Source organism: Budorcas taxicolor, chromosome 11 (assembly GCF_023091745.1).
Source record: "Budorcas taxicolor isolate Tak-1 chromosome 11, Takin1.1, whole genome shotgun sequence".
In the NCBI taxonomy this organism is placed as follows: Eukaryota; Metazoa; Chordata; class Mammalia; order Artiodactyla; family Bovidae; genus Budorcas; species Budorcas taxicolor.
Window position 1 is genome coordinate 43224585 of NC_068920.1, and position 144179 is coordinate 43368763.

The following is a 144179-nucleotide window of genomic DNA, read 5'->3' on the forward strand; positions in this document are numbered from 1 at the left end:
GTCCCTGAACATCTTTTAATTTTTTAAAAAATATTTATTTATCTGGCCGTGCCAGGTCTTAGCTGTGGCACTTGGGATCTTCAGTCTCTGTTGTGGCAGGTGGGATCTAGTTCCTTGACCAGGGATTGAATCCAGGCCCACTGCATTGGGAGTACAGTCTGAACCACTGAACCACCAGAGAAGTCCTTGAACGTCTTTTTAAGAGTATAATTAATTACCATTTCAATGAGCATTGGAAATAACTTCTTTTATGAGCAACTACATGCTCCCTGTTCTTATGTTGTAAAAGTCTGCTGTTATTATGTAATAATGCCTTGCAATTAAAAAATAAACTTCAAAAAAACACATTTTTAAATTCAAGACAACGTGCACATAATTAAGTGTGCAAATCTTAAGTGCACAGCTACATAAACTTTTTTTTTTTAAATTTTTGGCTGCACCATGAGGCTTGTAGAATCACAGTTCCCTGACTAGGGATTGAACCTGTGCCCCCTGCAGTGAAAGTGCAGAGTTTTAATCACTGCACCACCAGGGAAGTCCCCTGCCCCTTTTAAATTTTGAATCCACATAAATGCACGGTGTGCTCTGCTGCTGCTAAGTCACTTGAGTCGTGTCTGACTCTGTGTGACCCCATAGACGGCAGCCCACCAACCAAATATAAATAAATAGAGAAATGTGAAAGTTGGGCAAACTGCATCCTTCAGGTGAATAAAGCTCTTCCACGCAGCAGGGAAGGGTGGGGCAGGGCTCATTGTGGATGGAGAGCAAGCCACGGGCAAAGACTCATTCCCTGCCCCTGCTGCAAAGGCCCAGGGCTGGAGCAGGCCTTCAGGAAACATCTGCTAGACAGAACTGATCTGGCCAGAGGGGGTGCTGGTTGGTCTCCAGAGCTGTAAGGAGGAGATGAGGTTAGAGAAGGGGCTGGGGGCTACTATTGATGGTCACAAATGCCAGGCAGAGCCTTGTCTCACACTTAACCACCTTTCCTGCGGCTCTCATCCTACCAGCCTGGCACAGCTCCAAGATATCACTGCATGCCAGGCCCTGGCAGCACATAGAGTTGTTGGGTGATTTTTTTTGCATAAATCTTTATCTTGGACTTTATAAAAACCGATGTGGTGCTCCATAGACTGGGGTCAAATGTTGTCTACAGCGCAACATTGATGTTCTAACACACATAATAGCTTCCAGGAGTACAGTGCTTGTGTTGATCTTGTGTTCAGTTGGGTTAAAACAACAGGCAATAAAAGAATGAACACATTCCTAATGTATGTGATTCACTCTTGTCTAAATGCCCCGTCCTGTGACTTCCTTCCTATCTACACTGCTAGTTATCCCAGGATCTTGAAGCAACACTGAACCACTAATAGGCTACCCTCTGGCAGATCAGTACAGTGAACTGTACTGCACTCTCGATCTCAGTTTTACCAAAGGTTGCTCAGAGGCTTCCAGGGCGTTTCAGGATCAGCACGTCCACAGAGTCCTTGAAATGTCTTGTAAGATTTTGTGGAATCTCCTTTGCTATACAAGGGCTAGAATACAGATGTTCCTTATTTACTTGCTTCTTGGTTTATCATTTGTCTCAACCCTCTAAATTTAAGCTCCAGGAAGCTGGGGCCTTGGCTTTCTGGGCCACTCCTCCATCTTCAGCAGCTGGAATAGTGGCTGGCGTGTAGCTGATGAAGAGCAAATTAGTTCTTGAGAAGAATGAGGGAATGAATATCCCAGATTTTCAGAGAAGAGGGATGAGAGAAACTGGCACCTGCTGAGAAGTCCAGGAGGCCGGTCTCAAGCCAACTATCTGTTTCTTCTGCAGTCGCATCAAGAGCAACGTGGATGGGCGGTACCTGGTGGATGGCGTCCCCTTCAGCTGCTGCAACCCCAACTCACCGCGGCCCTGCATCCAGTACCAGCTCACCAACAACTCTGCACACTACAGCTACGACCACCAGACGGAAGAGCTCAATCTGTGGCTGCGTGGCTGCAGGGCCGCCCTGCTGAGCTATTACAGCAACCTCATGAATACCATAGGTGCTGTGACGCTCCTCGTCTGGCTCTTTGAGGTAGGCCCTGGTCAACGAGGGGGCAAGACAAGAGGGACTCACCTGCCCCATTGGGATTCATGGGGTGGAGCTGGGCCCAAGACTCCCTCCTGGGAACCAGCCCTCTGCTGGCATGCAGGCAGGCCCAGGCTTGAACACTGGCACTCCACTTCTTGTTTCTGTCCTACCACTTAAAGAAGAGTTGAAATGCATAGCACATAAAATCAATCATTTTAAAGCGAACAATTTGGAGGCATTTGGTACATTCACAGTGTTGTGCGACTACCACCTTTATCTTGTTCCAGAATACTTCCACCACCCCCTCAAAAAAACCTCACATTCATTATGCAGTCACACCCCTCAAGCCCTCCCGCTAAGCCCCTGGCAGCCACCCATTTTTGTTCTGTCTTTGTGGCTTTATCTATTCTGGACATTTCATATAAATGGAATCTTGTAATATATGATCTTTCATGTCTGACTTCTTTCTCTTTGGATGTTTTTGAGGTTCATCATGTCTCCACATTTTGCACCTGAGGTCTCAGAAACTTATTTAACCTCTCTGTTTTAGGGGACTGACAGCACTTAGCTGTGGGGCTACTGGGAGGCAACAGGAGTTACAGGCACATTGATTTGTGCTTCTCTTTGAAATTCTGGTAGCAGTTTACCGGGTATTCTGATTATCTGTAGATTCATTTTCCATCACCTATTTGGTTTAATTCCTCTCTGTAGCTGCTGGGCTTGGGATGTAGCAAGCCCTCATTCATTCATTTGTTTAAGAAATAATTCTCAAACACCTGAGTGCTGGGCGCTGTCCTGGGTGCTGAAGAAGAGCCCGTGTCAAGGAGGGGTAAACTGAGGTAGTACAGAGGGTGACTAATGGGCTCTTGCTTTGAGCTGACAGCAGGAAGCCCAGCCTACAAAAGCTAAATTCACAAAGCCAGGAATATTAGGTGAGGAAACTGCCCATCAGAGATTCACTGAAAGTTTCCCTTAAGTAAGTCTATCTTTAGTGCTATGGAAATTCACAGGTAGCTGTGTTCTCATCTGAGACACACCACTTCTAACTCACCATGTCACACCAGAGGGGTTGAACTGCCTGTTGAGGGGGGATGAGAAAGGGAGGGAGGCCTTCTTCTCACACTGAGGGAAACGCAAGCATATTCATGGAGATTTACTGGTCCCTGGCTCCTTGAGGCAGAGTCTTAGGAATGAGTCTTAGGAATGAGTGGGTCCAATGAGAAGAAAAGGTTAGAAGGTAGAATGAGGATAGAAGGCTAGAAGATCACATCCTTGAAAACCCATGAAAAGAAGAAAGGATAACTGAAGTCAGTGGGGAAATGAACTTCCACTGGCTGCCTCTCTGCTTACCCACTTTTCCAGAAATCTAGCAACTGCTTAAGAAGAGGAAGTTCGCTGGGAACAGGGAGTTTGCATGCCCCTGACTTTTGCTTGAGGCTTTTAGTGGGCAGACTCTGAGATGGGCACAAGGGTGGCTGAGCTGATAAGATTCTGCCCTCAGCCTTGCCCTCCTGGGTTTCACAATCCAGTGAGGATATGACACCTCAATAATAATACTAGTGCAAAATTCATAGTGTGGCAGGAGGCCTTCTTGAGGAAAGAAGGAAAGAATCAGAATGGGCACGTGGGTACCAGGAGGACTTCCTGGAGGAAGGATTTTTTTCACTATAAAAATATCTTATTAAACTTTCGGTCAACAATTATAGTAAAACCCTAAAACTACTAGTTACTATTATCATGCACTACCATAATTATAAAATACTCCCAGAGAATTCATTCTCAGATGTCTACTGAGGCCCTATCACCATGGGGTGCCCTTCTAGGGCTGTGACAGCAGGTGAACCAGACGCATCAATAGCACTCCTGCCCTCAGGGAGTGAATGTTCTCTGTTAGTGGGCCTAGGCCTCTCACAGACTTTGCTATACTATCAAAGGAAGAGTGCAAGCAAAGCAGGAATTTGTGTAGAAGCAAGTGGCCAACACAATACTGGGTGAGAAGAGCAGAAAGAATACTTACCACGCTGCCTAATAACCAACTACAGCTGCCACACTCCACACACACTGAAGTGTCACAGCACGCCCATGGAACAGGTGATATTTCATCTGAAAATCTGCAAACCAGACAAGTAAACTGAGGCTTCCTGGTCACACGGCTGGCTAGGTGCCAGGGCTGAGGCTTGAATCCAGGCATTCTGGCACCAGAGTCTGTAGCAGTGACTGCCAGTGAACAAATCCAAACCAATCACCCACTCACCCCCATACTAATCAGAATAACAGAAATACAGGGAAACCATCTATTACCTTGTTTGCAGGAAAAAAGATGACTTTTTATTCTGTCCAGCAAATAGTTGCTGAGCACCAAGTATGTACCAACCAATGTGCTAGGAATGAGGTGGAGGTGGGCATGGAGAAGGAGCCCAGGATTAATGCCCCCCAGGACAGGGGAGACCTAAGGGGAGGGGCACCCCTAATACGCTAGGTAGAGAAAACAGCACATGGTAAAAATGGGAAGGAGAAAGGCTGGGGTGGGCAGTATCCTAAGAACCCTGGAGTGACTGGACAGGGAGGAGAACAGGGTCAGAGGTGAGGCGGGGGCAGTGGGAGGTGTTTCGAGCACTCAGGCACGGCTGGGGCAGGCAGGCCCTCGTCAGCTCAGACCCGACAGAGCCTTGTCTGAAGGGCCCCCGTGGTTTCTGGGTAACACCTGCCCCAGCTACTTCCCTGCTCCTGTAAGTCTCCTCTCCCCACACCAGGTGACCATCACTATTGGGCTACGCTACCTGCACACGGCGCTGGAAGGCATGGCCAACCCCGAAGACCCCGAGTGCGAGAGTGAGGGCTGGCTTCTGGAGAAGAGCGTGCCGGAGACCTGGAAGGCTGTTCTGGAGAGTGTGAAGAAGCTGGGCAAGGGTAACCAGGTGGAAGCCGAGGGCGAGGACGCAGGCCAGGCCCCGGCAGCAGGCTGACGGCCCTGCGGCCCCCTCCCCTCCGAACACTGAAAAGTAGTGGACTCCAGGAACTTTGGATACCCCCCGGATCCCATGAGAATCTCCCGAAGAGGGCTGCCGTCTCACAGAGGCTCTTCTGGATGCTGGGATTTAATATTCAGGGCCCCTAAACACTTCTGTTGAATCAATGTCTCAACCTGTGAGTGCACATCCTGCTCAGCCTCACCGCCCGGGACGCACCTTCACGGTGGGCTCACGGAGGGCCTCTCAGCGGGAGACTCTGCAGTCATAGGAATTCGGTTCCACCCGGAGGCCACTGGCCACAGCTGAGGGCTGCTCTCCTTTCACAAGCTGGCCGTTCTGGTGAGCTCCAAGTTGTTTCCTTCTATATCCAAGTGTCACTTGGTGCATAAGCCCAGGAATTCACAAATGTACTGGACATACTGTCAGTTTTTCAAATGCAAAGACTGAGGGGTCAGCCACTTCACATAATTATAGATGGTGAGGGACAGTTATGTTTTTTTCAGAGTAATGGTCTCTCCAAAGCACTGAGGGCTCCAAAGAGGAATTTTCAATCATGAGGCAAGAGAATTTAAGAGAGGGGATGATATCCCCCAGCAAAAACACAGCTTTTGTGAACCTTCACAAGCCCTCAGCACTTAGCCAGGAGTGAGCCACGGGCTGAGGGAGTGGGGCTGCTGGCAGGTTCCAGATAACGTGCCAGCTGACCTCCTTGGGCTTGTCCGTGGAAGCGCTGGGTCTGCGGCAAAGGAGCAACAATGAGACAAGAGTCCCCCGTTTGGAGACTGGGCCTCACCTCCAGTGGGCCCAGGGACGCCCAAAAGGTGCTGCGACAGCCCCTGGACAACACGAGCCGTCCACAGTGGAGGGTGGAGTCCTCTGCAAGCTCTGTCCTGCTTCTTCCCCCAGATATCCATCCTGCAAAGGGTACTTCCTGAACACCTCTGTGTTAAAAGATTCTTTGCAACTTCTCTTCTTCCCATGCTAGTAACTGCGAAAGAAGTTTTCACTTCCCTCCGGAAAAAAAGAGAGAAAAGCAGCTTTAAGGGGAAGGAGGGAATGATTTCATTTCTGTCCTGAGTCTTCAGTGTGGAGATAGTAAGACTTCTGGTGCTGCCTGGGCTATGTGCTGGGGCTCGAACTCTCCCAGACCAGATCAAAGATGTTTGAATATCCTGTCAGACTCTGGTCTCAGGTAATTAGACTTCTGAGTGTGGAGACCAAGGGATGATCCATGTGGGCAACACTGAGGGAGTCAAGCCCTCGGATGAGGGTCCCGGAGCTCTCCACCCCCAGGGGTGCTGAGAACCATCCAGAAAATGCCACTCCAGGCCCGCACACTTGACGATGCTGTTGACAGCTGTACAATAGACATTAAAAATTATATTATACAAAAATCACCTTGTTAAATGCCTGTCTTAAATGTAGGTGCTAAATGTGTTTAGCACAGGAACCCAGATTCTTGCTGATACTTGCTAACAAAACCAAGCGAATCCTGACACTGAACGGAGGCACTGCTCACGATCAGGGAGCTGTCTCAACAGCGCCGGTGTCACCTCGCCTCTGATCTGCGAGAACAGGGGCCATCAGGTTATCCAAATAATCTCAACATTTCCTAGTATTTGGACCAGGACGGAATTTAGTATTTTAGTATGTGGAATCTCAACTTAGGGATTTAAGCAAAAATTCCAAATCTTCCCCCCCCACCCCCCACCCCTTGCTCTGGTCAGAATTTGAGCGCTGTTGAGAGGATGAAGGGTGAACAGACCCTACAATAAATATCAGTTAATTCCGAGCAGACTGTGTAGGGAGCCCGGAGCTGGTGTACTGAATTACGGACATGCAGATGACAACCTGCTGGAGGAGGAGGCCGAAGACACAGTGCAGGAAGCTCCCTCAGCATGCTACGTCCCACGCGGGGAAGTGAAACCACTGGAGGCAGTGCGCTCATACAAAGGGGGTAAATTCTCAAAGTCTCTCACTTACAGGTCCCAGAACAGAAAGGGGTGGGGTGGGGTGGGGGCTGTGGACTGAGCCACGGGGAGGGCGGTCTTTCACCCCAGGTCAGGCGAGCAGGAGGCAGAGGACAGGGCAGTGAGCACCCGTTACGTAAGAAGTGGTTGGGCTAGGCTCCATCTTGAGTGTTTTATTTTAAAAGGAGCCTCGGGAAAAGCAAAGAAGGAATACTGGGGGAGGGAAACCTAAGCTCAGGTCTTTGTCTGAATGTCCTGAGCTGGGCTGTCACACAGCAAAATGCAAAGGCAGCAACTCCCGATAGCTGCTTTCTCAGCATACAGACTGCATCTCTGACTGAGGTGGTATGCCATCCTCAGTCTTCTCAGGTAGCTGCCAGAGGAAACTGCCCATCTTGTTTGGTCCTCTACAAGTGCCCAGCAAGACCGGGACCAGCTTTTTCCTGTGTCTAACCTCAGTCTTTCTTTGGGCCAGTGTCAGTTCATTTCTCCCAAGGGACTCTGCTTTTCAAATCTTGCCTGCCCAACCCTGGGGGAAGGTGAGAGATAAAGACAGTATCTTAGAATTTCTGTTTTTAAAACAACTACTCCACAGTGAAGGAGCAGTAACAGCTATTCTGAACATTTAATAGGTGTCTTAGTATCTGTGGCCTCAGCTCAAGACCACAGAGCCTCCTGCAGCATTTTCAAGCCCAGGACTGAGCCCCCAGTCAATAAACCCTGAGTAACCTCAATTCAGGTTAATAAGATTAGGCGCTTGCTCCGCACCTCCCCTGCCTCTTCTCTCCTTCTGCAGGCACCTGTAACGCTAGGCCAGCAGGTCTGCAGCTTAGTCAGGGGCAGGCATGGGGTGGTGCAGGACAATCAGGGGCTCTGACCTGCTACCAGATCCAAAGGCAGTGCAGCCAGCCAGCAGCACTGTGTGTGAAGGGCTAGGACTATGCGGGAATAACATGGAAGTTCTGGGGGAGGATGCCCTCCTGGTCTTAAGAGGATGAGATTGGCTGGAAGAGAGGAAATATCAGACCTTGATTCCTGAGGGCGTTATATCTTGCCCTCTAAATCAGAGGACGCATGTTAAGTGGCAAAGTGAAGAAGGTCATGTGAGCCTTGTATAAAGAAAAATTGCCCAATGTCTTTTACCTGATGACCGTGTAAACGTCTGCACAATGGAGCTCGACTCAGCAACGAAAAACCCGGATGGCCCTCAAACGCATCAGTCTTCTTAGAGAGAAGCCAGACTCAAAACGCTACGTGTGATATATTTATCTAACACTCTAGAAGACGCAAGACAAAGGGACAGAAAAAATTACTGGTTGTTTGGGATCACGATTGGGGAAGGTGCCCAAAAAGGGGCACAAGAGAACTTAGGGTGATGCAACGGAACCAAACTGAGTGTGGTTTGTTAGAAAACACCTGTATGCATTTGTCAAAATGTATAAAATCATCCACTAGAAAGGGTGAATTTCACTGTTTGGAAAATAAACTTCCATAAACCTGACTTAAGAAAAAACAGAAGTAGGGACAAAGTAAGAAGGGAGCATGTCAGAGGGACTTACTGAGTCCTGGAACTTTGATGTTAGGATCAGGGAAAGGAGTAAACTAGGAGCAGCATTAATGACCAGGAGACAGAGCAAGCACACTGGAAACTGTTTCATTTGATGTTTTCCTTTTAAGAGGATTTTCAAGAGCACTCGTAGGCAACGACTCCCTTGCAAATGCAGCACGCAGCTTCCTTGGTGTATGTGTCTGGGGACTGTAAGAAGGACCTGGCAATCACTAGGTAAGAAGAGGCAAGAGGAGTTTAAACCTGGAAACAGCTTCCAGCTGGGAGAGGCGTTGAGGGCCCTGTTTCCCCAGTGATTTGAGGTCCAAGATAGTTCAGAAAGGTCACAAGCTGTCATAGTCAATCAATATGAGACTTAATCAGCTGAAATGATGAGCAAGCTTTCTTCAGAAGGTCAAAATAGTTTGGCTAACAGCCATAATTATTGACACTAATAATATAAGCATCTTAAATTTCAAGCTAATACAGATGTCCCACTTTATTTGTAGCAAGGTGACATGGGTGACAATTCCACTGCATTTCACTGTGTGAAACAAAATAAAGGAAATGTAGGCAGACCCAAAGTAATGTCTACACCTAAAGCATTTATTTGGATATCTTTAAACTTTTTACATATGATACATTCCCAATTTTACAAGTTGTCCACAGATAATAAAGTTATAGCCAATTTATTAAACAGATATGATTTTTCCCTGATATGGAAAGCATGTTTATATAAACATTTCTACAATAAACATAATACATGCGGAACAAATCATAAGACTAAGATGATTCCTTAGTTGGGGAAGACAATTGGCTTAATGATACACACACCAGAAGATAAAAGGGTGTGTTGCTACTTGATGTAAATTCACTTTCTCTCAGACTCCCTGACCTTCTCAGAAAACAGAATCCAGGGACACCCTCTGCTAACAGCAGGCTTATATGAAGTCAGTTTTAAAAGTTGAAGTATTGTTATGATTTAGTGAAGAAGTTTATAATCCTACTACAGAGGGAGAAACCTGGTTTTATTCAGAGTTTAAGCTTGGTTAACAACCGGAGAAAAGCCAAAAGAAGCTGGACTTAAGAGCTAAAGGAGTGGGGATGTGACCAAGCCCAAAATAAACATTAAAATCATGATGCCATCCACAGACCACACCAACAGAAAGGGAGAAAGGCCAGAAGAGGGGGGTAAGCGCTGGGTTCTAACGTGGATTTTCCTCCTGTTGGGCAAGAAGCGCCTCCTCTCAGATGGGTGAGTCCATCCCAGGCAAGAAGGGTCAAGTTCATCCTTTCAGAGGAAGGGGTTCACATACCACCCTGGTGAAGTAGCGAGTGTGGCTTCTGCACCCCCACTGCCTTTAGCTGAACGTCTGGATTTCTGGCCTTCCTCCTGGGTGTACTGTGGAGGGTGTGAAGCTGAGCAGGATACAACTTTCAGACGCAGTTCAAAGAAAACTGAGTGAAACGGCTATCTGCATTGGCTGAAAAAGTCCAAGAGCCTCTTATTTATTATTCATTCATCCCTTAGTCCCTCCTCACAGAGACTCCGAACTGACTCCTCCCCCAAATCTGCCACCACCCTCCGCGTACCCAAGCTTTCAGCACACATGATCACGCGAGAGTGGTGGGTGGCATGGCGTGGTTATGAACTATTTTACTAAGCGGCTATCATTCTAGGAAGGCACCTCTTAGTAAGAACAATAAGGTTAAAAAATAATAATAAGCCTGGGCACACAGGCTGTCCCAGGAATGTACTAAGTGAACTAGCAGGTAAACAGCAATTCATCTATTCCAGAAAATGCTGGAAGGGTGGGTGGGGGTGAGGGAATTTCAAAACACTGAATTCTCATTTTTTCTGCAAGTGCTTGATTCTAGATGAATACACTCTTTCAACTTAGTCTTAGAAATAACAGAATATATTATCTGAAAAATTAGGATACTCTTAAGTTTTCAAAAAGCCCTTTAAAACGAGTATTTTTTCCTCAAAGCCAAAAGCCTTGCAAAAAGAAAAAAAAAAAAAAGAGGTGGGAATCCAACCTTGTACAGTCCAGAAAATCAGCTGGCACATAAAGACACCACCATCTCCCCTTTGGATTCCCACAGGCTCCTCCAGCAAGAGTGTCCCCCAACCCCCTCACAGCCAGTGGAAACAGGGAATGCCACTTTCGAAATATACTTCTTTGCTTAGAGGTAGGGTCCCATCAGCTGTGGGTACACTGATCCAGCCCCAAGGTTGAGAGTCACTGAGTGGGACCAGGAAGTGTGACCCCCAAAAGACCAGAGACTTTGCTTCCTGCTGCTGTTGAATCAGCTTCCGGCCTGGAGTTCCCTGTGCTCAGTAATGCAACATGGCTCAGATGACTGGGGAACAGTCAAACGCAGTCAGATGCCCGCAAATGGGCTGAGTCCAGCCCAGGAAGAGAAGCTCCTTCCTGGATTCGAAAATTCAAGAAGTTATGTTTGAAGGACACAGCAAATGATCCAAGAAAATCTGCTGGCAGAAAATGATTTTCATCAGTTCCTGGAGCCAGAAGCTATAAAAATAAAAACTGGGGGCGGGGGGGGGGGGGGAAGCTTAAATAATTCATTTCCAAATTCAGAAGAAGCTATTTCCTATTTTCTTTCTTGAAAAGCCAGCTGGTTTACAAAAATCCAAGTTCATGTATTTGGTAGTGACGTAGCTATAGGTGTTGCCAGTCAATGCCAACCAGTGTCTGGTTTGCTTCCTGTGCGTGTCCAATTTCCTCTGTGATGCTGTGCTGGTGCCAGAGCTTCTGAATCTTCTTGAATCGCTCTCTGCACAAATGTAAAGGATTTCCCCGTCTAGAAAGAAGACACATGTCACTCAGGAGGCATTTGGTGTTGTATTCATCTATTCTACTCCAACCTTTCCTGGTTTAGAGAAAAGTTAATGAGTTTATTGGGTTTAGATCCTCTGCAAAATTTCTCTTTGGCAGGCATCTGTGGCTATTAATATGTTAGCTCTGACCGTTTGCTCGGAGCAGCTGAAGGGGAGTAAGTGTAGAAAAGAAGAGAAAAACAAAACAAACTACACTGACTCAGGCTGGGGTGAGGAACAGGAGGGTGGAGTTGAGCAGGAGGTTAACGTTGAGAGGCTAAAACTGTGCATTCATTGTCCATTTTGTTGGTAAAATGTACAACAGGGAGTGGCAGGGGGGAGGATGAGAACATTACACAGGTAAAAATGTTCTTCCAAGTACGTCTTTCAGATCCAATGTTTAAGCAAAGCAGCCAAACATGAATAACTCTGGTGTCCAACGTAACCAGACAACAGGAGTTGGTGAGCCTGAGGCCTTGGCTCCCGACTCAGAGCACCAGTCCTCTCAACTCTCCATCCAGGGCTCCTCCTCCTAAGAGCCCACGTTTCTTTTTTCTTTTTTTTCCTGTTTGGCTCATTTCTTTTTTCATTCAGTCTTCCATTTATTCATCCAACAGTATTTATTTAGAACCTGTTATATGCTAGTTCACTGTCCCGGCCACATAAAATCTAGCCCAGGAGACAGACAGGCAGCAGGCAGGTAAACACAGTGACTCTGGCCCAGAACGTGGGCTAAGAAGAAAACGGAGCCGGCCAGTGCGATAGACCTACTCAGAGGCCACGCTAGCCAGGGAGGCCAGGAGGACTTCTCTGAGGAGGTGGCACTGGACAGAGGCCGGCAGGAGTCAGCCACGTGCTTATGGTGGCATGGGACGAAGGGGGATGGTAGGGGTGGCACAGAGTCATTAGCAATACACCAGGAACTCATCTGGAATATGCAAGGAATACCCACAAGTCAGAAGAGACAAAAAGAAAACTCTCAGTTACCAGTGGTTATACAACAAATCACCCCAAAGTTAAGGGCCCTAAGGCATTTCTCAGAGCACCAGGTTGAACCATCAACTGGTGGCACAAGTGTATGCTTGCGGTCAGTCAAGTGTCTCAGGAGCCCAACTACTTATCTTGCCTTGGTTTCCAGGCCTTCAACTTCTGCTCCCCAAGCCTGGGAACCTACATGTAGGTTAAGATTTTTACCCCATTTTGGCAAAAATAAACAGTCTGAAAATTCTTCAATAGTGCTTAAAGGAACTGCTGTTCGTATATTGCTTTTGATGCAACAGGTGCTACCAGAGTAGAATACTGCCTCAAATACTGTTTATTGCTCTGTATGTTCTAAGTCTTTGTCCCCCAGATTCTTACGTAGTAAGATAAGTGCTTCTCTTCTCAGTTAAGGTTTGCTTTTTGTCACCGGAAGAATACCGGGTCTCACACACAAGACTGCACAAGTCACAGTGCGCTCTCCCTGCAGTGCTTGATGCCACAGGACCGTTCAACAGTTCTCTGGAGTGAGACATGGAAAAAACGTCTGCCCCATTTTCTCCCCCTTATGTATCGTGATGGTCCTCATGACTTTCTGAGGGCTAGCAATGGGATTGGCAAGCCAGACAGCAAGGGGAGCTTCCTTGAAAGAGTCCACAGACAACAGCCACTTGTGCTAATGCCCTGGGCAGGTAGCAGGCAGGCCTCTGGACCACAGGGTTCATCGGGATCACCTCAGGCTGAAGGTCCTGGAGGCCCAGAGCCAGCCAATGTAGTTCCCCAGGATGGGCCTTACCTGAGTCCCTGGTCAGTCTCCCCATAGTCATCAAGGTAAGGAGGAGAATAAAAACAGCCTTTGGTTTTGCCAGCTAAAAATAGTACTTGACATTCTCGTACTCTGTAGAGAGACCAATTTATATATTAGGAACCAAGATTTGGATTCAGTTACAAATGGACTGAAGTCCTAGAAAAATCAACAAAACCACCAGAAGTACGGGGTTAACAGACACAAACCATTATACATAAAATAGATGAACAATCAGGATTTACTGTACAGCACAGGGAATTATACCCAGTAACTTGTAATAACCTATAATGAAATATAATCTGCAAAAAAACAAAACAAAAAACCCCTACATCACTGTGATGTACACCTGAAACTATTGCAATATCCTAAGTCAACTACACATTAATAAATAAATATAAACAAACAAAACTAGTGTTGGAAGGCAAGCAGTGGAATTTATAGCAGAGACACTTGATAGTTTCAGGTGGACAGTGAAGGGACTTAGCCATATATATATATATATGTATCCATTCTCTCCCCAACTCCCCTCTCAACACCTGCCTAAGTATTAAAAATAACTAAAAGGACTATATTGTTATCAATATCAGGAGGAAGAGGGACATTTAGGATTAGATTTCAACAACTCATATAAAACTGGCATTGAAAAAATTCAATATGAGAAAGTTAACTTCTAAAAGTAGTTACTGATGTATCAACCACTATTATGAGAAAATTATTCATTAAAAAAATGATACACAGACATTATAAATTATGTTGACCTAAACACAAAGCAACCGCAACTTGACCAAAAGCATTCTGAAATATACTGAACAAAGTAAAATGCTACTTTCGTATTTAAAAAAAAGTTTCCTGGTTCTGTTGAGAGGTTTGCTTAACTTTTTCTGGTGTTCGTAATTCAGCTTAATTCAATATTTACTGAGAACCTGTAGTATATTGGGGGTACTAAGGTGTGCCTAAAATCTACGTCCCAGAGGAGCTCAAACTCACGTCACTTCTTTCCTTCAGACCCTGCGATGGCTTCCAGCTCACTCAGAGATGTCAAGGGGACATACCAAGCCCATGACTCTCCCCACTGTCCTCGCTAGTCCAGTGGCAGTACCCTCCATGCTGTTTATTTTTCTTTTGGCCATCCTGCATAGCTGGTGGGATCTTAGCTCCTGGACCGGGGATCGAACCCATGCCCTTGGCAGTGAAAGCTTGGAGTCCTACTCACTGGACTGCCAGGGAATTCCCTCTTTTCTTAAATAAATTTTACTGAGGTACAATTTTTTAAATAAACTGTATCCATTTTTAAAACACAGTTTGAAGAATTTTGTCCTTTCTGTTTCTTGAACATGGCAGGCACAGTTCAGTTCAGTTGCTCAGTCGTGTCCGACTCTTTGCGACCCCATGAATCGCAGCACGCTAGGCCTCCCTGTCCATCACCAACTCCCGGAGTTCACTCAGACTCATGTCCATCGAGTCAGTGATGCCATCCAGCCATCTCATCCTCTGTCGTCCCCTTCTCCTCCGGCCCCCAATCCCTCCCAGCATCAGAGTCTTTTGGCAGGCATACCCCCCAGCAATTCTGCACTTGCTGCACATTGCACCCTAGAATGTTCTCCCCTGTTCTTTAGGTTTTTATTCAAGACACCTTCCCAGGGACCTTTTCTGGTTTCCTATCTATAATAAAATCCACCTCAGCTGCCATTTCATATTCCCCTCCCTGCCTTATTTTTTCTCTTCTGCATGGATCACTTTCTAAATTCTTATTTTCTATCTCCCTCACGAGAAAATGAGCTCCATGGAAACAGAGGTTTTTGTCTGTTGTGTTTACCACTGCATTCTCAATGCCTCGTACACAGTCACTAATAAGTATCTGCTGTACACTGTTGAATACACACAACTACCTGCATCAGCCTGTGCTTTGTGTGAATCCTGCCATTGTAACAAAAGAAGTAATTAATTCTGACTGTGTCTGGGTAGAAAATCAAAGGCAGCTAGCAGTTTCACATTAGAAGGAGGCGCAAAGAAAGCAGAATAGCACTGTCATGGGGATGGAAATGACAATGGAAGAATTAGCACAGAGTTAGCATGAGTCAAATATGAGGTGTGGAGACAAGGCTCCCCGTTTTCCTCAAATGAATCTAAACGGTGGCCTCTAATCCTCTTCAATGTAGCAGTTTCTTGTGTCCATTCCTCAACAGGCATCTATTGTGGCAGATCTAAGCTAGAAAGCTCTTTCCAGGGCCTTACCTCAGGAAGATGCCCACCCCAGAACCACAGGAGTAGGTGTGAGCAGTGCACGCCCCCACATCCTCCCCTTCCAACTCCGTCTGGCAGCAGTAGCTCTGGGAGCACAGCAGGGTTCCACATACAAGGCACAGAGTTGGGGCTCTGCTCTTGTCACCACCGGATTTAGGGCACCTTCAGGGAATAAAAAGAAGTACAAGTGAAGACTGAAGAGCTGATGGTGGTAAAACCATCCTGGGAAACAATTCTGCAATATCAAGTGTAGAGCCATACAGACTACAGCCCAGGCAAATCCACTCGGGAATAGACAGCATCTCACACAGACACCCCAACATCAGGCACTGCAGACAATCAACTGGAGAGAGGAGAGATAACATTATCAATAGGAGGGGAAAACAGGTAAATGCTGCTACTCTCAGATAATGAAACGCTAGGCAACAGCGAAAAGTGATGAATTAAAAATTATCTATGTCAGGTATGTAAATAAATCTTACAATCAATGCCAGTGAAAAAAGCCACAGGAAGAGGTACAATGTTATCTTAAAGCTTAAAATAATGATATACGCAATATAATACATACTGCTTAGGAATATAACGATCTAGTTAATGTGTTAGTTAGAGTGCAAATGGTTTAGATAAACTGTAATGAATCAAACTTGTTCCTCAGCATCCTGTTTCTCATATTTTATTCTGTAAGATAGTGGGATCATTCTTTCATGAGTTAAATAGTGTAAAGTCCTCCTGATGTTACAATTTCTCTACCCAAACTGAAGAGAACAGCGAAATCTCTCACATTCTGTGGAGAGAACAAGTGTTTACAGTGGCAGGAAACGCTCAATAAACTAATATCAAAACTTACGAGAAATTAGATGCTTGATTAATGAGGCTGCTGTAATCCTCTGGAAGGTCTATTAATTTGTTAGATTCTCTTGGATAACTAGAAACAAAACAAAAGCCACACAAAAACTCAGTTAACAGGAGGACATATTGTTTAACAATAACAAAGTAACTCTTGACTTAGTCAAATAAAGGGAAAATGGGTGCTACCACAGCAGTAAGAAGCTACAGCAAGAAGTTTAAAGTGCACTCTTAAATAACACAGGGCCTGAGGACTCACATTTTACTTAAAGAACTCAGCATAAAAACCGTCAGGACAACAGACAGTACTCTACACTCGTATCTCGCTTCCTCCCCACCTCCTGCCCACAACCAAGAGGTTTGACAATCTTTAACCTACCTTATAGCGTCTCTTTCACCTTCCAGGTATCTTTTAACTTCGATGTTATGACACCAACTTTAATGTAAATGGAGGAAAAAATAAAACAAAACATTTTACTTTTGAAGGGCTAGAACTAAATGTACGAGGAAATAAATATCTCCACTACTGTTCTCTGTCCAGGCAAATCTACTTATGCTATTCACTGGCCCTGACAAAAATCTTATCACAAAGGTGAACCCTTAACTAAGAAGGCCTAATGAATCACAAGAATTGAATTTTGCCAGGCTCACTATCTGAGAATTTTGTAAAATATGTGTTTCCAAATATATATATATATTTATTGCAACATAAAGAAGAAAATTGTATCATTACCTTTCAATCATTAATTTCATTATCTCCTTATTTTCTTGAAAAAGACAAAGGAGGTTGTTTGGCAGGGAAAGATAGTTACATAGATGTTCAAAATGGCTTGTTCCAGAAGCTGTAAATAGAGAAGGAAAGAGATACAGATATAACAATTAAGAGCAGATTCTATATTAGAGTAAGCAACAGCAGAGTTTAAAACAAAAACAAGCACAAGACGGAAGAGTTCAATTTTGCTAGGTACATAACCTATAGGAAGTAAGTAAAATGCCACAGGAAGGAATCCACAGAGTCAGGCGACTCCTTTATTAAACTGGCCACAATTTCTTGATGTTTCAATATTATCATATGCAAAATGGGACACCTGTCCTGTGTGATATGCTTTATGGGGTTATTTGTGAACATTAAATGACGAAAATAACATATGAGGAGCTCCAGAAAAGTATAAAAGCAGTACAGAAATATAAGACAACTTTATCACTGAGAGATGGATTTAAACATTCACTTAATCATCACTGCAAATGACTAGGAAGTCTAAACTGTTCCCTCAATGGTGCCTGGACAACTAGATAGATAGAGATGCTATTCAACAAACTTGTAGAGAGTGACATTACAGGCAGGTGCCCCATGCCCGGGGCCAGGCACTACGAGATACAGTAAACAGTCTACCTGTATACTACTTTCAAGAAATGAATTGAAGCAGAACATAGAGAACAACTGTGAAATAGAAAATTAACTCTTATATTAAAATCAGATTTATGTGCAATTATGAATATTCTGAACCTCAATGCCACATGTTTCGTGTTAAAAACCACCTGAATTTCAGTTTTCTCTTTTTAAAATCTGAAGAACCCATTTTATAAAGAATATATACTGGAACATTTTAACATCTGACAGCCAAACTATATTTTTATACATGTACACAATCAGTACATTACTGAGATCCAAATAAAATCAGATATTTACACAAATATGCATTTAATTCTGTAATTTTGTACATCAGCACTCAGCTAGCTATGATCTAAAGTTTTAGCAAGTTTTAATTTTTGCAATGCACTTTAATTCTGAAATTGCTGGAGTGAAAGACAATACACATTTCCTACATTTTGAAATAAATTAGAAATTACCTTGAATTTCAGGTGGGGAAGGAACTCCATTCAAATAATGGAAAAACAAAGCAGAACACCTCAGAAAAGGCATGATTCCAGCTTTGACATTCCTCCACAGATGCCAACCAGATGGCATTTCTTTCAAGGCACTAAAGAAGAGAAAAATGATAAGTGAGAAACTTAATTTAAAAGTGATTCATTCTGGTTATAGCACAGTGTGAAAACAGACAACTGCTATTTGGAAGTGACAGCAGATTGGTGTCAAAGGTGTGGGTAGCCCTGACTATTACAGGTATAACTGGTGATATATCTTCCACACTGTTATTAAAATTTATAAAAGTAATATAGCTACATAAAGAGAAAATCTGGAAAATGAAAAACTATCTGTTATTCTGTAACTTTGATATTAGCGAGTATTCTTCTGGCAAACTATTTTCATACTAATCAGTCTAACACAGTTATAAGTGTAACATGAAATTTAAAATTAACATAAAAAACCCCCACATTTTTCAAAATACCACAAACCATAATTTTTATCAGAGTTTTAATACTCTGGATAATACCTATCATAACCTACACTAAATTACTCCCCTGTAAGCAAACTCTTAGATTGCTTTAAACTCTTTGCTAATATAAATAATACCAGTGTACACTGTTTTGTCTACAGGTTTTTCTATACGTGGATTATTTTGTTAGTATGGATTCTCAGAAATGGGATAATTTAGTTAAAAGAACACACAGTATGGTTCCTGAGATCTACTATTAGAAAGCCAAGTGAAATTGTTGTAACCGAATCACAGCACCCTCAATAACATATGAGGTTCTGAGAACTTCTACCAGCCCTGGATATTATCTTAAAAATGTGTGGGAAGTATAGTATATTACCTTTCTTGCAGAGATTTCCAATCATGTTAGTATATTAAAAGTTCGGGAGTCCTGCAGATCCCCCACCTTCTTTTTTAAATATGTCAACAGACAGCAATTTCCTTTATTTAGCAAACAAACTCCATTTTCCCCCCTTTTCCTGACATGTGCACATTGCGGTATTTATCTATTTGTGGCTGTGCTGGGCCTTCGCTGCTGCACGTGGGCTTTCTCTGGCTGTGGTGCGTGGGGGTGACTCTCCAGTTGTGGTGCGTGGGCTTCTCATTGCAGTGGCTTCTCTTGCTGTGGAGCCCAAGCTCTAGGTGTGCGGGCTTCAGTAGCTGTGGCACAGGGGCTTAGTTGCTCTGCAGCTTGCGGAATCCTCCCAGACCAGGGATTGAACCCATGTCCCCTGCATTGGCAGGCGGATTCCTATCCACTGCGCCACCACGGAAGCCCCAAATGAATTCCTTTTTCATGTTATCACCTCCCAATATTTGGGGAACTGCCTATCATATAAAGAGTATGTATGATCTCACCTTCCTGTATACTGCTGAATCATTTTATACAAAGCAAGAACTGCTAATTCTTCTTCTTTGCCAGCAGCATTTTCTTGATCCATGCCACTCTTTTCTGAAAGACAAGGCAATATTAGTACCCTGCATTTGCCTACTAAGTGGATTGCTGACCACATCATTTAAGCACTCAAATATATTCACACAGTCACATGTAATATGAAAATACTCCCACAAAACACACAGAACTTTAATCCCTCAGGTCTGAGCAGTTTACTATCATAACAAGGAACCTCTTAGGCAGAGGATGTGAATGTGCCCCAGGGTGCCAGGCAGCAAGTGGTGAGTAAAATCTGCTAAATATACAGTCTGTGGTACTCAAATATTACTAAACATGTGAAATTAAAAAAAAAAAAAGTATAAACATTCACATCACTAAGGGATTTTTAACAGAAGGGAAATTGTTTCAAAAATTTTCACATGAGGATAAACAGATTTTTGTTGTTTATTTTACTGTTTACCATTACAAGTAGCCTTATTATAAATTTATGTATTATTCTCATCCAAGCGCCTTTTCCTTCAGCACTTTTTTTTTTTTAAGCTGAGAAAACTCAATTATTTCCTTTAAGAATCTGACGAAAAGGAGTTACCTGTACATGAGGTAAGTAAGATCTGAACGATGTGTGCCATGGTGACCAGATGGAAAATGTGAAGGTCCCCAGTGCCAAGGCTGATCCCTGAAAAGTCCTGACACTGCAGCGAAGGGAAGGCAAGGACCAAGCCCACCTGGACAGCAAACACAGGGTCAGACACACCGCCTTCCCTGTCACTGCGGAACACATCTGCACTTCCTTAATGTGATCCTTTTGTGAACTCAGTTCCCAAAGAAATCTGTTGTTCTTAAAGGGTACATCTGTTAGAAATTCCACTAGGCCTGACTAAAGACAATTATTTAGAACATTATTATCTCATTTATCCAGTGATTCCCCTATATACATTTATTGTTAATAATAACAAAAATAAAGCTTGAAATCTTTCTAGGTAGTAAGCAGCGGAAAAAGCATGAATTTTGTACCCACAAAGATCCAGGTATGAATCCCAGATTCTATTGTGAGCCTTTTAGATAATTCTTCTGAGTCTTAGTTTCCCTGTTGGTAAACTGGAGATGATATATGTGTTTTTAATACCTTAGTGGTAAGGATGTAAAGACTAAATGAGGATGAATGTGAAAGCAGTCAGGTGCCCATTCAATGCTAGCTCCATTGTGAGTCTCCTGCCGCCTGTATGATGGTGTCGGTGGTGGTAGTTCTCAGGAGAGATGGGAACAATAACAATGGCTAATATTTACTAGGGACACATTGCTCTAAGAGCACTGCATTGATTATCCCACTGAGTTTTGACACAATCATATCAGGTAGGTATTAACTAACTTAAAGGCATAGAATCTGATGCCCAAAAGTGATTAAGGGGCAGCACTTGGGGCTGCTGTGTGTGGTGGTATACTCAGTGTCCTGTGAAAGGGAGCCTGGTTGAGGAGGGGCTGAACTTCAGCCACGCACTGCTTGGTCAGTGCTGATCTAGCACCAGAATGCACCTGCTCAGAAGACATGACCTGCCCTAAATCACACAAAGGGACTGTGTGTTACTAAGTAGTGAAACCAAAAGGCTGTATCTGCCCCAAACCACTGTATGGGTTGGCAGCAGCCCTTACATTATGAGTGTTATTTTTACTTCTTTATTGTAAAAAGCATAGCGAGGTTACAGTACTGACCTCAGTCACAAGGCAAAAATGAGACAGACTGGATTAGACACCCAGGTTAAGTCTCTCAACTAGATTCTTTAACATTTTTTTTTTTAAAGTATCTTCAGAAAAGAATTATACTCAGAGGTAGTTAAAGAACAATAGACGGTAATTCCCCTTGTCTGCCTCTACATTACTCCAGTCTAAGATAAAGCTACAGAGTAGGACAGAGAGAATTTCAAACACAAATTATAAAATACCCACCAATAAATGAAACATGTCGATATCTAATATGCATGGAAGGTCTCTGTGGTTGTCACCAGGCACCAATGCTGATATTTAAAGAAAAACACGAGATCATATTTTATATATCAATGTAAGTATTAAATTATTTTTAACATGCATATAACCTAGCTTGAATTTTTTTTTTGCAAGCTATAAATGAATTCATAGCTAGAACTTGCATATAAGACAAACAGTATTACCAAAATATTTTTTCATAGTGGAGGGAAGTTTCATTACTAAAAACCAATTACAGAAGACGAGAAATTACCATAACACCTATGGTACATGTATTAATACTCACATGCAAAAAGTTTACAAAAGTGTCCTTGCACCACTGACAGTGACACCACTGTCCAATGTGCTCCAGCAAATCTTGTTAGTGACCTGAGACAGTCATCCTGAAATAGAGACTGACACAGTTAGCAAAGAAGCCAGCATATGAAGTAGCTCTCTTCTAGGAATGCTCGTTCAAAGCACAGCTAGTTGAAGGAAAGTTGGAAGCACAATGAAATCTCTAGATGGTATGGTACTGAATCTTATGACATCTTTACTGACATGTCTCTAATGTGAAATGAATGGAAGAGAAAATATCTAATTGTATGCTGAATAAAACAAAGTTATCTCCTATCACCGTGCTGCTGGTTCTGTATGGAAAAGTTAAGAAGGATACACGCCTCAAGACAGACAGTATACAACAGAGACTCTCAGGAATGTGAAGCAGTATTTCTTTGTATTTAGTCTAAAGAAATACACTAAAATGTGGGAAATACTCCCAATACTGGGGAAACTTCATGGAAGATGGCTGTATAAAACCAGGGTGTCAGTAAACATCAAAAACTGTTATGGGGACTATGTAGCAACAATGAGAAAACTTCAAAGTTAAGAATATAGTAGGAACAAAACTACATGTAAATATCTATTATAATAAAAGTATAAACATGCTAATGAAAAAAGACAAATGGGGGACTGACTGAAGTTTTCTTCCTACTTCTCTATTTTCTAAATTTTCTATAATGTTGTTTGGTTCAGTAGATATTGAGGACCTACCATACACTAGTCTTGGTTTTGAAGATCTTAAAATGAAAACTCAACCCTCCCAACTGCTTCTGTCAAGGAGCTCACAGCCTTGAGGGTGGGAAGGGAAAGAAAAGGGAGGTGGGGACAACTACAGGAGGCAGGATCCCAGATGAGCGATATCCCATTCAGGGCTGAGAAATTGCCCAGGGAAGACAAAGCTTGAAGAGCTTCTTAAAGAGGAGCTGTCTGCTTTGGGCACTTGAGCAGAGGCAAAAGCCTGGAACTAGCATCTGGGGACCAGTAATGATTCTGCAATCCTGGACAATGGATGTGGAGACTGGCAGGAAGTGAGTGATAATGGAGAAATAACATTTAAGACGTATGACTGGGGATACTTTTTGGAGAACCCCTCTGATAGTATGTTAGGAGAAAGTGAGATTCAGGGTAGAGAATCTTATTATTACATAATTATAATAATATTAATCAATAATTAAACTAATACCTTATATAATTATAAACATAACATAATTATAATAATTACAATGATAAAATATATAATTATAAATATATTAATATTGATATTATAATAATCTTATCATTATGATTATAATAATCTTATCATTATGGTTATTATTATAATAATAATCTAGGCATGAAAAGATACAGGGCTGAACCAAATAAACTGAATAGAAGAAACAGGACAAATTTCAGGAGAGGGAAATTCAATTTTGCAGGAGAAGAATTCAACAATCTCTGCTGATCAACCGGACATGAACATCCAGACCAAATGATGCATCCAAAAGTACCTCCAGGATTCTGGCCTGGTCACCTGGATGGACAGTTGGTGGCATTAACTAACACACTGAATACAGGAAGAAACATTTTTAAGCTGGATTGTTCAATCTGAGGTGCCTTTAGGAGATACAGGTGAGAAAAATAAAGCAGACAGTATGGTAACAGGTCAGGCTTGGAGATCTACAGGTGGGAATCATTTGGAAGTAACTCAAATCAGAGTCATAGACAGGGCTGACCAGGGAAGAATATCATGACTGAGTCATGGGCCAAACTCTGGGGGTTTAAAATAATATTTATAGGACAAAGGAGGAAAGCAGATGGAGAAGAAGCTACCAGCAAGACAGGGAGAAAACCAGGAATGTCACAGAAATCAATAGGTGGAGAGAAAGATAAACCACCTTACGAAGGTCCCTTATCATCTGATATAGGAGACAAAGGTCAATGAAGATAAAAAGTGGAAGTCAAAAAAATAGAAGTTTATCCCTAATGGCTATATACTATATACTTCAAAAAATTAAATTTCTCTTAGAAATTTCTCATAGAAAAATAAACTTAGATAAAATATAAACAAATCAAATATAATGTTATATAAAAAGGCTACTCTACGTCAGTGGTTGCCAGCCTTCTTGGCACCAGGGATTGGTTTTGTTGACAATTTTTCCACAGACAGGGGTGGCAGGGTGAGGGTGGGGATGGATGGTTCCAGCAGTAATGCAAGTGATGGCAAGTGGCAGATGAAGCTTCACTCGCTTGCCTGTATTCACCTCCTGCTCTGCTGCCCAATTCCTAACAGGACCGGTACAGTGTGCAGCCAGAGGTTGGGGACCCCTGCCCTACATGACCAAGTTGGGATTATTTCAGGGATGCAAGGCTGACTGGTATAACAATCAATATAAACCGATTACACACAATCATATTAGCAGAGAAATAGACAGGGTGCCAAATAGGTGTGAAGTATATAGAATCTAGAAGATGGAAGAACTGCCTTAAAAACCAGATAAAATAAACTGTTCTATACATTTGTGACTGCCTTATCAGCATATTTATCAACTCTTTATTTACTACAGCAAAAAAATGTCACAGTCAACACTGATAGTCATATCCTATCCATCACATATCATAGCTAAGACTATAGTAAACTGCTATTCTACTGATTTACTATAAAAATACAATTCAGGGCAGTTTTAATACCAGGGCATACTCCTAAATATTTCAACTCAAAGCGACCCAGGTGTCTGTATTTTTTAAAAACTCCAAAGATCGGTCTTATATCAGTGGTTCTCAATTCTGGCCTCGGGCAAAGCTTTTAAAAAATATTAATGCCTGGGGCCCATCTTCAGACATTTTGATTTAACTGACCTGAAGTAGGGCCTAGGCATTTTTAAAAGCTCCTCAGGTGATATTACGTGAATAAAATTACATGCACTTTTACAACTGTAAGTTTGAACAGTAAGCAGTAGATGAAGCTGATAGTAGATACACGGTAAAAATGAGCAAGCTTTAGCTGTATATTCCTTCACTCTTCTAGGCATTAAATTACTCTGTTCTGACATTAATTTGTATTTATTTACACACTGCTTACAACAGGTAGTCAAATATGGTAGAGGATATGTTCTGTTCAGTATTTCCGACTATAGAACTGAAAATTCAAGAACAAGCACTTTGTTCTTAGTTTTCCCCCCATCTTTTTACATGTTTAACCAAAAGAGATGAAGTCTATTTAAATGAAAAATCATGAAAAATTAAATTGCAAACATTACTGCTTCAATATTGTTATAGAAAATGGGTTTTACTACAAAAGGAATGAATCTATGCTTAAACAACCATCATAGGTTTTTTGGATTAAAAAGAGCAGAACAACCTAATTTCTACTTTCCCATTCCATGGATCGAGTAAACTGATAACTTACCAGTCTACAAGGCAAAGGACCAAACAATGGTTTATCTTCATCACTTAAAATTCTTTCTGTGGTTAAAAATAGTAAAGATGATAAATTTTATGCTTTGTATATTTCAAGTTTTAAAAAAAGTAAAAAACCATTCTTTCTGCAGAAAGCATAATATTGTCAGGTTCTGAAATCTTTTAAGTCATTTCACAAGAATTAACTGTGCATGAGAAATAAAAGTGAAAATACATTACTTTGACTAGAAGCTATAACCACCACTAAAATGAGTGCTCTTGTGGCTGTGGTTAATTTATAAACTGTCAATCTAATATTTTGTCAGTATACTATATTTCCTGCTTCAAAGTTTTTATATTATTGCTTAAGAATGTTGCCCACTTTAAATATCTCATTTAAATACAGAAATCTGCACACAACTCATGTCAATGTATGCTTTAGACTTAAAGACACAATTCTTGAGGTACTATTTCACACCAGTCCGAATGGCTGCTATCCAAAAGTCTACGAACAATAAATGCTGGAGAAAAGGGAACCCTCCTACACTGTTGGTGGGAATGCAAACTAGTACAGCCACTATGGAGAACAGTGCGGAGATTCCTTCAAAAGCTGGAAATAGAACTGCCTTATGACCCAGCAATCCCACTGCTGGGCATACACACCAAGGAAACCAGAATAGAAAGAGACACATGTACCCCAATGTTCATCGCAGCACTGTTTATAATAGCCAGGACATGGAAGCAACCTAGATGTCCATCAGCAGATGAATGGATAAGAAAGCTGTGGTACATATATACAATGGAGTATTACTCAGCCATTAAAAAGAATACATTTGAATCAGTGCTAATGAGGTGGATGAAACTGGAGCCTATTACACAGAGTGAAGTAAGCCAGAAAGAAAAACACGAATATAGTAACTAACTATACTATACTAACTCATATATATGGAATTTAGAAAGATGGTAACGATAACCCTGTATGCGAGACAGCAAAAGAGACACAGATGTATAGAACAGTCTTTTGGACTCTGTGGGAGAGGGAGAGGGTGGGATGATTCGGGAGAATGGCACTGAAACATGTAAATTATCATATGTGAAATGAATCGCCAGTCCAGGTTTGATGCATGATACAGGATGCTTGGGGCTAGCCCACTGGGATGACCCAGAGGGATGGTATGGGGAGGGAGGTGGGAGGGGGGTTCAGGATGGGGAACACATGTACACCCGTGGCAGATTCATGTTGATGTATGGCAAAACCAATACAATACTGTAAAGTAATTAGCCTCCAATTAAAATAAATAAATTTATATTAAAAAAAAAGACAATTCTAAATCTCTTACCTATGCTTTGGATGGTATATGCACAACTACCCCAACACATTATGGGCACACGGGGATCCTCTTCATTGGGATGAACTTTTAATCCCACCTTATAAGTAGCAGTTCCAAACGTTGCGAGCATTTCTTTTATGCTTTCAGAATAAGGGTTCCTGAAGTGAACATGCATAGCATTAGCTCACAACAATGTGCTCACATCAATCAAATGGCTCAGTTTCTTAATAGCTATCTTCTATGTTGGAATTGAACCCCTTAAACTATCTAAAGACAGTTGTATGAAAAGGGGGAATTAAAGACATGCAGACAGTCCCTGCCTGAGAATAGTTATGTTCAACTTGGGTTGGTGGTGATGAGGCACAAGCCTGAAAACAAGATATTAGGCTGAAGGTCTACATATTAAACTACAGGACCCTTGACCTCTTCCTCCATCTCAAGAACATCAGCAATGTACACCCACTGCCATTGATTTTAGTTTCTCCAGTGATGAATCCTCATGGAAAAGCCAGCTTTTACACAATGACATTTTCGGAGTCCCAAGAAAAAAAGACTGGTAGGGGCCTGATCTCGTCACTGCGAGGCTCATCTGTCAGGACACTCCAACCTGCCCACCATGTATCCACTGAGCTTCCTAGTGACTTATTCTTGAACAGTCACCCAAGGGCCAATAAACATTTAAGGAAAGAATCAAACACCGAAGAGAGAAACACCAAAACAGAGAAGCAAAAAAGAAACTCAGGGAAGGAGAGACAGTGCAGAAAACAGCAAATTAATTAAGAAAAAATTAGGGGATCAGTCCAAGAGGGCCAACAATGAGCTAACAGTAGGATTATCTCGAAGAACAGAAAATCCAAGAAGAGAAAATTATCTAAGGAAAAACCAGAAAAAATTCTCAGAATTGTAGGATATGAATCTTCAAAGAGCCTGTTGAAAATACCCATAGCGAAATGAATGAAGAAAGATTCAAACACCAAGGAATATCACATAGAAATTCCAGAACACTGGGAATTAATGAGATGACCACAACAGTTTCCAGAAGTAATAAAATTACAAAGGAATAGGAATCAGGTGTTAATTTCTCAATAGGTGCTGCTGCTGCTGCTAAGTCCCTTCAGTCATGTCCGACTCTTAGCGACCCCATGGACTGCAGCCTACCGGGCTCCTCTGCCCACGGGATTTTCCAGGCAAGAACACTGGAGTGGGTTGCCATGTCCTTCTCCAATGCATGAAAGTGAAAAGTGAAAGTGAAGTGCTACAAGTTAGTAAAATAATGTGTTCAACATTTAGATGTGAAGTTAATTCTAACCTATAATTCTATACCAAACCATCCATCAAGCATATGGATACAAGAACTGTATTTTCAGACATGGAAAATTTAACATCCAGGCGCCTTTCCTCAGCAATCTGCTGAGGGATGCAACGTGAGGGAGTAAATGAAGGAAGAGAAGGATACAAGATCCAGCAAACAAGAGGAGCATGGACAGGGCGAGTGTTAGGGTAAGAGTTGTGCCCTGTCCTGATTGGTGCGAGAAGACAGAGGCTGTGGGAGGAAGGCTTCAGGGAAGAAGATCATCAAATGGATCCAAGCACTAATAGCTACTGCTAGGCATCTGACAGACCTACAACAGCATTTAGGAAAAAAAGTATTATATACACAGAAAACCAAGTACATAAAAAAAAAAAAAAGAAGAAAAGGTAATTATTAACCGCAGGAAAACAAAACTGTAGAAGAAAGATTTATCACACAACTTATCAGTATTAACAATTGTAACGTAAAAACTGACAAATGATTTAACCAAAAATTGCAGAATAACTCTACAGGAAGATTGGTGAGGACTAAGTAAATAGGGAAGAGGTAAAAGCTCTTCCTATATCAGAGCTCTTACTATAGTCTCTGTAAAGATACTTTAAAAAAAAATGATGAATCAAGACACAGTTGATTAAGCATCTTAATTACAAATAAGGAAGGAAATAGTAGAAAGAACAAAATGACAGGACTGGGGATGGGAAGGGGGAAAGTGGGAGCACATGACTGATGTTTATTCTATTTAAACCTTTTAGTACTATTTTTGCCAGCTTCCCAGGTGGCACAGTGGTAAAGAATCTGCCTGGATCCCTGAGTCAGGAAGATCCCCTGGAGCAGGAAATGGCAACCCACATCAGCAGCAGTATTCTTGCCTGGGAAATCCCATGGACAGAGGAGTCAGGTGGGCCATGGTCCACAGGGTTATAAAGAGTTGGATGCGACTGAGCACGCATACATGCACTAGATAGTGATAGTGAAGTCGCTCAGTCATGTCCAACTCTTAGCGACCCCATGGACTGCAGCCTACCAGGCTCCTCCATCCATGAGATTTTCCAGGCAAGAATACTGGAGTGGGTTGCCATTTCCTTCTCCAGGGGATCTTCCCGACCCCGGGATCGAAGCTGGGTCTCCCGCATTGCAGGCAGATGCTTTACCGTCTGAGCCACCAGGGAAGTCCGCATACATGCACTACTTTTGCTGAGATATTTCATATGTGCCAGGCACAGCTGCCAGGTAACTTTAAGTGTTGGGAGCCAGCGTGAGGAACTCCGCCCATGGCAAAGGTCATGAGGAAGGAAGCTTGGCATACGCAAAGGCATGATCAAGCCTCAGGAAACCCCCTGTTCCCGAGCATCTACCCCCCAAATCAGAGTACTTTATGGGGAGCTCTCCCCCATAACCATTTCTCTCGGAGAAGGAGTTAACTTGCAGCTCCAAGTTAATAAAAATTCCTGGGCGTGACAAGAGTGTTTCAACTTAGGAACTCTGAAGGTTCTCTGACCTGCCTGATCAGGCTCGTCCGGCCACATGTGATTGTTTACAGCCTCCCAACTGTGAGAGGCACGGGATGTTTTAAAATTTTCTAAATACAGACTCTTTTGAGAAGTTAGAAGATCATTAGTATAGTATTAGTGGGTCGATTAGGAACTATATTGGTGAAGGGTTTTTTCTTCATTTGTCGTGCCAATAATTACTGCTAATTCCCTGCCCTGGGTGTGACAAGGATGTCTCAGGTCAAACCTCTCTGCTGACAGACTAGCTTGTGTGACAACCTCTCAACCATGAACAGCACAGAGAGTTTGGAGTATTAGCATAGGGCTTTTTTCATTGATGAGTCAATGATTGCCATCAGGCCTCCATATCCTTAGGCACCTGGGAATATATTAATCAATGTATTTGGAATATAGAAAAGGAAATACAGTAGTTTTTTGATGTTAGCAATACTAGACTTTTGAGTTAATGAATCTTCTGTTATAGATCACTGTACTTTGTTATAAATCACTGTGTCCTTGCTATGCAAAAATGTAACTTTATCACTATCTTAAGACTAAATAGATCTTAAGGGAAACACTGGTGAAGGGTTTTCATTTGTTGGGCTGATGTTTGCTGCTAAATCTCCATATTCCCTGTCCTTATAATGAATATAACTAGCATATAGGAGAAATAAGTATTAACCTTTAAGATAAATCATGTTAAACCTTAGGTTAAGTAAATTCCTTTCTTGATTCTAACTCACTACACCCTCACCCTATAGGAATGCAACTTTATTTGGAGGGTGGCGCCTGATTTAAGAAAAAATCACCCCTGGAAAAATAAGTTTTCTGGTTAACTGACCGGTATCAGAAAGGGCCATAAAATGTCAGCAGACCTCATGGCCAGAAGATGATGAAACTCATAAGACCTTTGTATAATTTTATATGAAGCACCTGATTGTGACAAGGGTGAGGTCTGCTGACCCCCGCGTGACTCTGTATTCATCCCTATGTATAACAAAAAGGTATATAAACAAACCTGAAAAATAAAGAAATCGGATCAGTTTCTGGAAAGACTGATTCCCCCGTGTCGTTTCTTTCTTGCTCCCTGCTTTCCTGGCTGAATTCCCATCTGAGATGTGGGTACTCACCAAGCCTGCTAATTCTGCCTGGGCTTCTGAGGTTGGACTGGGGAGGCCTCAGTGCCTCCTCTCCTTCGGGAGAATGGAAAGACGCCTGTGGCCTACGTAGGTGGTGATTGGTATTCCATGTAAACCAGTCATTCAGCCTCTTTTCTCCACTAATTCTCCTACTACACTATCTGTTTCTAATCTCCCTCTATATCTGTAATTAAATAAGTTTTTTCCAGGACGCCGATTCTGTCCCCACCTTCGAATTACCCTGGATCCGCTGGGGCTGGACCCTGGCACATTATGTCACTTTATAACACATATGAGGTAGATATTATTTTCTTCCCTTTATAGATGAGGAAATTGAGTGAGGTTAAGTGATCTGCACAAAGTTGCACAGCTAATAAACAGTGGTGCTGGAACTGAACAAATGCAGCCTCGTTCTAGAATCTGGGCTATACTTTGTAACTTACTGGCTATGGGGTAAAATGTGGCGAACTATGGTGTTGGAGAAGACTCTTGAGAGTCCCTTGGACTGCAAGGGATCCAACCAGTCCATCCTAAAGGAAATCAGTCCTAAATATTCATTGGAAGGACTGATGCTGAAGCTGAAACTCCAATCCTTTGGCCACCTGATGCAAAGAACTGACTCACTGGAAAAGACCCTGATGCTGGGAAAGATTGTAAGGCAAATGGAGAAGGGGATGACAGAGGATGAGATGGTAGGATGGCATCACCAACTCGATGGACGTGAGTTTGAGCAAGCTCCGGGAGGTGGTGATAGACAGGGAAGCCTGGCGTGCCAGAGTCCACGGGGTTGCAAAGAGCTGGACACGAATGAGACAGTGAACTAAAATAAAGCTGAAAACACTCTGGTTTTGATCCAGAGTTACTAAGAGGTTGGTCAGACCGTAAATAGAAATACAGAAGTCAGCAGGAACCATGGACTTTGGTGAGGAGGCTGAGGAGCTTGGATTTAGATGTACTGATGAGGTGCTATCAAGGATAGCCAGATAAAGGGGTACTGTAGGGAGTCAGCAACACCTAGGAGAAGTTTGTGAGAATTAAACATGCCATGTAGGTCTTAGGTGTTTATCAGTATTCCTGCATTAAGTCTCAGGATTTATTAAGATCAATGTCCTGTAACATTTGGCTCCTCTACTTAAGTTTATTCTTACTAATGGCTAATTTAATTTTTCATTTCAAGCAGACCAAACGTAAAAGGGATAATATACTCACTTAGGATGAAAATCAGGCCTAAATCCTTCAGGAAGGTGCAATTCATCCATATTTTCTAAATTCTTCGATGAGGCAGTAACTACAGAAACAAGCATTTTATACTATTATTGTTCAGTCCACAATATTTCTATAAATTTCAGCCATAAATTTCTTTCTAAATTAAAACAGGAAAAATTCCCATAATGAAAACTGGTGTAATATACATTCAAAGCATGAAAAGTACTATTGCTCTGGATGAGCTAGACACCTTCCTCAATCATTGTGCTTCTCCCGATAGTGCAACCACTGGAGGAGTACGCTCTTTTGTTTCCTTAAAACCAATGGTATAAATTCTGCTCAGCTCACTTTCCCTCAAGGTCGGAAGTGCAGTGCATACCTATCAAACTTGGGAAGGTTTTGGTAATGCCAACAATAAAGTGAGTCAGCCCATGGAGAATAAAGCCAGCTCTTCGATACTCAGTTACATCTCCCCCACCCCCAGAAGCTCTTCAATAAAATGGGGGAAATAAGTGAGAAGTATCTATCATAAACTACACATGAGTTTGTGTGTTCAAGGAATAAGGAGTAATGTAGCAGTTCCAAATTTAGTTCATTAAGATAAAGAAAATTTGAGTAAGTCAAATTTTAAAATGTGAGGTTTCACTTTTAAAATATTTTAAAACAATTTATTCTGGAACTGTATTTTCCAGTGGTCTCAGATGTTAGGGAAAAATGAAAGCAGGTTATCAGAACTTACTAGGAGTACTTTCTTCTTTCCTAAGAACCTGTAATGCTTTTATTTGCTGAGATATTGTTCTAATCCACTGAGTCAGATTTGGTTGGTCTGAAAAATTTAACCTGCTAGAAAAGATTATAGAGAGTGTTTAGTATTCTGTTGTTGCTTAGTTTAAGATACAAAAAGACTCCTTAAATCATCACGGGTATATTTTAAACATACTTCAAACATTAAAATACTAAAACAACCAAAAAAACTTGGGGAAAATTTGTTACTTTAAAAAGTTAGAATAGGTATTTATTTGTCAATGGAAATGAAAGTGTATTATTTGTCAATATGATGCTACTAATTATTAGCATAAAATTGAGTTATTTGTCAAAAATTTCACTTTTCCAGTATCAGAATTTGCCAGTATTTCTTAAATATCACAACCAACACATCATGGATACTATTTATTGAGTGCTTATTATGCTGTAAGCACCTAGTTATGTTGCAAGCATTTCACAGTATTAGATTTAATCCTCAAAATTTTCTTAATAGGTTATATTATTGTCCCCATTTTACAGATGAGGAAACTGAGGTTTTGAGCTATGTAACTTGACTAAGGCTGTATATGGGACAGATGTGGCATTCAAACCTAGCTACATCAGACACGATAGCTTGTCTTCTTAACAAATGTGCCATAACTGACTCTCCTGGGAAAAAAGCAAAACCTGCACCACAGAAGTGAGTTTTTTCTCTTTACACGCAGAGAATTTTATTCTTAATCTTACAGTGACTAATTTCTTTATCAGTTCAAATGCAGATATAAGTCAGCACCATGTTATTTCTTTTCTGATTAAAAAAGCATGAGCTTACATCATATCTAATGGTATTTTAAGAGCATTTTGCGGTAGCACAGACTAAGACACCATAGTTTGAACTCTTAAAATTGAAGAGAAAAAAACTGACTCTGCTTTAATTTAAACCCAAACAGTAGCATAGAAATAAACAGATGATTCATATTCATAAAACTTAATGTATACAAAGGTCAGGTTTGAATAGGAGATACCATCAAATTCATATCTGAAAGGAAAATGATCATGAATAACTAAAAAGCACACTAAACATCATGAAATAACAAAATTTTTATATTTTAAATACACTAACAGATATTCACTTTTTGGCCCAATTCTTCTATTGGCCACTAAATTGCAAAAAATAATATTTAATTTTTAGTATGCTCAATAAGGTCAGTTTGAGCTGCCCCTCCCCCCACTGATTTATTGAGTATCTCAAGAAAGTATGAAGGAGATATTTAAAGCGGGGTCTTAGAAACAAAGGAGACGGTTTTCATGAACCCATGGGAATTTTATATCCTTTATAGTGTTTATGGGTGATCAAGAAACTTAAATTTTGGTCTGTTCCTTTCTAAAAACTAAAATTGTATCTCATAGGTCAGCTAGAAGAAATGACTAAATAAAAAGTTTGGAAAGTACCTGGAAAACATGCATTTACCTAGAGGGATATCCCCACCCAGCTGTGGTTTATCATTTCATTACCTTCTAAAGGAAACTACTTCTTTGATACAAAGGTTTTATGAGCCAAAACTTACCCATGAAAAACATTTCTTGGAGGAAGCAGCAGAGGAATAACAGTATTACTCAAGCATTCACAAAGGGGACAAAGGAATTCTCCATTTTCTACATCATAGCTTGTATGTAAGCGTAATCTCTGTTGCCTTCGCTGTTCTTTAGCTTGAACGGAATCAAAATACCTTCACAATTAGAAAACATGAGGTATCAAAAACAATGGCAATTCTTTTTTTTAAATGAGAGCCACAAGCTTCAACATTTTGTTTCCACAAAACATCTAAAAATTAAAATTTTAAAATGACCTCAATTATTTTTAAAAGTGATACTTTACATTGTAGTAATTAGCAAAAAGGGCTAAGAGTTCTAAAACAAGAGAATTAAAAAAAGATTGCCTTGCAAACAGTCAGTCACCAAGTAGCATATTTCTTGGCCCTAGTGCTCTGTGGTTACTCCCCCAGGGCTAGTGCTACTTACTTGGGGTGGTTCAGAACAACTCAGTGAGCAGAGTACTAGAATAACGGCACTTCTGCTACTGCAGAAGCTTAGAAAACACCGAAATAGAGTAAGTTTGAAGTTATTCCATATTAGCTCAGGGAGCCATGACAATCTTGAGAGGCAGCTAGGCAAGTGCTAGCATCTTCAGTGTCATGAGTTGTTCACCTTGGACCTGAACAGAGACATTCTTCTTGGGTTTATACCACTGTAAAAATCCTTTTCTTCATCCAGTCTATTAGATTTCCCATATTAAAAAATACAGACCCCTAAATTAAAAATTATATTTGATATACTATGAAGTTTCTAAGTCACTCCTTTAAATGTACTGACAAATTAATTTTAATTGTTATTTGTTAGGCAGTAATAATGGAGTCTTTTCTCCTTCAAATGTGTTTAGTTTTCTCCCCTTTTTCCAGAATGGAATTTCCTTTATTAAAAAAATTAGATTTTGAGTCTTTGGGTAAGTGTCTCTTGACTAATATTAAGAATATAAATTACCTTTGCCAACAGTGTGCATGCATAATATGCCCACAGCTACCAGTATGTATTCCACAAGACAGATCAGGGTGCATGAATAATGGATCATAATTTTCTGCATTATGAAACAAACAAAAAACATTTAAGAGAAAACTCAAGCATTTAATATTCCTATAACAAATGTACAATGCTAAACTGTGAAATCCTTACTAAGAGCTTGTAAACTTCAAATGAAATGCTAGTTTATTCCTTTGAGATACCAATAATTTATGCAAGACCCTAGATTATTTAGAATACAGGACTCTCTAATTTTCATTACCCTGAGCAAATTAATGAAACTTCCTTGAACTGTGAACTGAAACTGGAATCCTGTTGTTGTTTAGTCGCTCAGTTTTGTCTGACTCTCAGCTATGTCTGACTCTTTGCGACCCTATGGACTGTAGCCCCCAGTAGGCTTCTCTGTCCATGGCATTCTCCAGGCAAGAATACTGGAGGGGGTTGTCATTTCCTTCTCCAGGGAATTCTGTATTTAAGTACATTTAATTTTTTGAACACATCACATTTTCAGGGCACTGAGAGACTCTTATTTCCCACAAATGATGGCGCTGTCTTTAATGCCTTCAGGGCAGCTGGCTCACAGTGATCGCAAACAAAAAAGATGTCCTGGCAGTAGTGGGGCGCTCCCTAGAGGAGATTCTGCGTAAGGACACTCATGCAGAGAAGAGCCACAATTACTGTATGAGCCACAGGTGCAGCAAAATACCAGGACAGCCGCCCAGTCAGAGTAGGGAAAAAAGGGCAATTCACACAGTCTTCTGTTCTGGCACTAATTTTTATATTCAAAGGAGATGAAAAATGAAGACAAACATAAAGTGGCTAGCTGGCTTCTTCAGGAATTCTTGGAATTCTCTACATAAATTAGTATAATTTTAGAAATTCTCTAACAGTAAAATTACTTGTTTCAATTTGCTTTATATAATAGAATAGTGCAAATTTCACAGCATAAAGAAAATCTTTAATGACCTAAACTGTGAAAGTCTTAAAAAAAATCCACTTATAGCCAGTCAGTTTTTCCAAGCAGGTAACAAACTAAATACAGGTGATAACTTTATCTTAAGCCTAGAATGAAATCTGTAAACCATCTGGTACAAACAATCATTTCTTAAGATGAAGCAGACCAATTTTTCTTAACAAGGGGGCTTGAGAGCCACACTCTGAAGGCTTTCCATGTAGAGAAAAGGCAATTTTACCAGTGGGCTCTCAAACTTCCTTCTAGTCTTACAATGTGAAAAGCGCTGATTAAACAAGTGCCTTGGAATTTAAGACACAATTCCTGTTCTCACCAAGTTTACTGGTATCACTGAGGCACATGCACATATAAATGAACAGAAGAGTAGAAACATAAAAGTATCTATGCTGTCCACAGGGTGTAGCCCAGATGCCCCTGCAGGAATGAATGACTTACTCCATCAGCTGTTAAAAGAGGGCACTCAACTGTTATCCCTCTTTAAGAGACTTTGCTCAGGGTCACACTGCTTTGCTCAAGGTCACACCTCTTTCCAGAGGCAGCCCACAACCAGTTTATTATCACTGTCAGGGCATAAAAAACCCACTCCCTTACTCCAACTCAGGACAGCTTTGAGCTCTATCTAGCTCCAGAGCACCTATGGCGTTGGCTAAGGTCTTCTGGGAACTGTACCACAGCTCAACTTCTCCGTCTGGCCAAACCTGCTTCCTTCCCCTCCATTCCATAGATACTGATTCCAAGACTCCTGAAGAATCCTGTGCTACACGGTAGTCTCTGTCTCAATAATCTAAATGAGAATCTGGCTCAAGGACTGCTTCTCACAAGGCTTACTCATCAGGATTTCACCCTGGAACCATCCATGAGAAAAAATTATTATTGTCATTTCAGTGTGTCAACTAATTATCGGAACTTTACAAGTGTGAAGAATGGGAAAGACTGTTAAGTACCAAAGCATGTTAATGTTCTATCACAAAGGACAGCTCTCCTCTGAATCCCTGCTATTTGTCAGCTATGTACTTCAGGCATGATACTTAACCCGCTGGAACGTTTCTGCATTTGCTAAGTGAGGAATTCCCACCCAAGTTACCTGCCCAAGATACCAGCAAGCCTACTGAGTTATCATCGGATTAATAAAATCTCTGTATGTCACTTACCATACTAAGTGGCAGTCACTATTAATAGGGCAGTTGAGGACATAGCTATGACTTACCTGGATCCTGAATGAATTTACTTCTATCTTTTGATAACACAGTTGATCTCTGCACAAATGCTGCCAGGACCATTGCCTTGCTTTCTGCATTCACCTCTTGCTCTTCCTGACACAATATACAGGTGACACACTGTCTCTGTTCAGGGACCCGAGTCTGTGCTGGGCCCAATGCTGTAAGAGTCATATCTGAAACCACAGGGCTGCAATAAAAAGGTTATGAGAATAATTAATGAGCCTAAGAAGTTTCTATAGAATCACAGAACAGTGACTTTAGGTATGCACATACTTAAAACACAGTTTTGATGACTTGATTTGAGAGACAGTCTTTCATATCTATTAAATTATCTCCTTCAGTTCTCACAGCAATCCAATATATAACACAGAAGCCAGATGCTAAGTTAACTGAGCCTAGTGTACTCATTCATTTATGAATGTTAAGGGTTTTTTGAATAACTTACATTTTAAGCATACACAGGAATTATTCTATCTATAGTCAGAGACATGCTCATAATTATATGCTAATTAGCTCAGATTTCTAAGATTAAATCCTCTAACTACATGGCCACACAATTTTTCTATCAACTCTTCTAAATTACTCTGGGATTAAGTGTACTTATAAAGAAAAAAGGGGATTCCCCGGTGGCTCAGCAGTAAAGAATCTCCCTGCCTTGCAAGAGACACAGAAGATGTGGGTTTGATCCCTAGGTTGGGAAGATTCCCTGGAGAAGGAAATGGCAACCCACTCCAATATTCTTGCCTGGAGAATCTCATGGAGAGAGGAGCCTGGTGGGCTACAGTCCATGGGGTCACAAAGTCAGATACGACTGAAGCGACTTAGCACACACACATGCATGCAAAAAAAAGAAAAAAAAAACCAAACCAAACATCCTCCTCAACTGAGAACCACTGGTCAAGCGTTTCAAAAACTGTGATTAATTTTTACCCATTATCAAGTACAGCAGAGATAGAGGAATCCAGTTCTAACGTCTGCTGAAAGAGTTCTTTGTTCTCATCAATAAAGTGCCGCTGCATCTCAGACATCTGAGCCATGATCTTTTCTCTGCGTAATCTGGCAATCTCAGCTTTTCTCTTCCTCTCAGCTTTGTCTTTGTCTCTCGAACTCTGAAATTACACTTCATTTAATTAGACCACTAGAGGCTAAATGCATATTTTTCCCCCAAAGGAGATATATTTTTATTGTAAATACTAATTAGATTTTTAATCAACTTAACATGCTAAAGAAAAAAAAAAGTAGTCCAAAAGATTGCTACAAAAATAAACAAACAGTGCCACAATTTCTTTGGATTTACATGTTTGTGAATAATATCAACTACCAATTTACTGCAGATAAATCTAATAGCTTAAAGCGACCCTGCCGCAACGTTTCAGTATTACCACACTTTACATCTTCTACCTCTTCCATTACGGTTCCTTCTGCCTCTGCCACAGGACTGGTGGATGAACTCTCCCTCAACTTCTTAACAGCATTGAAAGTCTACGAGAAAAAGTATCAGTTACTCTGAAGCTATGAAACATATTATAAAATTTAAAGATAAACATTTAATATTTTTCACAAAAAGCAGAGCCATGTAGGAAACTTTACCTTTAATATCCACTTAATCATATCTTTGTGGACTTCTAGGTAGGGAGCATTCTGCAGTGTTTCCAGCATAGCTAGTATACTAGGTGAGTTGTTTGGAGCCTCACCAGGTTCTAAGGTGGAAGAAAAAACGGGCATGTGAACAATAGTTAAGACTTCATAGTGCTTACTACCAGGCAAAAGAAGATAAAATGAAATTGCTTATAATATCGGCCCATCATTTGATTACAGGTCTTTCAGAAATTTTCAATACTTCTCAAAATGTGACATATTTGTATTTCACAAACAAGCTGTTAACAACTAGAACACTTTCATCATTCAAAAACTGACGTCTTACACCATATGATTATTTTAAGATAGCCTCTAGCAAAATTCAATAGAAACCCAGCTGAAAGGTCTACCTGAGATTTTACAAGTCTGGGAAAATGAATTAGATCTGGTAAGTACACAGGCTCTGATAAAATACACAGGTAAATACAGATAACCTCATAAAATTGGATTCAATATAATCTACTTAAAACCTATATGATCAAATAAAAGAGGTTACACTACACTTAAAAAAATCACTGATATGTTGAGTTAGTTCAGTAAAAGTTGTATACATACTCGATATCTTCTGCGTGAAGGTAAATGTTATGACATGCTCCTCCATGACATTCTCTAAATGCTGTTTTTCTTCTTGTAGTGCCATTCCAATTAAATGTAATACCTAAAATACAAGTACATAATGTTGTCAGAAAAAACAAAAAAGAATCCACTACTGAAAAAAGAGAAATCAAACTATTAAAGATTAAGTATAGTAAAAATAATTCAAAGTACTAATTTTTGTTAAATCCAAACTCTAAAGTTCATTTTCTAATAAAGAATTCCCAGCAAGGAAACAAAAATTTCTATTTCAGCTATGAAGAAAATTAAATTGCAAATTCTTAAGGTAAGTTAAAATTACTAACAGCTGTGACTAGCAATTCTTATAATTTTCAGTTTTATTCCATCCCTATACTAGTCTTAAAAAACCACTGATTCTAAGGATCAGTGGTCAAATAATTAGACCTGAAAGCATCGATCACATAATTATCTAATCTATAATACTAGTTTAGTTTTTCTAAGGACTAAAAATCATCTCAGAAAGAGACATACTTTTATCTCTAATGCCACATCATTTATAAAGATGTTCAGATACCTGATGAAAAATTCATTGTTAGACTTCTAAGAATATAACTATATTGAATCTGTCTGATCTTTATTGTTCTTTACCCTGCTCTCCAATTTTTGAAGGAGATACATGTGTGGTGTCTCTGAATCTTTCCCTATACATAAGGGCTGCTGAGATTGTCAAGACATTTGGAAGAACATTAGTGTGAACAACGTAAAGCCAATGTATACATAAGATAAATGATGTTCATTCCTCTTTTCTCCATTGTTTCCCACGAATCTTTTGCTCATATAATATTGATAGTCTCCAGTACACCACAACTCCATGCTTTTACATTTTATTATTTTTAATTTTTGTAATCTCATTTTATTTTTTAAACTTTTTATTGTTGGGGTATAGCCAATTAACAATACTGTGATAGTTTCAGGTGAACAGTGAAGGGACTCAGGCATACACACACATATCCATTCTCTTCCAAAATGCCTTCCCATCCAGCCATGCTTTCACATTTTTAAGTGTATGTTTATAAACAGGAGGGGAGTATACATATACAAATATCTTAGCCAGTGGTATACTTGAGGCTGCTAAGACAATGGGAAACAGTAGCTTTGAAGCAAGGCTTACCTTCATCTGAATTCTAGCTTCACTGCACTGAAGCTACCTGCCTTTAGGGAATTCCTCTGAGCCTAACTTCATCATTTTTAAAATGGGAAAAAACATTAGCTTCCCTCTAGAGTTTTGAGGCTTACCAGTACGGCACATAAAAGTGCCTGGCAAGAATAGGCTAATTCTATTAATTGAGTATTATTATTATTATCTTACTTTCTAGTTGAGTAACATGGACCAGTTAACTGACCCTCACTGAAACTTGCCTTCCGCATCTATACAGAAGAAAAACTATCTACTATCTATATAGAGGTATTATGTGAATTTAGTGATATAATACTTTACGAATGACTTACATTAAAGCTATAAAGTAAAATACCAACAAAGGTTCTGAACTTGCCACTAATTAGCTATAGGACAGTAAGTACCTGACTTTCAATTTCTTCAATTGCAAAATATAAGTATTAATGAACTCACAAGTTTTTAAAGAGAATTAAGTAAAAAACAAATGCAAAGATAACACATTATACAAATATCAGAGTACTCTATAAACAAAGACAGATCAGGACCAGTCAGTGAGAGGCAGATCTGCCAACAAGAGCAGGGTAATCACAACCACGTGGTGTAAAAACATCTGCCAAGCTCTCACTTTTATTCTTAGACATAAAAATAGAAACAAAATACTTTATTTCAAAGTAAGGTAACACTACATTTTAACCAAAGTGCCCCATGTACAGATATTGAAAGAGTATTTTGTATTTTGTTTTTTACTACAAAACCACTGAAATATAAACAATAATTGTCTTCAAACTTACCCTTTGCAGCATAGACTCAGACCAGATGTGTCCACTATGTTCTACAGTCCATTGCAATACTGTCCTCATGATTAACAACATGACATCTGACTGCAAAATGTTAACCAGACTTGCAAACAGAGGGCAGAATGGCGGCAAAACTGGAGGTGGAAGTGCTGAAAACAAAGATAGTATTGGCTTCTTTTGTAGAACACGCTTTAAACCAAACCAAACCAAAAAAAACTATGACCTTATTACATACTTTTGATAGCTTTCAAATAATATTTGCATCTTAAAGCTATATTTTACCTTCTCAGGTCAGTTAAATGCATAAAAGTAGCTCCATAAATAGCAGTAGTACAAAAGAAGGTCTTTCTTTTCCCTAGAAATGTCTGAAGATCTGAGATAAAACCATTAACTCAGAGGTGACTCAGCATAAGACTATGTCTATATTAACCTATATTAGCCCTTTAAATGTTCATTCATTCAGAAAGCTCACATTTAAATCTTTCACTTCACTAAGGATCATTATCATAGTCTATACAAAACAACCTTTAACAATTAAGAGACTGACATGAGATTTTGGGAAAGATTAAAAATACCTGTATCTTCTTTATTTTGTCTTTTCAATTTCCGTTGAGCTTCCTCTGCCTAATAAAAATGAATTAATTTGGACACAGAATAAGTAATATGAAACAATATCCAAAACTACTGATATGAGTTAATCTTTCTCATACTAACTTCTGATTTTAGGAAATTTCTATCCTTAATTTTGTCATCACCCTGAAATTGATATCAAGGTTAATTTCCCCTTCCACTAAGAGAATCTCCCAAGTGGATTCTTTTTTGGTTTAAAATTCAGGGGAAACATGTATCAACCAAAGTCAAAAAATTATTTAGGTTTGAGCTCTATTTCATGCATCAAAAATGAATAAACACTGCTATATATAAAACAGATAACCAACAAGGACCTACTACATAGCACAGGGAACTATATTCAATATTTTATAATAAACTATAAGGGTAAAGTATCTGAAAAACTATATATATATATATATATATATATATATATATATATATATATATAAAAACACTGAATCACTGTATTGCATACCTGAAACTAACATAACATTGTAAATCGACTATACCTCAAAAAGCTTCATGTTTAAGTTTTGTTTAATGCCATTTATTCAAATCTTATTTTTAAGAGTAAACTGCTAAAAGGCAAAATTTAACTAGTTAAATTCCATAAGTCACCATGAGAAAGCATAATGTTAAGCACTAGCAATTCTGAAATGGGTGTAAAACAGGTTAACTGATTACCATACAGGTTGATGATTTGTCTTCAAAAGCCAATAAAATACATACAATTAGATATGTGTAGGTACGTGTTATATAGATCTCTTTTATGTATGTACAAAATACTAAGGGGAAAACCCCATATGTTAAGTGGTGGTATTATAGGTAATCTGTACTTTCTTCTTTATACCTTTTAATATTTTCCAAATTTCCTATAATAAAAATGTGTCCTTTTTCAATCTCTGTGAAAAGCAGTAGGAAAAAACAAAAACAAAGACTCCAAGCAACCCCTTCCCAATATACTTTTAACTTTCCCAATTACCTTGGATTGCTCTGCCCTTGAAAAGTGATAGAAATACAAATTGAACTCTTTGGCACACTCTGGTTTCAGTTCATACATGCCTCGTCCTGTTAATCCAGGTTTCCTTTGGGGAAGAAAAAATTCTTAAATCTCATATACTGGACTTCTCTTGTGGTCCAGTGGTTAAGAAGCCGCCTGCCAACGCACGGGACATGGGTTTGATCCCTGATCTGGGAAGATTCCACATGCCACCAGGCAACTAAGTTTGTGTGCTGTTACTACTGAAGCCACGCTCTACAGCCTGTGCTTCACAAGAAAAGCTACACAGTGAGAAGCCTGTACAACTAGAGAGAGCCCATGCATAGCAAGGAAGACCCAGGGCAGCCAAAAACTAAAAATAATAGTAATTTAAAAATCTCATACGCTGCTGGTGAGTATAAGCTGGAACTACTTTCTGTGGATTCATTTGGTAATCTATATCCAAAGCTTTATATGCATCCATTTTTATCTAGCATGTCCACTGTGGATTTATTCTAACTGGACATGGGAATGTGATGGTCATTGTGGTGACAACAATTTGAAGTCTAACAATAAGGAACAGGTAACACACATTACGCTATCTCCAAACAATTGAAAACCATTAAAAGTGATGTTAACTTCTATATTTTGACATGTAAAGATGTCTATGAAAAGTTCTACCAAGTGAAAAAAGCAAGTGTAATTTGGGTTGAGAGAAATTTTTTTAAATAATTTACTTTATTTATATTTATTTTGGCTGTGCTGGGTCTTTGTTGCTACATGGGCTTTCTCTAGTTGCAGAGAGCAGGGGCTACTCTCAGTTGCGGGGTCCAGGCTGCTTCTTGCAGTGGTTTCTCTTATTGCAGAACTGCAGCTCTAGGTGCACGGCTTCAGCAGCTGCTGCACTTGGGCTCTGTATCACAGCAGTCGTGATCTAGTGTGGGCTCAGTAGTTGTGGCACACGGGCTTAGCTGTTCCATGGCATGCGGGATCTTCTTTGATTTGGGATTAAACCCAGGTCTCCTGCATTGGTAGGTGGATTCTTTACCACTGAGCAACCTGGGAAGTCCCTGAGAGTCTCTTTTCTAGTTTTTTTTTTTTTTTTTTACTACTTCCCCTAAAAAACATGTATTGTTTTTAAAATCAATAGAAATAAAGACACTGTCATTGAAGCAAGGAGCAAAGAAAAAGCAAGATTAAGAAAATGCCTCAACAACCTTAAGGGGAAACTAGTTTACTGACTGGGTGACACACTGGACACCAAAGAAAGCATCATTCGGAGGCTGACCCACCTCTCAGGCGGCACATTCAAATGGAAACAAAGGAAGCACAATGCATTTACCTATGATCAGGTTAATTTCAGCTATTTGAACCTACCAGCTATGAACACCTATTTTGAATACAATGAAAATTCTCATCTATCTACTTTAAGTTGCTAAGCATAGGGCTAGATCATAAAAGAGAAATGTCAGTGAGAAATCTAGTTCAGAATTACATGTCTGAAAATGGTTGTCACTCTCTGAAAACAACAATTTTATTCTTACTTCCATTAAAGGAAACACTCTAAGGAAAATTAATGTAGAAAATAAAATCAAATGTGAAAAAATAGAAAATAAACTCACTTGAAATGGGCAACTGCTTCAATCACACTCTCCATGCCAGTCTCCTTGTTCTCCTAAAGGTACAGGAAATAAATGTGTTTCATGTTAATAACAGTATCTGCTAGCAGTCTGAGCATTGTGCTTTTATCTCATTAAGCTTCATAAAGCAATTGTATAAAGTGAATATACTACTATCTCAGTTTCTACAGATGAGGATTCCATAGGAAACATGATTAATATGCAGCTGGGGAAATTTACTTGGTTAGCTAACATTCATTCAGATTGATACAATTAAAAACAAGTCACCATATGAAATCAAGGTGACAGCTTTCAAAAGGAATGAAATAAAAACACAAAGTATGCATAATATTTAAACAAAATTTGTATCTTTATAATATTTCCTGAAATAGCTATACAAATTTCTATCTTCATTAAAACAGCATTTTCCAAATCATATCTTATTTGTGACAACATGTTAACAGGAATTGTGTGAATAAAAGAATTCTCTGGTCAAAAATGTTTGGTAGATATAGATGCCATCACTTTGTACAAGGTATTTGTATTTTTAAAATGCTGTTTAAATTTTATTTCTTCCTATTCTAACATCTAAGTGAAACTATAATTGTTCCCTCATTTCCTGCATTAAAAAGTACCTGCATACACAACTAGAAATGGAAATGGCAAAAGTAGCCCATTAACAGTGACCTAAAAAAAAGTACACGTAATTTTTATTCTGAATAGATATTTAGTGATGTTAAAATTACTATTTTTTTAGGTGTGATAACTGGCAAATGCACAGGTTTTTTCTAAAAGCTTGTAACTTTTGGATCAACCTTGGCACTCCTGACATTTGGACTAGATAGGTCTTTACTGTGAGAGTCTGTCCTGTACTGTAGGATGTTAAGAGTATCCTGGCCTCTGCTGAGTGGATGCTAGGAACACACACACTCAGGCCTGAGTAGTGACACTGTCAAATGGTCCCCTCCCGGGGTGGGGGGTGCCAAAACTGTCCCTGGTTGAGAACCACTATTTTAGATATATACAATTCTATTTATAGATGAAATGGTAAATCTGGTATTCTCCACAAAATAACCCAGTGAGGGTGTAGGGATTAGTGGTTAGAGTAGAAGTAAGAATAAGGTCATCTGGTGAAACTGGTGATGGGTTCATTATACTATGTTCTCTATTCCTATAGATGTTTAAAGTTTTTAAAGTTTGAAATAAGACAAAGTTTAAGAGAAGTATTACAACACCACAAGTAAAGGTTTAAATCCTAGAAGAATGAAAATTAAGGTTCAGAGTTCTAATCTATGTTTCAAATATGGGAAAACATTGTGAAAAACCTTTCCCAACTGTAATTGGGGTTTCTGAAAAGCCCCAGGGCTGAAAAATAGGTAGCATAGGACCTTAAGATTCTAGGAGGAAAAATAGCTACAACTGATCTACGAATGCCTATATGAATGTTAATTTACATTCACTAAAATGAGAGGAATGGCTTAGCAGGAAAAATAGAATGTTAATTTACATTCACTAAAATGAGAGGAATGGCTTAGCAGGAAAAATAGAACGTTAATTTACATTCACTAAAATGAGAGGACTGGCCTTAGCAGAGTCTTTGGATGCTTTAGAAGGAAAAAAATCTAGCAAACTTTAGTTTATTCAACATAGTTGAGTAGGTATTTCTAGGTTATAAAGTGTTCTCTCTATCCATCACAACTTTGTACTAAACACCCTATCAACAATCCTTCTTTAATGGATATGTAAATTCAGTTCTAAGGAACACGTTTTCTTTTATTCAGTAGCCTTATCTCTTTCAAGGCTTCACTATAAAGGATTCTATTTCTTCGCTGCTTTCCACTCCTAGTACCTGGTATTTTCTTTTTCTATGTATTTCTAGTAAGAGTGACTAGAGTTATACATGTGCTAGCACTGCAGTTTTTACAACTGCGGAAAAGGTACACAGAAGTCAATCTATACGCACACTAGATGGACAGTTAAAGGTTTAAATATTTCCATATATTTATGGAAGGGTTTAAGGAAGGATTTCCATATATTTTTTAAAATGTAGGTACTTACATCTTCAGGTAAAGACTTTACCAATTCACTATGAGCCATAGGTTTGATGCTCAACTGATGGATAATCTCTCGTTTAATCTCATCTGTAGCATTAACCTGTCCAACTCCAGGAATAAATCTCTCTCCTGTCAACAATGAATAAGTACATATATACACACTTAACAATCATAATATTTATAAGCAATACATATTTATAATTCATGCAATACAATATATTTTTCTTTCTGTACAATGGAAAAGCAATGACTGGTCAGGCAATAAAGCAGGGTGAGAGCAGCTCCCAATCATCTTTCTGAGCCTCTAACACAACAGGTGAGTGTAGTCTTCAGCCATGGAGAGAGAACTCTGGTTGCTGTTTTCAAAGAATGAGATCAGAAGGTGGGAAGGGACTAGAAACAGCAGCTGTACCAGCAGCCTAGGAAACTGCTTTCAAGTCATGTGGCATGTGGTAGGAGGAAGGGAGCCCTCCTTTGGTCTTTGATCTAGTGGCAAATAAGGTATCACCTTCTGAGATCTCCTTCTTTGGTATTACATCCTGACAGCAGCCAGGATTCTCTGCTCCAGGACTGTTGAGAGTCTGAAACAGTATGGGAGGAGGGAGAAAGTAAAGCACACACAGGAAAGATGGAGGTGACGGGACTTAAAATATAGTGAGAACACTTGCACACCACAAAGCTATGGAGAGAAACGCAGCTAAGATATAAAGTAACAATAAATAGCTCCTAAATATCCTATTCTTGTTTGCTAAATTCTGTCCCCTGTTTTATTCCTAACTCAAAATTTTCCAGTTTATCCTGCATTAGCAGTTGTCCTCGCCCCTTCTTCCAAAGCACTGTAGTGCTGTTACCCTCATCATTACAGTAACCAGAGGGGAAAATAAAAATATACACTCGAATCTCCTTCCTCTAAAACTGAGGAACTGCTCAAACAGAAGAAACAGTTCAGATTCTAAACTACTCAGATTCTAAATACAGGACTTCCCTGGTGATCCAGTGGTTAAGAATCTGCCTGCCAACGCAGGGGACATGGGTTCAATTCCTAGCCCGGGCAGATTCCATGTGCTGTGGGGCAACTAAGCCCGTGTGCTATAACTACTGTGCTCTGCAACAAGAGAAGCCACTGCAATGAGAAGCCCGTGCACCTCAACTAGAGAAAGCCCACACATAGCAACAAAGACCCAGCACAGTCAAAAATAAATAAATAAAAATTTAAAAAACTTTTTAAAAAGTCAATATAATACATAAATGTTTCAAAATATCCAAACTTACCAACAAGCATTATAATGAGGTAAAGCATTTCTTCTATTAGAGTGTTGTTCTGCTGAACTAAATCCTGAAACCATCGGGGGCAATGGAAGAGAGCAAGTTCAGAGATAAGAATAAAAATCATCTGTATTACCTCAGATGATTAAAATAACCAAAAAGAATGAAAGGCGCTTCTCTAACAATTGTGTTGTGGTCTCATAAGGCATGCTCTTACCTTATGGGGAGTCTCAGAACTCATTTTCTTCCCATAATCTGGGGTACTGAAAATCTGATAAAGTTCAAAGCGGCTAAGCATTATCATCAGGAAATGATTTGGATCCATCATGGAGACACCTGTCTTTTTTTAAAATGTATGAAAGAAAGGAAAAGAGGAAGGTCAAAAGGGCTACTAAACAACTAGTGAGACATATTTTGGTTTGCACAAGAGAAAGCAGCTTACTCGTTCATCAATTCTACTAAAAGATGAGGACGCATCTAGCCCCAGTCCTTAATTGTGATAGCTACCAGTGTGGACAGGAATCTATGCTGGTAAAACAAAACAAGACACGCCCTGAACCCACATATCATAATAACATGGACTATACGTTCTCTTCCCTTTTAATGCTTTGAATTAGTTGTATCCCTATAAATTCAGTTCAAGGTTTTATGTCAGTGTTGTCACTGTCAGGGGTATGACTCCGAGAGAAATGTGGTACAGTAATAAAACTTTCAGTATTTTTTTTTAAATGCATATCATATTAAACTCTTTTCAAGAACTCAAACTAATTTTTAGTAATCAATGCTATACTAAGTGAAATGCTGGCTTTTAAATATTAGTTTTAATTCTCTTAAAATTCCATTTGCATAGATTCTCAATCAACTTGAATTTTGTTTTTTTGAACCAATAATTTTTTGAAATTTACATTTTGTAACTTATTCTATAATTTCTAAATCCACTCAGCAATAATATGGAAACACTACTTTGTGACAAGCACTGTGCTACATAAATGGACGTAAAAAGGACCAAGAGAGTTGTCACAGTTTAGTGTGGAGGAAGGAAAGGAAATAGGCAACCACAATCCAGAGTTATGAATGCTCTGGTGGGGATAAGCATCATGCTATGGGCCCTCCCCAAAAGGATACACAGCCATGTTTTAGTATGTCAGCTTTCTGGAGAAAGTGATGCTAAACTAAACATGAAGATATACAGGAAAACAAGACAGGTAGCAAACAGAAAGGAAGAGGGTGGGGTGTACAACCTAGGTAAGGAAAGAAAGAAACGTACAAATTTTAAGACTTAATGCAGTATATGACAAATTCAGGGAGTTTTTAACATAGTTAAGTACTGAAGGCCTTGAAAATCAGTTAGAGGATTTGGGGCTTTATAATCAGAGGACAGTGAAGAAAGGATAGCTTTCAGATTTCTGACTCTAATAACTGTACAGATTGTTGAACAATTCACCAAGGTAGAGAAACTCTGAAGATAGGAAGAAGGTATGGAGGACACAGTCTTTATTTTGAATATGTGAAATACAAGATGTGTTCAGGAAACCAGATGGAAATGTTCAATCAGTTATTTTAGCCATATGAATTTGGAGCTTAGTAGATAAGGGCTAGGCTGCTTCCTTGGTAGCTCAGTGGTAAAATATCCGCCTGTAATGCAGGAGATGCAGGTTCGATCCCTGGGTTGGGAAGATCTCTGGAGAAGGAAACGATAGCCCAGTCCAGTGTTCTTGCCTGAGAAATACCACAGACAGAGGAGCCTGGCGCGCTACAGGCCATGGGGTTACAAAAGAGTCGGACACAACTTAGCGACTAAACAACAACAGATAAGGGGTAGATCGAAGTTACAGATTTGAGAGTGATCCTAAGTGTCTGGGTCCGGTGAAAATAACAAAAAGTAAAACTCCCCCAAACCTTTAATGCTTTTAATTCATTACCTGAAGCATTACTATATCCTTATCAAACATTTCACGTCTACATTTCACATTGTGGTAGTAATAAATCTAAAAAAAAAAAAAAACCAAGTAATTATATTGGGTAAACAGGTTTTTATTTGTGCAGTTCTCTCCTCTCCCCACTCACCAAAAGAGCACTGGCTTTTGTGCATGTGAGTATATGAACATGCAAACACACACACACAATGTGATTTCCCCAGCAGTGAATGCTATCTTAATAGAGATTAACTAATTAGAAATTTCCAGATTATAGTATGGAATCTCTATGGAACTTTATGGTTCACATTTTGCAGCCAACTTTCTGGGTCTCCTAATAAAGTTCTTTCAATGAGATTTATTGCTATCAAAAGTAGAGAAAAATCCTATACCAAGTCTTGGTGAGGTTTAAAAATTAAAACCTCAATTTCAGAGCTACACTAACAGAATTTTATCTTTTTTAACCCAATTTTATAACTAAAGTAGGTGAAATCTTGATTTTTCATCATGTTTTTAAAAATATCAAACTTTGTTCTAAAAATGACTTCAAGTGAAAATTAAGTTCATTTCTACTTTTGATATTGTTTCTTAATAAAATATGAATAAAAGCTCTAAGAAATTTTTGGTTTAACGTTACATCTACCCTGTCAAACAGTTTTTAATAAAACATTTTTAAGGTTCATTCCCAGCGGCCATTGAATAGTTTTTATATAGATGACTTTCCAAGACTATTACAACCTCCACAGAAACTGAAGAATGGACTGAAAACTCTTCACAAAATTAAAAACCACTTACCTGGTTTACGAGAGAGAAACCGTTTCTTCTCCACATTCCTGCATGTACTTGGGCACATAAAACAAGACATCTAAGAGGGTGTTCTATCAACATGGGTGGGCTAAGTTCACTCTGTGTATACAAAAAAACCACAAAACCTCAACTCTATAATTAAGAAGACTGGTTTAGAGATGGAAACTTTATATAAAACACAAGTCAAAATTATTTTAAGGTATGTCTGTGTGCTACTTAATTTTATGTGTTGACTTGGCTGGACCATGGTACCCAAGTTTTGATTGCCACCAGTCTAGATGTCGCTGTGAAGACATTTTTTAGATGAACTAGTATTTAAATCAGTACAGCTTATGAGTAAAGCACATTACTCTCCATGATACTGGTGGGCCTTTTCCAATAAGCTAGAAGGCCTTAAAAGAAAAGACTGAGGTTTCTCCAAGGATGAAGAAATTCTGCTTCCAGCCTGCCTTTGGATTTCAGACTATAAGATCAACTCTTAATCCGCCAGGTTGCCAGGTTTATTTCAGACTTGCCAAATCCCTTGACTATGTGAGCCAAATCCCTACAATAAATTAATCTGTCTTTTCCTGTATACACACACATATACAAACACACACTCAGGTATACTATGTAATGATTTGATATTTGCAGTTCAATTCCTGGGTCGGGAAGATCCGGTAGAGAAAGGATAGGCTACCCACTTCAGTATTCTTGTGCTTTCCTTGTGGCTCAGCTGGTAAAGAATCCGCCTGCAATGCGGGAGACCTGGGATCGATCCCTCGGTGGGATGAGCCCCTGGAGAAGGGAAAGGCTATACCCACTCCAATATTCTGGCCTGGAGAATTCCATGAACTGTATAGTCCGTGGGGTGGCAAAGAGTTAGATATGACTGAGCGACTTTCACTTTCACTTTCTTTCACTTTTTCGTAATTATGAAATGATCAACATGGTAAGTCTAGCAACCATCTATCCCCATACAAAGTTATTACAGTATTACTCAGCATATTCCTTATGCTGGATATTGTATTCTCATAACTTATTTATTATCTAACTGGAGGTCTGTAATAAACAGTTACTTTTAAATGTTCACACTACTTACTAGAGGTAGGAGCTCTGGAAATTTATATGCCACTTCACTTTTGCTTAACAACACATGCAAACCTGCATGGAAACAAAGACAGAAGTATTTCTATAGGTGAAAGTCATTTAGATTTAAAAAAAAAACAAAAACAACTAAATATTTGCTCAACTTTATATCTAACTCCCTTTCTGTGTCTCTTTGGAGACCTATCATATTACACTGTTATTTTCATGAACCTCTGTATTAAAGGCATGCTTAGAAGCAGAGTCTTAATTACATGTATCAACATACACTGATTACATTTTACAGAAGTAAATGTTAGAAGTGCAAACATAGCAAAAGCAGCTAAGTAACTATCAAAGCAATTTATATGTTAAACCAATTTTAAGGGTCATAATCGATTGAATCATGAAGTTTGTTCCATTTAAAGTATAGTAGCAAGAGATCCTCCCGGCAACTGAACAGAGAAACTGGCCATGGAATTCAAGGTCTGCACTGATTCTGACCTCAGAATTCAGTTCCCCAGAGCTTCCAGTTTAGGATCAAAGCCTCTTTCGCCCCTAATTGCAAAGGGCTTTTCATAGCTCAACCTTAGTTAATTCTGCTAGCTAAGAATTGTCCTATTTATGTTGTTGTCTAAACAGAGAATGCTTTTTACAGTCTCATCAATAGATGCAGGCCACTTGGTCAAGCCTGGTTTGAAGCTTTCCTCATCCAAGAACACCTGTATTGAGAATCCCATTCTGACAATGTGCACTCAGCCTCCATTAGCACAGCCTCCAAGTTGTTCTTGAACTGCTCTGTGTATGTTTACTTGGCTCTCCAGTTAGATTATAAGCATTCAGGCCAAGGTTTGCCAAACACAGAAAGAAAATGCTCAAAATATTAGAGGACTGAGGTGGGTAAATACCTCGGCAAAATTAGTACATTTTTAGAGTACTGACTGTTTTCCCTCTGGATAATTATCAGCATTAGCTTCTGCTCAGATTTTCAAAGGGCAGAAAAAATCAGTGGCTGAGTTGGAGACCCACTTTCCTGCATTCTAGTTGAACACTATGCCACACCACCATGCCATCACTTGCCTGTACTGAAGATCAATAGTTCAGCATGCAAGTATCAATACTTATGAAAACAAAACTGGGCATGAACAAGTTACAGGAAAAAGATTTTTGCCTACAATCACAATTTCATTCCTGGTACTTTTTATTGTTCTACTTGTACTATTTAAATTCACATGTCTAAGTTCAATCAAATCACCACAATTTCAATAAGAATCTAAAAAAATTGTTCGAAGGCTAACATCTATTGGCAAGATAATGTGGTAATGCACAGAACAATGAAAAAAAAAAGGCTTCAGAAATGACAGAGGGATTGTTACTACTTATCCCATAGACATTAAAAGGAGAATAAAGGAATTTTATGAACAACTCCGTGTCCACATATTTGATAACTCAGACGAAATGGACCAATTTCTTGAAAAACACAAACCACCAAAACTCACACAAGGAGATACAGATAATAGGAACTGTTGTATATCTGCTGAAGAAACTGAATCAATGATTAATTACCTATCAAAAAAGGGAAAGTATCAGTTCCATACTATTTTACTGGTGAATTCTACCAAACATTTAAGGAAGAAAAGACACCAATTCTCCAGTCTTTTACACTTGCACACACACACACACACAAACTACTTTCACGTTATTAAGTTACTGAGCCACACATTTAAGCTACATTGCAAATTATGCAATGAGTGAAAATATTTACTTTACTTTTCTACTCTCTGAGTTGAAAACGGAACTAAAGGGAACAGTATGTGAACAGGCTGAGAATTCCTGCACTCAAGAAATGTGGAAGAAAGTTACTATGTCTATAGAGACAGACGAGTGCATATGCAGAGTTTCTGGCTGCCGTGAGGTAGCAGCTTCAAATAGTCGAGCATGTGTAAATAGTGTGTAAATCAGCTACTTACGATTAAAAAAGCCTATCAACCCAATTTGGAACTCACTTCAACCTGATGATTAAAAAATTTATCAATAAGGAACTGCTTAGAGAGAGAGGAAGTCTAGGGTGTTTTCAATTTATTAACAATCACTTAAGTGATAGACTGATCTGAACAAGAACACTTTCAAAATAAAGCATTTTAAGTATTCAGTAAATACTAACCACAAACAACAATTCAAAAGACAATTTCAGGGTTCCTTTTTTTAGGGAAAAATGTTTTACCTGCAAGTAAGCGAGAAACTGGGAGGTGAATGCTAACTTTTTCTTTGGAAACACAGTATCTGATAGTTTCCACTGAATGTCCACAAATGCTTAACGTCACTGGCTGTTCACCATCAGTAAAACCACCATGACACTGCATCAATACAGCAAGGCATTTCTTGTAAGCCTCAATTAACACTTTCTCCTGTAAAAGAGGATTTTATGTTAAGTTTCTACAATATTAAAATAAGAATCTCAAATTCAATGATGAATATTTACCTCAAATATCAATACGGGCAAATTAAATCTTCCCTTGCAACTTGCTCCCTCTATCCAAGGTCCTGTCTCAGGGAATATCTCTACAGAGGTGCAGAAATCTAGAAGTCATTCTAATATATTCCTTTTCCTCATTCCCCATTTTTTTCTTTAAATTGAGGCATAGTTGATGTACATTTTTATAGATTATATTCCATTTAGTTATTATAAAATATTGACTATATTCTTTGTGTTGTATAATATATTTTTATAGCTTATTTATTTTAGACACAGTGGTTTGTACCTCTTAATCTCTCCTATTTTGCCCCTCCTGGTCTTCTTTCTCTCCATTGGTAACCACTAGTTTGTTCTCTGTACCTGTGAGTCTGTTTCTGTTTTATTTTTTATACTCCACACATAAGTGATTATAGGATTTGTCTTTCTGACTTATTTCACTAAGCATAATACCCTCCAAGGTCCATCAATGTTGTTGCTAATGCAAAATTCCATTCTTTTCCTGGCTGAGTAATAGTCTACCACACCTACCCCCCCCCCATTCTTAGGCACTCATCTGTTGGACACTGTATCCTCGCAATTGTGCTGCTATGAACACTGGAGTCTTAGTCACTCAGTCAAGTCCAGCTCTTTGTGAGTGGACTGTAGCCTCCCAGGCTCATTGGCCAGCATGTATTTCTTCAAATTAGTGTTTCTTTATCTTCAGATAAATACTTAGGAGTGGGATTGCTGCATTTTATGGTGGCTCTATTTTTAGTTTTTGAAGAACTTCCATATTGTTTTCCATAGTGGCTACAACAATTTACATTCACACTAACAGTTGTACAGGTTTCCTTTTCTCCACATCCTCGCCAACATGTGTTATTTGTGTTCTCTGTGAGGACTATTCTGACATGTGTGAAGTGGTAGCTCATCGTGGTTTGATTTGCATTTCTCTTATGATTAGCAGTGTTAAGCGTCTTTTCACGTGCCTATTGGTCATCTGTATGTCTACCTTGGAAAAATGTCCATTCAGGTCTTCTGCCCATTTTTAAACTGGGCTGTTTTTTTGATATTGAGCTGTATGGGCTGTTTATATATTTTGGATAATAATCCCTTATTGGTCATCTCATTGGCAAATATTTTCTCCTCCTCAGTAGGTTGTGTCTCTGTTTTGTTGATGGTTTTCTTTGCTGTGTGGAAGCTTTTAAGTTTAATTAGGTTCCATTTGTTTATTCTTTTGCGTTTGTTTCCTTTGCCTTAGGAAATACATTCAAAAAATTTACTAAGATTTATGTCAAAGAGTGTTCTATGCTTTCTTCTAGGAGCTTTATGGTTTCCAGTCTTACATTTAGGTCTTAATCCAATTTGAGTTTATTCTTTCTTACGGTGTGAGGAAATGTTCTAATTTCATTCTTTTACATACAGCTGTCCAGTTTTCCCAGCATTACTTACTGAAAAAGATCACCTTCTTTCCATGGCATACTGTCTCCTTTGTTGTGGATTAACTGACTATAATTCTGTGGGTTTATTTCTGGCCTCTATTTTCCTCATTCCCCATTGTGCAATCTATTACCAAGCTAGCAACCACATCCAAAATGCTCTCAAACCTGGCCACTGATATCTCCAGTCACTTAAAGGAAAGCCAATGTGTCTCCACTGAACTTCCTGCTTCTACTCTTGCCCTCCTCCTTCCGTTATCCACACAGAGTCACTTTCAAAAACATGTAAACTGGATCATGTCACTTTTCTGCTTGGGAGTCTCAAATAGCATCCACTTCAGTCAGAATAAAATTCAGATTTCTGAACATGGCCCTGCAAAGTCATGTCTTCAACCTCTGCTCCAACTACAGCCTCTCACAGCTTCTGGAACAACCATACTCCTCTTCATCAGAGAGCATGATACAGCTTTTCCTCAGTCAGGAATATTCTTTACTCTGATCAGTTAACTCTGACACATAGTTTAGATCTCATGGAAGCCTTCTCTGATCTCCTAACTTACACCTCTCATCTAGATTTTATAGCCAAAGGCGGCCAACACCATTTAAAGACACAGGATAAATGTACTAATAGTAAAATTTCATTTGGGTAATTTATAAACTTTTTATATGCTCAAAATCTTGATAGGATTATGGGGAAAAAAGAGAAGACAGCAACATAAGAGAAATGAGGGTGGATTATATCTCCCTCTATTTTCTAATTTCCCTAAGGCTTTAGAATTTTAACTTTTATTGAATGTGTAGGTGAAAGAGGAAAATATGCTATTTTATGAGCATATCATTACTATCCTCTCCAAACTGCCTCATATTTTACTTAGGAAATTGTTTATCTCTGCCCCTCCTCCATTTATCTCCTATCCCTGACCCCAGAAGAGACTCACGTCTAAAGCACACCAGTCTTGTATCATTGAAATGACATGTGTTAATTTCATTTGTAGTGTGAAGGCTGCTTCCCACTCTGGTTCCATTTCAATATGCTGTCCTACTTGACGTGTAATTGGATCCATTCCCTTAAAAGAAGTGAAAAGATTTTAAATAAATTAAAATTACATTTGTTCTTCTACATAGAAACTTAAGAAATAATGTAGAAGAAATATATACTGATTACAAAAAAGTTTTAACAGGAAGTTTCAAGCAGTATGAGAAGTCCAACTTCTTAAATTACATGTTTATATAATATTCCCTAAAATTTTATAAAGAAAAAAATCCCAGTAAAATATAGAATGAATTACTTTAGAGGCAATCTTCTACATGTTTTAGACAATAAAATTTGTACTTCACTGCAACAATCCTTCAAAAATTCCTTTTTAGTTCTATCATCTATAGAAAAAACTGTCAGAAGAAATTTGACAGGCTTTTAAAATGCTATTGAATTCATAAATATGTTCTATAAAATGATAAAATAAAATTTTTATATTTATTTGTAATTTGCAACTGCAAGTTTTCAGAGTCTGAAGGAAAGCAAAACTAGAAAAAGATAAACAGCTTTTAATACAAAAAAATATACCTCTTTAGAAACTAGCCTAACTACCCTGGTGGAACAGAACTAATTAAATGATAGAAAATATATGACATTTTGAGTATTCAAATTAACCAAGGTAGCTACTGTTTCTACAGGCACAAAGCAAAAAACAGAAGTACTATAATAAATTTAACATCCATTAAACTACCACATAACATGGGAACTAGAATATATCCTAAAAAGGACAGGTACTAAGGAAAGCATAATGATATTGGTCATGTTTTCTGAAATGTTCTCTATCTTTTTGCAGCCAGGGGAATCCCCTGGCTGTCTAGTGGCTAGGACTAGTGCTCTCATTGCTGAGGTTTGATCCCTGGTTGGGGACTGAAATCCCACATGCCTCAAGTTGTAGCTAAAAACAAACAAAACAACAACAACAAAAACTGGTTAACTATACCAGTTAATTTGTTTCTAGATTTTATTTTGTATACAGAGGTGTATCCAAAAAGAAAATTAAATGGGGCAGCTGGTGAGGAGAGTTCTATACTATATCATATAAATATGGCATCCATGAAACAAAAAAGAAATATGGAAACATTAAAAAAACACATAAACATAGCTTCTTAACTAAGTCGACAATACTTCCATTCAAGCATATTCAAAACAAAACAACTAATGTGAAGCCCCCAAAGAAAGAACATTAACGGTAACCAAAAGAATAACCAAATACAAAAGAACAGCAGATGTCAGAACCTCTGCTGGGATCTCATGTATTCTACACCTTTCTAAGAGTTTCCAATTAAGAGGAGCTTCTTGGTCCAAATTGTAGCTATCCAAATTATTCTTTTAAAAATATGCCCAGAATGAAAAAAATGCAAACAGAAAGATATTTAGATCAGTGAGCCAAAAAGGAAAAAGTAAACATTTCCCTTTTGAAATGTATCCATTTATACATACCTGCATACATTTGAGTAATTCCAAAAAGGCATCAAATCCTTCCAGGAACTTCTGCCTCAGACCATCTGACCATTCAGTTGGTTTGCTAATTAACACATACCTGAACAAGATAAAAACAGCAATGAGTATACGAATAAACAATGACCTTTTACAAGTTGCAACTGGTTTAACAACTAAACAAAAACTTACTTGAGATCTAAAATAAGACTCTGAACCCTCCTAAACTTAAAGGCTTGTAAAGCAGTATAGCGTTCAAACTGAAATCTGCCTTGGACGTCTCGATGCCTCAAATGATCCATGAAAGTCTTAATGATAGTGGTCATCAGGTTTTCTTCTGTGATAAGCATCCGAGCCTAAGACAAAGTATATCAGAATACACGGTAATAAAAAACTATTTACCACAAAGCTTAAAAAAAAAAAGTCACCAACAGTGGCTAGCTCTTTCAGTTTAGACCTTTTTCAATACAACTATATAATATCATAATATCATAAATGCATTATTGTGTATTTCTAAATAACAATTACTTACTCCAATTGCCACGTGTATGAAGCAACAATTATATCACGGAGAAAGATGCCAGAATGTAAGGAGACAGATCCAAGGCTCATTATTCAAAGACAATTCAGGGTGGGGGATCTGAACCAGGCTGCAAATTTTCCTTAACTGAGACATTTAGACACCTATAATGGTATGGTATAATTATTCTAGGATCCACAGGCTTATATCACAGATTCTGTAGAACTCAGTATGAAATATGAAACCGTATTTCTTTTAATCTTAGTTGAGATTTATTTTTTGTTTCTTTCTATGTATATACATATCTATGTATTTTTGAATAAGCAAATATACTTAAATGATGCAAAAAAAGTAAAAAGGTAGTCTCTTAGCTCCCAAAGTTCCCCTTTCAAAGGCAATGTTTGTTAGCAGTTTTCTTACATATACTTCCAGAGGTGGTATGTGTATAACATATACATGTATGCATACATACACACACACATATATATACATTTATAGTATACATGAATAAATGTTATTAAGTAGATATAAGTATGAGTATGTAGAATGATCTCTGCCCTCTGCCTCCTGCCCAAAGGATAGCATATTATAAACACGGTTCTGCATTTGGTTTTTCACCTGATATATTTTGGAGATTATTCCATACCAATTAACATAAATTCTCTCATTCTTTTTAACTATCACAACTATTCTCTTCTATCATACTTTATTAGCCAGGTCCTTTACTGGTGAGCATTTGGGTTTTCCCAATCTTATGCTATTTATCACAAAAGATACTGCAACAATTATCTACTGTGTACAGCTGCAAGGAGATTCAGAAAATAATTTCCTAGAAGTGAATTACTGGGTTAAGGTAATATACATTATAATTTTTAACGGATATCACCAAACTCCAAATTGTCAACTGAAAGAAGACAAAGATGTCAAAGAAGAAAAGATGCCTAATGTAGAGGTTTTAAGTGGTAAAGTCATCAGATAAGGAGAAAATCTATTAATGTACAGTTAAACATCCCTTTGAAAAACTCTTAAATCATCATCTCATTGCCAGGACTTAGGCTCCAAGAAGCTCAAAGTCAATAGGATTAATTTATGTTAATTTTCCTAGACAGTGAAGACTATAGTTCATGTTTGAAGGAGGGGAGGAATTGACAAGTAAAATGATTTTCCTTCTTGTTTGCTGTATTAGTCAATTTTGAGACAATTAAATGAGTATATACAATTTCACTGACTTAGGAAAAACTTCTAGTCTCAGGGGACAAGCTTTTACTATCTTGCCATCAAGTACACTGTTTGCGTTCAATTTTTACTTTTTGTTTTGCTTTTAGGTACTTTATCCCATTAAAGAAATTCTTTTATTCCTATTTCATTTGCAATGAGGTTTTATTAATTTGTTTTAAATCATGAATTCTGGATAAGCATCTGATATGATCAATTTTCCTCCTTTTTGTCTGTTAATAAGCTCTTTTATGCAAGCTGATTTTGTTTTCAAATGGTATACTACTCTTGCCTTAAAGAAATAAAACAAACTTGGTTATGATACGTTATCCTTTTCCCATATTGCTTGATTCTGTCTGCAATTCAATCTCAGTTTTGGTAATAAGATTACAGAGGATGTCATTAAATTGTCAAGTATATTCTTTCTCTGTTTTCTAGGAAAAGTTATATAAGACAGGTATTATTTTTTTCTTAAATATTTGGAAAAATTTCCCAGTATAGCCTTTGGGCCTGGGGACTTCCTTGTGAGCAGATTTTTATATTAATTAAAATTTCTATTTCTTGTTTCTCTTGTAATAACCGGTGTTTTTTTCTTAGGGATCTGTTTATCTCATCTAGATTTCCAATTATATTAACTGGATCCTAATGTTGCCTATTTTCTATTTGAAATCTATAAGATTTGTAGCTTTTTGCAATCCTTTTTAAATTAAAATTTTTTCTATTTTTCTTATTAGACTTTCTAGAGATCTATCTCCCACCAGTTTTGCTTTTCTTATCCTCAAAGAAAAACTTTTTGTACATTTTGTTTTGTTAATTTGTGTTCTTTACTATTTCCCTTTTTCTATTTCCTTTAGATAAAAGACAGAAGGAGTTGTATTACAATGGCCTTCAAGGTCTGGGACTATCTACTCCCATCACACCCCATCCCCAAACTCAATGACCTCACGGATCATTCTCCTCCTCAGTCACTCTAGCAACACTGGCCTGATTTGGGTTTTTTCTTCTAAAATGTCAAGTGCACATTCACCTCAGAACTTTGCATTTGCTATTTTTCTCTGCTGAGGAGACTCTTCCACCAGCTAGGCACATCACTTACTCCCTCATGTCTCTGTTCAAACACCATCTCTCCAAGAGGCTTTTTTTGGAAAACCTTGTATAAAATATGACCCTTTCACTGTCACTCTCTAACCTTTTAATCTGCTTTCCTACTTTATAGCACTTCTCAATGACCTTTATTTATAAGTAGTATTACATACATGTATCTCTTAGTTAAGATTGTAAATTCCATGGGAACAAGGTCTTTTGTCTTTTTTGTTTATTGCTCTACTTATCTCCAGAGCCTCAAACAATGCCTAGTTAATAAAAATTCTAAATAAATATGCTCTGAATTACAAATACATGTTATTTTTCTAGCGTTTCTAGCTAAAGGAGTCAGGTAAGAAGCAAACATAAAAAATTGAAATATTAGAAAAAAACAAAAATTATTATATGCAGATTACTAGAAATTCTAAGGAATTAACACAAAATATTAGAGAAAATGTTAATAAGAAAACCAGATAGATACAAGATGGATATATAAAAATCAGTAGTTCTTAATATATTATCCATAATGAGATTAAAACTGTGAGTAATTTATAATAGTGTCTAAAATACAAAACATAAAACACTTTTAGGACAAATTATGTTCCTAGATGGGGATATTCAATATTGCAAAAATATCAGTTCTTCCCAAATTATCTATAATTAAAACATTTTTTCAGTCAAAAATTCTAACATGTTTTTGAAACTGACATTTATTTCTGTTTGTTGCTGTTTAGTCATCAAGTTATGTCTGACTCTTTTAAGACCCCATGGGCTATAGCCCACCAGGTTCTTCTGTCCACAGGATTTTCCAGGCAAGAATACTGGAGTGGGTTACCATTTCCTTCTCCAGTGGATCTTCCCGACCCAGGGACTGAACTTGCATCTCCTGTGCTGCCAAGAGGATTCTTTAACACTGAGCCAGTAGGTTTTTAGTCAAAAACCCTAATATGTGTCTTTGTTTTTTGAAATTGACAAAATGATTTTAGTCCTTAAAAAAAAAAAGGCCTAAAATAATTAAGAAAAATTTTTTTCTTTTTTTAGCTCAGTTCTTATATTTACTTGCATCAGGGTTTAGTTGCAGCACATGGGCTCTTTAGTTGCTGCGTGTGGGGTCTAGTTCCCCAAGCAGACTGAACCCGGGTCCCCCGTATTGGTGGTAGTTGGGGGGGCGGCACACAAAGTCTTTGCCACTGAACCATGCGGAAGTCCCAAGAAATTTCTTGGAAAGAATAATAAAAGGAGATCTAGAGCTCAATAAAATATTAAAATGGAATATTAAGCTAAAATTATTCAAACTGAGCACTGGCATGGAAATGGACAAAAGGATCAATGAGGGAGAAATGCAGGTTTGATTACACATGGGACTGTCTCAGAAGCTTCTCAAACTTACTGCTGACTAAACTGAAAGCAATACTTGCCCTCTTTACAAGTTCTACTCATTCTCCAAAACTTCCTATGCAACTGGCAGAGAAATCTACTTGGTTACAATCAAAAACCCAAGAATCACCTTCACGTTTTCCCCTCAAACCCAATAATCAACGACTCACCAAACCCAATATCCCTGAAACCCAAAGTGTGGTTGTTTAGTAGATTTCACTACTTACATCTCTCTCACAACTTCTATACCCTTTGCCACAATCCCTAACAGGCTCCCCACAACCACTACTGCCACAGCAAATTTGTTCTCCAAATTACGAAAAGCTTCATCTTTTAAAAATCACAAATGTGATGATGTAAGTGCCACTTCAAACTCTTCAATGCCTTCCAATGCTCTTAAGATAAAAATAAAAATCCTTAATTTGGACCAAAATATCTCATTAGTGGGTAAATAGACTTCAGATAGCTTCAGCTGTGTTAGAATACACCTTTGAATATAAAAGTATCTGAGGAAAAAACAATCATTAAAAAAAGAAGCTGGAACAGACACCTTATTAATAAAATAAGTGTAGCATACTCTTACAGAGAAGGCAATGGCACCCCACTCCAGTATTCTTGCCTGGAGAATCCCAGGGATGGCGGAGCCTGGTAGGCTGCCGTCTATGGGGTCACACAGAGTCAGACACGACTGAAGCGACTTAGCAGCAGCAGCAGCAGCATACTCTTAACTCCATACAGTTAGGTCCTTGCCTATGTTTCTGGTCTCATTTTATTCCATGTTCAAGGATGTTCGACTGCACTTCTTTCCTTCTATTCCCTTTATAGGAATGTACCTACTTCAGGGTTTTCTCAAGTGCTGGTTCCTCTGAATAGATTTTTCTTCATGAGCCTGCATAAAGCTACACAGAATCCTCTTCCAAACTGGAAAAAGGTCAGATCTTTTTACTATTCTCTCAAAACAACCAAATTCTTCAGAGTTTTTATTATAGCTTTAATTAACCACTTATGTGTCTTTCCCTCTACAGTAAGTTTCATGAGGGCAAAGACTATGTCTGTTTTTGTTCATCGTTTCATTCCCAAAGCACAGAACTAAATAAATAATAGGTGTTCAAAGTTTTGTTAAATGAGTTAAATATTAATTATTCAATATTATGAAAACACAAGGATGCCTGCTGGAACAACTAGTGAAACTTAGTACAAGATAACCGAATCATCATGATTCAATTGCCTTAGTAATCCCTTCCCTTAGGGTGGAAAAGGAGGCTTTTCAAAATGTGAGATTATATACAATGGGCTGTTTCTTCCTTCTTGTCTTTCTTTTTTGGCCACACTGCGTCGTTTGTGAGATTCTAGTTCCCCAACCAGGGACTGAACCCAGGAGCCGGCAAAAGCACTGAGTTCTAACCACTGGACAGTCAAGGAATTTGCACAATATGCTGTTTCTAATGGATAAACTTGTTAAACCAATGAGTTTAATTAACTTGTCAGTTCAAAACCTCAAGGAAGTACTATGAGAAAGTACAGATTGAGTTCAAATAACTTTCCCCCTCCAGATTACACATTCAAAGTTATATCTTCTGGTATACAAGGCATCTGAAGTCCTATCACCCATTAATAAAATATTTTTCTATTCAGAAATATACAGATCTCAGTTCTCTATTATTTTAAGGCTTTACTCCTTCTAGTGGAAAACAAGAAAGTTCTTCTTCGTCTTTTAGTACTTACAAGTGAAGGGACTGTGAAAATCTGAACCGAGAAGTCTGCGATTGAAAACTCTCTGTCGTGGTCATCTGTCACATAATCACTCTGCAAACGCTCATAGTTCTATTAAGAAGGCAAAAAAAGGCAAGGAGTGCCAGCTATCAGTGACAAAGAAGAGGCAAGCACTACTCACCAGAGTAGGTGCGGTGAAGAACTGGACAGACAGAGCAGTCACGGACACTGCTCGCTCGTGATCATCCTCCATAAAATCTCTCTGCAACTGCTGGTAATTCTAAACAACAAGGGGGAGATTCACCTCTAATCCACAATGACCAAATGTTTAAGGATTATAATGAAAAATCAGTGCTGGAGGAGTCAATAAGATGTGCTATGAGAAAAACTGGAATGATTTCTACCAACTACCAACATACTAATCTGTAAAAACACTGATGCACTATTCAATCTTCTAGAGCACAATGGCAGTTTATGAGCTCAAATAGGAGTAACAGCTATTAAAATCCTGGGCTGTCATTGAACTCAGGTGGAGCTAAATCACAGTAGCTTTACACTGTCTCTGATGATATCAGACTTTCATTACTTCTGGATGCCTATCATAGTCACCTGATGGCTCTTTCAAAGTACACATGATTGGACCCTATTCTTGGTTAATTCTCTTCAGCAGGTTTGAGAGTGGAAAACACAAACATGTATATTTTGAAAGAGCTCCTCAAATGATTCTTATATGTTTCCTTTGTTAATAATCCCTAATTCAGGTGAATAAAAATAACAAAGCAGTTAGCTTAAGGGAGAAGAACATAATTCAATGATATCAACAAACTAGAGTTCATGATTTTTAAATCACATCCATATACACACGTCGTTTCAACTAAGATTATCTTTTCCTACACAAAATTTAATAGGAATAATATCATAATTCAGAATGGCATAGGTTTAAAGTTTCCATTTATCACTTCATGTCATAGACACTGTATAGATGGATATTCATATTATCATGGCAGGTTATAAACATGAAAAACCTCACGGCTAGACTTTTATTCTATTGATAAAAGCTAAAAAGATAATTTATGAAGTTTCTTAGAATTTAAAATGAACATAATGACACATTGCTATTAGCTATTAATTTTACAAATGCTGGATATAATTATGGACTACAGCTATTCTGTATATAATCTATTTTATTACTCTTCAAAAGTGAGAAACTACTTACCTTTGCAAATCGAACAGCAAACAGTTTCTTGTATTTCAAATCCATAAGTAGACTGCTCATGAACAACTGATGATACACACTCCTAGCACCTTTTACAAAAAGAGCAGATGTAACATGATGATATACCAAACAAGCCAAAAATTACATTTTCAAAGTTTTCATATGATCAATTGTATTTTTAAGTCTCAAGCGCAAAACTCTACATGTATTCCTTAAAACATGTGAAACCTGTTCTTTAAAAATCAGTTTTTCTAAATGTATTCTTCCAACAAAACAAAGGTTATTTGAGTCATGGATCCTCAAATCTGTTTTCTCCCCAAAGAATAAGACTGCATGAGCTAATTCTAAAAACCATAAACATATTTATTAAATATTTCCTCAAATGAAAAAGAAACTTAAATATCCCAGTTACCTATGAAAGTTCCCCTATACCTTACAGTAGTTAAGATACTTACCTTTCCACAATTTGGAATCACTAAGCATCAATCTATCCACTAGAGAAGAGTTTTCACCATCTGGCCCTTCTTGTAAACCAACCTGACATAAAATTCGGCGAAGGCCATCTTAAAACAGAAAGAAAAATAGTCAAGAAATAGTTAACTTCAAATATTAAAATAACATATTAGTAAAAATGTTCAAACGGACTTACTATAGAGTTTTTACTTGTCTTTAAAAGGTCAAATTTTAAAAAAAATAAAAATAAAAAATAAAAGGTCAAATTTATTCAGAAAAAGTAACTATATTAACTATTTTATTAACATTTTCACAAAATGGAGAAAAATTCCAAATCTTGCATTATATACCAATTTTTATTCCAGAATACCAAAACATTTGTCTATCAGAATGGCAATGATCTTTTATGCTTAAACAATTTAAACAAAGAATCCAAAAGCCACTGAAGTAAACATAGTTTTCTAAGCATCTATGCTAATTAAACCAGGTATTAGTAAAATTATATATTAGTTAAAAAAAGTATATATTAGTAAAATTATATATCCTATGATAACAGAAGATAGGTATAATATGAAATTATGCTACCATTTAAAAGAATACATGCTCTGTACTTTATATATACCAGTCCATTTTATTGTTATTATGCAAAATGTTCTTCATTAAACAAAAATATATACTTATGTATACCCACTATATGAGAGGCTTTGGAAGGCAAATTCCTACATATTCTAAATGCTAAACTAAAAAAAAAACCCTTCAAATATTAATGTAAGCATTAACAAAACTAGAACTTTAATACCTTCCAGTTTCATATTTTATATTTAAAATCACTGTTTTTAGTCATCTACAATCATGCAAAATAATCTGAAACTTCTTTTAAAATTTAATTATAAGAGCTACCAAACAAATTTTTTAGAAGGCTACAGAGAAAATTTTATATACATATTAAATAATAGATGATAAGGTCTTTAAATTGTTGATGATAAATTTTCTCAAAGAAAATTTTTAGCAGAAAACTGTTTCCATGACACTATTTATTAATTCTGTAGCACAGTACTTGGCATTCAGATAGATACCCAATGGAAAACAGCAAAGTTAAAAAAGGTTAAGAAAACTAATTGGAAAGACATTTAAAAGGCAAGCAAACATGTTCTACTAAATTTCCACACCTCCCGATTTTCACCTGTCAGTTCACAGTTGGCAATACTCTTTCTAATAGCTTCTTAATACAAATGTTTTAGAAATTTTTTTTATAGCAAACATTGTAATATCTATTCAAAGCACATCCCTTGCCTGCAGAAATGTACGACAGACAGCTTAGATGTAGTCCTAGTTTATTCTTCAATGTTACACAACAAACTTGTATTTTTGGCATTGGACATGAAGGCTCTTAATTATTACCAGTACTTTTAAAAGATTATCTAATCTGTAGATTGTGGAAAAACAAAAACCCAAATACACAGTAACTTCAAATTTGCATATTTTCAGGGTTGCAAAGTATCAGTAAACACAAATTGTAGAAATCAAAACAAAGATATCCTTTAAACAATTAACCATTTAGGTTCTATTTACAGTAGCTTTTTCTAGCTTGCTTTGTGGGAAAGAATTCCACAGGATGCTCCATTAAAAATAGGTTCTTTTATAAAGTTGGTAAGATTTAGATTCATTAGCATATTAAAATCATTTATAATTATTTAATCCACTGTTCCCTTTATTTATTTGAAGATAAATAAATATCTTTTATTTATGTATGAAAATACATAAATGTATGTATATGAAAAAGATCCCATAGATCAAAATTTGGGAAATATTTTTTTATGTATATAAAGATATTCTGAGATGGTATTTTAAACCATGAAACTAAAGCAAAGAAAAAAAAAGAAAACCAGAACACCTGATTCCATTTGTTACTTTTCCAAAATAGTTTTGCTAGAGCATATGAACTCATTTTTAAGTCAATTTGTAAAAGGTTTTATGGACCTACCTGAATATCCAATAATACTTCCCAGCCAAGACAAAAGTTTCAAACCAAAATTCTGATGTGCAACAATAGACGAATGCATAACTTGAACTTTGAGTGGCTTTGTCTGTCTACTGGTATTTCTCTTAAAAAGAAATGACAGGATGAAAACAAACAAACTTAAAAAGGCTATTTTACAGAAAAAAGGTCAAATTTTTGTTTAATGTAACTACACTCTCATCATTATAGGTGAGTTATTCATGAATGTGTGTAAGAAAAACACGACTTGGGTTGCTTTATTCAGATTCTAATTTTCTAGAAGGAATCCTAGGATTCTTACAAAAAAGTAAGAAGTTACAGTTTTAATCTGAATTCTTGGTCTTATGTCCGAAAATGTGCCCCATCAATTACAAATTATTTAAGTGTTAAACTGGCTGTATGTTTTTAAACTAATTTCTTACTGTAATTACACTAATTTGAATAATTTACTTCACTGCACAAATGTGATGTTATCAATACTTAAAAAAAAATTATAGTAAACACCCAACACTTTCCAGCTTAACCATTTTTAAGTATGCAGTTCTGTGGTGCAAAGGACACACTGGTGTGCAACTGATTTCCAGAACTCTTCATCTTGCAAAACTGAAACTCTGTACCCACTCTGGTACCTCATACAAACAGAACCATACATTACCTTCTTGTGACTCCTTATTTCACTTAGCATAATGTCCTCAAGGTTCACCTACACTGTAGTGTGTACCAGAATTTTCTTCCTTTTAAAGGCTGGATAAAATTCTACTGTATTTATATAAATTCTGTTTAACCATTCATACAGTTAAATTGCTCCTTAACTGTCTATCAGTGGATGAATTGATAAGACACTTTTTGTCAGCTGAATAATGCTGTTATGAACATGAGACTCTGCTTTCAATTCTTCTGTGTACATAATCAGAAGCAAAACTGTTGGATCATATGGTAATTCTATTTTTAATTTTTAGAGGAAGCACCATACTGTTTTCCATAGTGGTTGCACCATTTTACATTCCCACCAGTAGCACACGAGGGTTCCAATTTCTCTATATCTTTGCCAATACCTGTGATTTTCTGTTGTTGTTTATAATAGCCATCCTAATGCATATGAGGTGCTATCTTACTGTCGTTTTTACTTGCATTCCCCTAATAATTAGTAATATTGACCATGTTTCCATGTTCTTTGCCAATCTGCATATCTTCTTTGGAGAAATGTATTTAAATCCATCAAAACTTTTCGTTTAACATGTTTTCCCCCCTTTTCCTTTTGAATCATCTCTTTACCCATCTCATCCCATCTCCATAAACCACTTTAGCACAGTATACCTTTGCATATTTTATCCACCTATATGTATCATATATGTACACAGTTATAAAGACTTTTATTTGATTTCCAAAAAAATGAAATATTACCATACTCTTTTGCATCTTTGTGTTAATAGATTTTTTTTGGGGGGGTGCTTAATGACTCATCATATACTGTGGTGTGGATTTATTTAAACATTCTCTAGAGAAGGGTATTCATATTCTCTCTGTTTCAATCTTCTATGACTACAACAAAGGTAGTACTGAACATCTTTGTACACACACTAACTGGTGCTTGTATTTTTATGGGATAAATTTCTAGGAGAGCCAACATTTTAATATATGCTACTAGATTGTTTTCCAAATACATGGTAGTAATTAATGCATCTCTGCCTGCAAGATACTTTATCACTCTAATTTCTCCATCTGTTGGGTATGAAATCTCCCTGTCATTTTGCTAATTACTAGTGAGTTTGAGTCTCTTTTTGCATATATTTATACCATTGAGATTATCTCTGCTGTGGTTGTCTTTCCAAACCCCATGTCCATTTTTCTATTCTGTTGTTTGCTCCCTACCTGATAATCTATGAGTGCTCTGTTCATCATAAACATTAAATGTCTATCCTGTGTGTCAGAAATAATTTTCCTAAATTTACTGACATTTTTAATAATATTCTGCTATGCAAATTTTTTATGTAGTCAAAAAAATGTATTCTTTTTAACTCCTGGGGTTCTAGTCTTGGTTAAGAAGCTCTCCTCCTCCCTTAGAATATATCTTTGTCCTAGATTTTCCTCATCCTAGTATCTATTTCTGGACTTTCTATTCTATATTATGAAAATAGTATTGCCATATCTATGCAGATATTACCAGAGACTACAAATACTTATTTTTTAGGGAAAAACTGAAATAATACTATTATAAACAACAAATTAAAGGGAAAAAATGTCATCATGTAAAATTCTGTAAAATTACCTGTAAAATTCTATCCTAATTGCTTTATCACTTACACATTATCTTTCTTTTTCCACACACAAACAAAAAAGAACCACAGAAGGTAACTTATATGGATCATGTCCTCTTATTCCTAAAACTTCAGTATATAGTTTCTAAGAATGGGAATGTTCTACCACAGTATTGTTTCTAATGCATTATTAAATTGAGTATGTCCAGATAACAAGAATTTTTAAAGTAAGACACAAATTCATTAACAGAAAAATATAGTTTACTATATTAAAATTAAAGTTTTTGCTCAACGAGAGGCATCACAAATAAGATATAAAGTTGTATGTCAGGAAAAGATACTGCAACAAAAGATCAGGAGTCAGATTATGTAAAGAACCCCTACGAATGGGTAAGAAAAAGACAAATAACTTAATAAAAAAATGGGTAAAGGATATGAACAAGAAATTTACAGAAAACTTAAATGACCAATACATTAAATATGAAATAAGATACTCAGTAATCGAGGCAGTGCGAATTTAACAGATGAGATGCCATACATACACAGCAGGTTGGCAAAATTTTTTAATTTGACAATATACAGTTCTGACAAAGTGGTAGAGACATGGGAACTCTACTTCACTGCTGGCTGGAATGTATATTGGGTACCACTATTTTGGAGATTAACTTGGCAAAATCTAGTATGGCTGAAAATGCTTATAACTTAACAACTTGACAATTCCATTTCTTGGTATATATACTAGAGAAACTTTTGCTTCTATGCCACAAGAGGAACCAAAAAAAGTCCATAGCAGGACTGACAGTCTTGGAAAAAATTGGAAATATCCAAACTCTCCATCAACAGGAGAATGTAAAATTATAGTATAGTCATCAATGGAATACTTTACAGATACATATATCAAAACAGATAAATCTAGAAACAACACTGACAGGAAAAGACAAGTCACCATTGATGGTATAGTCATCAGTGGAATACTTTATACCATACATGTATCAACACAGATAAATCTAGAAATAACACTGAAATGAAAAGCCAAGTTACAATATAATACATTTAGTATGAATCTTGTTACATAATGTTTAAAGACCTCCAAATCAATGCATATAATATTGATAGGTATTTAGCAGATAAAAGTATAAAGGCGTGTGTGGAAATGAAAAATTAATTAACAAAAGTAGTTATCTCTAGTAAAAGAGGAAGGGGAATGGGATTTAGAAGAGACAATACAAGGGCCTCTGTACTATTTTATTTATTTAAAATAAGCATGAAGAAAATAAGATATAATGTAGCACACAGGCATTTACTGTGTTATCTCCATATTTTATCTATATATTTAAAATATTTTACAATATATAAAATTATACTTTAAAAGGACATTTACATAAAATGCAGTTACATGGAATAGTTAAAAACAATAAATTCTAACTTTTAAAAATAAATCTACATGTGGGAAACAGTTTTGTTTCAGATGTATTATACACTAAATGCTATTAGGATATACAGCATACCTTGCTATAAGGTACCAACAACTTCCCCTGAATTCTAATCTTGGTGCTAAAGGCCAATTTAATTCCTAAAAAGGTAACATGAAACCCTACCAAAAGCAAAACAAAAAGCAAAAAACTTTCTAAGACATCTGTGATGAAGAAATAGAAGAGAGAAAATATATATATGTATTGCATCTAAACATTCATTTTTTTATATCAATCTTAAAGCTTAAAAAAACTAGGTAAAGCAACAAGCAATGTTAAACTAATGTATCCTTTAACATGATTTTTGGCTGACGTCAGCTTTCACGAAGGCAGAAAAATGTGTTCATAAACACCAAAATGTGGGACTAGTTTTACTAATAAAAAATACAAGTGTAGACATGTTTTTATATTACTTACCACAATTATTGATTTTGCTTGTTCACAATACTGGAATTCTCCATATCGAACAGACCTACGTCCCTGTACATAAAAACATTTGACATTAACTTGCAAAAATATTTATATTCAGTATTAATAACTTTTGAACCAGTAAACAGTGTTATATGAGCATATAACAACTCTGGTCAATTTTTAATATTTACAACGTTTATTTTATTCATCAATTAGAAAGTAAAGTATTTTCCTTCAAAGCAATCCTAACATTTTCAAGCCATCAGTAAGTATATACCTTTGAACAACACTACATTTGTTCTTCTGTGTAGAATGAAGGCAATTTATGTTTTCACCTAAACTTTCTGACAATAGCCTACAGTTATAGCCAATATATATTCGGGACCATATTCATATGAAATTAAAAAAAATAACCTAGACAAACACAGGATACCATACCTGTATTAAAAGTGTAATTATGCAACATCAATGTAATGAAATTACTTACATCTCGATCTACTGTAGTTGCAAAGCCAATGGCTTCTTTTTGTGTACAGTTAACAGCTTTTTGAAGAGTATAAATAACTTGTTCATAGGTATGAACCTCATCATTAAACAGCATGCAATAGTAGGTGTCACTCTTCTCACTGTGGGATAAAACATTAATTATACATCATCTATTTGCATATCACCCTGCTCCAGGATGATTTATTAAGAGAACACTTTGTCCTGGGATTCTCTAGTATCTCAGACGGTAAAGAATCTGCCTACGATGCAGACTGAAACCCAGGGTTCAATCCCTGGGTTGGGAAGATTCCCTGGAGAAGGGCATGGCAATCCACTCCATTACTCTTGCCTGAAGAATTCCATGGACAGAGGAGGCTAGAGGGCTACAGTCCGTGGGGTCACAAAGAGTTGGACATGACTGAGCACCTAACATTTTCACTTCAGACACTTTGTCCTAGGGAATGTGCTAGGTACTAGGCACATATCTGTAATGAAGTCATCTGTGGTCCCTACATTCTACAATGTTATCAAGCTGGTGTGAAAGATACATACATATAACCTGTGTGAACTGGCTTTTATCAAGAACAGGATGCCAGAGTGGGATAAAACCAGTCTGGGAGTTCAGGGAACTGCTACAGAAGTAACTTGAGAGCTGAAGTCAGAACTGGCTATCAGTGGTACTCACTGGGAGGAATTCTCCTCAGCCCTCCATAGATGACCAGTTGGCAATGTCTGGAGACATTTTTGGTCATCATGACTGGGATAGGAGTGCTACTAATGTCCAGTGGGTAGAAGCCAATGATGCTGCTAAAAATTCTACAATGCACAAGTCATACTCATAATATCTGGCCCCCAAAGTCAACAGTGCCAAGGCTGAGAAACTATGGGCTAGAAAAAAGTGAACGCAAAGACCCCGAGGTGGTAAAGGTAAACTGGGCGGTGGAGCACTGGGAGGAAGGAGGAAGTGAGTCTGGAGAGAGGCAGAAATCTTAAAGACCTTGAAACAGATTTGGACTTTTCCATCCTAAGAGCAATCCAGGATTTGAAATGGTGAAATAAGAGCTATAGTTAGATTTGCCTTAAAATTCACTGTGGCTACAGTGTGGAGAATGAACTGAGGGAGACAAGAGTGGTTATGGCAGTCTGGTTAAGGGTATCAGCTGTCCAAGGATGAAATTAATGTAATTTGGACTACCAGAGTAGTAATGCAGATGAACAAAAGTAGAACAACTTGATACAGGGGGAACCTGCTGGACCCGAAATCTAAGTGGATATATGCGTGATTCAAGTTTCTGGGTAGATGAAACATCATTTACTAAGATGAGAAAACATTACAAGAGAAGTAAGTTAGATTGTTTTCCCTTCTATGCTGGTGGTCCCAAACTTACGATGGAACAGAAAAATAAAAACACAACTTTTCTATTCTCTAGGGTCTCAATTTGGATTTTAGATTTAGATCTTAGTTGGTTCCCAACTCAAAATACATGAAGATAAAGTTATGAGGTTAACTAAGTCATTTTCAACATTTCCAAAAAGAAATGTTAACATTTCATTAAGAAACAGAAACCATAACCTGATTATTTGGAACACTGTTGAGAAAGCAAAAAAGATACAGCACCAATGTCCTTTAAACTCTCACTTGTATTCAACCTTGAGTATGAGTATGATTCCAACAAGCTTGGTTAGAATTAAAAGTAAAAGAGAAGGCTGCTCAAGGCAAACACATTCATGCAAAAGAGTTAAGTCCTTAGCCGCAATACAGCTATAGCAGAATCCAGCTCTCTGGTTGAAAATTTACAATCTCCTCAATAATTTAAGAACAAATGGTTATTAAAAAAAAATGTTAGATGTATACCCAAAGAAGCACAAAGTATAGAATAAACTTTAAAAAAATTCAGAATCAAAATGGTTAAAACTGAATTTGTGCATTTAGTCAAACCAAAAAACTCACTTCACTTAGGTCACAGTGCTCATTCCCTCATCAAATCTGACAGATGAAACAAAAAGAATTATCGAGTTAACAGCTTTAACACAAAAAGAAGAGAAAAATGCCCATGCTTGCAACCAGTGGTACAGCTTTGATGTGGCTAAAATATGGCTATGAATCAGCTAAAGCAACCAACAGGGAAAAACCTCTACTAATTAAACAGCTCACATATATTTTAAAACTATAAAATCAAGGTTATTATTTTGTTGAAAACTAATAATTAAAAAAGATTATGTTCAATCCTAGCTGTATTAATTTGAGAAATGAGAATCAAAATGGTTAAAACTGAGTATAAGCAAATACCAAGAATAAATGGGTTGTACTTACATCATCTCTAAATCTGCTGGCAATTCACTTTCTTTTTCCCAGGTTAGTATCTCTACTGCATATCGAAACATAATAGCAAAAATGTTATAAGTTCTTGCTATCACATCTTCTGATAAATGGACAAGAGGATCCTGAAAGAAGAAGAAAAAAGCAACCATGTTAACCACACATTAATGCTCATTTTTTCCATTCTGACTTCCTCCTCAAAATACTAAAAGGCTGACTGATCCTCCAGTGTCAATTTCTCTTCAATTTGATCCTATATGTTGTATCTCAGCAAATCAAACTTCTAAAACATTTTGTCCACAATAATCCCTATTACTGAATCTTTTGAATCAAAATATTCCAACGCTCTCCAATGCCTAATTGGAGAAGGAAATGGCAACCCACTTCAGTGTTCTTGCCTGGAGAATCCCAGGGATGGAGGAGCCTGGTGGGCTGCCGTCTCTGGGGTCGCACAGAGTCGGACACAACTGAAGCGACTTAGCAGCAGCCGCCAATGCCTAATAAATCTAAAAATTTTGGAATGGCATTATGGGATCTTAAAATTTAAGCATGTTTACAGCTTCATATCTCTCTAATCTCTAATTTCCAGGACAAAGAAAAGTTATCTTAGGACAGACAAGCAATATTTAGTTTTACAGGTATAAAGGAAAGCCTGATTTTGAGGATTCTAAAGGGGAGAAGTCAACAAGATCAGAAAACTGCTCCTTGATGCAGTTAAGAATCACTCACTTTCAGTGAGACAAGCTGTGTATGCATGTAACACGGAACTTCACACATTAGACTTAACAGTGAATAAGTCACTAAATTTCAAGGCTAATGTAAAAAAGTATTACTATAAACATACACTAAATTTATCATGGTATCTTTCAGTCAGGCTGGCAAAATGTTTTACACAATCTTTAATCTTAATACTTTATCTTATGCTTAGATTTAAGATAAACATGTTATTCAGCTTAATGGCTAAAAGCGTTATATTCATCTCTCAATAAGAAAATGAATATATTCCAACATGATGGAATGGGAACCAGCACATTCTTGCAAATATACCTAAGGATACAGAAACATTTTTGTACATCCTCACCAAGGACCAGCTTAATGGAACTGATATAAATCAATGAAGGAGAATAATAACAAGAATGAAGAAAAAAGGACAGATTCCTAAAGAAGATGGGTGCAGGGCTTAAAGAATGTAAGAAAAAGTAAAGTAAGAAGAAGGCTTTCCAAAGTCTTACAGAACTTTCTACCTATGCTTTATATGTTCCATCAAAAAAATTTTTTTTATACTGCTACCAGGTTTGCTACCATTTCTTATGGAGACTTTGGAAGTTAACATGGTAAAATCACCTATTATAAAGAAGGTACCGGAACTGGAACCTTTTGGAGATTCACAGAAGAGTGGCTAGTAATCATAAAATGAACCTCACACAGAACTAAAATAAAAAGTAGAACCAAAACTCAGTTTTCTAGGTTATAGTATCTCACTATATAGTCATTCCATTTCTTACAATTATGTCCCATAATACAAGGCATTTTAGAGGACTGAAGAATTATGATAAACAGGATTTATAAGAATTAAATGGTGTTGAGATAGAGACAACTGCCACCTCTTGAGAATCCAAGCCAGTAGTGTTCAAACTCTGTTCTACAACATCCCAGGGCCTGGCAGAGATGTTTCTTATTTGAAATGCACATCTGTTTAAAATACATGATTATCTATATTTTTAAACAGTCTCCAGATAAAGATTCTTCTGACATCTTTGTATGCACATGTTAACTTGTTGAAAATGGTTATGGATTAAGAAACATTTCTGCAGTGAAGAGATGCTAGGCTGTGCAAGTCTATCCATGTGTACAGTGGGAAATCAAATGCTATTTGAAGAGACCTCTGTTCAAAGTGCTCTTATCACAGCATAAGTCAGTCAGAATGAGAAAATAAATGACCGTCTTATTCTATGTTGTATTACCTATCATGATTAATAATGGTTTTGATGATATTTATATTAGAGGATGCAAGCCTTTGTCAGTGAGTTAAAAAGGCTAAAAAGGCTACCATTATCTTAGAAGACCATGGGAATTATGGAGAACTTTAATCTTTTATGTGATACATTTCTATACCTCTATAATGTTTGAATTTTTAGAATGTCAAAAGAAAAAAAAGAGAATTTCCTGGTGGTCCAGTAGTTAGGACTCTGAGCTTTTACTGCTGAGGGCATGTGTTCAGTCCCTGGTTGGGAAACTAAGATCCTGCAAGCCAAGTGACACAGCCAAATAGAAAAAAAAAGAAGGGGAAAAAAAGTAACCATAAAATATAAAAGAGTTTAACTGCTGTCTTATGCAAATAAGGTATGAATGAGAGCTTTCTCCACACTGCCCAACTAAAACTAGAAATTAACTAGAAACAAAATAATCATGAATGCCTTTCTAACAAGTAAATAATATACATTCCAACTTATAAAAAATAAATTCATTAATAATACCAATTTTATGTTTTACTATTGGGATTTAATTAAAACTTTATTTTAAAAAATTCCACTGCCAAAAAATGTTTCCAAAAACCAGTGTAATGTACTATCAGAGTTGTCTGAAATACCTGGGTTTAAAGCCCAGCACCAGCACTTACTGTGTGGGGTATTGCAGACAACTTTCTTAAAATAAGATTTAAGTTTCCACAGCTACAAAATACGGGTAACAGTAGTATTTATCTTACACAGCTGTTCTAAACACTATCCCAACAGAAGTATATAATTCAATTTTTCCAACTTTTTCTTAAGACGTAGGCTGAATGTATAACAAAAATAAAATTATGTTCAATAAAAACAATTATATGACAGACTAAAAAGCCATGTTCTAAGTATTACATAGCTTTCTTCCATTTCAAGCACAAAATATAGAAAACTGAGATAATGTATGAATTTAGTGAGGGAGGGACCAGGTATGCTAAACAGAATGCTATCTTTTTAATACCTCCTAGTCTTTCCTCAAAGACTTCATTCTCTTAACTGAATTCTTAAGTAGGAACTAAATGGCAGAGTCTGGAGATTTGATTCTCTACCAAATTGCTGGAATATGTATTCTCCAGGCAGGACCATATAATTTCACTCAAGCAGGTATCTTGCTGGCATTTTCTTTTTTTTTTTCAACAGTATTAAATTTTAAACATTTATTTATGTTTATTGCACTGGGTCTTCACTGCTGTGCACAGGCTTTGTCTAGTTGTGGTGAGCGTGGGCTTATTGCAGTGGCTTTTCTTGTTGCAGAGCACGGCTCTAGGTGCTCAGGCTTCAGTTGCAGCATGCAACTACTTGGGCTCAGTGGTTGCAGTTAACGGGCTTAGCTGCTCCACAGCATGTGAAATTTTCCCAGACCAGGGACTGAACCTGTGTCTCCTGCACTGGCATGTAGATTCTTAACCACTAGACCACCTGAAGTCTCAGCATCTTCTGAAAATTTAGGAAATTAACCTGTCTTCACTACTTGATAGCTACCCCACTAACGTATGAGGATAAAACCAACAGAGTAACTGCAAGCAGATTCATAATTTTTCTTAGAAAACTTAAAGTGAATAATCTGCTGGTATCTAGTACCTCATATTGAGCCATGATCAGCTGTATCTAGTTCTAAAACATTTCTATCACTTCAGAGTAAAAGCCCTTACCCATTAAGCAGTTTTTCTCCATTCTTCTCTTCCCAATCCCCTGGCAACCACCAGTCTGTTCGAAACAGATTTCTCTTCTGGATATTTCATGTAAATGGAATCATGCAATATATGACCCTCTGTGTCTGGCTTCTTTCACAATGTTTTGAAAGTTCATTACTTCATTTCTTTTTATAACTGAGTAATATTACACTGTATGTTTATCCATTCACACACTGAGAGACATTTTGGCTATTTCCACCTTTTGGCTATTACGAATAATGCTGCTACTAACATGTTTGTGCATGTACATATCAGAATATTTGTTTTTAATTCTTTTGCATATATACCTAGAAATGAAATTACAGGCTTATATGGCAATGTTTACCGTTTGAGGAATAGCCAAACTGTTTTCCACAGTGCTGAATCATTTCGTATTCCCACTAGCACTGTAGAGTTCCAATTTCTCTATATTTTTTCCAATCTATTTACCACTTTTTTGATTATGTTCATCCTAATGGGTGTGAAGTGGTATCTCACTGTGGTTTGATTTATAATTCCCTAATGACTAATAATCCTGAGCATGTTTTCATGTGTTTCTTGGTCATTTGTATTATACCTTCTTTGGAGAAATGTCTATTCAGGTCCTTTGCCCATTTTTAATTGTGTTGTCTTTTTGTTGCTGAGTTATAAGATATATATTCTAGATACCAGACACTTATCAGATATCATTTGTAAATATTTTCTCCCAGAATCCTTAAGTTTTATACTAGCTCTCAACTTTTTTTCAAAAGTGAAAACCCCCTTTTCCAAATTTATCTTTGTTTGCCTTGCTTGTATTTTTATACAGAATCCCAATCCAATATGTAACAGATAAAAATGGAGCTGTTCCAACTGCCAGTGGAGGAATCGGAAACCCTGACCACTTGGCATCTCTCTTTAGCAGATAATCCCAGAACACATGCACAAAACAAATGAAACACAAACAAATATATGTTTCCTATAGCACTGAATTATTTTGCACAAACTTCATCCATCCAAAACACGTGGAACACAGTTTAAAAGACACTGTCCTACACCGTAAGTTCTTTGGTCATTCTATTAAAATACTCGAGACCAGGAAGATATACGCACGAGGAAGGACTAGTAATGTCCACTTGCCCCAAATCTATATGAGATCTACTTACTAACAACACATAAGTACTTTAAATATACCCACCTCTCTGCCATTTAAAATTAAAATCTAAAATAAAATCCTAAATCAAATATCAACTGCCACAACAGCAGAGTTTGAAGTTATTTAATTTAGTGAGAATCCACTGAATCATTCTAAATATCATTTAAAGAAAAACAATGAAGGATCAATGACAATTTTAGAAAGCACATTATTTACCGGAGTAAGTATAATTTGTACTGAGCTATCATCCCAATGTTTGTCCCATCACATATCCAACAACACTGATTTACTGGGAGACGACAAGTAGGACTGGCTGCCATGGATGACTATAGAAAAGAAAGGTATCAGTCTACAAAGTCTTGGTCACAACACAAATAAAAATCAACTAAGCTAACTGGTCTGTTGCTAAGTTGCTCCAGTCGGGTCCAACTCTGTGCGACCCCATAGATGGCAGCCAACCAGGCTCCCCCGTCCCAGGGATTCTCCAGGCAAGAATACTGGAGTGGGTTGCCATTTCCTTCTCCAGTGCATGAAAGAGAAAAGTGAAAGTGAAGTCACTCAGTCATGTCCAACTCTTAGCGACCCCATGGACTGCAGCCTACCAGGCTCCTCCGTCCATGGATTTTCCAGGCAAGAATACTGGAGTGGGGTGCCATTGCCTTCTCCAAAGCTAACTCATCTACATGTATACAAAAATAATCCTTTTAATAAAAAATGAAGACTTAAAAAAACTCATATATGCTTAAAATAAAACAAATGCAAAAGTCCAAATTAAATTAAATTTCTAGAATTTCAAGTGTGTTCTATTAGTAACGGTATGGCATCTATAAAATGCAAAAAAGCTTTTCAAGTATATTTGGACAGTTTATTGTGAGAGGACTATTTTACTTATACAATTCTATATTACAACCTAATTCTAGGTCTGAAAATATTTCAAAAACATAGTTAAAATAGTATTTCCTTAGTAACAATTTTGTGAAAATGTTTTTACCTCTTCTTCCTCAGTTTCATAGGTGTTAAGTTCATGTTTCTGACAGTAAGGACCCTCTTTCCAAGCTTCAGTATCACCACAGTCACAGAAACCTCCACCTCCTGATGTTGTCATCTTGAAAAGAAATTGTGAAGTATCTTGTCAATAAGTATTTACTGAGGACTATCAGCTTATAAATAGGAATATCAAGTGCTAAGGAAATAACATTGCTAAAATGTTTAATTTCTTTGGAGGATAAAATCAAAATGTCAAATCTTTCAATGTTTTAAAACTTATTTTAAATAAGCCTATAGGCTAGTTTAAGTGATATCAAAATAAAATAAGATACTTTATACTGTTTAGTAAGCAACATCTATTTTTTATTTATTTTTAATTGAAGAATAATTGCTTTACAGTATTGCATTGGTTTCTACCAAACAAGGCTACATCTATTTTAAAGAGGTAAAATATGTCCACTTGCATGAGTTTCTAATTAGTAAAAATCACAAGGGTTTTCTTGCTAGGTTTTGGCTAAACTGATATACTGCTGGTATTTGTGCTACCAGCCTATAACATACTATAACAGATTCAAGAGTTACAAAAATTCCTATAACTGCTATCTTCTATAAAAGTCTATAAGAGCGCTGCATGTGTATCAGAGAAGTGACCAATGAAAACTATAGAAATCATTTATTTTTTCTTTTCTAAAACTCTCTAAATAGCATTCTTTGAAAAGGAAGAAAACTTTGGAAATACCACCTGGCCACAAAACCTTTTACCACTTGTAGGAGTCAAGAATTATTCCTGCTTCCTTAAAATACAGCAATGATTCAAGGAATCTGGCAAGATAAAACTTTTTATTTAATAATTAGGAGATTGGAAATTCTGCTTCTGAAAACATGCTGTGAGTTTATGCATGGGTATAGGTGCAAATTTTAGAAAGAGCCTTTCATATTTTACTCAAGGAAAGTATTTATGTGTTACATATCACAAAGTAATTAATGTAAACTCACAAATGACGGTTATTCTTAAGGGCTGCAAAGATACCAAGAAACATGAGCAGGCAGGCATATAGAAAATGATAACTTCACCCTATAGCTCTTATGCATGTTCTGGTTACCAAAGATAGGTAGAACAACCTGAAGGAAACTAGGATTCTCTTGCTGATTTATGAAAATAAAAAGAATATACAAAAACATGAATTTAATTTTGCAGCTGTTTTAGTTGATTATTATCAATACTTGGTAGAGTAAATAAAAACAAACAGGAGACGAAGTCCTGAATTAATAAAATGAATTGAATTAATAAAATGACTGCAATATTTCTTCTCTATCATTTTACTTGATATTAGTGTGAGAAATTCCAGCTACTAACAGCTCCCTAAATTTTTGAATGTTCATAGCTCTGGCTTCAATTTCCAGTAGAAGAACCAGGACAGGCTTAGCAATTAATCTGCCTATGTATTCTCTGGCCCTGATTTAAAAGCAAACACACTTGATTTTTGGAAAAGTATTGTTCGTATTATAGCACTAAAACAAACAAAACCTGGTTAGCCTTATGTTCTGGAGTTGGCTCTCTTCTACACTGTATAACAGCAGGTACCTCTTTAACATTAAGAAACAATATTCTGTAGAAGTTCACCAACAGAATATTTCTTAAAGGTATAATCCTGTCACTTTTCCTCATTTTGCTCAGTCATTCTCCCTTCAGAGTCTCCCTTTCACATTTTAACTCTCACCTTTATTCTCTAATTTTTGATAACCTACTTTATAAACCTAGAATTAGAAAGATAATAAACATTAAAAATAAACAGCAAAGCAAACTAGCTGAAAACCAATACTGGAACATCGGTCTTGCCTTTCTTAAACCATGTATTCCATGAAATCTGGATTCATAATTTGTCTCTACACTGCCATCACATGTTTGACGGTACTTAAATAACGCATTTCTTAACCACTCTCCCCAGTTTCAGTGTTAAATCTTGGAATTTTAAAAAGGAAGAAAACGTATTGAGTATAAATTTCAATACTAGGTGTGGTTATCATTTGGGTATTACTAACCCTATATCGGTGGTCTCTGTGAATACTTCCCAAAAAGCACTCCATGCATAAAACACAAGTTGGATCAACTGCACAGTCTCTGTAAAGTTAAAGAAAAAAAAAATCAGAATGTATAAAATAACTGTATATTTTACAATGTAGTATTTCGAACTAGAATCTATCTTAGAAGAGCCAGAATAGTGAAAAGCCTGCTGTAAGAAGAAAAAAGTTACTGCTCCTGAAGAGCTGTCAGATCTCTGATCAATAAAGTCTGCTTCAGAAACTGTTTCTCATACTGGATGTACATTAGGGGGTCTTAGAGGGCACACATTACCAGAATGGCAATCTTCCCTAAAGATTTGGGGAAATCATATTTTATATTAAAACACACAGATGTATATAGAATCGATTTTACATATTATACATTCTTAAGATATATCCTGAGATTTCAAGTAACTTTATCCAAACAGATAATTCAGACCAAGGGTCATCGAAGTGGATTCTATGTACACTCCCCAAAGGCAAGATTCGAGAAGACAATATTAAACATAGATCTATTTAAACTTTCACTAATTTAAAAGGCAACCACATACTAAGCATTCAATATAGGGGCTGACATGGGTCTCTACACTTGTATATCTGATGGTCGCACAACATTTATGGTTCATAAGACATCTTGATGGGAGAGTAAGATTCCACAAGGTGCATGGGTTGACAGTGGTAGCCTCTGTCACTTCATTTGCTTTTATCACCGTCAATTAGATATACTTACATATCATACTTTAAATAAGAGAATCTCTATGATTCTATGAAATGAGTCGGGAGTCATGAAAATCTTTACATTTCCCCTTATCCTGTTTCTGTATCCTCATAGGCAACCACCCTGCTGCTGCTGCTAAGTCACTTCAGTCGTGTCTGACTCTGTGCAACCCCATAGACGGCAGTCCACCAGGCTCCCCCGTCCCTGGGATTCTCCAGGCAAGAACACTGGAGTGAGCTGCCATTTCCTTCTCCAAGGCATGAAAGTAAAAAGTGAAAGTGAAGTCGCTCAGTCGTGTCTGACTCTTCGCGACTCCATGGACTGCAGCCTACCAGGCTCCTCTGTCCATGGGATTTTCCAGCAAGAGTACTGGAGTAGGGTGCCATCGCCTTCTCCGAGGCAACCACCCTACTATCCTTATTATTGTCTCCTTTATTTGTATACGTTAGTGGCTCAGTTGTGTCCAACTCTTTGCGACCCCTTGGACTGGTAGCTCGCCAGGCTCCTCTGTCCATGGAATTCTCCAGGCTAGCCATTCCCTTCTCCAGGGGATCTTCCCGCCTCTGAGACTGAACCCGGGTCTCCTGCATTGCAGGCAGATTCTTTACCTACTGACCCACCAGAGAAGCCCTTTATTTGTATATGTTCTTGCAAAATGTTTTCGAGTACATGAATTTTTTAAATTCTTTTTAAAATAGCTGTTTTACAATATTTTATTAGGTATACAGCAAAGTGATTCAGATACACATATACACATATATATTCCAGATTCTTTTCCATTATAGGTTATTAAAAGACACAATATAGTTTCCTGTGCTATACAGTAAATATTTGTTTACTAAGTGCATGTATTTTTGATGTGTGCAAATCTTACACATGTATCATTCTGTCTCATTCTGTTCTTTACTTTTTCAGTTCTGCAACACAATCCATTCATTCTGTATGTGTACATTTGATGTGCTGCTTCTAATTGCTATATAATATGTCATGGAGTGTTCCAAAGCATTTTTTCTCTATACTGTCCCTGTGCCGGATACCTGGATTACCTCCAATGCCTTTCTACCACAAATAATGCTGCAATGAACATCCCTGTAAATGTTCTCTAAAGACCTGGTTGAGATTTTCTTTGGTAAATCAACTCTAGAGCAGAACTGCTGGGTCATATACATATATAAAGTTTTTATTCTGAGTGCCATGCTACTGTAGAGTGGTTGCATGTTTCCCAGCAGTGTGTAAGGGGTTTTATAGCCCTGCATCTTCACTAGCATTAGGTTTTTCTCTGGTTTGCTTATATGTACAAGCCTAAAAGGGGCTTCCCTGATGGCTCAGTGGTAAAGGATCCACCAGCCAATGCAGGAAACACAGGTTCAATCCCTGGGTTGGGAAGATCCCCTGGAGAAGGAAATGGTAACCCACTCCAGTATTCTTGCCTGGGAAATCCCATGGACAGAAGAACTTGGTGGGTTACAGTTCATGGGGGTCACAAAAGAGTAGGACACAACTTAGCAACTATACAACAACCAGTGTAACATATATGAAATGATAAGTAAGTGTTAGTCACTCAGTTGTGCCTGACTCTTTGCGACCCCATGGACTACAGCCCACCAGGCTCCTCTGTCTGTGAGATTTTTCAGGCAAGAATACTGGAGTGGGTTGCCATGCCCTCCTCCAGGGGATCTTCCCAACCCAGGGATCGAACCCAGGTCTCCTGCACTGCAGGCAGATTCTTTACTGACTGAGCTACAAGGGAAGTCCTATGAAATGATACTTTACTATTTTAATTTGTATTTTTCTAATACATTTGAGCAACTCTTCATATACTTACTGCTTTGAGGATTTCCTTTTCTATAAACTGCATGGTTATATCCTATGCCCATTTTCCTGCTGGGGTTGCTTCATCTTCTTTATTTGCAGGAGTTCCCTGTATAATTTAGTCTAGTGAACATTAATCACTTGGCCATTTACACATTGTAAATATTGTCTCCCATGTGTCATGTATGTATTAGTTTTGCCCATGGGGTCCTTTGTTAAACAGAACTCCCCATTTTGATGCAATTAAATTTACACACAAATTGGTTTGTGCTTTGAGATTTTTAGAAGTTCTTTTCCCAATCCTAGGTCACAAAAATATAGGCTTTTAAAGAAAATAATTTTCTTCCATGAAATCTTTTGGTATTTTCCACATTTAGGTGCTTCATCCATCTGGAATCTACTTTTGCATATAATAGGGAACAGAGATAACTTTTATTTCTTCATAGATAATGAGCTGCTTTCTTTGTCTGAAACCATCTAGTAAACAATCTAATTTTTACCTATTGATTGTGGTGTCACCTTTAAACATATTAAGTTCCATTACTTAGGTCTATATGGAACTTATTAGAGAACTTAGGTTCTCTAATATGTTTGAGTGACCTATTTGTTCTTATACTAAACCACACTGTATTACTATGGCTTTTTGTAGAATATCTTAATAACTGATAGGATAAACTCCCTTTTATTCTCCTTTTTAAAAGGCTGAATCACATAAGTTTACAGAGTTCCTCAAAAATACTCAGCTAAAATTTTGACATGGATTACCTGGAATTTATTGATAAAATTCAGGAGTAATAGCATCCTTTTAAGAGTAAATTATCTAGGTACTTTCTAGGTTTTGTTGTTTTAATGACACACATTCAAATTTTTTTTTCATTTTCTAGTTAGTTAAGGATAATGAGAAGAAACATTATCGATTTTTAATACCCTTGATAAACTTAAGCAATTTTAATAGTTTGCTGATTCTCTTTTCCCCTGAAATAAATGAGTATATAGTCTGCACACAATGACAATTTAATTTTTTTCCTTACAATATTTATATCTTTTACTTTTCTTCCCTTATACTGTTAACAAGGACTTTCAGTAAAATGTTAAACAGCAGCAGTAATAGTAGGCATCTTTGTCTTGGCTTTAGATATTAAACACATCTAAAGGTTCTTTATTACATTCACTATCAGTTTACTTGGAAAGTGATAAACTTAGTGATTATCACTCATTAAGTATTATGTTCACTGTAGGTTTAGTAAGAAAGTGCTTTTCTAAAAAGAGCCAAGCAATTATCTTGCCTTTCCTATATAAACTGTGCCTCAGGGTAATCAAAGGATTGATGAGGGATTGTATTTCTTCTTTATAGAAGACTAGCTAATAAACAAAAAACAGATGATAAATTCGAATTTCACCATTTTGCGACCACCTAACAAAATAAAGATCCAGGCAGCAAGCCATCACTGCCTGCTAAAACATTAGGCAAAAAAGCTGGTAGAGGGAATTCCCTGGCAGTCTGGTTGGTAAGATTCCACGCTTTCAATGCAGAGAGCATGAGTTCAATCCCTGGTTGGGGAAGTAAGATCCCACAAGCCGCATAATGTGGCAAAATAAAGAAATAAATGAAAGGCTGATGGAGACCTTTACAATGGTTGCATCTGCCAGGTACCTAAACCTACTGGTCAATCTTAAAAGCAGTGCCTCCTGATATGAGGAAATAAGAAGTTATGCCTCTGACTTTCCTGGGGTGGCACAGTGGATAAGAATCCACCAGCCAAGGCAGGGGACACAGGTTTGATCCCTGGTTGGATTTATTCCACACGCCACAGAGCAACTAAGCCCATATGTCACAACTACCGAACCCGCGCCCTGGAGCCCATGCGCTGCAACTAGTCAGCTTGTGTGCTGCAACTACAGAAGCCCTTTTGCTCTAGAGCCCATGCCCTCCAACAAGAGAAGCCACTGCAATGAGAAGCCTGCGCAATACAATGAGGAGTAGCCTCTCCTCATCGCAGCTAGAGAAAATCCACTCACAGTAACAAAGATCCAGCGCAGCCAAAAATAAATAAGTAAGCAGGTGTCTGATGGGCAGGTCAGTTAAGATATAAGAAGTTTATTAAAAGAAGTTATGCATCAATGATTATAAAATTATTATCCACCCCCTTCCCTAATAATAGAAGTTAACCAAGCCTAACTACCTGTTTGGAAGAAAGACCAGGAAAAAAGAAAAATGTTAAGCAATATCATGCGGCCACTATCAGCCAAACCTAGAATGTGGAAAATTCCACAGGACAAATGACCTGGTTTCTTAGTAACATAAACAGAAAAATGAAAAAAAGTAAAGGAGCTATTATAGTTTAAAAGAAAAAATGATTAACAGCCAAATGCAATGTGTGAACTCTGAAGCCACATTTATGAATCAATTAAGATAAGTTCAACCCTGCTACACAGTAGATAATATTAAGGAATTAGTGTTAATTATTTTAAGACATTAATGGTTATAGAGAAAAAAGGCACAGAGTGTTGATTTTTTAAAAAAGTATGCTATCTGGAATGTTCTTCAAAATAATCTGGCAGGGCAGGAAAAAGTGTATAAGCCTGTACGTGTGCACAGATTAAAGAGTTGCCATATACTGGTAATTACTGAAGCTCACCAATGAGTACTCTCAGGTATATTAGACCACTCACTCTACCTTTATGCTTGAAAATGTCCATAACAAAAAACTTAGAGAAATCTAATATACAAATACTCAATATAAGTTCCCTTATATATTCTTTGTTTGCTAAGAATTAAATCACAAACAATAAATGAAATTTATAAAACACTCTTCTGATTCAAATCAGTAAAACATTTTTCTTTTCTCAACTATTAAAGTGGTGAATTACATTAATAATTATTTTAAAGATGAACTATCTTTGGATTCCTGAACTAAATTCTGTTTGATCATGATGCATCACTCTTTTAGTATATTCTTGGATTCAGATATTTAATATTTTATTTAGGATTCTTTCATCTATATGAATGAGGGAAATGGCTTTATAACATCTCCTTGAATTTATCAGGGCTTGAAATCAAGCTGATAAGCAGCCTCACAAAGAGGTAGTTTTTACTACTTTCCCATTTTCTGTAGTAACTTGCTTAAGAAAGGAATTAACTGTTCCTTCAAAATTTGATAGAATTCACCCGTATAGTCATCCAGGTATGGGATTTTAGGGAGGGAAGATCTTTGATTACCCTTCCATGTTTTATACTATTTCACATAATATATTCAAGTTGCCTATCACTATTCTACAAATTTATCCATTTCATCTACATTTTCAATTTCTGTGGGGTTTTTTTTGCATTTACTTGTTCATAATTCTTGCATTTCAGAGGTTGTCACACTTTCTTGGTTCATGGCATCTTTAGTGTCTCAATAGTTTCCTTCAGGGCACCATTATACCAAATGAAACACCTATCAATTCTGTTTATCAAACACTTAGACTCAAAGAATATAGCACCTGTTGGACACTGCACAATTTCTCAAATTTTAGAATCAAACTGGATACTGCGACCCTCATTTCTTATTTCACAGGTATCTGCTTTTTAAAAATCAGCAACAGAGAAGACTCAGCTTTGCAAGAAATGACACCACCAAAAGGAATGCAGTGAGTGTATCAATCTTCATTCTGAATTTTATATATGTTCACCTTCTTTTTTTCTTACTTGGTCGTCTCAGAAAATTGCCTTAATAATTCCAAAGAGTAAGTATCCCAACTTTTTACTTGTGTTTCATTTTCTGATCTTTATATTTCCTTTCCTTCTCTTCTTTTGAGTGTGCTCAATTGTTCTAACTTCTTGAACTCCGTGTTGACCTTCTTTTTCTATCTTTGAAATAATTTTATTTATAGAACAGTTGCAAAAATAGTAGAGTTCCTTTACACCCTTACTTTTCCTTAAAAGCTTTCCTTAATGTTAACCAAAGTACAAGGAAATTAATATTGGTATATTATTATTAATTACACACTTAATTTAAAGATCATTAGTTTTCCTACTAAGGTCGTTTACTTCTCTTCTAGGTTCCATACAGGACCTGTCAACCTTTTGGAGATTGAGGTGATTAAGGAAAAAATGACATCTAATGTAATGTGGGAGTCTGTGTTGGATCCTTAATAGAAAAAGAACAATTGAGCACACCTAAAGGAAGAAGAAGAAGGGAAATAAAAAGAAAGGAATAAGAAATGAGGGTGGCAGTATCCAGTATGATTCTAATTAGAAGAGCAGGGATACAAGGAAAACTGCTACTTTAGCTTTCTTCTGCATCATACTTTATGCCTGGTATATTTTTTCCACTGTTTATATTTCGATTTTTAGTGACCTTCTGTTTTACTTTGCCTCTGATAGATAACATTTTGGAGTTTTAAAAACCTGAGAACCTGTCTTTATATTTTGCTGTTGTTCAGTCCCTAAGTTGTATCTGACTCTTTGCAACCTCATGGACTGTAGCACTCCAGGATCCTTTGTCTTCCACTATCTTCTGGAGTTTGCTCAGATTCATGTCCACTGAATCTGTGATGCCATCCAACCATGTCATCCTCTGTCATTCCCTTCTCCTCCTGCCCTCAATCTTTCCCAACATCAGAGTCTTTCCCAATGAGTTGACTTGTAGCATCTGCTGGCCAAAGTACTGGAGCTTCAGCTTCAGCATCAGTTCTTCCAATGAATATTCAGGGTTGCTTTCCTTTAGGATCGACTGGTTTGATCTCCGTGTAGTCCAAAGGATTCACGGTCTTCTCCAGCACCACAATTCAAAAACATCAGTTCTTCAGTGCTCAGCCTTCTTTATGGTCCAACTCTCACATCCATATGTGACGACTACTGGAAAAACTATAGCTTTGACTATATGGCCTTTGTCAACAAAGAGATGTCTCTGCTTTTTAACACTCTGTCTAGGTTTGTCATAGCTTTCCTTAATCAGAGCCTAACCTGCTGGGGTTTTATCAAACTGACTGGAAAAAGGGAAATACCCAACTCTAGCCTGCTCTAGCCATCCTGTCCCAACTAAATTAGGGATATGGGGGACATCCAGAAACACATGTGAGGTTCACAGCCCAGAGATACAGGCTCACTAAAAGACTGAGACCTAATCACAAGACTACAGAATGCTTCTCCCTTCCTGAACCATCACCACCATGTTATTTTGTTGTTGTTATACATTTTCTAGCAGATGTTTTTGCTTTTTAAAATTTTATTGAAGTATGGTTAATTTACAGTATTGTGTTAATTTCTGTTGTACAGCAAAGTAACTCAGTTATAGACTCTTTTTTATATTCTTTTCCATTATGCCTTATCACAGGATACTGAATATAGTTCCCTGTGCTATAATGCAGGACCTTGCTGTTTATCTGTCATATATGTAACAGTTTGTACCTGCTAATCCCAAACTCCCAGCAGTTCCCTCCCCCACACCCTTCTCCCTTGGCAACCGCGAGTCTGTTCTCTATGTCTGTACTGTCACATTATGAAAGGCCTAATTGCAAGAGTCCCCTTCACCCAGTATACTGTAAGCCTAGTGACCAAGAACAAATTTAAGACATACTAAAAGGTCAAAAAATACAGTTTGAAGAGACAGAGCCAGGATCAAAATCAGACTCAGATATTGGAATTACGAGGCACAGAATTAAAAACAATTATGATTAACAAGCTAAGAGCTCTAATGTATATAGTAGATAGCGTTTAGGAACAGATGGACAATATAAACAGAGATGGAAATCCTAAGAAAGAACCAAAAAGAAATGCCAGAGATCAAAGACACCGAAACAGAAATGAAGAATGATGGATTTATTAGCAGACTGGAGATGGCTGATGTAAGAATATCTGAGCTTGAGGATATCTCAATAGAAAGCACTAAGACTGAAAAGCAAAGAGAAAAAAGATTGGAAGGAAAGCAGAACAGAATATCTATGAACTGTGTGACAACTACAAAAGGTTTAACACATATGTAATGGAAATACAAGAAAGAGAGGAAAGAGAAAGGATCAGAATATTGAAAACAATATGTAGGACCTCCCTGGTGGTACAGTAAATAAGAATCTGCCTGCCAATGCAGGGGACATGGGTTCAATCCCAGGTCTGGGAAGATTCCACATGCCCCAGAGCAACTAAGCCTGTGCACCACAACTACTGAGCCTGCATGCTCCAGGGCTATGAGCCACAACTACTGAGCCCGTGGGCTGCAAGTACTGAAGCCTGTATGCCTGGAGCCTGTGCTCCGCAACAAGAGAAGCCACCACAATGAGAAGCCTGTGCACTGCAGCAAAGAGTAGCCCCTGCTCCTCACAACTAAAGAAGAGCCCACAGACAGCAACAAACATCCAGTGCAACCAAAAAAAAAAAAAAAGAATATAAATAAATAAGCAAAGAGAAAACATTTACTGAGAAAATTTCCTTAAATGACTGTCAGACACCAAACCACAGACCCAAGAAGTTCAAAGAACATCAAGCGGGATAAACACCAAAAAACTTTGTACCCAGGCATATCATTTTCAAAATACAGGAAGTCAAAGAAACAAGAGAAAAAAAAAATCTTACCTGTAGCAGAACAAAGGTAAGAATCATATCTGACTTCTTAGAAACCATGAAAACAACAGAAAAGTAGACTGAAATATCTGAAGTGTTGAGAGAAAAGATGCCTACCAACCTAGAATTCTGTCCCTGCAAAGTTATCCTCCAAAACTGAAAGTGAAAGGAAAACTTTATCAGGCAAAGAGGACTCTTACAAGAATTAACAAATGGTAAAGGGGTCACTATATCAGGAAGTAACAGCAATTATAAATATCTATGTATGTGGTTAATAAAAGAGCTTTTAGACAAATGAAATATAAACTGATAGAACTAAAGTAAATAAATGATAATCATATATGGAGATTTTCATACCCCTTTCTCAGTAACTGAAAGAACTAGTCATAAAAATCAGTAAGTATAGAAGAACTGAATGGCACAATCAACCACTTTGTTCTAATCGACAGTCATAGATTATTATATCCAGTAACTGCAAAATACATCTTTTCAGGTGCATATGGAATGTACAAGACTGTGTTGCTAAGTCATAAAACAAACCTCAATAAATTCAAAGACTGCAACCTTACAGAACTTTAACTGTGTTACAAACCAGTCACAACATGATACCCTGGAAAGCCTCAAATATATGAAAATTAAATAGCACACTTCTAAAGAATAAAATATGAGCACATTAGGTCAAAAATAAGTAGAAAGAAGAGTAGAAACCAAATACACAAAACTGATAAAAAAAAAAACTAATAAAGCCCAAAACTGATTCTTTAAACAGTTTAATGAATCTTTTCAAAAAGAAAATACAAATTATTAATTTTACAAAGGAAGAGACCTCACAATAGATGCCATAGATATCTATGACATAGATACTCAATGACATAAGAACTAAATGCCAATAAATTTGGCATGATACAATGAAACATATTTCTCAAAAAGCACAATGTACCAAACATGACACAAGATGAAATAAAGTTCTAAATAACTAATGAAGTATCAAAGAAATTTAACTTGTTATCAAAACCTTCCTCTGAAGAAAACACTAGGCTTTGATGATTTGTTTTTCTGGAAAATTCTATCAAACACTGAAGGAAGGGTGAGATGGGGAGGGAAATGGGAGGGAAGTTCAAAAGGGAGGGGATATATGGCTGATTCAGGTTGAGGTTTGACATAAAAACAACAAAATTTTATAAAGCAATTATCCTTCAATAAAAAAATTAAAAAATTTTTAATAAAACTTTTCAAAACTGAAAGAAAAAACACTGAAGAACTCATACCAATTTTATACAAACTCCTCAAAGATACAGAAAAAAAGGAATATTTCTCAACTCATTTCACAAGGCTAGCATAACTCTTTTACTAAAACCAGATAAAGACATTACAAGAAAGTGACAGATGTTATATTTCATGGATTACAGACACAAAAAACCTTAATAAAACACTAGCAAATTGAATCCAGCAATATATAAAGGTTATAATACATGATGATCAAGTAGAGTTTATCTCAGTAATAAAAACCATTTGGGAAAAAAAATCAGTGCAACTATTTATAGAATAAAAAAGGAAAATTATAATAATCTTAAAAGATAGAATAAAAGCACTGGATAACATTCAGTCATTTATTATAATAATAATAAAACTCAGCAAACTAGGAACAGAAGGGAATGTCCTTAATGAGATAAAGGGTGGATATGAGAAAACTATAACAACATACTTTATGGTAAAAGACTGAATGCCTTCCATCCAAGGCAAGGGTGTCCTCTTTCACCAGTGTAGTAAGGCACAAAAAAATACAAGGCAGGAAGTTTGAGAGGGAACAAACACAACTGTCCCCATTCAGTGAGGACACAATTATGCAAAAATCCTAAAGAACCAAAACCAGAAGAAAACAAAAACTACTAGAACTACAAATGAGTTTAACAAGCTCACAGATACAAGTGTGATATCAGAAACCAACTCTATTTCTTTATAGTCACAAAAGAAAACAAATTAAAACTAAGAAAAAAATACCATCATAAAATACTTAGGAATAAATATGTAACAAAAGGTATGTACAACTTTTACATAAAAACTATAAGACAGTTAAAAGAGATTAAAGAAGACCTTAATAAATGGAGAGAGAGAAGATGTTCATGGACTGGAAAACTCAGTATTGTTAAAATGTCAATTCTCCCCAAACTGGTCTATAGAGCCAATGCAGTCCTAATCTTAATCTCAGCAGTCTTTCTTAAAAATAAACACTGACAAGCTAATTCTAAAATTTATAAAATGCAAAGGATCTGAAATAGAGAAAAGAAACTTTAAAGAAGCAAAAATGGAATCGATATGAAGTTTACTACAAAGTTACAGTAATCAAGTTAATGTGGTTACTGGCATTAGAATAGCTGTATCAGTGAATGGAATTGATGAGTATTCTGAAATAGACCCACACTCATATGGTCAAGAGGTCTTCTTCGGTAAGGCACCAAAGCAATTTAATGTGAAAAGTAAAAAAATGGTGCTAGAACAACTGGATCCCCACAAGTAACAAGAAAGTGGAGCTCAACCCTTATACCTCAAACTTTATTAAAAAAACAGTTTTGAGACAGATCGCAGACCCAGATATAAAACCTAAAACTTCAAAGTTTATAGGAGAAAACTGAGAGAATATTTTTGTCACCTTGGAAAAGGCAAGAAATTTCTTTAACACAAGAAACAATCCTCATAAAATTTAAAAGTTGGAAAGTTAAACCATTACATTTAAAACTTCTGCCATCATAAGATACCATACAGGCAAGTCACAGACTTGGAGGAGACACTCATAAAATCTGTCTCACAAAGGGCTTGTATCCAGAATACATAAACAACTCCAAAACTCAGTAATAAAAAGATAATGAAGCCAATAAAAAAAAAAAGACTTGAAAAACTTCATTAGTTCAATGGGCAATGAACACACGTACAATTGCACCATCATCATTAGTCATCAAAGAAAATTAAAACCATATTGAGATATCACTATATAGAACAGCTAAAGTTTAAAAGACTGACAAACCAAATGTTGGTGAGAATATGGAGCAAGTGGAACACTACTGGCAGGAAAAAAAATTTTTTTTAGGAAAAGTTTTGGCAGTTTCTTATTAAGTTCAAACTTACTTGTCCTTTGATGCAGCAATTCTACTCCTGGGGTAGAATCCGCTAACAATTAAATGTGTGTGTGTGTGTGCACACGTGTGTGCGTGTACATGTGCATGCAATTGCTCAGTCATGTCAGACTCTTTGTGACCCCATGGACTGTAGCCCACCAGGTTCCTCTGTCCATGGAATTTTCCAGGCAAGAATACTGGAGTGGGTTGCCATTTCCTCCTTCAGGGAATCTTCCCAGCCCAGAGATCCATGTCTCCTGCATCTCCTGCACTGCAGGCAGATTCTTACCACTGAGCCACCAGGGAAGCCCGTAATTAAACATATGTCCACACAAAGACTTGCTTGCAAATAGTCATGGCCAGCAACTAACTAATGGACCAGCTACGAGTGTTCACTCTATCAGAATAATAACAGTATAGAAAAGCTTATCTCACTGGTGTCTTCCCTGGTGGCTCAGTGGTAAAGAATCTGCCTGCAGTGTAGGAGATGCGGGTTCGATCCCTGAGTCGGAAAGATCCCCTGGAGAAGGAAATGGCAACCCACTCCAGTATTCTTGCCTGGGAAATCCCATGGACAGAGGATCCTGGGCAACTTGGGAATAAACAACCAACAACCAATTGTGTCTTAATATTCCTAAAGTGTGTCATAAAAAGCTGAAGATTTTTAATAGTATAAGATTTATTATTTGGTCTTTTATTTTTAAAAATTGCTTAGCTATGCCATGCAAGATGCTGGATCTTCCCCAAACAGGACTGAACCTATGCCCCTTGCAGTGGAAGCTGAATTCCAACCAATGGACCACCAGGGAATTTCTTTATTGGTATTTTAAACACATAGATTTAAAATAATAATGTTTAATACTTGAATATGTTGCATTTAAAATAATGTTGGCATAAGCTGATATGATTTATGAAACAAACTACCATTTTCCTTTCCTTTAAATATTTTACATTTCTACCAAAAAATAGAATGAACTGATTTAAAAAAGCCATCGAAGACTTACGATAACCTCAAACTGAAACAGCTCAAATGTTCATCAGTAGAACAATGGATTATGGGCAATTACGGTACATTCATACAATGGATGAATACAGCATACAATGGATGAATACAGCAATACAGGTAGAAACAATTTCTAATAATTACAGGATTCTAGATGAATCAGATATACATTATGCTGAGTAAAAGAAGCCAGGCGCAAAGGAGTATGATTTCATTTTAATGAAGTTCTAGAATGGACAAAACTAATCTAAGGTGAAAATATCAGAATAGTGGTTACCTAGGGCTTGGAGTCCTTAACAAGGAAATTTCCAGTCAGACAGAAATGTTCTCTGCTTGACAGGATGTGAGTATATGAGGTTAACTATTGTCAAAAACGTACAATTAAGATTTGTGCCTTTTGAAATACGTAAATTTTCCTCTAAGAATAAAGAACTCAAATAGGGTATCATTAGGAAAATTTGGGTGATATAAATCCAAGTTTCCTTATCTAAAAGGATTATCCCACAGTAACCTATTCATACATCTACTATTCCTTAACAACTGGATAAAAGGCATCCATGTAAAGTTGGTATTATACCCCATGTATGGCTATGTTCAATCTTACACCAAACTGGTGCATAAAAAAAAGTTAATAAAAATGACCATACATATCTAAACCAAGAATACAAGATTCATTTTAGACAACCACAGAAATTCAACCTATCTAGGAGCTATCAACTACCCACTTCCTGTTACTTTCCCAGGTTGGAGAGAGCAAAGTAGACAAGGGAGATTCCAATACAGTGAAGACCAGTGATAGTACACAGCAGTGAAATTCTGTTTCTACTAACAGGTATCTATCTTGAAAAACACTAAAATGCATATAAAAAGAGATGTGTACAAATAGGTACAGAATGTTCCCTCCTGCATGGTTTGCTACAGGATAAAAAAAAAATCCTAGAAATTTTCCATTTCTCATTTCATTAATAGGGCAAACAAATAAATCATGGCCTGGCCTTACTCTGGAAATACAGCAGTTAAAAGAATGAAGTAGATTTATATAAACTGACTGAGAAAGATCTCTAAGACAAATTGTTTCATGAAAAAAAGCCACATTTACAAATACACACAGCATAATTTCACTCATGTATCACATCCATAATTAGGGGTAACCAATATTTTTTAAACTAACACAGCATTGATTTCGATCTCTGGACCACTCATGTTTTTAAAAACCGTCTTAAAATAGAACTCTCCTGAAAAAACATCGTGTTCAAGTTTTTTAAAAAGCAAAAAATTGAACAAATTCTTCTTACTGAAAATAAGTGTTTCTTCCATATTAGAGTTCTGTATTTCCAGAGAGAAAAGGAATGAAACCACCTCTTTCCCTCTGCCTAAGATATTTATTACTCATGGCTCAATAATGTATTTTAAGACTGAGTATTCAGCTTAAAAAATCTTACATATAAAAATTCCTTATAGTTCCCTAAGTGTTTTTCTATATGATACCTCTTTTTATCCTAACAACCTTGTGAGGAAGGAAAAATAACACTCACACTCCAAAGATCACTGAAAACACTTCTAATGTTCATCCATTTTCAAATCTGCATCTGTACCAGACACAGGAAAAATACACTTCCTTGCCCTGTTTTGCAGTCAGACAGAGGCCTTCTAACTAGCTCTAGGTAAAGGGATGTCGGCATGGTCATCACTTTTGAGCCAGAGCAATTTATTTGCTGTTTAAGACCCTTCTCTTTCCTTGCTCTGGTGACCCTTAAAAACATATTAAGTTGACCGAGATGCTACACGGTATAAAGTAACAACTTAGAGCAGGGCCCCCACTCATCACCCCCACCAATCTGGTCACACAGTCTGAGTAATAAATGTATTTTGGGTATTTAAAGTCTCTGAGATGGTAAGTTTGTTGGTTATTTTTAGCATAACCTCATCTATCATTACTGACAGACTCAATGTTCAAAAATATTAAACAAGCAAAATTGTTCATAACAAAGAATCATAAAGTATTATCTGGAAACATGTGCTAAGAATATTCCTAACTGATGGCAGCATAACTCCCAACTCCAAATTCTGGTTATCTGTAATATTCAAGCAATAAGCTTTTAAATGTTAAATAAGAATGTTTTTAATTTAACTTTGCAACAAAAAACAATGGAACTAACTTAATGTTAAACTCATAAACCAAAGTATGATTTCATATTTTACTAGTATTTTATTTTTCTTAATGGTTATGATATGTCAAAATATAAGTACTTATGATCAACATCACACTAACATGATTGTCCCTAATAACAATCATCTCTATTTAGAAAGAAATAACAAATGCCACGTTTGATTCCATTTTTCCTAATAGAGAACTAAGTATGAAAAAGTGAAAGTCAAAGTAGCTCAGTTGTTGCAACCCCATGGACAGTAGCCCGCCAGGCTCATCTGTCCATGGGGATTCTCCAGGCAAGAATACTGAAGTGGGTAGCCTTTCCCTTCTCCAGGGGATCTTCCCAACCCAGAATCGAACCCAGGTATCCTGCCTTGCAGGCGGATTCTTTACTGTTTGAGCCACCAGGGAAGCCCAGCTAAGTATAGACAAATATAAAAACTACCCTACTGTCTGAAAACATAGCTTTCCTGACATCCTGGCTTCCACGAGATCATCTGAGATCTACATGATTTTAGAAATGATGAACAAGTAACAGAAAAATTAACCTAATTTCCTTCACAGATTCATTTTAAAGACTCCTGAGTATCATTTTTTCTGGTTAAAGAAAATCTCCAACCTACAGACATAAGTCACCTTTCTCCTAAAGGGTCTAGTTTAGAAACTCTCCCAGAATTCCAATAACCATATTTCATCTTTTCAAATAACAGACTCCATGTCATCTTATCAAGGTACTGGGTTTCATGGACTACTTTAAGCATAACACATTCATCCTCAGACCCCAGCACGGCCATTTACCAAGAGTTTATTATGTACCAAATATTGCAGAAAGCACTACACAAAGGACCTCATTTACTTTCTTAACAACTGTGTGATAAAGAGTTTGGCTGACCTTCGCCTGGGGTTCCTAGGAAGGAACTCTAAATCCTTGAAATTTCCCATATATAGGAGTGTCTTTGTTATTCACGCTTCTACTCCACCCATATATCTGAAAGTTTATACTAATGAGGTAATTTTTTAAAAATTTTATTTTTAATTGGCAGATAATTACTTTACTCTCTTCAAGAAAATTTGAGATACCAAGAGAACATTTCATGCAAAGATGGGCACAATAAAGGACAGGAATGGTACGGACCTAACAGAAGCAGAAGATATTAAGAAGAGGTAGCAAGAACACACAGAAGAACTATACAAAAAAGATCTTCATGACCCAGATAACCAGAAGGTGTGATCACTCACCTAGAGCCAGACATCCCGGAATGTGAAGTCAAGTGGGCCTTAGGAAGCATTACTATGAACAAAGCTAGTGGAGGTGATCGAACTCCAGTTGAGCTATTTCAAATCCTAAGAGATGATGCTGTTAAAGTGCTGCACTCAATATGCCAGCAAATTTGGAAAACTCAGCCGTGGCCACAAGACTGGAAAAGTTCAGTTTTCATTCCAATCCCAAAGAAAGGCAATGCCAAAGAATTTTCAAACTATGGCACAATTGCGCTCATCTCACACACTAGCAAAGTAATGCTCAAAATTCTCCAAGCCAGGTTTCAACAGTACGTGAACTGTGAACTTCTAGATGTTCAAGCTGGATTTAGAAAAGGCAGAGGAACCAGAAATCAAATTGCCAACATCTGTTGCATCATTGAAAAAGCAAGAGAGTTCCAGAAAAACAGCTACTTCTGGTTTATTTACTATACCAAAGCCTTTGACTGTGTGGATCACAACAAACTGTGGAAAATTTTTCAAGAGATGGGAATACCAGACCACCTGATCTGCCTCCTGAGAAATTAGTATGCAGGTCAAGAAACAACAGTTAGAACTGGACATGGAACAGACTGGTTCCAAATTGGAAAAGGAATATATTGTCACCCTGTTTATTTAACTTATGTGCAGAATGCATTATGTGAAATGCCATCTGGATGAGGCACAAGCTGGAATGAAGACTGCTGGGAGAAATATCAATAACCTCAGATAAGCAGATAATAACACCCTCATCGCAGAAAGCAAAGAGGAACTAAAGAACCTCTTGATGAAAGTGAAAGAAGTGGCTTAAAACTCAACATTCAGAAAAGTAAGATCATGGCATCTGGTCCCATCACTCCATGGCAAACAGATGGGGAAACAATGGAAACAGTGAGACTTTATTTTGGGGGGCTCCAAAATCACTGGAGATGGTGACTGCAGCCATGAAATTAAAAGACGCTTGCTCCTTGGAAGAAAAGCTATGACCAATCTAGACAGCATATTAAAAAGCAGAGACATTACTTTGCCAACAAAGGTCCGTCTAGTCAAAGCTATGGTTTTTCCAGTAGTCATGTACAGATGTGAGAGTTGGACCATAAAGAAAGCTGAGCACCAAAGAATTGATGCTTTTGAACTGTGGTGTTGGAGAAGACTCTTGAGAGTCCCTTGGTCTGCAAGGAGAACAAACTGGTCGATGTTAAAGGAAATCAGTCCTGAATATTTGTTGGAAGGATTGATGCTGAAGCTGAAACTCCAATACTTTGGCCACCTGATGTGAAGAACGGACTCACTGGAGAAGACCCTGATACTGGGCAAGACTGAAGGCAGGAGGAGAAGGGGACAACAGAAGATGAGATGGTGGTATGGCACAACTGACTCAATGGGCATGAGTTTGAGCAAGCTCTGGGACTTGGTGATGGACAGGGAAGCCTGGAGTCCATGGGGTTGCAAAGAGTTGAACACGACTGAGTGACTGAACTGAATTGAATTACTGTATAATAATGTGATGGTTTCTGCCATACATCAACATGAATCAACCAAGGGCATACACGTCCCCTCCCTCTTGAACCTCCCTACCACCTCCCTCCCCATGTCACCCCTCTAGGCTGTCACAGAGCGCAGGCAGAATTAGTAACTCAGAGTGGAGGTTGGCCATACCAGAAAACCAACCACGTGATTAGAGCAAGTGATTAGGGCTAATGTGATTAGAGGGCTAATACCATGTGACGACAGAGGATGAGATGGCTGGATGGCATCACCAACTCAATGGACATGAGTTTGAGTGAACTCCAGGAGTTGGTGATGAACAGGGAGGCCTGGCGTGCTGTGATTCATGGGGTCTCAAAGAGTCGGACATGGCTGAGTGACTGAAATGAACTGAATCATGTGATTAGAGGGCTGGGGCTTTCAGGCACATCTTTGCCACTGGGAAGGGCAGTGGAATTAGAAACTGAGTCATGTGGGCACTGATTCAATTAATCACTATTCAATATAAGAAACCCCAATAAAAACTCTGAACACCTAAGCTTGGGTGAGCTTCCCTGGTTGGCAATACTTTGTTGCCATGCAGTAAATGTGCTGGGAAGATAATAACATGTCCCTGGGAACAAGAAAACATTGCATTTGGGAATCTTGCCTTTTGGCTAGTTCAGATTTGTGTGTTTTTGCTATGAAAAAACTTTAATCATAACTACAGCATTTCCCTGAGTTCCGTGAGTTGTTCCAGTGAATTATCCAACTTAAGATATTCTATGGAGATGCCTGAAATTTGTAACCAGCAGATCAGAATTGAGTGTGGCTCAGGAGGTCCCCAACTTTCAGTTGTATTTTAGACAATCTTGCAGAAGTCTGGGCTCTTAACCTGGAGTTGGCCAACTTTAAGTAACAACAAAGTTTAGAAATATCCTCTAAGGGTCTGGTTCAAACTTGAGTCCTAGGGGGACCACCACAATTATATCCCTCTCCCCCATTTCAGGCTACTCGTCTGTCCAAGTGCAGGTCACTGCATACTGCTTTCTTTCTTCAATCATTCTGGGAATACATGTCCCTGATAGCTCAGGTGGTTAAGAATTCACCTGCAACGCAGGAGACCCCAGTTTGATTCCTGGGTCAGGAAGATCTGCTAGAGAAGGGATAGGCTACCTACTCCAGTATTCTGGGGCTTCCCTTGCGGTTAAGCTGGTAAAGAATCCGCCTGCAATGCGGGAGACCTGGGTTTGATCCCTGGGTTGGGAAGATCCCCAGGAGAAGGGAAAGGCTAACCACTCCAGTATTATGGCCTAGAGAATTCCATGGACTGTATAGTCCATGGGGTCGCAAAAAGTCGGACACAACTGAGAGACTTTCACTTTCACTTTTGTGACCCTTTAGATGATGTCATGAACATGAAAATTCTTACCCAAGGAACCTTCCTTTTCATTGATTCTATACATTCTTTAAATATACAGTTAGAATACCCAGGACAGGTATGAATGGATTAACCTATACCTCTACACTCTAATGATTTTATATCTCAAAGACTCCAGCCTCCACCATGCACATATAGGAAAACTCTTCTGAGATCATCCCTGACTTGGTTTCACCAACAAATCCTACAGGCACACTTAATCTTCAAATACAGGCAAACAGCTTTTCAGTGTACCACTTTCACTGAGGGAATAGATACATTCCTCCTCCTGACATCCCACCTCCACTTCTCCAAACCCCCAAAAAAGCCAATTCCATGATCACTGCTGAAAACAAGATTCTTTCTACTTCTTTTTCTTCTAGTCATGGAAGCTCTCAGAACTGTCAATTTAATGACGCCCTCCTTACAAAGCATTCAAACTAGCACCCAACTTGTTCTCCCCTGGGATGGCCCCATACACAGACACACACGGCATCATTAGAGAAGAGATAAAATATGCAAAGGAAGAAAACAAGAAAGAATCCTGTGGTGCTGGACTGGAACTAGAGAGACCTACATACAGATACATAGATCCACTGACAGGGTTTGGGATTAGTGACATACCAACAGCAACAAGTAGACTTAGTATCTTATTTCTGAACACTGATCTCTACTAAAAAGGAACAGGCTCCTTGGACAAATGGTTGATTTCAGAACTGAGGCAGGGAAAAGTCCAAGATGTGTTCAAAACATCCTGTGTCAGAAAAAGGAAGTGCTCAAAGAATGATAGGGACATAAAAAAGAACAAAGACAGCTTGAAGGGCCTGAGTGTGTGTGCTTAGCCACTCTGTTGTGTCTGACTGTTTGCAACCCCATGGACTGCAGCCCGCCAGACTCCTGTGTCCATGGGGATTCTCTAGGCAAGAATAGTGGAGTGGGTAGCCTTTCCCTTCTCCAGGGGATCTTCCCAACCCAGGGATGGAATCCAGGTCTCCCACATTGCAGGCAGATTCTTTACCGTCTGAGCCACTAGGGAAACTGCTTGAAGGGCCTCCCACTGGTCAAATCTAGGACAATTTTGACCACAGAATAATGGGACTCCATGAATACATACTGATACAAATAAAAAACTGAATATTTGGTAAGAAACAGGATATTTAGTAGTCTCAAAGTATCTCACCACCAAATATTTAGTGATTAGAGAGGGAAAAAGAGTAACTCCACAGTAGAGAAACCTTGCAGAAATCCCCTAATCAAGTGATCAAAGTTAAAGAGCTTTTGAACCAAACCAAAATCATATGCTACTGGAACACTGAGAACATGTGATTTTTGTAATATTTCTGTGAAAGAGACAACCTGACTATAACCATGAAGCGTACAGACAAACCCAAACTGACAGGAATTTACAAAATAAATGGCCTGTACTTGTCAAAAGTGTCCAGATCATGAAAGTCAAAGAAAAACCAATGCAACATTCCAAACTGAAGACTGAAAGACATGACATATAAATGCATGTTTTGGAACTTGATATTTTTGATACAAAGGATGTTATTGCAACAATTGGATCTCAGTTTCCTCATCTGTAAATCATGAGATTAAACTAGATCTACTGCTTCAAATACCAATAAGGGACTTAGGTTTCTGTACACACAAACAAAACACTAGATCTAACAGTCTTTCAATATACAAAAAGCTCTTGACTGGTATTCTAACCATAAAGAAAGATTGCCACAGACACCCAGAAGTTATAACCAAAATTAAGTTGTATGGGAAAAAGTCTTAAAGAAAAAAATATTATACAATCAATACTGTATCCACACATGGAATATTATCTAGCTATATGAGCTGACATGGACAGATATCAGTGGCAAGATTTTGTAGAGAAAGGAAAACTTAGCCCAGTGTATCTAACATAGTCCCTTTTCTACGTATGTCTGCATATATATGTTTAAGATAGCCCCATATATGGGCATGTATATGCACAGAAAATTTCTGGAAGGCTACATAAGAGTTTGTCAATAATGATTAGTTCTGAGAAATAGGAGATCGTCCTAAAGGGAAACAGAGCACTTTCCTCTCCATCTTCTACCCTTGTACACTCAATTCTCAACAAGAAATTTAAAGTCAGCCTAGTAGCAGGAAGTACATATAGCACCCAGACCACAGTTTCTAACATTCCCAACTAAAAGGAAACTCCCTGCATAAGCGGCTGATTGCACATATGGGTCAGAGGAAGTACAAAGTGAGGTGTGGACATCTTGTGCCAGAAAGCAAAGAAGCACCCAAAGACTATGAAAGGCACATGAAAAGGGACCAAGAAGCTAGTGTGATGGGGCACTCAAAGGCCAAACATGGGGTAATTCGAACATCAGAAAGAATCACTCCATCAAGAAAAGCAGGAAAGTGATCATTACACGAGTCAAGGTAGGGGTTAACTGTGGGGGAGGAAGAAAGCACACTATGGGTTTCTGAAATCCTGGTGATGCTCTACTTCTTGACCTGGAAAATAACATTTGTTTATAACAAGTTATTAAACCAAATATATTTGTTGTGTAGACTTACACACACATACATATATAAAACATTTCATAATTTAAAAATTAAAATGTAAGGTTTCAAGAAAAAAATAAGTCAAGTAAAAACAAGAAGGAAAGAAAGAAAATGGCAAGATCTTACCTGCAAGAGTATGTAGGTTCTCCCACTTTAAAAACACGACCACAAAGATGAGAAGGTTTATTTGTTTGCTCAAGTTTGGAAAATCCCAACTCAGGATCTTCACCACAAAGGTACCATTCCATTGGTCCCAACAAAACTTGGTGTGCCAACATGTCTTCTTTCTGTGGAAAAGGGTTGGGACCCCTGCAGTAGATTTTGGGTACATAGTGGGCCAAATGCTGGTATACTTCTCTAGTGAGGTCAGTTGCTTGCAGCCATTTCTTTAAAAAAAGAAAAAAAAATTTTAAACAAAGTCAATAAACTGCAAATTTAAATAAATCTACTCTATTTTCTTCTAGACACAAAAAATAATGACAAAAGAATCTTATAAATTGTTTTATTGACAACATTCATCACTGTATGCCTTTTCAAAAAGGGTAAAACCTTTAGAATTTAACTACAATAGCCAGTATCTTAGAATTCTACTTAAAGTGAAAGCAAAATCAACAGTGAAATGAGCCCATCTCCTCAAAATGACTCCTGAAGCAACCTTCTATAGGCAGTCCAGGAAAATAACCACAACCATAACCTCAAAGACGCTAGCCATTGAGCCCATCCGACTTCCTTTCTAATTTCAGCTTTTGTTCAAATGATGCTCTGCTTGTGATCTGGAGTCTCTTTTCAGTTTGCTGATAGGAAGAACATACAGTAAACATGAACAGCCAATATACTAATTCTATTTCTCAATGATTAATAAATGACATGGCACAAGAGACTTTGTTTTAATGATTATGTTCTTTTCCCCCTTATCGACCTCTGCTTAAACCCTTAAAACATTTTAAAAAGCCACTTTTTCCTGTACCCAAACTTTCATGTCCTACTACCTGTGGTAATTTTACTTAGATATCTAACAGATATTGTGATATTATAATTTACAATAAGAAATATATTTTTGGTTTTCTCATTCCTGGCACAGAGCTCCTAAAACTCTTGAAATGTCCTAAGTATAAGTGAGATAAAGGAGAAAGGAGTGTCTTTTGTTATTCAAAGCAAACCTCTTTCAATCAGACCTGAACTGCAGTTACTGAGGTGACTTTTGGAAAGCCCCTAATGATGGGGAGCTGGTTGCCACAGGAACATGATTAGTAGGTGGGAACTTAGAGCCTCCACCCCAACCAACTTCAGGGAAGGGAGAGGTGCTGGAGGTGAAGTTAATCACTCATGACCAACGATTTGATCATCACGCCTATGGAGGCATGAAGCCTCCATAAAAATCCCAAAGTGTTGAGGTTCAGCCACTTTCTTCCTTGGTGAACAGGCAGAGGTGCTAATGTGCCCAGGGAGGGCATGGAAGGTCCACATACCTTCCTCTATTTCATTTGGTTATTCCTGCGTTGTATCATTTTATAATAAACAAGTAACCTAGTAAATAAACTGCTTCCTTGAGTTCTGGCAGCCACTGCAGCAAATTATTGAACCCAAAGAGGGGGTCACAGGAACTCCCCTCATTTGCAACATAAATTGTGGGTAACCTGACGACCCCCTGCTTATGAGTGGCACCTGAAGTAGCAATGGGGGCAGCTTTGTGGGACTGAGCCCTTAATTTTGGGGATCTGATGCTATCTCCAGGTGTATAGTGTCAGAATTGACCAACTTGTAGGGCACCCAATTGGTGTCTGCTGAGGAGAGAATTGCTTGATGTGGGAAAACCATTCCCCTACATTTGGTGGCTGGGAGTGTTGGTGTGAATGTAAAGAGAAACAGAAGAAATAGTTTTTCCTTTCAGGCACCAACTCAATATGTCCCAAATTGAACTCATGATCTCCCACAACACAAAACCCCCTGCTATTTTCTCCATTTCCCTATTTTAAACACCAGCATCTACCAGGTATTCAAACCAGAAAAACAACATTCAGTTAATCATCATGTCTTATCTATTAGGATTCCTCAACATCTGTTGAATCCACCCATTTCTTTCTCTCCATCTCTACTGGCACTGCCCCCACTACCCTAGTCCAAACTGCCCAGAGCCATCAAATTAGTGCAACCATATTCTAACTGGTAATCCCCACTAGTTTGGCCCCTCTACAGTCCATTTTTCCAAACTCACTATCAGAGCGTTTCTTGCAAAATGCCAATCTGATCATGTCACTGTTTCCCCTTCTATTTAGGATCAAGTCCAGTCCACTGACATGGTTTACAAAGCCTGCTGTCTTGTATTATACTTACTAGTCTCCTCCTCGTGACTGGCATTGCTCCTCTCTGCTTCCCAGGGCTATTTTCTACTCATTCTTCAGATCTCAGTTTATGTTTCTCTTTCTCTAAGATGCCTTCTCAGCCCATTCCTTACCCTAATCTCCTGTTCCTCTACCCGACCCCCCACCCCCAGGTTTAAAACAGAACCAAGCCCCAGCAGGCATTTAGCAAAATCCGTTAACCTAATGACTATAAATATATCCGTACTACTGACTGTCACTTAACGTTGATATTACAGAAAGATGCTCCATGTGGCTTTTATGGAAGCAGAAATAGAGCCAATCCAGGTGCAGGCTCTAAAAACCAAACCAAATAAACCCTATAATAAGGCATCCATCAAACTACCTCCATTCTTTTCCCTTTCTATTTCCTTAAACCTTAAGATTTTTCCTCATATTCTGTCATTTATTTATTCCTGCCTCCCATACCAATTCCATCTATGTTTATCTGTCCTCCATATTTCCCTGAGTTAATTACAATCAACTTTTTCTGGCTCTAAACCAAGTTAAAATTCGAAATCAGAAAACATGGAACAACTCACTTCTACAAAAATGCAGTTAACTGTTAACTCATAGGTCTCATGTTTACCTATAGATTACAACATTTAAGTCTCCAATTACATCCTTGTTAAGGAAGAGTGCATTCAAGTGATGTCTTACACCATAAGACAAGAGTATAAGGTCTTCTAATGGCTATACTCCAATATAAAATAAAACATTAAAAAAAAAAAAGAGTACAAGGTGTTCTTTTTAACTATTACTTGCATAATCTTCAGTCCACTTCTTTTTTTTGAAAAATAACTCTACAGAGATTTTAAATATTCATGAGGTAGGATATACTAACTTTCTAGTTAATTTCACACTTTAGAGAACTCTGGTTCTCTAAAGAACTCTAGAGAACTCTTGTTTATAAGTTAAAGGCTGGATGGAAGTTTATAATTGAAAAAAGTGAAAAGTCTTTACCCCCGAAGTGAAACAATCCTTTCCAAATGTAACTAATTTTGCTCTGTTTCCTTTTATCAAGTAGGAAAGAGACTAAATTACTCTTAAAACAGTACTTCTAGGGAGACAATCATTAAGATTCAAGAATTCACCCCCAGGATCCTAGAAAACTATGCTTCAATTTTAATTTACAACATAATTAAAGGTTTTGTTTAACACCAATTTTTTGTTTTATATTTTATGTTGCCATTTCTCTTAAAAGTTTATTTTTGCAGAATTTTGATCTAGGGAGGATAAAGGATGGTGCTTTGTAAAAGAAAATGTTGTCTTGTTGCTCCAACAACACTGATGGGCTAAATATGTTCATAGATTTCTTAAACAAAAAATTCAGAAACTCATATCAGCTTCTGGCTGAGGAAAAAAAAAAGTCAGTCACCTTATTTAAAACACTTAATAACCAAAGCTAAGTACCTTTACATGGGAATTATATACCAGAGATATAGAATTAGTGACCAGCAACAGTATAGATTAGAAAAAAAAAGCTGTGAAGAGAAAATGAGCAGGTGGAAAAAATTTCTGCTTGCATTTCAGAATAATGGTTCACATATTTCTCAAAAGAAATTACAGCTTTTCATATTAGTTCTCAGTAACATAAGCTACTTGTAACTATTTCTTCAACAGGAAAAATTATCAGATTCCCAATTTGGTTGCATGTTAATCTGTCCTTATTTCAGACACTTGTGGCTGTCATGTAATGTGCACATCACAGTAATAAGCACTACCTTATTAGAAGTCCTCCATAAGGGAAGTGGAGAAAACTGTCAACTCATTCCACTATAGTAAACATGTTATGACAATGTTTCTAGGCTCTCTCCTATTTTGAAAGCTAATTTTCAGCCTTGGGATGGAGAGCAAGTATAATAAACACAAAAATGAAAGAATCCCTTGGGGTTAGTTCTTTTATCACAGTGAAAAGAGAAAGTGAAAAGTCGCTCAGTCATGTCTGACTCTTTGGGACCCCATGGACTGTATATAGTCCATGGAATTCTCCAGGCCAGAGCACTGGGGTGGGTAGCCTTTCCCTTTTCCAGGGGATCTTCCCAATCCAGGGATTGAACCCAGGTTTCCCACATTGCAGGCAGATTCTTTACCAGCTGAGCCACAAGGGAAGCTTGTATCACAGTATCTAACTATAATTCTTGCCAAATTAAAACTGCATTCTTTAACCACATTTGGTTTTGCTTTTGAACAAGGATAATCAACATGTAAGTTAACTATAAAACAACAATCTAAAGCAACAATCATTAATGCTGAAACGGAGCTTTAGGGACTATATTAAGAAAAAATTAGAACCAAGAAAAATGTAACTTAAAATAGGCAAAAGTTCCGAATTGACACTTGAAAAAAAAAATAAACAAATACCCAAAAAGCTTATGAAAAGATGTTCAACATCATGAGTCACAAGGGAAATACAAATCAAAACTATAAAGAGATCCAACTTTACACCCACCAGAATGGCTATAACTAAAAAAACAATTAACAAATGTTGACAACGATATGAAACCCACTGAAAACCACATCTGCTTATAGGAAGATAAAACGATGCCGTCATTTCCACCTAGCAATTCCTGACCCAGCAATTCCTCTCCCGGGTGTATGCCCAATAGAAAAGAAAACATATGTTCCTACAAAAAAAACTGTACACAAAAGTTCATAGTAGCACAATTCATAATCTCCCAAAAGTTGAACAACCCAAACAGCCATCAATGGATGAATGGATAAATAAAATATAGTATATCCACATAATGGACTATCATTTGGCAGTAAAAAGGAGTGAAGTACTGAGGATACATGCTACGATAAGGACAAACCTTGAATACTTATGCTAAGCGAAAGAAGCCAGTCACAAAAGACAACATATTACATAACTCCATTTATATTAAATTTTCAGAAGAGACAAGTCCACGGAAACAAAAAAACAGGTAAGCAGTGGCCTAGAGTCTGGGAGGTTAGGAGGAGTGTACAGCTAATGGATATAGGATTTCTTTTGGGAAGGTGATGAAAATGTTCTCAAACTGATTGTGGTGATGGGTGTACAACTCTGCATATACTAAAAACCACTGAACTGAACTGTAAGATATGTGAATTATATTGCAATATATAAAACTGCTGAAAATTTTAAGGTAAAAAGTAATCAATATAGATACTCTACATAAAACTTCTGTAAGGAATACATAGTTCTTTCAGACTTGGGGAGAAACAATATATCCACTTCTTAAATCATCCACTGAAACAAATAATTGAATGTGTGCAGCATAAGATGTAGATAGACTCAAGAAGTGTTAGGGGAATCATATATACTTGCACAACCGGGAGCTGGTGATGGACAGGGAAGCCTGGTATGCTGCAGTCCACGGGGTCGCAAAGAGTCGGACACAACTGAGCGACTGAACTGAACATACTTGCAGAATCAACTCTACCAAAGGAAAGAGAAAACTAGAACATAGGGCCAGTCACTTTTCTATCCTAAACTTAAAAGTACTGGAGTGCTTAAATACTTCTGAGAGGCATTCTAGTAAAGAATAGATGGGATCACAAAAAGTCCTTCCTCCTCATACAAATAAGAAAAGCCAGTGTGTAAATAGTGTGGGAAAATGACAGCAGTGCTTATCAGTAATTTTAGACGGATGTGATCCCAACCAATTACCAGCTACAGAGGTCTAAAGGCTGCAATAATTGTTTATTATTTGCTTATTCTCTCTAAAGTTTATTTTAACCTGAGAAAACTTTATTCATTTTAATTTGTGACAAAGGCTGGGCTGGAGCTAAAGCTGGAAGAATACTAAAGCATTATGCTGTTTTAACCAAATACAGACAATAAACGCGTCACAAAGTAAGGGCAAATTATACTGCTTGAAGAATCCTCTATTTTAATACTAGCCTAAGTCTTCTTTAAGAAATTCTGTTGGCCTTCAGACTAAATTTTTTCCCATCTTATTATTCAGAAATCCATTTAAAAGGAAACAAAGCAAAACTAAAGTGTGGCTCAGACTCTGATCTTTACAAACTCCAAGTCCAGAGTACTAAATTTTGATTGCATTTCCCTTAATTCCCCCCACTACATCTGACTGAGAATTTCACTACACAACGACTAGGTGCACTGGTCTCTAGCACTGCTTTTATAACTGCTCACTCAGGAAATCTCAACAAATTTGAGAAGCTCTCACTGAATAACTTGCACTTTTATTTAAAATTTTATTTCATATTGGAGTATAGTTGATTACTGATATTGTGTTAGTTTTAGGTGTACAGCAGCTTGCACTTTTAGAACTGGGAAAACAGAGTACATAGCCTGTACCACTGGGTCACAGGCAAAATTCGGCGGGAGGAAAAAAAAAAATGTCAGGTAAATAACAGGACAGATATCAACATGGATACTGAAAGGACGACGTGGATAAGGGAACAGCTGTTATTTTACTATTCACTTTAAACACAGCTTTCGTTGTTTTTTTTTTCAAATCTCTCGATAAATGAAAGGCAGAAGGGGAAAATCCTTGGGTTGTTGCAATATTAAGCAGAAAGTAAATGAAAACGGAACTAAGCAAGCTGGTTTAAAAACAAAAATGCATCATTCAACAACGTGTTTCTTGAAACTTTTCAACTCTACTCCTGACATTTACTTCCCCTGTGACTCTAGTGTCCTCATCAATTCGCCCAAAATAACTCACTAACCAACAGCCCCATAGTGCCCTACTACAATTTTGTTCCTAACATTCAGATTGTGCTCAAAGGTCACTTCCTCCCTATTAATAGTTTTTTAAAATCGGAAGCACGAAAGGTGGGGCCTAAGCTGTTTTGGTCCATTCATAATCATTCTGGGCAATCTGTTCTAATGGGTGTTCCCTGTCCTTCTGGAGGAAAGATATCATCGAGTTTTACTAATTGTTTTATAACTCTGCTACTTATATGAGCATATTCATATTACAGGTTCAGTACAAGACTGGCTTTGAATGCTTTAAGTTTGGGGCATTAACTGCTCTCACCATGCTGTGGCCACATTATTAGCTTCCATTTACTGACAGCCGCTCTCTCAAAGTTATATAACGTTTGTTCCCCGTCCAACTACCCCCAACTCCTAGACGAATTATTGTTTTAATCTCCCAGTCTCAACGACCACTTTCTCACACTCCATAAATGTGTCAAGACACTAACTCTTCGCACATTCAGTAACGTCGACTGACCAAACCAGGGCAAAAACACACTGAAAAGGAGGGGTAAAGACGGAGAACAGTGTCGCTGGCATCTTTGGATGCCAAGAACGGTCCCAGAAACAAAGTAAAGGCGGCAGGTTTCAAATGAGGAGGCAAGGCTCCGCTTATTTCCGGAAAACGATTCAGGAAGACAAAGTATCCAAAAAACCAGGAAGCAGAGTTGGCACAGAGGGCAAAGGCCCTGTGCTGGGGGACTTACTGGGACTGTGGGGAAAAGGAGGAATAATGGAAGAGCGGAAGGGAACGCGAGGGTGGCTGGTGCACCCAGCAGCGCTGCCGGCTACTTGTAGATAAAGAGGGAAGGAGAGGGGCAGGATCTGGGGCCTCCTCGGACCAGGGGAAGTCCTACCCTACACGGCGAGGCCCCGCGAGCCGGGTCGTCACCCCAAGTCAGGGCCCGCCACTCGGGGATTCCCAGGAGTCGGTTCCTCCCGCGGGGCGCGGCCTGCCACGGCCGGACATCCGAGCCCCGGTCCAGGCACTCACCCCCGCGGTCTCCTCAGCTGAACATTCCAGCAAACTCCTGTCGAGGGCCTGCACCTCAGGCTCCAGCTCCGACGCCATCTTCCCTCCTTCGCCTCCCCAGCGCTGACGCCGCTACTGCCGCCCCGAGGGCAGCGGCCTCGCCACGGCCCGGGGGGGAGGTGGGGCGCAAAGCCACCACCCTGCCTGGGGCGGTCGGTCTTGAGCAGGAGTTCAGGTGGCTGCGGGTGGAGAAGACGAAGAGTAGCGCGAGGTGAGCCGGGCAGAAGGGACAGCGTTTCCTGCGCTCCCTCCCGGGCTCTGCGCCCAAGAGTCAAGTCACCGCCTCGTCCCTGCCTCGGGGAAGGACACAGAAAACATCGGACCTGGCACTCCTGCCCGTTTCTACAGCGTCCGGCACCGTGAAAGGAGCAATAACACCCCAAAGAGGAAGCAGAGCACTCTGGGAGTTGTAGTCGTCCTCCGCAAGGCCAGGGAAAAAGTGGAACCCTTACAAGGAGCCCCCCCCCCTCGATGGCATTGTGGGAGTTGTAGTCCCTTCGTCTCCTTAGAGCTTGGATAAATGGCAGATGAGCGGGCGGGGCTTTTCCGCACCGCTAGAATCGTGGGAAGAGACCACCCGGGAAGAGGCAGAAGCGCGAGATACTGTGTGGTACTGTAGTTTTATCCCTCAACACCGTTTGTTCATTTTTATATCCCAGAGCTTAGAACGGTGCCTGGCACGTGGTAGAACTCCAGTGCTTTTCAAAGCCTGGAGTGGGTACGAACTCAAATACTTCTCAAATGAATAAACATTCTTATAGTTACATTTCTATAGTGTTTATGGCCCTGTCATCCATCAGCACTGGTAACGAAGGTGTACATCCCCCAGGATTTTGAAGGTTTTTAAAACATGTTAAGCTGGTGTGAAAGGGAACGTTTCAAGTGATTTAGTTATGACCGCTTATTAAAATTTATTACACATCTTGTTGCAAAGGAGAAGGAGTCTACTGAGCCAATTCAAAGATTTACTCTTGATCGGGACGTTTTATAGAAATAGATAATCATTGTTAGGTTGGACACAAAAGGAAATTATGTTTCGGTAGAGGTAATTAGACTCTTGACTGACAGGTGCGTGGGTTTCTTAGAATAAGTCTTCAGTTCCTTTAGAGTTTATCAGAAAATTGCTTACACGTTGTATTAGGTATGAGCTTTATTCCCACAAAGAAGTTGTGAATTACATTAGGCAAAAAAAGTTCTGATGGAATCCAGGTTTAGGAATTTTTTTTTTTTTTTTGCTGGGTGTTATTGTTGTTAACAAAACTATAATATTACCCAAGTTTTTTCTTTTAAGGAAATAAAAATTACCCATAATCCCACAGTCCAAATAAGCCTTGTTATTGCTTTAAAATATGAAACTAATATATATATGTTAGAACTTCGAACTCAATGGAAATATTTTTAAAGGGAAAAATGATAACTATGCCTCTTACCCAAAGTCCTTCTCCACAAAGAAAAACATTTTTAATACTTTTTTATGATTCTATCCAGAAAAAAAAATAGTACGCATATATGCATAAATACCTAGAATGAGAGATCTTGGAAGGGTCTTTTATATATATACAATGTTACCTTCTTCTTTGCCCAACCTCCTTGCCCTAATGGGCTCCCTAACCAGAGACAACCTGGAGGAAGCCTGGGATTGTTATAACCCAGAAGCAAAGATAATGCCTCTTTAAGAGTCCTAATGTAGAATTAAAGCCGTTAAAATGCATTTTAAAGAAACTTTAATATCATATATGAAACGAATCGGCAGTCCAGGTTCGATGCATGATACTGGATGTTTGGGGCTGGTGCACTGGGACGACCCAGAGGGATGGTATGGGGAGGGAGAAGGGAGGGGAGCTCAGGATGGGGAACACGTGTATACCTGTGGCGGATTCATGTTGATGTATGGCAAAACCAATACAATATTGTAAAGTAACTAGCCTCCAATTAAAATAAATAAATTTATATTAAAAAATAAAAAAATAAAGAAACTTTATTATTTTTAATTTTTGGATTAATTTTAATATTCCTTTCCCCTAAATTCTTGAGTTGGATATTTCTATTAACCGTTCTTTTTCAAAATGTACATCTAAAGCTGTGGTTTTCAAACCTGAGTGTGCATCAGAATTACCTAGAGGTCTTGATAAAATACAGACTTCTGAATCCGACTTTCAGAATTTCTGATTCAATAGGTTTTGGATGGAGACTGAAAATTGTATTTCCATCAGGTTCCTGGGTCAATCTGTGGGCTTAGGGACTAACTTCAAGAATCACAGATTTATTAATGCAATGCATTTCCATTATATACTGCTTTAATTATGTTACACAAATTTTGATGTATTTTATTATCATTTATTAGTATGATTTAAAATTTTCTAGTGTGTATGACCTTGTGATCTTTTTTCTTTTTCATATCCATGACTCATTTATTTTGTAACTGGAAGTTTATACATCTTAATCTCACTCACTTTTTTCTTTCTTCCCTCCACCTGCTGCCCTCTGGCAACCACCTGTTTGTTCTCTGTACATATAGCACTGTTTCTGTTTTGTTATATTTGTTCATTTGTTTTGAATTTTAGATTCCACATATAAGTGAAATTGTACAGTATTTGTGTTATTGTCTAATATATTTTTCTTAGCATAATACCTTCTGCTAAGTCACTTCAGTCGTGTCTGACTCTGTGCGACCCCATAGATGGCTGTCCTCCAGGCTCTCCCGTCCCTGGGATTCTCCAGGCAAGAACACTGGAGTGGGTTGCCGTTTCCTTCTCCAATGCATGAAAGTGAAACATGAAAGTCAAGTCGCTCAGTTGTGTCCGACTCTTAGCGACCCCATGGACTGCAGCCTACCAGGCTCTTCCGTCCACGGGATTTTCCAGGCAAGAGTACTGGAGGTCCACCCATATTGTCAGAAATGGCAAGATTCCATTTTTTTTTGTGGCTGAGTAATATTCCATTGTATGTATGTACCAAACCTTCTTTATCCATTCATCTATTGATGGGTGCCTAGGCTGCTTCCGAATCTTGGCTATTGTAAACAATACTGCAACAAACATAGGAGTGCATACATATTTTCTAATTAGTGTTTTTATTTTCTGCAGATAAATATGGAGAAGTGGAATTTCTGGATCATATAGTAGTTCTATTTTTAATATTTTGGGGAATCTCTATATTGTTTTCCACATTGACTGCACCAATTTACATTCCCACCAAGAGTGCATGAGGGTTCCCTTTCTCCACATCCTGCTATTTACTGTCTTTTTGATAATTGCCATTCTGACAGGTGAAAGAGGATACTTGTGCTTTTGATTTGCATTTCCCTGATGCAGGTGTTCCCAACCTCTGGGATCTAATGCCTAATGATCTGAGGTAGAACTGAGGTAATAAAAAAAAAGTGTACAAGAAACATAATGCTCTTGAATCATCCTGATACCATTCCCCACCCCTCCCTGCAGGTCTGTGGGAAAATTGTCTTCTATGAAATTGGTCCCTGGTTCCAAAAAGGTAGGGGACTACTGTCCCAATGAATAGTGATGCTAAGCATCTTTTCATGTCCCTGTTAGCCATCTGTATGTCTTCTTTGGAAAAAATCTGTGGAGATCCTCTGCTCATTTTTAAAATCAGGTTGTTTGCTTTTTTTACTTTATTTTTTCTATTTTTAAATTTTTTTAAATTATTTTTTTTCTTTAGGTTTGCACTATGCAACATGTGGGGTTCTAGTTCCCCAACCAGGGAATCGAACCTGTACCCTCTGCAGTGAAAGCATGGAGACTTAACCACTGGACTGTGAGGAAAGTCCAGGTTGTTTGTTTTTTAAATATTGAGTTGTATAAGTTCTTTATCATATTTTAGATATTAAACCCTTATCAGATATATCATTTGCAAATACTTTCTCCCATTTAGTAGGAGGTCTTTTCATTTTGTTGATAGTGACCTTTGCTGATCAAATGCTTTTTTAGTTTGATGTAGCATGGCAACCCACTCCAGAATTCTTGCCTGGAGAATCTCCGTGGACACAGGAGTCTGGCGGGGTCCAGTTCATGGGGTCACAAAGAGTCGGACACGACTGAGCAACTAAGCACAGTGCACAGTCCAACTTGTTTATTTTTGCTTTTGTTTTTCTTGCCTAAGGGGACATAACCAAAAAATATTACTGAGATCAGTGTCAAAGAGCTTACCGCCTATGTTTTCTTCCAGAAGTTTTATGGTTTCAACTGGTTTTACATCTTTAATCCATTTGAGTTTATTTTTGTACATGGTGTGAGAGGGTAGTCCAGTCTGATTCTTTTGTACGTAGCTGTCCGGTTTTCCCAACACCATTTATTTAAGAGGCTGTCTTTCCCTTATTGTATATAGTTGCCTCCTTTGTCACAGATTGACTGGAGTTCATTTCTGGGCTATCTGTTCTGTTCCATTGATCTATGTGTCAGTTTTTGTGCCAGTACCGTACTGGTTTGATAATTAAGTTTGAAATCGGGAAGCATGATAACTCGAGCTTTGTTCTTCTCTCTCAAGGTTGTTTTGTCTATGTGTCTATGGAGAAAACTTCTGTTTCCGTACAAATTTAGAATTATGTGTTCTAGTTTTGTGAAAAGCGTCACTGGTATTTAATAGGGATTTCATCGAATCTGTCGGTTGGCTTGGGTATGGTCATTTAACAAAATTAATTCTTTCAGTCCATGAACACAGTATATCTTTCCATCTGCGTCATCTTAATTTCTTTCATGTGTTTTATAGTTTTCTAAGTACAGGTCTTTTACCTCCTTAGTTAGATTCATTCCTAGCTAGCTTATTCTTTTTGGCAGGATTATAACTGGGATTGTTTCTTAATTTCTCTTCTGATAATTCACTGCTAGTGTATAGAAATGCAGCAGATTTCTGTATATTAACTTTGTATCATGCAGCTTTTCTGAATTCATTGATTAGTTTTATTAGTTTTTTGGTGGCATCTTTAAGATTTTACATGTATCATGCCATCTGCAAACAGTGACAGTTTTACTTCTTCCTTTTAGTTTGTCTTCCTCTTATTTCTTTTTCTTGTCTGATTGCTGTGGCTAGGACTTCTAATACTAGGTTGAATAAAAATGGTGAAAATAGACATTCTTGTCTTGTTCCTGATCTTAGAGGAAATTCCTTCAGCTTTTCACCATTGAGTATGATGTTAGCTAAGGGCTTGAACTATCTGGCCTTTGTTATGTTGAGGTATATCCTCTCCATACCCACTTTCTGGATAGTTTTTACCATAAATGGATGTTGAACTTTGACAAAGTTCTTCGGCAACTATTGAGAAGATCATATGGTTTTTATTCTTCGATTGGTTAATGTGGTGTATCACATTGATTTGCAGGTGTTGAACCATCCTCGTATCACTGGGATAAATCCCACTTGATCATGGTCCTTTTAATGTTTTGTTTAATTTGGTTCGTTAATATTCTGTTGAGTATTTTTGCATCTGTGTTCAGTGATGTTGGCCTGTAATTTTATTTTTTGTGTGATACCTTTGTCTGCTTTTGGTATCAGGGTGATGCTGGCCTCATAAAATGAGTTCAGAAGCCCTCATTCCTCTGCAATTTTTTTGAGAAGGATAGGGGCTAACTCTTCTGTAAATTTTTATGTAATTCACCTGTAAAGCCATCTAGTCCTAGACCTTTGTTTATTGGGAGTTTTAAAAAAATTTTTTATTTTATATTGGAATGTAGTTGATTAACAGTGTTTTGTTAGTTTCAGGTGTACAGTAGAGTATTTCACTTAAACATATACATATGTCTATTCTTTTTCAGATTCTTTTCATTGGGAGTTTGTTTTATTAGATTCAACTTCATTACTGTTCATATTTTCTGTTTCTTCCTGTTTCAGTTTTGGGATGTTGTACATTTCTAGTAATTTGTCCATTTCTTCTAGGTTGTCCATTTTATTGGCATGTAGTTTTTCATATAGTTTCTTATGATCCTTTTTATTTCTATGGTGTTTTGGGTTAGGTTTTTTTTCATTTCTGATTTTATTCATTTGGTCCCTCTCCCTTTTTCTTTTGATGAGTCTAGCTAATTTTGGTTATCTTTTCAAAGAACCAACCTTTAGCTTCATTGGTATTTTCTGTTGGGCTTTTAAAGTCTCTATTTCATTTAGTTCTGCTGTGGTCTTAATGATTTCCTTCCTTCTATTAACTCTGGGTTTGGTTTATTCTTCTTTCCATAGTTCTTTTAGGTGTGTGGTTAGGTTGTTTATTCAATATTTTTCTTGGTGAGATAAGCTTGTATCACTATAAACTTTCCTTTTAAAATTGCTTTTACTGCATCACATAATTTTCTTGTAAGTTTTAAAAAATATTTATGTATTTGGCTGCATTGGGTCTTAGTTGCAGCATGTGAGATCTTTAGTTGTGGTATGTGGGACGTAGTTCCCTGACCAGGGATTGAACGTGGGTCCCCTGCACTGGCAACATGTAGTGTTAGCCACTAGACCACCAGGAAAGTCCCATCGCATAGGTTTTTGATTGCCATGTTTTCATTTTCATTTGTCTTTCATTTCAGTTCAGTCACTCAGTCGTGTCTGACTCTTTGCGACCCCATGAACCGCAGCACGCCAGGCCTCCCTATCCATCACCAACTCCCGGAATTTACTCAAACTCATGTCCATCGAGACGGTGATGCCATCCAGCCATCTCATCCTCTGTCATCCCCTTCTCCTCCTGCCCCCAATCCCTCCCAGCATCAGGGTCTTTTCCAGTGAGTCAACTCTTTGCATGAGGTGGCCAAAGTATTGGAGTTTCAGCTTTAGCATCATTCCTTCCAATGAACACCCAGGACTGATCTCCTTTAGAAGGGACTGGTTGGATCTCCTTGCAGTTCAAGGGACTCTCGAGTCTTCTCCAACACCACAGTTCAAAAGCATCAATTCTTCAGTGCTCAGCTTTCTTCACAGTCCAACTCTCACATCCATACATGACCACTGGAAAAACCATAGCTTTTGAACTGTGGTGTTGGAGAAGACTCTTGAGAGTCCCTTGGACTGCAAGGAGATCCAACCAGTCCATTCTAAAGGAGATCAGTCCTGGGTGTTCTTTGGAAGGAATAATGTTAGCTGAAACTCCAGTACTGTGGCCACCTCATGCGAAGAGTTGACTCATTGGAAAAGACTCTGATGCTGGGAGGGATTGGGGGCAGAAGGAAAAGGGGACGACAGAGGATGAGATGGCTGGATGGCATCACCAACTCAATGGACGTGAGCTTGAGCGAACTCCGGGAGTTGGTGATGGACAGGGAGGCCTGGCGTGCTGCAATTCATGGGGTCGCAAAAGTCAGACACAACTGTGAGACTGAACTGAACTGAACTGAAGTGAACTAGACGGACCTTTGTTGGCAAAGTAATGTCTCTGCTTTTTAATACGCTATCTAGGTTTGTCATAAGTTTCCTTCCAAGGAGTAAGCGTCTTTTAATTTCATGGCTGCAATCACCATCTGCAGTGATTTTGGAGCCCCCAAAAATAAAGTCTGACACTGTTTCCACTGTTTCCCCATCTATTTCCCATGAAGTGATGGGACCAGATGCCATGATCTTCGTTTTCTGAATGTTGAGCTTTAAGCCAACTTTTTCGCTCTCCTCTTTCACTTTCATCAAGAGGCTTTTTAGTTCCTCTTCACTTTCTGCCATAAGGGTGGTGTCATCTGCATATCTGAGGTTATTGATATTTCTCCTGGCAATCTTGATTCCAGCTTGTGCTTCTTCCAGTCCAGCATTTCTCATGATACACTCTGCATAAAAGTTAAATAAACAGGGTGACAATATACAGCCTTAGCGTACTCCTTTTCCTATTTGGAACCAGTCTGTTGTTCCATGTTCAGTTCTAACTGTTGCTTCCTGACCTGCATATAGGTTTCTCAAGAGGCAGGTCAGGTGGTCTGGTATTCCCATCTCTTTCAGAATTTTCCACAGTTGATTGTGATCCACACAGTCAAAGGCTTTGGCATAGTCAATAAAGCAGAAATAGATGTTTTTCTGGAACTCTCTTCCTTTTTCAGTGATCCAACATTTGTCTTTAGGTGCTTTTAAATTTCCTCTTTGATTTCTTCAGTGATCCACTGATTGTTAGCATATTGTTAGCCTCCAGATTTTTGTGTTTTTTGCAGGTTTTTTTTCCTTATAGTTGATTTCTAGTCTTGTAGTATTGTGGTGAGAAAAGATGCTTGATAGGATTTCAGTTTTCTTAAATTTATTGAGGCTCATCTTGTGGTCTACCATGTGATTTATCCTGGAGACTATTTCATGTGCACTTGAAAAGAATGTGTATTCTGCAGCTTTTGGATGATGTGTTCTCTATTTTCAGTGAAGCCTATTTGGTGTAATGTGTCATTTAAGGCTGCTGCTGCTGGCTGGTTGTTACCTTATGGATTTTCTGTCCATTCATGTAAGTGGGGTGTTCAAGTCCCCTACTATTAAGTTTTTATTGTCAGTTTCTTCCTTTATATCTATCAATATTTACTTCATGTATTTATGTGCTCCTTTGTTGGGTACATATATATTTATAATTGTTGTATCTTTTTCTTGGATTGATCCCTTGATCACTATTTAATGTCCTTCTTTGTCTCTTATAACAATCTTTATTTTAAGGTCTATTTTGTCTGGTGCAAGTATTGCTACCCTAGCTTTCCTTTGATTTCCATTTGCATGGAAAAACTTTTTCCGTTGTTTCACTTTCAGTCTGTGTGAAAGATCTGAAGTGTGTCTCTTGTCGGCAGCACATAGATGGGTCTTATTTACATATCCATTCAGCCATTCTGTGTCTTCTGGTTGGAACATAGTCCATTTACATTTAAAGTAATCATTGATAGGTATGTACTTATTGTGGGGTTGTTCTGTAGTTTTGCTTTTTTTTTTTGGTTGTTCTTTTCTTCCTCTTTGGTCTCTCCCCTTGTGATTTGATGACTATCTTTAGTGCTATGTTTGGATTCCTTTCTCTTTTTCATCTGTGTATGTATTATAAATTTTTGGTTGGTGTTTACCATGAGGTTTACATATAGAAATCTATATGTGATTATTTTAAGCTGCTGATCTATAAAGTTCCAATGCATTTTTAAGAATTCTGCTAATTGGGACTTCCCTGGCAGTCTGGTGGTTAAAACTCTGTGCTTCCAGTGCAAGGGGCACAGGTTCAATCCCTGGTCAGGGAACTAAGATCCTACATGCCATGTAGCCAATAAATAAATACTAAAAAAAAAAAAAGAATCCTGCTAATTACTCTTCCCTACTATGTTTACTGTTTTGACATCATATTTTATATCTTTTTGTTTTCTGTGTTCTTTTACTACTTAGTATGGATATAGATGATTTTACTACTTTTATCTTTTAACCTTGCTACTAGCTTTATACATGGTTGATTTTCTATCTTTACTGTATGTTTGCCTTTACTAATGAAATTTCTCCTTTTGTAATTTTCATATTTCTAGTTGTAGCCTTTCCTTTTTCACTTTGAGAAGTCCCTTTAATATTTCTTATAAGGCTGGTTTGGTGGTGGCTCTTAGCTTTTGTTTGTTTGTCTGTAAAACTTTTGATTTCTCCATCCAATCCAAATGAATCTTGCTGCATAGAGTGTTACTGGTTGTAGGTTTTCCCTCTTTAATCACTTAAAATATATCATGTCACTCTCTTTTGGCCTTCAGAGTTTCTGCTGAAAAGTCAGCTGATAGCCTTTGGGACTCTCTGTGATTCCTGGACCTGTATGTCTTTTTTCATTCCCAGGTTAGAGAAGTTTTCAGGTATTATGTCTTCAAATATGCTCTCTGTCCTTTTTTCTGTTTTCATTTTGGAACCCTTATAACATGAAGGTTAGTATCCTTGATGCTGTCCAGAGGTCTCTTAAACTGTCCTCATTTCTTTGTATTCTTTTTGTATTGAGGTTCTCTTATATTAGGTACATATATACTATAATTGTTATAGGTTTTCCTTGGATTGATCCTTTGATCATTATACAGTGTCCATCACTGTCTCTTGTAATGGTATTTATTTTAAAGTCTTTTTTATCTGATATGAATACTACTACTCCTGCTTTCTTTTGATTTCCATTTGCATAGAATATCTTTTTCTAGCCCCTCACTTTCAGTCTGTACATGCCACTGGGTCTGAGGTGAGTCTCTTGTAAACAGCATATATAGGGGTCTTGTTTTCGTATCCATTCAGCCAATCTGTGTCTTTTGGCTTGAGTATTTAGTCCCTTTACATTTAAGGTAATTATTGATATATATGATCCTGTTACCATTTACTTTATTGATTTGGGTTTGTTTTTGTAGGCTTTTTCTTTCTCTAGTGTTTCCTGTCTAGAGAAGTTCCTTTAGCATTTGTTGTAAAGCTAGTTTGGTGATGCTGAATTGTCTTCACTTTTGTTTGTCTGTAATGCTTTTGATTTCTCCTTTGAATCTGAATGAGATATTTGATGGATAAAGTAATCTAGGTTGTAGGGTTTTTTTTTCCTTTCATCGCTTTAAGTGTTATTCTGCCACTCCCTTCTGACCTGCAGAGTTTCTGTTGGACGATAGGCTATTAGCCTTTTGGGGATTCCCTTGTATGTTATTTGTTGTTTTTCCTTTGCTGCTTTTCATATTTGTTCTTTGTGTTTAACTTTTGTTAGTTTGAATAATATGTGTCTTGGCATGTTTCTCCTTAGGTGTATCCTGTACGGCACTCTCTGAGCTTCCTGAACTTGGGTGGCTACTTCCTTTTCCACGTTAGGGAGGTTTTCGACTATACATCTTCTCAAATATTTTCTCATACCCTTTCTTTTTCTCCTCTTCTTCTGGGACGCTTATAATTTGAATGTTAGTATGCTTGATGCTGTCTGAGAGGTCTCTTAAACTGTCTTCATTTCTTTGTGTTCCTTTCGTTGTTGTGATGATTTCTACTACTCTGTCATCCAGCTCACTAATCTGTTCTTGTGTATCATCTAATCTACTAAAAATAGCCTTCTAGTGTATTTTTCATTTCAGTTATGGTATTCTTTATATCTAGTTCTTCTTTATATTTTTCTAATTTTTTGTTAATAACGTCTAACTTCTCACTCTATGCATCTGATTTTCCACCTGAGTTATTTGAACATGTTTATGACCATTACCTTATGCTCTTTATTGAGTAGATTGCTTATCTCCACTTAGTTCTTCTGGGGTTTTATCTTGTTCTTAGTTTGGAACATATTCCTCTATTATTTCATTTTGCCTAATTTGCTGTTTTTATTTCTATGTATTTGGTAAGTATTTATATTTCCTGACTTTGGAGAAATGGCCTTTTGTAGGAGGCATCCTATGTATCCCAGCAGTATGCTTTCCCCCGGCCACTAGAGCTTTATGCCTTAGGAGTACCCCCTATGTGGGCTGCAAGGGTCCTTCTGTTGTGTGAGACTGATCACTGTGGGTGATCTGATAGGTGTGGCTGTCCCTTTGCCCAGTTGGTTGCCAAACTGCATTGTGTGGAGGCTGCCAGCCACTAGAGGGTGGGGCTGGGTCATGAGGCAGCTGGCTGTGGAAGCCCGTGGCTTTCCAGGCCTAGTACTGGCACACTGGTGAGTGGCTATGGGGCAGAGGGTCCTGGATCTTGTATTAGCCTGCTGATTGGTGGGGCTGGGGCCCGGGGGCATCCCAGAGCTGGAATCAGCCTGCTGGTGGGTAGACTTGTGTTCCCCATTCCCCAGCTAGCTGCTCAGCTTGAGATGTCCCAGCACTAATACCAACAGGGGCCATGTTCCAGTTCTAATAAGTTAGAGGGAAGATTCTAAAATGGCCCTCACCAGCACCAGGGTCCTCACAGAATGAGCACCCCAAAAGGGCTGCCACCAGTGTCTGTGTCCCCAGGGTGAGCTCCAGTTGCTTCCTGCCTCTCTAGGACATTCTCCAAGATCAACAGGTGGATCTGACCCAGGCTTCTTTCAAATTACTGCTTCTGCTCTGGGGCCTAGAGCATGTGAAATTTTGTGTACACCCTTTAGGAGTGGAGTTTCTATTTCCCACAGACCTCTAGTTCTCCTGAAAGTAAGCCCTGCTTGCCTTCAAAGCAAAGTTTTCTAGGAGCTCATCTTCCTGGTGCAGGACCACTGGGGGAGCAATGTAGGGCTTGGGACTCTTGCTTTTTGAGGAAAACCTCTACAGTGTTATCCTCCCATTTGTGGTGGGTCACCCACTCAGGGGATGGGTGTGGACTATATAACACCCCTTCTACCTGTCTTCTTGTGGTTCTTTCTTTATATCTTTAGTTAAAGAAGATTTTTTCCATCAGTCTTCTGGCCTTTTTCATCAATGGTTGCCTTTTTTTTTTTTTTCAAATTTTGGTGTGCCCATGGGAGGAGGTGAACTTAGATTTTTTCCTCCTCTGACATCTCAGCCACTTCTGGCATTGTTGTTCTTTGTTACTGATTTCTCATTGTACTGTATTGTGGGCAGAGAACATGGTTTATATGATACAGATCTTTGGTGTTTGATGACATTTGCCTTGTGGACTAGGGTATATGGTCAAGGAATCACTCCCAAACCATTATTTCTTCAAATATTACCTTTCTTGCATTCTCTCTATTTCTTCTTTGTGGAACTTCTGTTTGACTTCCTTTTATATTTTCCAGGACTTTTGATCTCTTTTTCATTTTCCCCTATTTTTAACTTTGTTTCATTCTGGTTATATATCTTCTAGCATACAAATTCTCTCTTCATCTGTGTCTAATCTGATATTAACTATCTATTTAGCTTTTATTTTCAATGACTTCATTTCTCATTTCTAGAAATTACATTTAATTCACTTCAAAAAGTCCTGTTCTTTTATAATGCCTTATTTACTTATGGCACTAAATCTTTCTTTGATATCTTTAGTACTTATGAAAATGCTTATTCAGTAGTGTTCTGTAGTTGTACTTATAAAGGACTTGGGAGCTGAATCTTAGTTTGTGTGTCTGTGCAGATCCTCATTTAAATGATTGCTCCTTTGTGCTTTGTGATTATCAAATTTGAGATCGTTTCTGCATAGCATTGACTAGGGGAATCTCAACAGGCCTGCATGACCTTCAAAACAGTTTTCCATTTACTTCTACAAGGCCAAATTTTCTAGGAACATCATATACTCAGAACCAGGTGCACTAGGAGGATCAGATACCCAGGATCAGTTTTTATGTCAGTCTCTTGCCTTGGGGATTCCCTAAGAGTATTAATTCAATTGTGTGACATTTTCCCTGTTTATAAATTCTTATGGGAGAGTTCTTTTCCCTACTCAGAGTCTAGTTTAAAAGCTTCTTTGTTATTTTCCTCTGCCAATCAATGAGTTTTTTCCTAATCTATCCTTTCACTGATATTCCATTCCTTTGAAAGCTCTGGCTTTATGTGGGAATCTCAGTTTCAATTTATGTTGCTTGGCCCAGAGTCTTATCTTTTGTTCCCAGTTGGTCATTGAACACTAAGCTCCAGTTTTCAGTTACACATGGCATATTGAATACCTCATGACAGTAAAGGAGGGGCGGGGAGAAAGATAGGCTAGGTATGGAGATGATAGCACCAAACTTTTGGAAGGTGGAAAGCAAATGGATGAGAAGTAACTGACTTTGCAGTCAGTGAATGCTGAAACCTGGGCTTCCCTGGTAGCTCAGCTGGTAAAGAATCCGCCTGCAATACAGGAGACCCCAGTTTGATTCCGGGGTCGGGAGGATCTGCTGGAGAAGGGATTGGCTACCCACTCCAGTATTCTTGGGCTTTCCTGGTGGTTCAGCTGGTAAAGAATCCACCTGCAATGCGGGAGACTTGGATTTGATCCCTGGGTTGGGAAGATCCCCTGGAGAAGGGAGTAGGCTACCCACTCCAGTAGTCTGGCCTAGAGAACTCCATGGACTGTATAGCCCATGGGGTCACAAAGAGTTGAGCACTTCTGAGCGACTTTCACTTTCAAGCCAGCAAGAAAGCAGTACAGACTTGTGCTAATTCATATCCAGAATGCTGAAAGATTTAGAAAAATAAAGCACCATGTTACTGTGAAGGTGAGTGAAGATGACGCTAAAGACAAGAATATTGTTTGAAAGTCTGTTTAACAAGAAGTTAGATCACCTCATCTCCCACCCTGGAAGAAGACTAGAGATTTATCCTCTAGAGAGGCTGCACTTAAGGGTCTTTGGACTGAGAGACTTAAGGCAGAACTAAGAACAGGGACACTGTACTGAATACTAGGGCCCTAAGTCAAAGTTGATACACTGAATATGTTCACCCTGAATGCATTTCACACCCTTGCCTCTAAGCATACCAGTGGCTGGCTTATATGTCTCAGGCAGAAGTTTGAGAGAGTCTTCTCCAGAGAGACAAAACAGCCTAAAAGAAAATCTGTCAGAGGCGTGAAACTCTGTAGTAGACTGCTTGGGTTGCCATACCAGAGTACTGCAGACTGGGTGACTTAAAGCTACTGCTGCTAAGTCGCTTCAGTCGTGTCCGACTCTGTGCAACCCCATAGACGGCAGCCCTCCAGGCTCTCCCGTCCCTGGGATTCTCCAGGCAAGAACACTGGAGTGGGTTGCCATTTCTTTCTCCAATGCATGAAAGTGACAAGTGAAAGTGAAGTCGCTTAGTCATGTCCAACTCCTAGCGACCCCATGGACTGCAGCCCATCAGGCTCCTCTGTCCATGGGATTTTCCAGCCAAGAGTACTAGAGTGGTGTTATCAAAGTTCGGAGTCCAGAAATCTAAGATTAAAGAACTAGCTGTGTTGGTTTCAGGTGAGGGCTCTCTTCTTGGCTTGCAGATGGCTACGATCTCATTGCATTCTCCCACAGCCTTTCCTCTGTGTGTTTGGAGAAAAAGAGGTCTCTGGTGTCCCTTCCCAGTGGGAGGGTAGCTGTTATATAGGTTGGTTAGCGAAACATATCTGGGAAGGGAGAATTGTGCCGAGCCCTGAGTGAAAAGAAAGAGGTAGTCATGAGAGCATTGTAAACAAAGGAAACAGCAAGTGCAAAGGCCCTGAGGCTAAAACAGACTTGGAATGAATCACGAACATTAAGAGAGCTGTGGGTTTATGGCAAAACGTTTTCAGATAAACTAATAAATACTAGGCTTCCCAAGTGGCGCTATTGGTAACGAATCTGCCTCCAGTACAGGTAGACATAAGAGACACAGGTTCGATCCCTGGGTCAGGAAGTTCCTCTGAAGAAGGAAATAGCAACCCACTCCAGTATTCTTGCCTGGAGAATTCCATGAACAGAGGAGCCTGGCGTGCTGCAGTCCATAGGGTCGCAGAGTCAGACACAACTGAAACGACTTAGCACACACACATGCTCACTCGTAATGGAACTGTTCTATTTTTCCTATTCTTTACTAAAACCTTTTCAAGATAGATGTTATTATTTTTAGTTAAGATATGATGAAACTGAGCTTCGTAAAGATAAGGTAACTTGGCCAAAGTCACTGCGGTAGATTGAATCAGTTTTATGGCCCTTATTTTATGTATAAGTAAATGTTTATTTGGGTGTGCCAGGTCTTAGTGGTGACATGTGGGATCTTCCATCTTTAGTTGCAGCATGCAAAGTCTTAGTTGCATCCTGTGGGATCTAGTTCCTTGACCAGGGATTTAACCCAGGCCCCCTGCACTGGGAACTTGGGAGTCTTAGATACTGAACTATCAGAGAAGTCCTTCCCTTACCATCTATAACAAGTCTCAGGAATACTTTTATTTTCTTTGACAGGTGCAATATATTCTTTAAGGCATGTAAATTATTGTACTTGGTCATTATGGGAGGCCAAATGAAAGAAGGCAAAATAGTGTCTTTCTGGCTCTACACAGGCATGAGGAAACCAGTGACACCAAGCCCAAAAAGGACAAGGGCGTAAGGCTGCCCCAGGCATGGGTTCTGTTATATCAGCCTCTCAGAAACCACCATTTACAAGTTCAATTATTGCAGCAAACTCTGTGGGTTGGTTTCCCCAGACAGTGTCATCTCCAGATATGCTTTCATGCCCTCTAAAGTGTGGTCAGCTAAACACCACATTGTCTACACTCCTTTGCAACTAGAGTCCTAGAAACAAATTAGATTCCATCAATTGTATGTGCTCTGGTGAGAGTTAGAAGTTGTAAGTGCATTGGAGACTACCTTGTTCCTGGCCGTTACTGACATCAAGCTTGGTCCTGGAGATGTGTATCTATTGGCTTTGTTTCTCTGAAGAGTCCTGACTGATACGATTACTATTAGCAAATATCCATTTGCCTTGCTGTTGGGTTCATTTAATTAATTCTGTTTTTCCATCTTGTATTAAAGTTTTTTAATTAAAATTTAATTTTGTAATAGATAATATTGCCACTTGAACCTAGCCATTAAGTTCCCTCTCCTGGAGACAACTACTGTCTCCATTTCTCATGTGTCCTGCTAGAGAGTTTCTGTATATTGCCGGTATATTTTTGTTTTTATGCCAGTGGTAGCATATATGCATATTTTCTGCATTTCACCTTTTCATTTAGGAGATTCCTCCATAGGCTATGTAGTATTCCAGTGACTATATGTTTCATTTATTTAACAATCCCTTATTAACGATGTCTAAATCATTTCCAGTCTTTTGTTCTTACAGACCATATGGCAATAAATGACCTTGTAAAAATGTTATTATGCACATGTAAGTGTGTCTGTGGGACAGATAAAGTCTTTAGAGTTAGAATCCCTAGACTACAGGGGATGAGTGTTTTTAATTTTTGTCAAAATTATACATGTGCAAATGTCAAGAATTTTACAGTTCTACAGTTTGTTTAAAAACAATGAAAAAAAAGCAGAGCAGTCCTAGTCCCTTTCCCCCCATTTCTGTCTTCTCAGAAGAGGCAATCACTTTGAATTACTTTAGCTGCTGCCATATTTCAAAATAGCTTCCTTGTATTACTTCTTGATTTTTTTCCATTTTAGGCATCATCTATGCACTTCCTGTTAGGAAAGAAGATTTTACGCTCTTTCATCCCCTGCCCCCACCTTCATATTCCTGTACCCTCCTAATGTAGTTGTATTTGTCATTTAAATAGACAAACTTTCAGTGTTTACATTATTATGCTGATAGAAGTTTTTTATAGCTGAGCCAACCAGTAAATTATGATGGCTTTTCTTTTCCTGAACAACTTTTTATTTTCCATGGAGTTAATAATTGTCTTATTTTTCATTTTCATCATTTTCTGTGAGCACACCAAGATGTTCAAGCTCCAGTTCTCTACCAATTGTCTAAGTCTCTCATTATACTGAGACACATCCAGTTACCTTTAAATTATATCTTGTAGAAATCTCTACTGGAGTTTTCTGACCTCCAAAGTGATAATGGCAGGGGACTTTTCTGGTGGTCCAGTGGTTGAGACTTCGCCTTCCGATGCAGAGGGGTGGGGTGCAGGGCAGGTTTGACACCTGGTCAGAGAGCTAAGATCCCATATGCCTTGTGGCCCAAAAAACAAAACACAAAAAACCCTGAATGGACTGGCTGTCCTGTTAGCCTAGAGCCAGTAGTAGATTTCCCATGACACTATGAAGCTTAATCTTCAAGAGCCTTCATTTGCCTAAGTGATGTATCCACATGATACATGAGTTTTGTATAATTTGAAAAGCAAGACATTTTAACTGTTTGGTTAAATACATTGTCTCTTTCCTATTCCTGTTTCCCTCTGTCACATTTTCTCTCACATTACAGTTTTGGGATCCAAGCAAGGGGAATTAGGTTGGAGATCCATTCAGCTTGTATTTAGCTGGATTATTTATGTAGTTTGTAGTCACATCTGTATAAAGTTCAGTTATTGTCATTCATCCTAGTAGGAATTGCTATAGGAATATTTGTGTGTGTGTGTGTGTGTGTGTGTGTGGTATGTGCTCAGTCACTCTGTTGTGTCTTTACAACCCACAGACTGTAGCCCACCAGGCTCCTCTGTTAATGGGATTCTCCAGGCAAGAATACTGGAGTGGGTTTCCATTTCCTCTTCTGGGGATCATCCCCACCCAGGGATGGAACCCGCATCTCATGTTTACCTGCATGGACAGGCGGATTCTTCACCACTGCGCCAACTCAGGAATATTCCTACCTTCTATTAATACTATGCTAACTCACCCTGGGTTGTAACACAAAGGTACAGAGGCAGTGGTTATAACAAGATGGGAACATGTCCTATGGTGCCTGATGGCAGAAGTAGGTAACTAGGGGCAGAAAAAAAAGAAGGTCTGAATGTATCGAGCTGGAAGATAGTCTGTGGAAAAGTTTTTTCCATGTATCAGCTGTAGGAAATTATAAGTGATGGATTCAGTTTCTAACAATTTAGTTTTCTCCTATCAAGAATATACTGATTAATGCAACACATAGAGTTATAAATGCACTGTACAATTTTTCTTTTTTGGTGTGAAACATCTAAATAGAATTTATCAGAATTCTGTTTAAGCCTGTAGCAGTATTATAAATAGCACTATGTATATGTAAAAGTTGTTTGTTTGATATACATCTCTACTATTGATAACAAAAACAAATTCTGATTAATCATGCTGGAGAAAAGACTGAATTATCTCCATATTCTCTCTAGAGAAAAATATCACAAAATCTTTGTCATATGTAGAGATGACCAAAAAGTATACAGCATACACTTAAGAGTTTTACATTTCATTGTATGTAAGTTTTACCTCAAATGAAAAAAAGGCAAGAATTGTTAAAAAAAAAATTGATCTCCTATTAAGGGCATGCATGCTGAGGTAGATGACAGGAGATGTACTGACACCTGCAAATTGTTCCATGTGATATGCATCAAAAAATAAGATGAATTGATGGACAGTTGGAGAATTGGATAGATTGACAGACCTTTGATAAATTAAGTATCGTAAAATGGTAACTGTAGAATTTGGGTGATAGGTATTGGTAGTTATTGTAAAGGTTTTATAACTTTTTCTATAAGTTTTAAATTTTTCATAATAAATCATTGGGAGAAAAATTAGGCAGCTGAAAAATATAGAGTAAATGTATTAAACACTTGAATCAAGTAGTTAACTCATAAAATAATATTCTATTTTTCTGGATTTTTGTGATGTTTGTGGTATTTGTCAGCTCTTTCAAATTTGTAGTTTGTTATGCTTTCTCATTCTATCAATAAATAAATTTTCATTTTCATACCAACATTTCTACTTGTAATTTTGTATTTTACTTTCTTAAAGAGGATCCCTGAATTGTATAAGCTTCAGTGTCCATAAAGCCTGGATCCACCCCTGCCTGGTACGTAGCCAACATTCTGAACTCTCTTTCCACATTCTCTTTGGAATCTCCAATCTCCATTGTCCTTAAGATTCCCTTCACCTCCTGGTGTTGCAGTTCCTGTGTCCTGGATTCTGTGTCTTCTTATCTTCTTCATTCTTTGATTCACCTTTATTTTGATGAACCAGATATTCCAATAGTTTCCAAAGAAATGTTGCATGAGAAATACATTTTGGGGACCTTGTGATTATCAAATTATCTTTATTCTACTCTGCCACTTGACTGCTAGTTTGCCTGAGTATACAGTTAGAGGTTGGAAATAATTTTCCTCCAGAATTTTGAAGGCAGCTCCTACTTGTCTTCTAACTTTTAATGTATCTATTGAGAAATCTAGTCATTCTGATTTCTAATTCTTTATTTATGATCAGTTTTTCTATCTCTGTAAGTCTAAAGGATCTTCTTTTTATCCTTAGAAATTTCACAATGATATGACTCAATGTGGGTCAATTTCTATTCACTGATGCTGAGCACTCAGAGGGCCCTTTCAGTGTGAAAACTCATGTCCTTACAGTCTGGGAAGTTTTAAAGAATTAGTTTTTAAAGATAATGTTCTCTTCTAATTTTTTTCCTACTATAATTCCTGGGCTAGTCTTCTATTTCACGTATCTTTTCTCTTATTTCCATCTCTTTGCCTTTCTGCTTTTCTTTTTTTTTATGGCCGCACCACACAGCTTTTAGGATCAAAGTTTGCCAACCACGGATTGAACCTGGGTCCCAACAGTGAAAGTGCCAACTCCTAACCACTGAACCGCCAGGGAATTCCCTCTCTCTGATTTTCTTTCTGGGAGATCTCCATTTAATCAATTTTTCTATTTTTTTTACTTTATTTTTTAATTGGAAGAAGATTACAATGTTGTATTGGTTATACAGTTACGGTTATACATATATCACCTCCCTCTTGAGCCTCCCTCTCCTCCTTTGATCAGTTTTTATTTCTTCTTTCCATTTTTGATTTCTCAGATTTCAATTTCATTCACTGACTCCTTTAAATAATATCTTATTCTTTTCTGGTTTCAATAGTGTGTCTCTGAAGATATAAATCATAGGTGTGGTTGTGAGTTTGTTTTGTTGTTGTTGGAGTTTTTTTCCCTCCTATATAGCTTCCATTTTATCCAGGTTTCTTCTTTTCTGTTAGTTTTGTTGTGTCTTATGTTAGAGGCTCTAGTCTGTGGTTGTTGGCTCGTTTTTATGGCTGGGAGACTGCAAATCTGACAAGATGCTCTGAATGCATGGGTAGGGTATATCAATTGTGGACTTTGCTATAGGATGATCTGCCTGGGACATTTCACTGGAAAATCTCTGATGTCAGTATGTCTAGGCCTTTCCCCTTAGTCTAGTCAGATTTCTCACAGAACACACTTGCTCTCTTGCCTGAAATGTAAATGGTCCTATCTTTCCCCACTGTCAAGGGACTAGTGCAATATGGCACCCAGAGTCAGACCTGTAGGAATAGAATTCCCCGCCTCCCAGGTTGAGTCAGTTAAACAAACTCATTGTAGACTAGAAGGGATGGATGTATTCACTTTGTATTTCTAAAAGGGCACTGTTGCTGCTGCTAAGTCGCTTCAGTCGTGTCCGACTCTGTGCGACCCCATAGACAGCAGCCCACTAGGCTCCTCCGTCTCTGGGATTCTCCAGGCAAGAACACTGGAGTGGGTTGCCATTTCCTTCTCCAATGCATGAAAGTGAAAAGCAAAAGTGCAGTTGCTCAGTCGTGCCCGACTCTTAGCGACCCCATGGACTGCAGCCTACCAGGTTCCTCCGTCCATGGGATTTTCCAGACGAGTACTGGAGTGGGGTGCCATTGGGCACTAGTATACATTTAAAAAGTCATACCCAATGATCTAGGGCCTGTAGACACCAATTACTATTGGTATTTTTTTGATCCATTACTTATTGTTACCAATGGAATGTTGAATCCTTCCGTAGTTGAGCTTACACTCACATAATCTTCTATCTGCAAAAACTGTATGAAAGTGAAATTGAAGTCACTCAGTCATGTCTGACTCTTCGTGACCCTATGGACTATAGCCCACCAGGCTTCTCTGTCCATGGGATTTACCAGGCAAGAATACTGGAGTGAGTTGCCATTTCCTTCTCCAGGGGCTCTTTCTGACTCAGGGATCAAACTCTGGTCTCCCCCATTGCAGACAGACTCTTTACTGTCTGAGCCACCAAAGAATCCAATGTTATTGATTAGAATACCTGGCTATTCTCTATTATACACCTCACCCTGGCTTGGAAGATTCTTATGTGTTCAGTTAGTCCACAACTAATGTGTGAGGAGTCATGCTGTAGGTTAAACTGCTTTGCAATGGAGGGAATAATGCCACATACATCAAGGATTGGTCTTTGACCAGCAGGAGCCATGATTAAAAGAAATAAGATCAGATGAACTATATTAGCAGAGGAAATTCAATCAGACTCCTCACATGATTTGGATACTAAATTTGTGATTATGATCATATTCAGCATTTCCTGGGCCTCCCTCCTTCTCACTATCCTGCTTGATTCCCACTAGTAAGTTTATAATTTACCTACCATTTGGTTAAAAGGCGTTTTCATTTTTACGTTAATATTTCTGGTGAATTGTGAAATAAGTTCCTGTCCCAGATTACTCAGTGAATTATCATCAGGCTGGTTGCCCACACTGTGTAAAACCCAAAAGACAGAGGGAAATTTCATTTTAGACTCATATGTTAAGTTGTTATGTTTCCCAGTTCATAATTCTTTGCCCACTCTTTTGCAATCCTTAAAGCACTTGTGCTTTATCAAAGCTAAGTTTAAAACTTATTTCGGGATGCCCACGCAGTGTTAACTATGACAAGGCAGCCAAATTAATGAATTAATCAAAAAAACTAAAAAACTCCTTATTTGTATTTACCAGGTTCATTTACAGGTGTCATCACCAGATATAAGGAATCAGGAATATCATATTTCTGCACAACTTCCTTAGTAAGCTCCCTAAGAGTTGATTCCATAATGGCAGCTTTTACTAATTAAGCATTAATTGTTCTGAGAACATACTTTTGGCCTTGATGGGCTGGGCAGCAGGGAAACTTATGTACCTTTCAGCAGTGGGCAGGGTGTTACCTCCAGGCACAGAAGTAGGTAGGGGAAGGCCAACCTCATGGGGCTGTTGAATGTAGCATGTTGGTTGTTAAATGCATTGTCAGACCCTTGCTAAGGCAGCATTCATTTTCCCTTGTGATCACTCTTTTCTTGTGTCGGCTTGCCTGCCTCCCTCATCTTGTCAAAGTATCTCCGGCTTTGTTCCAACAGGATTCCTTACCAGGGATTTAGTGGCATCCACAAGAGGAACCAGGAGCTTAATTTTGTGAGAACTGCCAGTCAGTTGAATCAAGCAGCCAAGCCAATGGTGTAAACGTTTAATCATAGCCCAAGAACTTGAATAACTGAGAGAATGTCCCATTTTTATCTCTAGAGCCCAGGTTCATGTCATAGGGACTGCTTTTAATCTTGCACAGAGATAAGACCCCTCATGCTCCTCTCGAAATAGCCCCCACCCCAGACTAAGTGTAGGATGTTTGCTGCTGAAGGCGGTTTTTTTAAAGGAAGGTGGAAGCCTCAGCTCTAATACAGCGCTTCCTCTGCAGTGATGCCGGGTGTCTGCAGGGGGCGCTCTTGCCCAGGGCTGGCTTCTGCAGCGACGGGAGGAGAGACGAACATTGGTGGGGCTGGGCTTTCCTATCACTGGGGTTCCTCTTTGACAAGGGAGCTTGCGTTTGTCTGAACGTGACCAATTCCCGCTGCACAGCTTGGGACGCAGAAATACTTGATGTCCAGTTTTTTTGAATTCAATAAGCAGCTGATATAACTGACATTCAAAAGGAGCCTGGGCTTCAGCATCCTCAGAATGCTTTCCTCTCGCTCAGGAATCCCCAAAGGCTCCAGCTTCCATCTGCCTCGAAGACCCACCTCCTACACTGATCGCTGAGAGGGACCCAGAGGAAGGGCGGCAAGTACAGCTGTTTATAAGCTTCGGAGGCAGTCTGTGGTTCCGAGCCTATACAAATTCTGATACAGTACCCAAATGTGGGACGTCTGTCCCCAGGGTCCAACATGCCCATTAAAATCTACGCCTGCTGTTTGGTGACAGGGCGCTCTAAGAACAAAAGCCTCTCCCTGGACCAGGGTGAATGTCTCTACAGTCTAGAGCTAGAACCAAACTGCATCTTTAAGGGCCCCTGAATTTTCTCCTGGTGGATGATGCATCACATTTCGTCAAAAATCAAGGGAAGACAGAGCTTCAGGCATAGTTGTTTCTGAATCATCCCTGATTAATGTCATAAGTTAACCAAGTAACTTCAATATCTGAATTAGGCCACCTGTTGAAATCCTGCTTTATCAAAAGTGGCACCCTGATGGAGAACTGATATTTCATGATGGCAGTACCAAGGGAACTTCTTGCTTTGCCAAAGAAAAGGTCACCATAAGTAGGTTGTCAGATATAGCAAATAAAAAATATATATAGAACACCCAGTCGCATTTGACTTTCAGAAAAACAACAGATGATTTTTTTTGCATAAGTATGTCCTAAAGGCTGTACAGGATGTACGTACACTAAAATAACTTTTTTCTCAGATTCAGATATTTAATAGGTGTCCTGTATTTTATCTGGACATCCTAGCTGTAAAAAGAAAATTCAAACAATCTAAAAGAACATAGATTCTCAATCTCACTGGGCAGAGATAAATATTAAGGGTTTGGTTATGTCTTTCCATAAACTATTTGTGAATATACTATGTTTGTGTCCAAACCCTGGCTCCTCCAGTTGCTAGCTGGGTGACCTTGAAAGGGTTATCTAATTTCCCTGGATTTTAGTTTCCTTGTCTGTAAAATGGGGATAATAATAGTATTAGTCTCATAGAGTGTTAATGGAGGTTAAATGAGCCTGGCACATAGAAAGCACTGAATGATAATTATTAATCACTAATATCATGTATCATTCTTAAAACTGCAAATGGAGATATGTTATATGAATTGTTCCATACCTTGCTTTTCTCACATTTTATATCTCATTCTTTTTCACAGAGGCATAGAATTCCTTTCTAAAAATTAATTAGCTGCCCGTGGATGGACCTAGAGATTGTCATACTGAGTGACATAGGTCAGGTAGAGAAAGAGAAGTATCGTGTGACATCCCTTATATGTGGAATCTAAAAGGAAATTATAAAAATGACTTATTTACAACATAGAAAGAGATTCACAGACTTAGAGAGCAAACTTATGGTTCCCTTGGGGGACAGATGGGGGAAGAGAAGGCTAGGGAGTTTAGGATGGACATGTACACATTGCTGTATTTAAAGTTGATAACCAACAAAGACCTACTGTGTAGCACATGGAACTTTGCTCAATGTTATGTGGCAGCCTGGTTGGGAGGGGAGTTTGGGGAAGAATGAACATATGTCTATGTATGGCTGAGTCCCTTAGCTGTTCACCTGAGACTGTTATAACATTGTTTTGTTAATCGGCTATATCCCAATACAAAATAAAATTGTATTAGTTAATGCAGTACAACGATGAAAATTAATTAGTTGCTGCTGGGGACTTCCCTCGTGGTCCAGTGGTTAAGAATCCGTGCTTCCGCTGCAGAGGGCATGGGTTTGATTCCTGGTTGGAGAACTAAGATCCGGCATGCCATGTAGTGCGACCAGACAAACCAATTAATTGATTGCTATTGATGGTCATTTAGGTTGTTTTCAACCCTTTTCTACCTGACTGTCTCAGTGAACATCTTTGTGCTGCAGGGATTGTCCAAAAGTGCTTCCTCCGTGTAGTATGGACAGTGAGCCAACCAGAACTTGGTGTTTCCCTCCACCCTTGTCCCAGTGGTTGGGGCTACAACTGAACTTGTTGCCAGGAACCTGGATCCCCCGTCCAGGTACTGGCAGTTGGCTTTCCAAGAGAACGCAGTAAACAATAGCAAGAGAGCTGAGACTAACATGCTTGGATACAAAATTAAGAAGGTACTCAAATCCCAGTAATCAAGAAAAATAATATTTAATGCAATATTTTAAAATTAATATTAATTGCCACAAAAATCCATGAAGAGCAGAATATCAGAATTTTAAATGAAGATAGGATCAGTAACACTGCTGTGCCAGGTACTTTTTGCATTCTACATTAATTTTTATTTTCAAATGTTTTATTAAAATATGATTTATTCTGATTACTGAATTTTCTGGTGCTCTCTTAAATTTTGCACCAGAGATCAGTGCTTTACTTGCCTCACTCTAATGTCTAGACTCTGGCTGGCACCATATCCAGGTGGCACAATGTCTAAGCTTGTGCTTCATTAATAAGATGGTTCTCTTGTGTGCCCTAAAAGAAGGGAGCCCCTTAGGGTGTGGGGGCCGCTCCTATGGAACACAGACCCACACTGCATATACAGTAGACTGCCTGGTCCTATGTCTCCAGGGGCACATGGGTTATTGAGGATCACAGGCCTTTTCTTGCTGGCCCTGACTTTTCCTCATTAAAATCTGTTATCTTGAGTCCTGTTAACACAACAGAAGTCACTGCTGAAGGGATCTAACACAACAAATCTTCTTCACATGGTTTCATAAACATATAAGAATATATCTACAGTATAAAGAGTTGCTGGTTCAAATGGTATGTATACCACATGTATTGATAAATGCAGCCAATTTCCTCTCTTCTGATAATGTATTAATTTACATGCCCACTAAAAGCTTGTGAGAATAACTGTTTCCCCATATTCTTGACAACATTGAAGATTGTGGCACTTCTTTATCTTTGTTAAACTTTTAAAAATGTATTTACTTCTTTGGCTGCATCGGGTCTTCCTTGCGGCTCGCGGGATCTTTCTTTTGGCATGCGGGAATCTTTTCCTTTGGTGCGTGGGCTTCTCTCTAGCTGTGGTGTGCGGATTCTCTTGCCCCGCTGCATGTGGGTTTCCTGACCAGGGACTGAATCCGTGCCCTCCTCAGTGGGAAGCGGATTCTTAACAACTGGGCCACGAGGGAAGTCCCTCCTCATCTTTTATGAGTCTTTTGTTTTCCTTTCTAGAAATTTGGAGGGTTTTTTTTTTCTTTGTCCCCTTTGTTCTGAGATTTCACAATGATATGCCTTGCTGCTGCTGCTGCTAAGTCGCTTCAGTCGTATCCGACTCTGTGTGACCCCATAGACGGCAGCCCACCAGGATCCCCCGCCTCTGGGATTCTCCAGGTAAGAACACTGGAGTGGGTTGCCATTTCCTTCTCCAATGCATGGAAGTGAAAAGTGAAAGGGAAGTCGCTCAGTCGTGTCCCACTCTTAGGGACCCCATGGACTGCAGCCTACCAGGCTCCTCTGTCCATGGGATTTTCCAGGCAAGAGTACTGGAATGGGGTGCCATTGCTTTCTCCGTGATATGCCTTAGTACAGGTCTATTTTAATTCTTTGTATGGACCCCTTTTAATTTGGAAACTCATGCTCTTCAGTTCTGGGAAATTTTCTTGAATTATTCTATAATGGTCTCCTCCCTTTTATGTTCACTGTTTATTCTTTCTGGGACTCGTATTGTTTTGGTCTTGGACCTCCTGGATCAGGCTTCCAATTTTCTTATCTTTTCTTTCCTATTTTCCATCTCTTTTTTTTTTATGCTCTGTACTCTGGGAGATTTTCTCAATATCATCTTCCAGACCTTCTGTAGATTGAAAATGAATCTCTGATATCATGTCTTTAAATTTCAAGAGCTCTTTCTCACTCTTTTTCTCTAATATGTTTTCTTTATTGCAGTCTATTCTTATTTTGGGCTTCCCCGGTGGCTCAGAGGTTAAGCGTCTGCCTGCCATGTGGGAGACCCGGGTTCGATCCCTGGGTCGGGAAGATCCCCTGGAGAAGGAAATGGCAACCCACTAGTTTTTGCTTTTTTTTTTTTTTCCTTCTCCTTGCCTGATGGCCATAATCCATTTCCTCCAAGTTCCTTTTTCTGTTGGCACATTTTGGTTTCTATGCTTCATGGTATAAGTTTTGCTAGATGCCTGGGTGATCTTTGGTCATTTGCTCCTGTTTAACCTGACTGGGATCTTTGATGGTGTAGGGAAGGATTTGTTGAGTGCTCTGGTTGGTTGGTTTCATTAAGGGAACCCTTCATATATCTTCATGTCTTTCCTTGTGAGCTGGTCAGATTCCTCAGATCAGTCTTCTTCTGTCTCTTTGTGGAACGGTGCAAGGCAGGCTGACATCTTCTAGGAGCAGAAGCAGAGGAGGCCAGAGTTTTTAGCATTCAATGTGCGTGTGTATGCATGCTCAGTCATGTCCAACTCTCTGGGACCCCATGGACTGTAGCCTGCCAGGCTCCTCTGTTCATGGAGTTTCCCAGGCAAGAATACTGGAGTGGGCTGCCATTCCCTTCTCCAGGGGATCTTCCTGAGCCAGGGATCGAACCCACATTTAACATCCAGTACCTGACACCTAATCCCGTTTTCTGTCAGCTAGTGTGCCCCTGCCCTAAAGTGTGCCTAATTCCTCCAGACCAGAAGAGTCCCACTCCCCTCTCCCAGGTTTTCCCTTTATAGAGACTAAATATTTTCATAAAAAGCAGTTGGGTTTTATTTGTGCCAAGATGTTTTAGGATACCGGGGCTTCTGTAATTGCATTGCCTTATACCTTCTGAACAACATGAAATGGTAGTAGTGATGTGGGGGTCTTTGTCTTTTTCTAGATTTACTGGGTGTCTTTTTAGAATTTCACCATTAAGCCTGACACTGGTTTCCGTTTCACTGCATACATTTATTAAGTTAAGAAAATACTCCTTGTTTCTTTTAAGAGATTTTTATCAGAAATTAGTGTTGAATCTTTCAGGTGTAAAACATCTGTATTCATGAGTGATATTTGTCTGTAATTTTCTTTTGGCTGCTGTATTTTCCAGGGTTTCGTATCAGTGTAATATTGGCTTTGTAAAACAGTCCAAAAACTTCCTTTAACAGCATTGGAACTATTTAACAGCATTGGAACTATTTAACAGCATTGGAATGAACTGATGAGCAAATTTTTAAAATAATAGTGTCCAGTACTTAGACAGATTGGCTCTCCACCATCCTTCAAATTGAATTACAGTTTGTAGGGTGACGCCTTCCTCTAAGTAGATCCATATTATACACTTCAGTATCATCAGGCATGACAGAAGTAATATTGAATGAAAAATGTAAAATTTACTTTCTGGAAGCTTCAGGGAGCCGGAAAAGGAGGAGAAGGAAAAGGAAAAGGAGGAGGAGGAAGTTAATTGTATTGTTTGGACTAGAATTTAGTTCAACAGACCCTGTTTCTCTTCAGCAGGCCTGATAACATAGGACAAAGTAAAAGGAATTTCTACTTCTCCTTTCCCCACAATTGTGGAGACTTGGCTGCACAGTTCTGTGGCCTCCCCAGTCACCTTTGTAGAAGCTTCCCCAGGGGAAGTGTGTACTGGAACAGGTCTGGAGTTGCCATGTGCTAACAAATAGAAAGGGTGGATGATCCCTTTCTCCACTGAAAGATGGTGTTTGATACATTTTACCAGCTTGACTTGGCTGTCTAATCCAAGGCCAGGAGACTGGGAACTCAGGTTCCCTACATTGGGAGCATGGAGTCTTAGCCACTGGACCACCAGGGAGGTCCCTAGACCAGACTGTTTATTCTGCTTATGGCTAGAGACTGGATTCCAGATGGGCACATCTGGTTGCTACTTCTGGTTGGTCATCAAAAGGGCAAAGGTCACCTCCAGGAGTCACTGCTTTCTGCACCAGCTTAGCCTTCTCTGGTCACCCCATGCCCCTCGCACTTTCTGGATATCACTGTGCAGCTCAGCTGCCTTTCCCTTTTACTCCAGCCACCTGCTGGGTCCGCTTTCCGACTGGCCAGCCAGGTTCCCAGGAATAGACTGGCCACTGATGAAGTTCATTTTCTTCTTCCCCTACTCTGTCCACCCCTGCAGTGTCCTCTCCCCTCTTTTGCTCCTGCTTCCCCAGGGGGTCCCCCAGTCTCCTCCTCCCTCAGTTACCCTGTGTTTACACTTTTCTTCCCATTAAAATCAGATTTTATATCTTCTATTCGTCAAATTTAATAAGTGAATCAAATTACTGGGAGTGTGTTAGACTCTCTTGCTGGTAATAAACAGGATCTTCCTTGGTTTTCCTCAAATAATTCCCTTCCCCCAGCGGGAGGGTGGGGCACACAATTATTGCAGAGTCACATGGTAATTGATCAGGGCTCTGTAGGCACCTACAGTAGATTCCTCTCTGGGCTTCTTTGGGTGTAGAACACAGCTCGGAGACCAGAAGGGGGTTCAGGACCCAGAGCCCTAAGGACACTGATGTGTCGCCACCGGGGCGGGAGACTGCCCACCCCTCAGCATGACAGCAACACAGCCCCCTCTGCCTCTGCTTCTCACACTTCTGTCTCTGCCAGCCTACCTTGCACTCTTCTTTTCTCTGCCTCATGGTTTGTGTTCTCTCCAAACTGCTGCTTATCGAGCGTTCTGGGCCTCTATGGCATCTACTACCCTGTGGTACTGCCTCCCGTCTAATGAGCACGAGTTTTCATAGTATAGCTCCTTGTAAGCTGCTAGCCGGGCCACTCACTGGCTGCCCTTGATCCACTGCCTCTGATCCATCCATCTGTGGCCATGAAAGACATGTGTTTCCGTCTGGGGTTTTTGCTCTTCTGCACAGGGATGTGCCAGGGCTGTGCTCAGCACTCTGAACTGGGCTTTATCCAGGAAACATGGTTATCCTTCCCACAAGCACAAAAGAGCTAAATTGGAATCCCGATGACTCCCAAACCAAGTGAATAAATAGCAGCCATCTCATGGGCAAATTTTTACATATGCAAATTTCGAGGAGCCACTCATCTGTTAAATGGAGACAGTTATAACACTTATCTCATTAGATCGATGTGGTTATTCTTTTTTTTTCATATTTTTGTGTGTGCTATGCTTGCTCTGAAAAACAGTTGGAATCTAATGCCCCCTAAATAGGAACTTGTTAAATCAGTGGTTTTCAAAGTCTAGGAGGAGAAAAAGGGATAGTATATCAGAATTGCTTGGAGAACCTCACCCCTGATCTGTGTCACCAGAATGGAGGCAGGGGTTGAACTTTCCTGATTGTATACAAGTTGCAACTCCCACCCTCAAAAGCACTGCTCTAAATGACCTACAGTAATATATCCTTTTTATTTTTTAAAGTTTTCTTTTTAATGTGGACCTTTTGTAGAGTCTTCTTTGAGTTTGTTACAATACTGCTTCTGTTCTATGATTTTTTTGAGGGGCTATGAGGCATGTGAGATCTTAGCTTCCTGATCAGGGATTGAACCCACATCCCTTGCAATGGAAGGGCAAGTGTAAACCACTGGACTGCCAGGGAAGTCAAATATGTCCTTAAAATGGGATCTCATGTAGCCAAACAAAATGATTTCTGCAGGTATGTATGTTTTTTTAACATGCAATGGAAATCGTGATGGATCATTGAATAAAGCAGATTATAAAACAAGACTATAGTAGGAATTTTTATTTTTTAAATTAAGTTTTATTGGAGTACAGTTGCTATGGTAGGAATTTTTAGAGAAAAAAATACATATAGGTACCTATGAATAATGAAGGATATGGAGTATTAAAGGTATGTTTGGGCTTTCCTTGCGGTCCAGTGGTTGAGAATCCACCTTGCAATGCAGGGGACACCAGTTTGATCCTTGGTCCAGGAAGATCCCACACGCCACGGAGCAGCTAAACCCATATACTACGATTACTGACCCCAAGCACCTAGAGCCTGTGTTCCGCAGCAAGAGAAGCCCGCACACCACAACTGGAGAGTAGCTGTGGCTTGCAGCAGCTAGGGGAAGGCCACGCACCGCAACGGAGACCCACCACAGCCAAAAATAAATAAATCTTAAAAAATAAGCATGCTTGGCAGACCTGCTGCATCAGCATTACCTGGGAGCTTCACAGAAAGGTAGAATCTGGGGCCTCTCTCCTGACCCGCTCAATCAGAATATGGTTTTTTTTTGACATGATCACTGCCTTGTTGATGCCGAGTAAAGTCTGAGACTCACTACTCTAGAACCCTGGTTCTCAGCTGCTCATCAGAATTCATCTGGGAGCAGTAAAAAATAAATCCTGATCGTGGCATCTAGACCAACTAAATCACCTCTTTGGGGTCAGGCTGGGCATCGTATATCTTGGAGCTGTCAACTGATGCCCAGGAGCAGCCAGGATTGGAAATACCGGCTGAGCACCTTCCCTCAAGCTGTTCGAGTGATTATTCTGTGGCTGGTGCAAACCTGGAGCTTCTAATTTTGTTCTTTCTGCTTTTGTATATTTTCTGATTTTTGTTTAGGGAATGTGTATTATTTTGTGGGGCTTCCCAGGTGGCTCTAGTGGTAAAGAATCCTCCT

At 38.4% G+C, this 144179-nt stretch overlaps 2 protein-coding genes across 4 annotated transcripts in view; one reads left to right on the plus strand and one right to left on the minus strand.

Annotated features, from left to right (window-relative positions):
• The window catches only part of PRPH2 (peripherin 2), a 13495-nt gene extending 8469 nt beyond the window's left edge, over window positions 1-5026 (plus strand). Inside the window, exons 2-3 of the mRNA XM_052649762.1 lie at window positions 1817-2063; window positions 4814-5026. Coding sequence (XP_052505722.1) covers window positions 1817-2063; window positions 4814-5026 — 460 coding nt within the window. The remainder of the gene's footprint in view (window positions 1-1816; window positions 2064-4813) is intronic.
• Window positions 5027-9133: 4107 nt separating this feature from the next.
• On the minus strand, window positions 9134-112956 carry UBR2 (ubiquitin protein ligase E3 component n-recognin 2). Of its 3 annotated transcripts, XM_052647838.1 has the most exons (48): window positions 112884-112956; window positions 112522-112739; window positions 104589-104848; window positions 82424-82502; window positions 80385-80498; window positions 74577-74707; window positions 72264-72402; window positions 71783-71845; window positions 67621-67741; window positions 65639-65746; window positions 65184-65272; window positions 63980-64078; window positions 58252-58415; window positions 58063-58162; window positions 56525-56653; window positions 53917-54100; window positions 51709-51770; window positions 50616-50726; window positions 49827-49892; window positions 48122-48244; window positions 47911-47974; window positions 46643-46767; window positions 44588-44640; window positions 42969-43071; window positions 41950-41998; window positions 41369-41523; window positions 39401-39503; window positions 38798-38907; window positions 38609-38689; window positions 38138-38316; window positions 37195-37394; window positions 34979-35072; window positions 34006-34167; window positions 32433-32536; window positions 31697-31775; window positions 26556-26704; window positions 25226-25281; window positions 21806-21902; window positions 21484-21551; window positions 20129-20264; window positions 19503-19596; window positions 18118-18248; window positions 17000-17108; window positions 16646-16702; window positions 16268-16345; window positions 15412-15582; window positions 13165-13266; window positions 9134-11443 (listed from the first exon to the last, which is right to left on the minus strand). In XM_052647838.1, the coding sequence occupies exons 2-48, from the start codon at window positions 112597-112599 to the stop codon at window positions 11233-11235; spliced, it is 5340 nt and encodes a 1779-aa protein (XP_052503798.1). In that variant the 5' UTR covers window positions 112600-112739; window positions 112884-112956; the 3' UTR covers window positions 9134-11232. The 3 variants fall into 3 exon arrangements, with proteins under 3 accessions (XP_052503798.1, XP_052503799.1, XP_052503797.1); XM_052647839.1 differs by having other exon boundaries at window positions 9134-11374; window positions 112522-112897; XM_052647837.1 differs by having other exon boundaries at window positions 112522-112897.
• Between the last annotated feature and the right edge of the window lie 31223 nt (window positions 112957-144179).

Bases quoted from the DNA above. Each gene is read 5' to 3' on its own strand.
- UBR2 (XM_052647838.1), bottom strand. From the start codon at position 112,599: ATGGCGTCGGAGCTGGAGCCTGAGGTGCAGGCCCTCGACAGGAGTTTG. The intron at 48,245-49,826 runs GTAATGAATTAA...TTTTAAAAAAAG, and splicing joins AGGATATAGTAATGCTTCAG to ACAGGTGTCTCCATGATGGA. The intron at 21,903-25,225 runs GTAAGTTATCAG...TCTCTATTTCAG, and splicing joins GTCCTTTGCCTTGTAGACTG to GATGACTGTCTCAGGTCACT.